This window comes from Schistocerca americana, chromosome 3 (assembly GCF_021461395.2).
Source record: "Schistocerca americana isolate TAMUIC-IGC-003095 chromosome 3, iqSchAmer2.1, whole genome shotgun sequence".
NCBI classification, from domain to species: domain Eukaryota; kingdom Metazoa; phylum Arthropoda; class Insecta; order Orthoptera; family Acrididae; genus Schistocerca; species Schistocerca americana.
Genome location: NC_060121.1, coordinates 31,600,823 through 31,745,001, shown reverse-complemented (window position 1 = coordinate 31,745,001; position 144,179 = coordinate 31,600,823).

The following is a 144,179-nucleotide window of genomic DNA, read 5'->3' as shown; positions in this document are numbered from 1 at the left end:
TACAAACGGCACAATGCCGACTTAAGTAAATGAAGGCTGACTCTTCTTACTGACTATGTTATGAACCAATCCTGTGACACTAGTTATAGAATCCGATGCTTCACATCAGGGTTACTGTATCCCTCTGACCTTCTTATTGACGATGAAACACAGAAATTGCATCAGAATTAAATACAAAAGGCACAATGCCGACTTAAGTGCAAGAAGACTGACGCTTCTTACTGTCTATGTTTTGAACCATTCCTGTGACACTAGTTATAGATTCCGATGCTTCACTTCAGGTTTACTGTATCCCTTGGACCTTCTTATTGACGATGAAACACACAAATTGCCTCGGAATTAAATACAAAAGGCAAAATCCCGACATTAGTACAAGAAGACTGACTCTTCCTACTGTCTATGTTTGAACCACTCCATTGACACTAGTTATAGATTCCATGCTTGACTTCAGGTTTACTGTATCCCTTGGACCTTCTTATTGACGATGAAACGCAGGAGTTGCATCGGAATTTAATATAAAAGGCACAATGCCGACTCAAGTACAAGAAGACTGACTCTACTTACTGTCTATGTTTTGAACCATTCCTGTGACACTAGTTATAGATTCCGATGCTTCACTTCAGGTTTACTGTATCCCTCTGTCCTTATTGACGATGAAACACAGAAATTGCATCGGAATTAAATACAAAATACGCAATGCCGACTTAAGTACAAGAAGACTGACTCTTCTTACTATCTATGTTTTGAACCATTTGTGTTACACTAGTTATAGATTCCGATGCTTCACTTCAGGGTTATTGTATCCCTCTGACATTCTTACTGACGATGAAACACAGAAATTGCATCGCAATTAAATACAAAAGGCACAATGCCGACTTAAGTGCAAAAAGACTGACTCTTCTTACTGGCTATGTTTTGAACCATTCCTGTGACACTAGCTATAGATTCCGATACTTCACTTCATGTTAACTGTATCCCTTGGACCTTCTTATTGACGATGAAACACAGAAATTGCCTCGGAATTAAATACTAAAGGCACAATGCCGTCTTAAGTACAAGAAGACTGACTCTTATTACTGTCTATGTTTTGAACCATTCCTGTGACACTAGTTATAGATTCCGATGCTTCACTCTAGGTCTACTGTATCCCTTGGACCTTCTTATTGACGAAGAAACACTGACATTGCATCGGAAATTAATAGAAAAGGCACAATGCCGACTTAAGTACAAGAAGACTGACTGTTCTTACTGACTATGTTTTGAACCATTCCTGTGACACTAGTTATAGATTCCGATGCTTCACTTCAGGTTTTCTGTATCCCTTGGACCTTCTTATTGACGATGAAACACAGAAATTGCATCGAAATTAATACAAAAGGCACAATGCCGACTTATGTACATGAAGACTGACTCTTCATACTGTCTATGTTTTGAACCATTGCTGTGACACTAGTTATAGATTCCGATGCTACACTCCAGGTTTGCTGTATCCCTTGGACCTCCGAATTGACGATGAAACACAGAAATTGCATCGGAAATAAATACAAAAGGCACAATGCCGACTTAAGGACAAAAAGACTGACTCTTCTTACTGACTATGATATGAACCATTCCTCCGACACTAGTTATAGATTCCGATGCTACACTTCAGGTTTACTGTATCCTTCTGACCTTCTTATTGACGATGAAACACTGAAATTGCATCGGAATTAAATAGAAAATGCACAATGCCGACTTAAGTACAAGAAGACTGACTCTTCTTACTGTCTATGTTATGAACCATTCCTGTGACACTAGTTATAGATTCCGATGCTTCAATTCAGGGTTACTGTATCCCTCTGACATTCTTATTGACGATGAAACACAGAAATTGCATCGGAATTAAATACAAAAGGCACAATGCCGGCTTAAGTACAAGAATACTGACTCTTCTTACTGTCTATGTTTGAACCATTCCTGTGACACTAGTTATAGATACCGATACTTCACTTCAGGTTTACTGTATCCCTAGTACCTTCTTATTGACGATGAAACAATGAAATTGCATTGGAATCAAATACAAAAGGCACAATGCCGACTTAAGTACAAAAAGACTGACTCTTGTTACTGACTATGTTTTGAACCATTCCTGTGACACTAGTTATAGATTCCGATGCTTCACTTCAGGTTTACTGTATCACTTGGCCCTTCTTATTGTCGATGAAACACAGAAAGTGCTCGGAATTAATACAAAAGGCACAATGCCGACAAAGGTACATGCAGACTGACTCTTCTTACTGTCTATGTTTTGAACCATTCCTGTGACACTAGTTATAGATTCCGATGCTACACTCCAGGTTTACTGTATCCCTTGGACGTTCGTATAGATGATGAAACACAGAAATTGCATCGGAATTAAATACAAAAGGCACAATGCCGACTCAAGGACAAGAAGACTGACTCTTCTTACTGACTATGATTTGAACCATTCCTCTGACACTAGTTTTAGATTCCGATCCTTTACTTCCGGTTTACTGTATCCTTCTGACCATCTTATTGACAATGAAACACAGAAATTGCATCGGAATTAAATAGAAAATGCACAATGCCGACTTAAGTACAAGAAGACTGACTCTTCTTACTGTCTATGTTTTGAACCTTTCCTGTGACACTAGTTATGGATTCCGATGCTTCACTTCAGGGTTACTGTATGCCTCTGACATTCTTATTGACGATGAAACACAGAAATTGCATCGGAATTACATACAAAATGCACAATGCCGACTTAAGTACAAGAAGACTGAATCTTCTTACTGCCTATGTTTTGAACCATTTCTGTGACACTAGTTACAGACTCCGATGCTTCACTTCAGGGTTACTGTATCCCTCTGACCTTCTTATTGACGATGAAACACAGAATTTGCATCGGAATAAAATACAAAAGGCACAATGCCGACTTAAGAGCAAGAAGACTGACGCTTCTTACTGTCTATGTTTTGAACCATTCCTGTGACACTAGTTATAGATTCCGATGCTTGACTTCAGGTTTACTGTATCCCTTGGACCTTCTTATTGACGATGAAACGCTGGAGTTGCATCGGAATTTAATATAAAAGGCACAATGCCGACTCAAGTACAAGAAGACTGACTCTACTTACTGTCTATGTTTTGAACCATTCCTGTGACACTAGTTATAGATTCCGATGCTTCACTTCAGGTTTACTGTATCCCTCTGACCTTATTGACGATGAAACACAGAAATTGCATCGGAATTAAATACAAAATACGCAATGCCGACTTAAGTACAAGAAGACTGACTCTTCTTACTATCTATGTTTTGAACCATTTGTGTTACACTAGTTATAGATTCCGATGCTTCACTTCAGGGTAATTGTATCCCTCTGACATTCTTATTGACGATGAAACACAGAAATTGCATCGCAATTAAATACAAAAGGCACAATGCCGACTTAAGTACAAAAAGACTGACTCTTCTTACTGTCTATGTTTTGAACCATTCCTGTGACACTAGCTATAGTTTCCGATACTTCACTTCAGGTTAACTGTATCCCTTGGACCTTCTTATTGACGATGAAACACAGAAATTGCCTCGGAATTAAATACTAAAGGCACAATGCCGTCTTAAGTACAAGAAGACTGACACTTATTACTGTCTATGTTTTGAACCATTCCTGTGACACTAGTTATAGATTCCGATGCTTCACTCTAGGTCTACTGTATCCCTTGGACCTTCTTATTGACGAAGAAACACTGACATTGCATCGGAAATTAATAGAAAAGGCACAATGCCGACTTAAGTACAAGAAGACTGACTGTTCTTACTGACTATGTTTTGAACCATTCCTGTGACACTAGTTATAGATTCCGATGCTTCACTTCAGGTTTTCTGTATCCCTTGGACCTTCTTATTGACGATGAAACACAGAAATTGCATCGGAATTAATACAAAAGGCACAATGCCGACTTATGTACATGAAGACTGACTCTTCATACTGTCTATGTTTTGAACCATTCCTGTGACACTAGTTATAGATTCCGATGCTACACTCCAGGTTTGCTGTATCCCTTGGACCTCCGTATTGACGATGAAACACAGAAATTGCATCGGAAATAAATACAAAAGGCACAATGCCGACTTAAGGACAATAAGACTGACTCTTCTTACTGACTATGATATGAACCATTCCTCCGACACTAGTTATTGATTCTGATGCTACACTTCAGGTTTACTGTATCCTTCTGACCTTCTTATTGACGATGAAACACTGAAATTGCATCGGAATTAAATAGAAAATGCACAATGCCGACTTAAGTACAAGAAGACTGACTCTTCTTACTGTCTATGTTATGAACCATTCCTGTGACACTAGTTATAGATTCCGATGCTTCACTTCAGGGTTACTGTATCCCTGTGACATTCTTATTGACGATGAAACACAGAAATTGCATCGGAATTAAATAAAAAAGGCACAATGCCGGCTTAAGTACAAGAATACTGACTCTTCTTACTGTCTATGTTTGTACCATTCCTGTGACACTAGTTGTAGATTCCGATACTTCACTTCAGGTTTACTGTATCCCTTGTACCTTCTTATTGACGATGAAACAATGAAATTGCGTTGGAATTAAATACAAAAGGCACAATGCCGACTTAAGTACAAAAAGACTGACTCTTGTTACTGACTATGTTTTGAACCATTCCTGTGACACTAGTTATAGATTCCGATGCTTCACTTCAGGTTTACTGTATCACTTGGCCCTTCTTATTGTCGATGAAACACAGAAAGTGCTCGGAATTAATACAAAAGGCACAATGCCGACAAAGGTACATGCAGACTGACTCTTCTTACTGTCTATGTTTTGAACCATTCCTGTGACACTAGTTATAGATTCCGATGCTACACTCCAGGTTTACTGTATCCCTTGGACGTTCGTATAGACGATGAAACACAGAAATTGCATCGGAATTAAATACAAAAGGCACAATGCCGACTCAAGGACAAGAAGACTGACTCTTCTTACTGACTATGATTTGAACCATTCCTCTGACACTAGTTATAGATTCCGATCCTTCACTTCCGGTTTACTGTATCCTTCTGAACATCTTATTGACAATGAAACACAGAAATTGCATCGGAATTAAATACAAAAGGCACAATGCCGGCTTAAGTACAAGAAGACTGACTCTTCTTACTGTCTATGATATGAACCATTCCGGTGATACAGGTTATAGATTCCGATACTTCACTTCAGGTTTACTGTATCCCTCTGCCTTCTTATTGACGATGAAACACAGAAATTGCATCGGAATTACATACAAAATGCACAATGCCGCCTTAAGTACAAGAACACTGAATCTTCTTACTGCCTATGTTTTGAACCATTTCTGTGACACTAGTTACAGATTCCGATGCTTCACTTCAGGGTTACTGTATCCCTCTGACCTTCTTATTGACGATGAAACACGGAATTTGCATCGGAATAAAATACAAAAGGCACAATGCCGACTTAAGTGCAAGAAGACTGACGCTTCTTACTGTCTATGTTTTGAACCATTCCTGTGACACTAGTTATAGATTCCGATGCTTCACTTCAGGTTTACTGTATCCCTTGGACCTTCTTATTGACGATGAAACACACAAATTGCCTCGGAATTAAATACAAAAGGCAAAATCCCGACATTAGTACAAGAAGACTGACTCTTCCTACTGTCTATGTTTGAACCATTCCATTGACACTAGTTATAGATTCCGATGCTTCACTTCAGGTTTACTGTTTCCCTTGTAACTTCTTATTGACGATGAAACAATGAAATTGCATTGGAATTAAATACAAACGGCACAATGCCGACTTAAGTAAATGAAGGCTGACTCTTCTTACTGACTATGTTATGAACCAATCCTGTGACACTAGTTATAGAATCCGATCCTTCACATCAGGGTTACTGTATCCCTCTGACCTTCTTATTGACGATGAAACACAGAAATTGCATCGGAATTAAATACAAAAGGCACAATGCCGACTTAAGTGCAAGAAGACTGACGCTTCTTACTGTCTATGTTTTGAACCATTCCTGTGACACTAGTTATAGATTCCTATGCTTCACTTCAGGTTTACTGTATCACTTGGCCCTTCTTATTGTCGATGAAACACAGAAAGTGCTCGGAATTAATACAAAAGGCACAATGCCGACAAAGGTACATGCAGACTGACTCTTCTTACTGTCTATGTTTTGAACCATTCCTGTGACACTAGTTATAGATTCCGATGCTACACTCCAGGTTTACTGTATCCCTTGGACGTTCGTATAGACGATGAAACACAGAAATTGCATCGGAATTAAATACAAAAGGCACAATGCCGACTCAAGGACAAGAAGACTGACTCTTCTTACGGACAATGATTTGAACCATTCCTCTGTCACTAGTTATAGATTCCGATCCTTCACTTCCGGTTTACTGTATCCTTCTGACCATCTTATTGACAATGAAACACAGAAATTGCATCGGAATTAAATAGAAAATGCACAATGCCGACTTAAGTACAAGAAGACTGACTCTTCTTACTGTCTATGTTTTGAACCATTCCTGTGACACTAGTTATGGATTCCGATGCTTCACTTCAGGGTTACTGTATGCCTCTGACATTCTTATTGACGATGAAACACAGAAATTGCATCGGTGTTAAATACAAAAGGCACAATGCCGGCTTAAGTACAAGAAGACTGACTCTTCTTACTGTCTATGATTTGAACCATTCCGGTGACACAGGTTATAGATTCCGATACTTCACTTCAGGTTTACTGTATCCCTTGGACCTTCTTACTGACGATGAAACAATGAAATTGCATTGGAATTAAATACAAAAGGCACAATGCCGACTTAAGTACAAGAAGACTGACTCTTCTTACTGACTATGTTTTGAACCATTCCTGTGACACTAGTTATAGATTCCGATGCATCACTTCAGTTATACTGTATCCCTTACACCTTCTTATTGACGATGAAAAACAGAAATTACATCGGAATTGAATACAAAAGGCACAATGACGACTTAAGTACAAGAAGACTGACTCTTCTTACTGTCTATGTTTTGAACCATTCCTGTGACACTAGTTATAGATTATGATGCTTCTTTCCAGGTTTACTGTATCCCTTGGACCTTCTTATTGACTATGAAACACAGAAATTGCATCGGAATTAAATACAAAAGGCACAATGCCGACTTAAGTACAAGAAGACTGACTCTTCTTACTGTCTATGATTTGAACCATTCCTGTGACACTAGTTATAGATTGCGATGCTTCACTTCAGGTTTACTGTATCCTTTGGACCTTCTTATTGACGATGAAATACAGAAATTGCATCGGAATTAAATACAAAAGGCACAATGCCGACTTAAGGACAAAAAGACTGACTCATCTTACTGCCTATGCTTTGAACCATTCCTGTGACACTAGTTATCGATTCCGTAACTTGACTTCAGGATTACTGTATTCCTTGGACCTTATTTTTGACGATGAAACACAGAAATTGTATCGGAATTAAATACAAAAGGCACAATGCCGACTTAAGTACATGAAGACTAGCTCTTCTTACTGACTATGCTTTGAACCATTCCTGTGACACTAGTTATAGTTTCCGATGCTTCACTTCAGGTATACTGTACCACTTGGACCTTCTTACTGACGATACAACACAGAAATTGCATCGGAATTACATGTAAAAGGCACAATGCCGACTTATGGACAAGAAGGCTGATTCTTCTTACTGTCTGTGTTTTGAACCATTCCTGTGACACTAGTTATAGATTATGATGCTTCACTCCAGGTTTACTGTATCCCTTGGACCTTCTTATTGACGATGTAACACAGAAATTGCATCGGAATTAAATACAAAAGGCACAATGCCGACTTAAGGACAAGAAGACTGACTCTTCTTACTGACTATGTTTTGAATCATTCCTGTGACACTAGTTATAGATGCCGATGCTTCTCTTCAGGTTTAATGTATCCCTTGGACCTTCTTATTGACGATGAAACACCGAAATTGCAACGGAATTAAATACAACAGGCACAATGTCGACTTAAGTACAAGAAGACTGACTCATCCTACTGTCTATGATTTGGACCATTCCTGTGACACTAATTTTGGATTTTGATGCTTCACTTCAGGTTTACTGTATCCCTCTGACCTTCTTATTGACGATGAAACACAGAAATTGCATCGGAATTAAATTCAAAAGGCGCAATGCCGACTCAAGTACAAGAAGACTGACTCTTCTTACTGACTATGTTTTTGAACCATTCTTGTGACATTAGTTATAGATTCCGATGCTTCACTTCAGGTTTACTGTATCCCTTGGACCTTCTTATTGACGATGAAAAACAGAAATTTCATCGGAATTGAATACAAAAGGCACAATGACGACTTAAGTACAAGAGGACTGACTCTTCTTACTGTCTATGCTTTGAACCATTCCTCTGACACTAGTTATAGATTATGATACTTCACTCCAGGTTTACTGTATCCCTTGGACCTTCTTATTGACGATGAAACACAGAAATTGCATCGGAATTAAATACAAAAGGCACAATGCCGACTTAAGTACAAGAAGACTGACTCTTCTTACTGTCTATGATTTGAACCATTCCTGTGACACTAGTTATAGATTGCGATGCTTCACTTCAGGTTTACTGTATCCTTTGGACCTTCTTATTGACGATGAAATACAAAAATTGCATCGGAATTAAATACAAAAGGCACAATGCCGACTTAAGGACAAAAAGACTGACTCTTCTTACTGCGTATGCTTTGAACCATTCCTGTGACACTAGTTATCGATTCCGTAACTTGACTTCAGGATTACAGTATTCCTTGGACCTTATTATTGACGATGAAACACAGAAATTGCATCGGCATTTAATATAAAAGGCACAATGCCGACTCAAGTACAGGAAGACTGATTCTTCTTTTTGTCTATGTTTTGAACCATTCCTGTGACACTAGTTATAGATTCCGACGCTTCACTTCAGGTTTACTGTATCCCCCTGTCCTTCTTATTAACGATGGAAAACAGAAATTGCATCGGAATTAAATACAAAATGCACAATGCCGACTTAAGTACAAGAAGACCTACTCTTCCTACTGTCTATGTTTGAACCATTCCATTGACACTAGTTATAGATTCCGATGTTTCACATCAGGTTTACTGTTTCCTTTGGAGCTTCTTATTGACGATGAAATAATGAAATTGCATCGGAATTAAATACAAAAGGCACAATGCCGACTTAAGTACATGAAGACTAGCTCTTCTTATGACTATGTTTTGAACCATTCCTGTGACACTAGTTATAGATTCCGATGCTTCACTTCAGGTTCACTGTATCACTTGGACCTTCTTACTGACGATGAAACACAGAAATTGCATCGGAATTAAATACAAAAGGCACAATGCCGACTTAAGGACAAGAAGACTGACTCTTCTTACTGACTATGTTTTGAATCATTCCTGTGACACTAGTTATAGATTCCGATGCTTCTCTTCAGGTTTAATCTATCCCTTGGACCTTCTTATTGACGATGAAATGCAGGAGTTGCATCGGAAATTAATATAAAAGGCACAATTCCGACTCAAGTACAAGAAGACTGACTCTTCCTACTGTCTATGTTTGAACCACTCCATTGACACTAGTTATAGATTATGATGCTTCACTCCAGGTTTACTGTATCCTTTGGACCATCTTATTGACGATGAAATACAGAAATTGAATCGGAATTAAATACAAAAGGCACAATGCCGACTTAAGGACAAAAAGACTGACTCTTCTTACTGCCTATGCTTTGAACCATTCCTGTGACACTAGTTATCGATTCCGTAACTTGACTTCAGGATTACTGTATTCCTTGGACCTTATTATTGACGATGAAACACAGAAATTGCATCAGAATTTAATATAAAAGGCACAATGCCGACTCAAGTACAGAAAGATTGATTCTTCTTACTGTCTATGTTTTGAACCATTCCTGTGACACTAGTTATAGATTCCGATGCTTCACTTCAGGTTTACTGTATCCTTCTGACCTTCTTATTAACGATGAAAAACAGAAATTGCATCGGAATTAAATACAAAATGCACAATGCCGACTTAAGTACAAGAAGACCCACTCTTCCTACTGTCTATGTTTGAACCATTCCATTGACACTAGTTATAGATACCGAAGTTACACATCAGGTTTACTGTTTATTTTGGAGCTTCTTATTGACGATGAAATAAGGAAATTGCATCGGAATTAATTACAAAAGGCACAATGCCGACTTAAGTACATGAAGACTAGCTCTTCTTACTGACTATGCTTTGAACCATTCCTGTGACACTAGTTATAGATTCCGATGCTTCACTTCAGGTTTACTGTACCACTTGGACCTTCTAACTGACGATGAAACACAGAAATTGCATCGGAATTACATGTAAAAGGCACAATGCCGACTTATGGACAAGAAGGCTGATTCTTCTGACTGTCTGTGTTTTGAACCATTTCTGTGACACTAGTTATAGATTACGATGCTTCACTCCAGGTTTACTGTATCCCTTGGACCTTCTTATTGACGATGAAACACAGAAATTGCATCGGAATTAAATACAAAAGGCACAATGCCGACTTAAGGACAATAAGACTGACTCTTCTTACTGACTATGTTTTGAATCATTCCTGTGACACTAGTTATAGATTCCGATGCTTCTCAACAGGTTTAATGTATCCCTTGGACCTTCTTATTGACGATGAAACACCGAAATTGCAACGGAATTAAATACAACAGGCACAATGTCGACTTAAGTACAAGAAGACTGACTCATCCTACTGTCTATGATTTGGACCATTCCTGTGACACTAATTTTGGATTTTAACGCTTCACTTCAGGTTTACTGTATCCCTCTGACCTTCTTATTGACGATGAAACACAGAAATTGCATCGGAATTAAATTCAAAAGGCGCAATGCCGACTCAAGTACAAGAAGACTGACTCTTCTTACTGACTATGTTTTTGAACCATTCTTGTGACATTAGTTATAGATTCCGATGCTTCACTTCAGGTTTACTGTATCCCTTGGACCTTCTTATTGACGATGAACACAGAAATTGCATCGGAATATAATACAAAAGGCACAATGCCGACTCAAGTACAAGAAGACTGACTCTTCTTACTGACTATGTTTTGAAGCATTCCTGTGACACTAGTTATAGATCCCGATGCATCACTTCAGGTTTACTGTATCCCTTACACCTTCTTATTCACGATGAAAAACAGAAATTGCATCGGAATTGAATACAAAAGGCACAATGACGACTTAAGTACAAGAAGACTGACTCTTCTGACTGTCTATGTTTGGAACCATTCCTGTGACACTAGTTATAGATTACGATGCTTCACTCCAGGTTTACTGTATCCCTTGGACCTTCTTATTGGCGATGAAACACCGAAATTGCAACGGAATTAAATACAACAGGCACAATGTCGACCTAAGTACAAGAAGACTGACTCATCCTACTGTCTATGTTTTGGGCCATTCCTGTGACACTAATTTTGGATTTTGATGCTTCACTTCAGGTTTACTGTCTCCCTCTGACCTTCTTATTGACGATGAAACACAGAAATTGCATCTGAATTAAATAGAAAATGCACAATGACGACTTAAGTACAAGAAGACTGACTCTTCTTACTGACTATGTTTTTGAACCATTCTAGTGACATTAGTTATAGATTCCGATGCTTCACTTCAGGTTTACTGTATCCCTTGGACCTTCTTATTGACGATGAAACACAGAAATTGCATCGGAATATAATACAAAAGGCACAATGCCGACTCAAGTACAAAAAGACTACCTCTTCTTACTGACTATGTTTTGAACCATTCCTGTGACACTAGTTATTGATTCCGATGCTTCACTTAAGGTTTACTGTATCCCTAGTACCTTCGTATTGACGATGAAACACAGAAATTGCATCGGAATTATATACATAAGGCACAATGCCGACTTAAGGACAAGAAGACTGACTCTTCTTACTGCCTATGTTTTGAACCATTCCTGTGACACTAGTTATAGATTCCGATGCTTGACTTCAGGTTTACTGTATCCCTTTGACCTTCTTATTGACGATGAAACACGGAAATTGCATCAGAATTTAATATAAAAGTCGCAATGCCGACTCAAGTACAAGAAGACTGACTCCTCTTACTGTCTATGTTTTAACCATTCCTGTGATACTAGTTATAGATTCCGATGCTTCACTTCAGGTTTACTGTATCCCTCTGCCTTCTTAATGACGATGAAACACAGAAATTGCATCGGAATTACATACAAAATGCACAATGCCGACTTAAGTACAAGAAGACTGAATCTTCTTACTGCCTATGTTTTGAACCATTTCTGTGACACTAGTTACAGATTCCGATGCTTCACTTCAGGGTTACTGTATCCCTCTGACCTTCCTATTGACGATGAAACACAGAATTTGCGTCGGAATAAAATACAAAAGGCACAATGCCGACTTAAGTGCAAGAAGACTGACGCTTCTTACTGTCTATGTTTTGAACCATTCCTGTGACACTAGTTATAGATTCCGATGCTTCACTTCAGGTTTACTGTATCCCTTGGACCTTCTTATTGACGATGAAACACACAAATTGCCTCGGAATTAAATACAAAAGGCAAAATCCCGACATTAGTACAAGAAGACTGACTCTTCCTACTGCCTATGTTTGAACCATTCCATTGACACTAGTTATAGATTCCGATGCTTCACTTCAGGTTTACTGTTTCCCTTGTAACTTCTTATTGACGATGAAACAATGAAATTGCATTGGAATTAAATACAAACGGCACAATGCCGACTTAAGTAAATGAAGGCTGACTCTTCTTACTGACTATGTTATGAACCAATCCTGTGACACTAGTTATAGAATCCGATGCTTCACATCAGGGTTACTGTATCCCTCTGACCTTCTTATTGACGATGAAACACAGAAATTGCATCGGAATTAAATACAAAAGGCACAATGCCGACTTAAGTGCAAGAAGACTGACGCTTCTTACTGTCTGTGTTTTGAACCATTCCTGTGACACTAGTTATAGTTTCCGATGCTTCACTTCAGGTTCACTGTATCCCTTGGACCTTCTTATTGACGATGAAACACACAAATTGCCTCGGAATTAAAGTCATAAGGCAAAATCCCGACATTAGTACAAGAAGACTGACTCTTCCTACTGTCTATGTTTGAACCACTCCATTGACACTAGTTATAGATTCCGATGCTTGACTTCAGGTTTACTGTATCCCTTGGACCTTTTTATTGACGATGAAACGCAGGAGTTGCATCGGAATTTAATATAAAAGGCACAATGCCGACTCAAGTACAAGAAGACTGACTCTTCTTACTGTCTATGTTTTGAACCATTCCTGTGACACTAGTTATAGATTCCGATGCTTCACTTCAGGTTTACTGTATCCCTCTGACCTTATTGACGATGAAACACAGAAATTGCATCGGAATTAAATACAAAATACGCAATGCCGACTCAAGTACAAGAAGACTGACTCTTCTTACTATCTATGTTTTGAACCATTTCTGTTACAATAGTTATACATTCCGATGCTTCACTTCAGGGTTATTGTATCCCTCTGACATTCTTATTGACGATGAAACACAGAAATTGCATCGCAATTAAATACAAAAGGCACAATGCCGACTTAAGTACAAAAAGACTGACTTTTCTTACTGTCTATGGTTTGAACCATTCCTGTGACACTAGCTATAGATTGCGATACTTCACTTCAGGTTAACTGTATCCCTTGGACCTTCTTATTGACGATGAAACACAGAAATTGCCTCGGAATTAAATACTAAAGGCACAATGCCGTCTTAAGTACAAGAAGACTGACTCTTATTACTGTCTATGTTTTGAACCATTCCTGTGACACTAGTTATAGATTCCGATGCTTCACTTCAGGTTTTCTGTATCCCTTGGACCTTCTTATTGACGATGAAACACAGAAATTGCATTGGAATTAAATACAAAAGGCACAATGCCGACTTAAGTACAAGAAGACTGACTCTTCTTACTGACTATGTTTTGAACCATTCCTGTGACACTAGTTAAAGAATCCGATGCATCACTTCAGGTATACTGTATCCCTTACACCTTCTTATTGACGATGAAAAACAGAAATTACATCGGAATTGAATACAAAAGGCACAATGACGACTTAAGTACATGAAGACTAGCTCTTCTTACTGACTATGCTATGAACCATTCCTGTGACACTAGTTATAGATTCCGATGCTTCACTTCAGGTTTACTGTACCACTTGGACCTTCTTACTGACGATGAAACACAGAAATTGCATCGGAATTACATGTAAAAGGCACATAGCCGACTTATGGACAAGAAGGCTGATTCTTCTGATTGTCTATGTTTTGAACCATTCCTGTGACACTAGTTATAGATTATGATGCTTCACTCCAGGTTTACTGTATCCCTTGGACCTTCTTATTGACGATGAAACACAGAAATTGCATCGGAATTAATTACAAAAGGCACAATGCCGACTTAAGGACAAGAAGACTTACTCTTCTTACTGACTATGTTTTGAATCATTCCTGTGACACTAGTTATACATTCCGATGCTTCTCTTCAGGTTTAATGTATCCCTTGGACCTTCTTATTGACGATGAAACACCGAAATTGCAACGGAATTAAATACAACAGGCACAATGTCGACTGAAGTACAAGAAGACTGACTCATCCTACTGTCTATGATTTCGACCATTCCTGTGACACTAATTTTGGATTTTGATGCTTCACTTCAGGTTTACTGTAACCCTCTGACCTTCTTATTGACGATGAAACACAGAAATTGCATAGGAATTAAATACAAAAGGCGCAAAGCCGACTCAAGAACAAGAAGACTGACTCTTCTTACTGACTATGTTTTTGAACCATTCTTGTGACATTAGCTATAGATTCCGATGCTTCACTTCAGGTTTACTGTATCCCTTGGACCTTCTTATTGACGATGAAACACAGAAATTGCATCGGAATATAATACAAAAGGCACAATGCCGACTCAAGTATAAGAAGACTGACTCTTCTTACTGACTATGTTTTGAAGCATTCCTGAGACACTAGTTATAGATTCCGATGCTTCACTTCAGGTTTACTGTATCCCTTGGACCTTCTTATTGACGATGAAACACAGGTATAGCATCGGATTTAAATACAAAAGGCACAATGCAGACTTAAGTAAAGAAAGACTGACCCTTCTTACTGTCTATGTTTTAAACCATTCCTGTGACACTAGTTATAGATTATGTTGCTTCACTCCAGGTTTACTGTATCCCTTGGACCTTCGTATTGACGATGAAACACAGAAATCGCATCGGAATTTAATACAAAAGCCACAATGCCGACTTAAGGACAAGAAGACTGACTCTTCTTACTGCCTATGTTTTGAACCATTCCTGTGACACTAGTTATAGATTCCGATGCTTGACTTCAGGTTTACTGTATCCCTTGGACCTTCTTATTGACGATGAAACACAGAAATTACATCAGAATTTAATATAAAAGTCACAATGCCGACTGAAGTACAAGAAGACTGACTCTTCTTACTGTCTATGTTTTTAACCATTCCTGTGACACTAGTTATAGATTCCGATGCTTCACTTCAGGTTTACTGTATCCCTCTGCCTTCTTATTGACGATGAAACACAGAAATTGCATCGGAATTACATACAAAATGCACAATGGCGACTTAAGTACAAGAAGACTGAATCTTCGTACTGCCTATGTTTTGAACCATTTCTGTGACACTAGTTACAGATACCGATGCTTCACTTCAGGTTTACTGTATCCCTCTGACCTTCTTATTGACGATGAAACACAGATTTTGCATCGGAATAAAATACAAAAGGCACAATGACGACTTAAGTGCAAGAAGACTGACTTTTCTTACTGTCAATGATTTGAACCATTCCTGTGACACTAGTTATAGATTCTGATGCTTCACTTCTGGTTTACTGTATCCCTTGGACCTTCTTAGTGACGATGAATCACAGAAATTGCCTCGGAATTAAATACAAAAGACACAATGCCGACTTAAGTACAAGAAGACTGGCTCCTCCTACTGTCTATGTTTGACCCATTCCACTGACACTAGTTATAGATTCCGATGCTTCACTTCAGGTTTACTGTTTCCCTTGGAACTTCTTATTGACGATAAAATAATGAAATTGCATCGGAATTATATACAAATGGCACAAAGCCGACATAAGTACATGAAGACCGACTCTTCTTACTGACAATGTTTTGAACCATTCCTGTGACACTAGTTATAGATTCCGATGCTTCACTTCAGGGTTACTGTATCCCTCTGACCTTCTTATTGACGATGTAACACAGAAATTGCTCCGGAATTAAATACAAAATGCACAATGCCGACTTAAGTACAAGAAGACTGACTGTTCTTACTGTCTATGTTTTGAACCATTTCTGTGACACTAGTTACAGATTCCGATGCTTCACTTCAGGGTTACTGTATCTCTCTGACCTTCTTATTGACGATGAAACACAGAGTTTGCATCGGAATTAAATACAAAAGGCACAATGCCGACATAAGTGCAAGAAGACTGACTCTTCTCACTGTCTATGTTTTGAACCATTCCATTGACACTAGTTATAAATTCCGATGCTTCACTTCAGGTTAACTGTATCCCTTGGAACCTCTTATTGACGATGAAACAATGAAATTGCATTGGAATTTAATACAAAAGGCACAATGCCGACTTAAGTAAATGAAGGCTGACTCTTCTTACTGACTATGTTTTGAACCATTCCTGTGACACTAGTTATAGATTCCGATGCTTGACTTCCGGTGTACTGTATCTTTTGGACCTTCTTATTGACGATGAAACACAGAAATTGCATCGGAATCAAATATAAAAGGCACAATGCCGACTCAAGTACAAGAAGACTGACTCTTCTTACTGTCTATGCTTAGAACCATTCCTGTGACACTAGTTATAGATTACGATGCTTCACTTCAGGTTTACTGTATCCCTCTGACCTTCTTATTGACGATGAAACACAGAAATTGCATCGGAATTAAATACAAAATGCACAATGCCGAGTTAAGTACAAGAAGACTGACTCTTCTTACTGTCTATGTTTTGAACCATTTCTGTGACACTAGTTACAGATTCCGATGCTTCACTTCAGGGTTACTGTATCCCTCTGACCCTCTTATTGACGATGAAACACAGAATTTGCATCGGAATTAAATACAAAAGGCACAATGCCGACTTAAGTGCAAGAAGACTGACTCTTCTCACTGTCTATGTTTTGAACCATTCCATTGACACTAGTTATAGATTCCGATGCTTCACTTCAGGTTTACTGTATCCCTTGGAACTTCTTATTGACGATGAAACAATGAAATTGCATTGGAATTTAATACAAAAGGCACAATGCCGACTTAAGTAAATGAAGGCTGACTCTTCTTACTGACTATGTTTTGAACCATTCCTGTGACACTAGTTATAGATTCCGATGATTCACATAAGGGTTACTGTATCCCTCTGACCTTCTTATTGAAGATGAAACACAGAATTTGCATCGGAATTAAATACAAAAGGCACAATGCCGACATAAGTACATGAAGACTGACTCTTCTTACTGACTATGTTTTGAACCATTCCTGTGACACAAGTTATAGATTCCGTTGCTTCACTTCCGGTTTACTGTATCCCTTGGACCTTCTTATTGACGATGAAACACAGAAATTGCCTCGGAATTAAATAAAAAAAGCACAATGCCGACTTAAGGACAAGAAGACCGACTCTTCTTACTGCCTATGCTTTGACCCATTCCTGTGACACTAGTTATAGACTCCGATGCTTCACTTCATGTTTACTGTATCCCTCTGACCTTCTTATTGACGATGAAACAGAGAAATCGCATCGGAATTAAATAGAAAAGGCACAATGCCGATTTAAGTGCAAGAAGACTGACTCTTCTTACTGTCTATGTCTTTAACCATTCCTGTGACACTAGTTTTAGATTCCGATGATTCACTTCAGGTTTACTGTATCCCTCTGACCTTCTTATTGAAGATGAAACACAGAAATTGCATCGGAATTAAATACAAAAGGCACATTGCCGACTTAAGTACAAGAAGTCTGACTCTTCCTACTGTCTATGTTTTGACCCATTCCTGTGACACTAGTTATAGATTCCGATGCTTGACTTCAGGTTTACAGAATCCCTTGGACTTTCTTATTGACGATGAGACATAGAAATTGCATCAGAATTAAATACAAAAGGCACAATGCCGACTTAAGCACAAGAAGACTGACTCTTCTTACTGTGTATGCTGTGAACCATTCCTGTGACACTAGTTATAGATCCCGATGCTTCACACCAGGTTTACTGTATCACTTGGACATTCTTATTGACGATGAAACACCAAATTTGCATCGGAATTAAATAGAAAAGGCACAATGCCGACATACGTACATGAAGACTGACTCTTCTTACTGACTATGTTTTGAACCATTCCTGTGACACTAGTTATAGAATCCGATGCTTCACTTCCTGTTTACTGTATAACTTCGACCTTCTTATTGACGATGAATCACAGAAATTGCCTCGGAATTAAATACAAAAGACACAATGCCGACTTAAGTACAAGAAGACTGACTCCTCCTACTTTCTATGTTTGACCCATTCCACTGACACTAGTTATAGATTCCGATGCTTCACTTCAGGTTTACTGTTTTTCTTGGAACTTCTTATTGACGATAAAATAATGAAATTGCATCGGAATTATATACAAATGGCACAATGCCGACTTAAGTACATGAAGACCGACTCTTCTTACTGACAATGTTTTGAACCATTCCTGTGACACTAGTTATAGATTCCGATGCTTCACTTCAGGGTTACTGTATCCCTCTGACCTTCTTATTGACGATGTAACACAGAAATTGCTTCGGAATTAAATACAAAATGCACAATGAAGACTTAAGTACAAGAAGACTGACTCTTCTTACTGTCTATGTTTTGAACCATTTCTGTGACACTAGTTACAGATTCCGATGCTTCACTTCAGGGTTACTGTATCCCTCTGACCTTCTTATTGACGATGAAACACAGAGTTTGCATCGGAATTAAATACAAAAGGCACAATGCCGACATAAGTGCAAGAAGACTGACTCTTCTCACTGTCTATGTTTTGAACCATTCCATTGACACTAGTTATAGATTCCGATGCTTCACTTCAGGTTTACTGTATCCCTTGGAACCTCTTATTGACGATGAAACAATGAAATTGCATTGGAATTTAATACAAAAGGCACAATGCCGACTTAAGTAAATGAAGGCTGACTCTTCTTACTGACTATGTTTTGAACCATTCCTGTGACACTAGTTCTAGATTCCGATGCTTGACTTCCGGTGTACTGTATCTTTTGGACCTTCTTATTGACGATGAAACACAGAAATTGCATCGGAATAAAATATAAAAGGCACAATGCCGACTCAAGTACAAGAAGACTGACTCTTCTTACTGTCTATGCTTAGAACCATTCCTGTGACACTAGTTATAGATTACGATGCTTCACTTCAGGTTTACTGTATCCCTCTGACCTTCTTATTGACGATGAAACACAGAAATTGCATCGGAATTAAATACAAAATGCACAATGCCGACTTAAGTACAAGAAGACTGACTCTTCTTACTGTCTATGTTTTGAACCATTTCTGTGACACTAGTTACAGATTCCGATGCTTCACTTCAGGGTTACTGTAGCCCTCTGACCTTCTTATTGACGATGAAACACAGAATTTGCATCGGAATTAAATACAAAAGGCACAATGCCGACATAAGTGCAAGAATACTGACTCTTCTCACTGTCTATGTTTTGAACCATTCCATTGACACTAGTTATAGATTCCGATGCTTCACTTCAGGTTTACTGTATCCCTTGGAACTTCTTATTGACGATGAAACAATGAAATTGCATTGGAATTAAATACAAAAGGCACAATGCCGACTTAAGTAAATGAAGGCTGACTCTTCTTACTGACTATGTTTTGAACCATTCCTGTGACACTAGTTATAGATTCCGTTGCTTCATATAAGGATTACTGTATCCCTCTGACCTTCTTATTGACGATGAAACACAGAAATTACATCGGAATTAAATACAAAAGGCACAATGCCGACTTAAGTGCAAGAAGACTGACTTTTCTTACCGTCTATGTTTGAACCAATCCAGTGACACTAGTTCTAGACTTCGATGCTTCACTTCTGGTTTACTGTATCCCTTGGACTTTCTTATTTACCATAAAACACAGAAATTGCAGCGGAATTAAATACAAAAGGCACAATGCCGACATAAGTACATGAAGACTGACTCTTCTTACTGACTATGTTTTGAATCATTCCTGTGACACAAGTTATAGATTCCGATGGTTCACTTCCGGTTTACTGTATCCCTTGGACCTTCTTATTGACGATGAAACACAGAAATTGCCTCGGAATTAAATAAAAAAAGCACAATGCCGACTTAAGTACAAGAAGACTGACTCTTCCTACTGTCTGTGTTTGAACCATTCCGTTGACACTAGTTGTAGATTATGATGCTTCACTCCAGGTTTACTGTATATCTTGGACCTTCTTGTTGACGATGAAAGACAGAAATTGCATCGGAATTAAATACAAAAGGCACAATGCCGACTTGAGGACAAGAAGACTGACTCTTCTTACTGCCTATGCTTTGAACCATTCCTGTGACACTAGTTATAGACTCCGATGCTTCACTTCATGTTTACTGTACCCCTCCGACCTTCTTATTGACGATGAAACACAGAAATAGCATCGGAATTAAATAGAAAAGGCACAATGCCGACTTAAGTGCAAGAAGACTGACTCTTCTTACTGTCTATGTTTTGAACCATTCCTGTGACACTAGTTTTTGATTCCGATGATTCACTTCAGGTTTACTGTATCAGTTGGACCTTCTTATTGACGATGAAACACAGAAATTGCATCGGAATTAAATACAAAAGGCACATTGCCGAATTAAGTACAAGAAGACTTACTCTTCCTACTGTCTATGTTTTGACCCATTCCTGTGACACTAGTTACAGATTCCGATGCTTGACTTCAGGTTTACTGAATCCCTTGGACTTTCTTATTGACGATGAGACTCAGAAATTGCATCAGAATTAAATACAAAAGGCACAATGCCGACTTAAGCACAAGAAGACTGACTCTTCTTACTGTGTATGCTGTGAACCATTCCTGTGACACTAGTTATAGATTCCGATGCTTCACACCAGGTTTACTGTATCCCTTGGACATTCTTATTGACGATGAAACACCGAAATTGCATCGGAAATAAATAGAAAAGGCACAATGCCGACATACGTACAAGAAGACTGACTCTTCTTACTGACTATGTTTTGAACCATTCCTGTGACACTAGTTATAGATTCCGATGCTTCACTTCCTGTTTACTGTTTCCCTTGGACCTTCTTATTGACGATGAAACACATAAATTGCCTCGGAACTAAATAAAAAAAGCACAATGTCGACTTAAGTACATGAAGACTGACTCTTCCTACTGTCTATGTTTTAACCATTCCATTGACACTAGTTATAGATTATGATGCTTCACTCCAGGTTTACTGTATCCCTTGGACCTTCTTATTGACGATGAAACAGAGAAATTGCATCGGAATTAAATACAAAAGGCACAATGCGCTTTTAAGGACAAGAAGACTGACTCTTCTTACTGGCTATGTTTTGAACCACTCCTGTGACACTAGTTATAGATTCCGATGCTTCACTTCAGGTATTCTGAATCCTATGGACCTTCTTATTGACCATAAAACACAGAAATTGCAGCGGAATTAAATACAAAAGGCACAATGCCGACTTAAGGACAAGAAGACTGACTCTTCTTACTGCCTATGCTTTGAACCATTCCTGTGACACTAGTTATCGACTCCGATGCTTCACTCCATGTTTACTGTATCCCTCTGACCTTCTTATTGACGATGAAACACAGAAATTGCATCGGAATTAAATAGAAAAGGCACAATGCCGACTTAAGTGCAAGAAGACTGACTCTTCTTACTGTCTATGTTTTGAACCATTCCTGTGACACTAGTCTTAGATTCCGATGATTCACTTCAGGTTTACTGTATCCCTCTGACCTTCTTATTGACGATGAAAGACAGAAATTGCATCGGAATTAAATACAAAAGGCACATTGCCGACTTAAGTACAAGAAGACTGACTCTTCCTACTGTCTATGTTTTGACCCATTCCTGTGACACTAGTTATAGATTCCGATGCTTGACTTCAGGTTTACTGAATCCCTTGGACTTTCTTATTGACGATGAGACACAGAAATTGCATCAGAATTAAATACAAAAGGCACAATGCCGACTTAAGCACAAGAAGACTGACTCTTCTTACTGGGTATGCTGTGAACCATTCCTGTGACACTAGTTATAGATTCCGACGCTTCACACCAGGTTTACTGTATCCCTTGGACATTCTTATTGACGGTGAAACACCGAAATTGCATCGGAATTAAATAGAAAAGCACAATGCCGACATACGTACATTAAGACTGACTCTTCTTACTGACTATGTTTTGAACCACTCCTGTGACACTAGTCATAGATTCCGATGCTTCACTTCCTGTTTACTGCATCCCTTGGACCTTCTTATTGACGATGAAACACAGAAATTGCATCGGAATTAAATACAAAAGGCACAATGCCGACTTAAGGACAAGAAGACTGACTCTTCTTACTGCCTATGCTTTGAACCATTCCTGTGACACTAGTTATAGACTCCGATGCTTCACTTCATGTTTACTGTATCCCTCTGACCTTCTTATTGACGATGAAACACAGAAATTTTATCGGAATTAAATAGAAAAGGCACAATGCGGACTAAGTGCAAGAAGACTGACTCTTCTTACTGTCTATGTTTTGAACCATTCCTGTGACACTAGTTTTAGATTCCGATGATTCACTTCAGGTTTACTGTATCCCTCTGACCTTCTTATTGACGTTGAAACACAGAAATTGCATCGGAATTAAATACAAAAGGCACATTGCCGACTTAAGTACAAGAAGACTGACTCTTCCTACTGTCTATGTTTTGACCCATTCCTGTGACACTAGTTATAGATTCCGATGCTTGACTTCAGGTTTACTGAATCCCTTGGACTTTCTTATTGACGATGAGACACAGAAATTGCATCAGAATTAAATACAAAAGGCACAATGCCGACTTCAGCACAAGAAGACTGACTCTTCTTACTGTGTATGCTGTGAACCATTCCTGTGACACTAGTTATAGATTCCGATGCTTCACACCAGGTTTAATGTATCCCTTGGACATTCTTATTGACGATGAAACACCGAAATTGCATCGGAATTAAATAGAAAAGGCACAATGCCGACATACGTACATGAAGACTGACTCTTCTTACTGACTATGTTTTGAACCATTCCTGTGACACTAGTTGTAGATTCCGATGCTTCACACCAGGTTTAATGTATCCCTTGGACCTTCTTACTGACGATGAAACAGAGAAATTGCATCGGAATTAAATACAAAAGGCACAATGCGCTTTTAAGGACAAGAAGACAGACTCTTCTTACTGTCTATGTTTTGAACCATTCCTGTGACACTAGTTATAGATTCTGATGCTTCACTTCTGGTTTACTGTATCCCTTGGACCTTCTTAGTGACGATGAATCACAGAAATTGCCTCGGAATTAAATACAAAAGACACAATGCCGACTTAAGTACAAGAAGACTGGCTCCTCCTACTGTCTATGTTTGACCCATTCCACTGACACTAGTTATAGATTCCGATGCTTCACTTCAGGTTTACTGTTTCCCTTGGAACTTCTTATTGACGATAAAATAATGAAATTGCATCGGAATTATATACAAATGGCACAAAGCCGACATAAGTACATGAAGACCGACTCTTCTTACTGACAATGTTTTGAACCATTCCTGTGACACTAGTTATAGATTCCGATGCTTCACTTCAGGGTTACTGTATCCCTCTGACCTTCTTATTGACGATGTAACACAGAAATTGCTCCGGAATTAAATACAAAATGCACAATGCCGACATAAGTACAAGAAGACTGACTCTTCTTACTGTCTATGTTTTGAACCATTTCTGTGACACTAGTTACAGATTCCGATGCTTCACTTCAGGGTTACTGTATCTCTCTGACCTTCTTATTGACGATGAAACACAGAGTTTGCATCGGAATAAAATACAAAAGGCACAATGCCGACATAAGTGCAAGAAGACTGACTCTTCTCACTGTCTATGTTTTGAACCATTCCATTGACACTAGTTATAGATTCCGATGCTTCACTTCAGGTTAACTGTATCCCTTGGAACCTCTTATTGACGATGAAACAATGAAATTGCATTGGAATTTAATACAAAAGGCACAATGCCGACTTAAGTAAATGAAGGCTGACTCTTCTTACTGACTATGTTTTGAACCATTCCTGTGACACTAGTTATAGATTCCGATGCTTGACTTCCGGTGTACTGTATCTTTTGGACCTTCTTATTGACGATGAAACACAGAAATTGCATCGGAATCAAATATAAAAGGCACAATGCCGACTCAAGTACAAGAAGACTGACTCTTCTTACTGTCTATGCTTAGAACCATTCCTGTGACACTAGTTATAGATTACGATGCTTCACTTCAGGTTTACTGTATCCCTCTGACCTTCTTATTGACGATGAAACACAGAAATTGCATCGGAATTAAATACAAAATGCACAATGCCGACTTAAGTACAAGAAGACTGACTCTTCTTACTGTCTATGTTTTGAACCATTTCTGTGACACTAGTTACAGATTCCGATGCTTCACTTCAGGGTTACTGTATCCCTCTGACCCTCTTATTGACGATGAAACACAGAATTTGCATCGGAATTAAATACAAAAGGCACAATGCCGACTTAAGTGCAAGAAGACTGACTCTTCTCACTGTCTATGTTTTGAACCATTCCATTGACACTAGTTATAGATTCCGATGCTTCACTTCAGGTTTACTGTATCCCTTGGAACTTCTTATTGACGATGAAACAATGAAATTGCATTGGAATTTAATACAAAAGGCACAATGCCGACTTAAGTAAATGAAGGCTGACTCTTCTTACTGACTATGTTTTGAACCATTCCTGTGACACTAGTTATAGATTCCGATGATTCACATAAGGGTTACTGTATCCCTCTGACCTTCTTATTGAAGATGAAACACAGAATTTGCATCGGAATTAAATACAAAAGGCACAATGCCGACATAAGTACATGAAGACTGACTCTTCTTACTGACTATGTTTTGAACCATTCCTGTGACACAAGTTATAGATTCCGTTGCTTCACTTCCGGTTTACTGTATCCCTTGGACCTTCTTATTGACGATGAAACACAGAAATTGCCTCGGAATTAAATAAAAAAAGCACAATGCCGACTTAAGGACAAGAAGACCGACTCTTCTTACTGCCTATGCTTTGACCCATTCCTGTGACACTAGTTATAGACTCCGATGCTTCACTTCATGTTTACTGTATCCCTCTGACCTTCTTATTGACGATGAAACAGAGAAATCGCATCGGAATTAAATAGAAAAGGCACAATGCCGATTTAAGTGCAAGAAGACTGACTCTTCTTACTGTCTATGTCTTTAACCATTCCTGTGACACTAGTTTTAGATTCCGATGATTCACTTCAGGTTTACTGTATCCCTCTGACCTTCTTATTGAAGATGAAACACAGAAATTGCATCGGAATTAAATACAAAAGGCACATTGCCGACTTAAGTACAAGAAGTCTGACTCTTCCTACTGTCTATGTTTTGACCCATTCCTGTGACACTAGTTATAGATTCCGATGCTTGACTTCAGGTTTACAGAATCCCTTGGACTTTCTTATTGACGATGAGACATAGAAATTGCATCAGAATTAAATACAAAAGGCACAATGCCGACTTAAGCACAAGAAGACTGACTCTTCTTACTGTGTATGCTGTGAACCATTCCTGTGACACTAGTTATAGATCCCGATGCTTCACACCAGGTTTACTGTATCCCTTGGACATTCTTATTGACGATGAAACACCAAAATTGCATCGGAATTAAATAGAAAAGGCACAATGCCGACATACGTACATGAAGACTGACTCTTCTTACTGACTATGTTTTGAACCATTCCTGTGACACTAGTTATAGAATCCGATGCTTCACTTCCTGTTTACTGTATAACTTGGACCTTCTTATTGACGATGAATCACAGAAATTGCCTCGGAATTAAATACAAAAGACACAATGCCGACTTAAGTACAAGAAGACTGACTCCTCCTACTTTCTATGTTTGACCCATTCCACTGACACTAGTTATAGATTCCGATGCTTCACTTCAGGTTTACTGTTTTTCTTGGAACTTCTTATTGACGATAAAATAATGAAATTGCATCGGAATTATATACAAATGGCACAATGCCGACTTAAGTACATGAAGACCGACTCTTCTTACTGACAATGTTTTGAACCATTCCTGTGACACTAGTTATAGATTCCGATGCTTCACTTCAGGGTTACTGTATCCCTCTGACCTTCTTATTGACGATGTAACACAGAAATTGCTTCGGAATTAAATACAAAATGCACAATGAAGACTTAAGTACAAGAAGACTGACTCTTCTTACTGTCTATGTTTTGAACCATTTCTGTGACACTAGTTACAGATTCCGATGCTTCACTTCAGGGTTACTGTATCCCTCTGACCTTCTTATTGACGATGAAACACAGAGTTTGCATCGGAATTAAATACAAAAGGCACAATGCCGACATAAGTGCAAGAAGACTGACTCTTCTCACTGTCTATGTTTTGAACCATTCCATTGACACTAGTTATAGATTCCGATGCTTCACTTCAGGTTTACTGTATCCCTTGGAACCTCTTATTGACGATGAAACAATGAAATTGCATTGGAATTTAATACAAAAGGCACAATGCCGACTTAAGTAAATGAAGGCTGACTCTTCTTACTGACAATGTTTTGAACCATTCCTGTGACACTAGTTCTAGATTCCGATGCTTGACTTCCGGTGTACTGTATCTTTTGGACCTTCTTATTGACGATGAAACACAGAAATTGCATCGGAATTAAATATAAAAGGCACAATGCCGACTCAAGTACAAGAAGACTGACTCTTCTTACTGTCTATGCTTAGAACCATTCCTGTGACACTAGTTATAGATTACGATGCTTCACTTCAGGTTTACTGTATCCCTCTGACCTTCTTATTGACGATGAAACACAGAAATTGCATCGGAATTAAATACAAAATGCACAATGCCGACTTAAGTACAAGAAGACTGACTCTTCTTACTGTCTATGTTTTGAACCATTTCTGTGACACTAGTTACAGATTCCGATGCTTCACTTCAGGGTTACTGTAGCCCTCTGACCTTCTTATTGACGATGAAACACAGAATTTGCATCGGAATTAAATACAAAAGGCACAATGCCGACATAAGTGCAAGAATACTGACTCTTCTCACTGTCTATGTTTTGAACCATTCCATTGACACTAGTTATAGATTCCGATGCTTCACTTCAGGTTTACTGTATCCCTTGGAACTTCTTATTGACGATGAAACAATGAAATTGCATTGGAATTAAATACAAAAGGCACAATGCCGACTTAAGTAAATGAAGGCTGACTCTTCTTACTGACTATGTTTTGAACCGTTCCTGTGACACTAGTTATAGATTCCGTTGCTTCATATAAGGATTACTGTATCCCTCTGACCTTCTTATTGACGATGAAACACAGAAATTACATCGGAATTAAATACAAAAGGCACAATGCCGACTTAAGTGCAAGAAGACTGACTTTTCTTACCGTCTATGTTTGAACCAATCCAGTGACACTAGTTCTAGACTTCGATGCTTCACTTCTGGTTTACTGTATCCCTTGGACTTTCTTATTTACCATAAAACACAGAAATTGCAGCGGAATTAAATACAAAAGGCACAATGCCGACATAAGTACATGAAGACTGACTCTTCTTACTGACTATGTTTTGAATCATTCCTGTGACACAAGTTATAGATTCCGATGGTTCACTTCCGGTTTACTGTATCCCTTGGACCTTCTTATTGACGATGAAACACAGAAATTGCCTCGGAATTAAATAAAAAAAGCACAATGCCGACTTAAGTACAAGAAGACTGACTCTTCCTACTGTCTGTGTTTGAACCATTCCATTGACACTAGTTGTAGATTATGATGCTTCACTCCAGGTTTACTGTATCCCTTGGACCTTCTTGTTGACGATGAAAGACAGAAATTGCATCGGAATTAAATACAAAAGGCACAATGCCGACTTGAGGACAAGAAGACTGACTGTTCTTACTGCCTATGCTTTGAACCATTCCTGTGACACTAGTTATAGACTCCGATGCTTCACTTCATGTTTACTGTACCCCTCCGACCTTCTTATTGACGATGAAACACAGAAATAGCATCGGAATTAAATAGAAAAGGCACAATGCCGACTTAAGTGCAAGAAGACTGACTCTTCTTACTGTCTATGTTTTGAACCATTCCTGTGACACTAGTTTTAGATTCCGATGATTCACTTCAGGTTTACTGTATCAGTTGGACCTTCTTATTGACGATGAAACACAGAAATTGCATCGGAATTAAATACAAAAGGCACATTGCCGAATTAAGTACAAGAAGACTTACTCTTCCTACTGTCTATGTTTTGACCCATTCCTGTGACACTAGTTACAGATTCCGATGCTTGACTTCAGGTTTACTGAATCCCTTGGACTTTCTTATTGACGATGAGACTCAGAAATTGCATCAGAATTAAATACAAAAGGCACAATGCCGACTTAAGCACAAGAAGATTGACTCTTCTTACTGTGTATGCTGTGAACCATTCCTGTGACACTAGTTATAGATTCCGATGCTTCACACCAGGTTTACTGTATCCCTTGGACATTCTTATTGACGATGAAACACCGAAATTGCATCGGAAATAAATAGAAAAGGCACAATGCCGACATACGTACAAGAAGACTGACTCTTCTTACTGACTATGTTTTGAACCATTCCTGTGACACTAGTTATAGATTCCGATGCTTCACTTCCTGTTTACTGTTTCCCTTGGACCTTCTTATTGACGATGAAACACATAAATTGCCTCGGAACTAAATAAAAAAAGCACAATGTCGACTTAAGTACATGAAGACTGACTCTTCCTACTGTCTATGTTTTAACCATTCCATTGACACTAGTTATAGATTATGATGCTTCACTCCAGGTTTACTGTATCCCTTGGACCTTCTTATTGACGATGAAACAGAGAAATTGCATCGGAATTAAATACAAAAGGCACAATGCGCTTTTAAGGACAAGAAGACTGACTCTTCTTACTGGCTATGTTTTGAACCATTCCTGTGACACTAGTTATAGATTCCGATGCTTCACTTCAGGTATTCTGAATCCTATGGACCTTCTTATTGACCATAAAACACAGAAATTGCAGCGGAATTAAATACAAAAGGCACAATGCCGACTTAAGGACAAGAGGACTGACTCTTCTTACTGCCTATGCTTTGAACCATTCCTGTGACACTAGTTATCGACTCCGATGCTTCACTCCATGTTTACTGTATCCCTCTGACCTTCTTATTGACGATGAAACACAGAAATTGCATCGGAATTAAATAGAAAAGGCACAATGCCGACTTAAGTGCAAGAAGACTGACACTTCTTACTGTCTATGTTTTGAACCATTCCTGTGACACTAGTTTTAGATTCCGATGATTCACTTCAGGTTTACTGTATCCCTCTGACCTTCTTATTGACGATGAAAGACAGAAATTGCATCGGAATTAAATACAAAAGGCACATTGCCGACTTAAGTACAAGAAGACTGACTCTTCCTACTGTCTATGTTTTGACCCATTCCTGTGACACTAGTTATAGATTCCGATGCTTGACTTCAGGTTTACTGAATCCCTTGGACTTTCTTATTGACGATGAGACACAGAAATTGCATCAGAATTAAATACAAAAGGCACAATGCCGACTTAAGCACAAGAAGACTGACTCTTCTTACTGGGTATGCTGTGAACCATTCCTGTGACACTAGTTATAGATTCCGACGCTTCACACCAGGTTTACTGTATCCCTTGGACATTCTTATTGACGGTGAAACACCGAAATTGCATCGGAATTAAATAGAAAAGCACAATGCCGACATACGAACATTAAGACTGACTCTTCTTACTGACTATGTTTTGAACCACTCCTGTGACACTAGTCATAGATTCCGATGCTTCACTTCCTGTTTACTGCATCCCTTGGACCTTCTTATTGACGATGAAACACAGAAATTGCATCGGAATTAAATACAAAAGGCACAATGCCGACTTAAGGACAAGAAGACTGACTCTTCTTACTGCCTATGCTTTGAACCATTCCTGTGACACTAGTTATAGACTCCGATGCTTCACTTCATGTTTACTGTATCCCTCTGACCTTCTTATTGACGATGAAACACAGAAATTTTATCGGAATTAAATAGAAAAGGCACAATGCCGACTAAGTGCAAGAAGACTGACTCTTCTTACTGTCTATGTTTTGAACCATTCCTGTGACACTAGTTTTAGATTCCGATGATTCACTTCAGGTTTACTGTATCCCTCTGACCTTCTTATTGACGTTGAAACACAGAAATTGCATCGGAATTAAATACAAAAGGCACATTGCCGACTTAAGTACAAGAAGACTGACTCTTCCTACTGTCTATGTTTTGACCCATTCCTGTGACACTAGTTATAGATTCCGATGCTTGACTTCAGGTTTACTGAATCCCTTGGACTTTCTTATTGACGATGAGACACAGAAATTGCATCAGAATTAAATACAAAAATCACAATGCCGACTTCAGCACAAGAAGACTGACTCTTCTTACTGTGTATGCTGTGAACCATTCCTGTGACACTAGTTATAGATTCCGATGCTTCACACCAGGTTTAATGTATCCCTTGGACATTCTTATTGACGATGAAACACCGAAATTGCATCGGAATTAAATAGAAAAGGCACAATGCCGACATACGTACATGAAGACTGACTCTTCTTACTGACTATGTTTTGAACCATTCCTGTGACACTAGTTGTAGATTCCGATGCTTCACACCAGGTTTAATGTATCCCTTGGACCTTCTTACTGACGATGAAACAGAGAAATTGCATCGGAATTAAATACAAAAGGCACAATGCGCTTTTAAGGACAAGAAGACTGACTCTTCTTACTGGGTATGTTTTGCACCATTCCTGTGACACTAGTTATGGATTCCGATGCTTCACTTCAGGTATTCTGAATCATATGGACCATCTTATTGACGATAAAACACAGAAATTGTATCGGAATTAAATAGAAAAGGCACAATGCCGACTTAAGTACAAGAACACTGACTCTTCTTACTGACTATGTTTTGAACCATTCCTGTGACACTAGTTATAGATTCCGATGCTTCACATAAGGGTTACTGTATGCCTCTGACCTTCTTATTGACGATGAAACAAAGAAATTGGATCGGAATTAAATACAAAAGACACAATGCCGACTTAAGTGCAAGAAGACTGACTTTTCTTACTGTCTATGATTTGAACCATTCCAGTGACACTAGTTCTAGACTCCGATGTCTCACTTCTGGTTTACGGTATCCCTTGGACCTTCTTATTGACCATAAAACACAGAAATTGCAGCGGAATTAAATACAAAAGGCACAATGCCGACATAAGTACATGAAGACTGACTCTTCTTACTGACTATGTTTTGAACCATTCCTGTGACACAAGTTATAGATTCCGATGCTTCACTTCCGGTTTACTGTATCCCTTGGACCTTCTTATTGACGATGAAACACAGAAATTGCATCGGAATTAAATACAAAAGGCACAATGCCGACTTAAGGACAAGAAGTCTGACTCTTCTTACTCCCTATGCTTTGAACCTTTCCTGTGACACTAGTTATAGACTCCGATGCTTCACTTCATGTTTACTGTATCCCTCTGACCTTCTTATTGACGATGAAACACAGAAATTGCATCGGAATTAAATAGAAAAGGCACAATGCCGACTTAAGTGCAAGAAGACTGACTCTTCTTACTGTCTATGTTTTGAACCATTCCTGTGACACTAGTTTTAGATTCCGATGATTCACTTCAGGTTTACTGTATCCCTCTGACCTTCTTATTGACGATGAATAACAGAAATTGCATCGGAATTAAATACAAAAGGCACATTGCCGACTTAAGTACAAGAAGACTGACTCTTCCTACTGTCTATGTTTTGACCCATTCCTGTGACACTAGTTATAGATTCCGATGCTTGACTTCAGGTTTACTGAATCCCTTGGACTTTCTTATTGACGATGAGGCAGAGAAATTGCATCGGAATTAAATAGAAAAGGCACAATGCCGACATACGTACATGAAGACTGACTCTTCTCACTGACTATGTTTTGAACCATTCCTGTGACACTAGTTATAGATTCCGATGCTTCACTTCCTGTTTACTGCATCCCTTGGACCATCTTATTGACGATGAAACACATAAATTGTTTCGGAATTAAATAAAAAAGCACAATGTCGACTTAAGCACAAGAAGACTGACTCTTCTTACTGGGTATGCTGTGAACCATTCCTGTGACACTAGTTATACATTCAGATGCTTCACACAAGGTTTACTGTATCCCTTGGACATTCTTATTGACGGTGAAACACCGAAATTGCATCGGAATTAAATAGAAAAGGCACAATGCCGACATACGTACATGAAGACTGACTCTTCTCACTGACTATGTTTTGAACCATTCCTGTGACACTAGTTATAGATTCCGATGCTTCACTTCCTGTTTACTGCATCCCTTGGACCTTCTTATTGACGATGAAACACATAAATTGTTTCGGAATTAAATAAAAAAGCACAATGTCGACTTAAGTACATGAAGACTGACTCTTCTTACTGGGTATGCTGTGAACCATTCCTGTGACACTAGTTATACATTCCGATGCTTCACTTCCGGTTTACTGTATCCCTTGGACGTTCTTATTGACGATGAAACACAGAAATTGCCTCGGAATTAAATACAAAAGGCACAATGCCGACTTAAGGACAAGAAGACTGACTCTTCTTACTGCCTATGCATTGAACCATTCCTGTGACACTAGTTATAGACTCCGATGCTTCACTTCATGTTTACTGTATCCCTCTGACCTTCTTATTGACGATGAAACACAGAAATTGCATCGGAATTAAATAGAAAAGGCACAATGCCGACTAAGTGCAAGAAGACTGACTCTTCTTACTGTCTATGTTTTGAACCATTCCTGTGACACTAGGTTTAGATTCCGATGATTCACTTCAGGTTTACTGTATCCCTCTGACCTTCTTATTGACGATGAAACACAGAAATTGCATCGGAATTAAATACAAAAGGCACATTGCCGACTTAAGTACAAGAAGACTGACTCTTCCTACTGTCTATGTTTTGACCCATTCCTGTGACACTAGTTATAGATTCCGATGCTTGACTTCAGGTTTACTGAATCCCTTGGACTTTCTTATTGACGATGAGACACAGAAATTGCATCAGAATTAAATACAAAAGGCACAATGCCGACTTAAGCACAAGAAGACTGACTCTTCTTACTGGGTATGCTGTGAACCATTCCTGTGACACTAGTTATAGATTCCGACGCTTCACACCAGGTTTACTGTATCCCTTGGACATTCTTATTGACGGTGAAACACCGAAATTGCATCGGAATTAAATAGAAAAGCACAATGCCGACATACGTACATTAAGACTGACTCTTCTTACTGACTATGTTTTGAACCACTCCTGTGACACTAGTCATAGATTCCGATGCTTCACTTCCTGTTTACTGCATCCCTTGGACCTTCTTATTGACGATGAAACACAGAAATTGCATCGGAATTAAATACAAAAGGCACAATGCCGACTTAAGGACAAGAAGACTGACTCTTCTTACTGCCTATGCTTTGAACCATTCCTGTGACACTAGTTATAGACTCCGATGCTTCACTTCATGTTTACTGTATCCCTCTGACCTTCTTATTGACGATGAAACACAGAAATTTTATCGGAATTAAATAGAAAAGGCACAATGCCGACTAAGTGCAAGAAGACTGACTCTTCTTACTGTCTATGTTTTGAACCATTCCTGTGACACTAGTTTTAGATTCCGATGATTCACTTCAGGTTTACTGTATCCCTCTGACCTTCTTATTGACGTTGAAACACAGAAATTGCATCGGAATTAAATACAAAAGGCACATTGCCGACTTAAGTACAAGAAGACTGACTCTTCCTACTGTCTATGTTTTGACCCATTCCTGTGACACTAGTTATAGACTCCGATGCTTCACTTCATGTTTACTGTATCCCTCTGACCTTCTTATTGACGATGAAACACAGAAATTGCATCGGAATTAAATAGAAAAGGCACAATGCCGACTTAAGTGCAAGAAGACTGACTCTTCTTACTGTCTATGTTTTGAACCATTCCTGTGACACTAGTTTTAGATTCCGATGATTCACTTCAGGTTTACTGTATCCCTCTGACCTTCTTATTGACGATGAATAACAGAAATTGCATCGGAATTAAATACAAAAGGCACATTGCCGACTTAAGTACAAGAAGACTGACTCTTCCTACTGTCTATGTTTTGACCCATTCCTGTGACACTAGTTATAGATTCCGATGCTTGACTTCAGGTTTACTGAATCCCTTGGACTTTCTTATTGACGATGAGGCAGAGAAATTGCATCGGAATTAAATAGAAAAGGCACAATGCCGACATACGTACATGAAGACTGACTCTTCTCACTGACTATGTTTTGAACCATTCCTGTGACACTAGTTATAGATTCCGATGCTTCACTTCCTGTTTACTGCATCCCTTGGACCATCTTATTGACGATGAAACACATAAATTGTTTCGGAATTAAATAAAAAAGCACAATGTCGACTTAAGCACAAGAAGACTGACTCTTCTTACTGGGTATGCTGTGAACCATTCCTGTGACACTAGTTATACATTCAGATGCTTCACACAAGGTTTACTGTATCCCTTGGACATTCTTATTGACGGTGAAACACCGAAATTGCATCGGAATTAAATAGAAAAGGCACAATGCCGACATACGTACATGAAGACTGACTCTTCTCACTGACTATGTTTTGAACCATTCCTGTGACACTAGTTATAGATTCCGATGCTTCACTTCCTGTTTACTGCATCCCTTGGACCTTCTTATTGACGATGAAACACATAAATTGTTTCGGAATTAAATAAAAAAGCACAATGTCGACTTAAGTACATGAAGACTGACTCTTCTTACTGGGTATGCTGTGAACCATTCCTGTGACACTAGTTATACATTCCGATGCTTCACTTCCGGTTTACTGTATCCCTTGGACGTTCTTATTGACGATGAAACACAGAAATTGCCTCGGAATTAAATACAAAAGGCACAATGCCGACTTAAGGACAAGAAGACTGACTCTTCTTACTGCCTATGCATTGAACCATTCCTGTGACACTAGTTATAGACTCCGATGCTTCACTTCATGTTTACTGTATCCCTCTGACCTTCTTATTGACGATGAAACACAGAAATTGCATCGGAATTAAATAGAAAAGGCACAATGCCGACTAAGTGCAAGAAGACTGACTCTTCTTACTGTCTATGTTTTGAACCATTCCTGTGACACTAGGTTTAGATTCCGATGATTCACTTCAGGTTTACTGTATCCCTCTGACCTTCTTATTGACGATGAAACACAGAAATTGCATCGGAATTAAATACAAAAGGCACATTGCCGACTTAAGTACAAGAAGACTGACTCTTCCTACTGTCTATGTTTTGACCCATTCCTGTGACACTAGTTATAGATTCCGATGCTTGACTTCAGGTTTACTGAATCCCTTGGACTTTCTTATTGACGATGAGACACAGAAATTGCATCAGAATTAAATACAAAAGGCACAATGCCGACTTCAGCACAAGAAGACTGACTCTTCTTACTGTGTATGCTGTGAACCATTCCTGTGACACTAGTTATAGATTCCGATGCTTCACACCAGGTTTAATGTATCCCTTGGACATTCTTATTGACGATGAAACACCGAAATTGCATCGGAATTAAATAGAAAAGGCACAATGCCGACATACGTACATGAAGACTGACTCTTCTTACTGACTATGTTTTGAACCATTCCTGTGACACTAGTTGTAGATTCCGATGCTTCACACCAGGTTTAATGTATCCCTTGGACCTTCTTACTGACGATGAAACAGAGAAATTGCATCGGAATTAAATACAAAAGGCACAATGCGCTTTTAAGGACAAGAAGACTGACTCTTCTTACTGGGTATGTTTTGCACCATTCCTGTGACACTAGTTATGGATTCCGATGCTTCACTTCAGGTATTCTGAATCATATGGACCATCTTATTGACGATAAAACACAGAAATTGTATCGGAATTAAATAGAAAAGGCACAATGCCGACTTAAGTACAAGAACACTGACTCTTCTTACTGACTGTGTTTTGAACCATTCCTGTGACACTAGTTATAGATTCCGATGCTTCACATAAGGGTTACTGTATGCCTCTGACCTTCTTATTGACGATGAAACAAAGAAATTGGATCGGAATTAAATACAAAAGACACAATGCCGACTTAAGTGCAAGAAGACTGACTTTTCTTACTGTCTATGATTTGAACCATTCCAGTGACACTAGTTCTAGACTCCGATGTCTCACTTCTGGTTTACGGTATCCCTTGGACCTTCTTATTGACCATAAAACACAGAAATTGCAGCGGAATTAAATACAAAAGGCACAATGCCGACATAAGTACATGAAGACTGACTCTTCTTACTGACTATGTTTTGAACCATTCCTGTGACACAAGTTATAGATTCCGATGCTTCACTTCCGGTTTACTGTATCCCTTGGACCTTCTTATTGACGATGAAACACAGAAATTGCATCGGAATTAAATACAAAAGGCACAATGCCGACTTAAGGACAAGAAGACTGACTCTTCTTACTCCCTATGCTTTGAACCTTTCCTGTGACACTAGTTATAGACTCCGATGCTTCACTTCATGTTTACTGTATCCCTCTGACCTTCTTATTGACGATGAAACACAGAAATTGCATCGGAATTAAATAGAAAAGGCACAATGCCGACTTAAGTGCAAGAAGACTGACTCTTCTTACTGTCTATGTTTTGAACCATTCCTGTGACACTAGTTTTAGATTCCGATGATTCACTTCAGGTTTACTGTATCCCTCTGACCTTCTTATTGACGATGAATAACAGAAATTGCATCGGAATTAAATACAAAAGGCACATTGCCGACTTAAGTACAAGAAGACTGACTCTTCCTACTGTCTATGTTTTGACCCATTCCTGTGACACTAGTTATAGATTCCGATGCTTGACTTCAGGTTTACTGAATCCCTTGGACTTTCTTATTGACGATGAGACAGAGAAATTGCATCGGAATTAAATAGAAAAGGCACAATGCCGACATACGTACATGAAGACTGACTCTTCTCACTGACTATGTTTTGAACCATTCCTGTGACACTAGTTATAGATTCCGATGCTTCACTTCCTGTTTACTGCATCCCTTGGACCTTCTTATTGACGATGAAACACATAAATTGTTTCGGAATTAAATAAAAAAGCACAATGTCGACTTAAGCACAAGAAGACTGACTCTTCTTACTGGGTATGCTGTGAACCATTCCTGTGACACTAGTTATACATTCCGATGCTTCACACCAGGTTTACTGTATCCCTTGGACATTCTTATTGACGGTGAAACACCGAAATTGCATCGGAATTAAATAGAAAAGGCACAATGCCGACATACGTACATGAAGACTGACTCTTCTCACTGACTATGTTTTGAACCATTCCTGTGACACTAGTTATAGATTCCGATGCTTCACTTCCTGTTTACTGCATCCCTTGGACCTTCTTATTGACGATGAAACACATAAATTGTTTCGGAATTAAATAAAAAAGCACAATGTCGACTTAAGTACATGAAGACTGACTCTTCTTACTGGGTATGCTGTGAACCATTCCTGTGACACTAGTTATACATTCCGATGCTTCACTTCCGGTTTACTGTATCCCTTGGACGTTCTTATTGACGATGAAACACAGAAATTGCCTCGGAATTAAATAAAAAAAGCACAATGCCGACTTAAGTACAAGAAGACTGACTCTTCCTACTGTCTGTGTTTGAACCATTCCATTGACAATAGTTATAGATTATGATGCCTCACTCCAGGTTTACTGTATCCCTTGGACCTTCTTATTGACGATGAAACACAGAAATTGCATCGGAATTAAATACAAAAGGCACAATGCCGACTTAAGGACAAGAAGACTGACTCTTCTTACTGCCTATGCATTGAACCATTCCTGTGACACTAGTTATAGACTCCGATGCTTCACTTCATGTTTACTGTATCCCTCTGACCTTCTTATTGACGATGAAACACAGAAATTGCATCGGAATTAAATAGAAAAGGCACAATGCCGACTAAGTGCAAGAAGACTGACTCTTCTTACTGTCTATGTTTTGAACCATTCCTGTGACACTAGGTTTAGATTCCGATGATTCACTTCAGGTTTACTGTATCCCTCTGACCTTCTTATTGACGATGAAACACAGAAATTGCATCGGAATTAAATACAAAAGGCACATTGCCGACTTAAGTACAAGAAGACTGACTCTTCCTACTGTCTATGTTTTGACCCATTCCTGTGACACTAGTTATAGATTCCGATGCTTGACTTCAGGTTTACTGAATCCCTTGGACTTTCTTATTGACGATGAGACACAGAAATTGCATCAGAATTAAATACAAAAGGCACAATGCCGACTTCAGCACAAGAAGACTGACTCTTCTTACTGTGTATGCTGTGAACCATTCCTGTGACACTAGTTATAGATTCCGATGCTTCACACCAGGTTTAATGTATCCCTTGGACATTCTTATTGACGATGAAACACCGAAATTGCATCGGAAATAAATAGAAAAGGCACAATGCCGACATACGTACATGAAGACTGACTCTTCTTACTGACTATGTTTTGAACCATTCCTGTGACGATAGTTATAGATTCCGATGCTTCACACTAGGTTTAATGTATCCCTTGGACCTTCTTATTGACGATGAAACAGAGAAATTGCATCGGAATTAAATACAAAAGGCACAATGCGCTTTTATAGACAAGAAGACTGACTCTTCTTACTGGCTATGTTTTGAACCATTCCTGTGACACTAGTTATAGATTCCGATGCTTCACTTCAGGTATTCTGAATCATATGGACCATCTTATTGACGATAAAACACAGAAATTGTATCGGAATTAAATAGAAATGGCACAATGCCGACTTAAGTACAAGAAGACTGACTCTTCTTACTGACTATGTTTTGAACCATTCCTGTGACACTAGTTATAGATTCCGATGCTTCGTACCTGGTTTACTGTATCCCTTGGACATTCTTATTGATGATGAAACACCGAAATTGCATCGGAATTAAATAGAAAAGGCACAATGCCGACTTAGGTACAAGAAGACTGACTCTTGTTACTGACTATGCTTTGAAACATTCCTGTGACACTAGTTATAGATTCCGTCGCTTCACTTCAGGTTTACTGTATCCCTTGGACCTTCTTATTGACGATGAAACACAGAAATTGCATCGGAATTAAATACAAAAGGCACAATGCCGACATAAGTACATGAAGACTGACTCTTCTTACTGACTATGTTTTAAACCATTCCTGTGACACTAGTTATAGATTCCGATGCTTCACTTCCGGTTTACTGTATCCCTTGGATCTTCTTAATGACGATGAAAAACAGAAATTGCATCGGAATTAAATACAAAAGGCACAATGCGCACTTAAGGACAAGAAGACTGACTCTTCTTACTGGCTAGGTTTTGAACCATTCCTGTGAAACTAGTTATAGATTCCGATGCTTCAATTCAGGTTTTCTGAATCCCTTGGACCTTCTTATTGACGATGAAACACAGAAATTGCATCGGAATTAAATACAAAAGGCACAATGCTGACTTGAGTACAAGAACACTGACTCTTTCTACTGTCTATGTTTTGAACCATTCTTGTGACGCTAGTTATAGATTCCGATGCTTCACTTCAGGTTTACTGTATGACTTGGACCTTCTCATTGACGACGAAACACAGAAATAGCGTCGGAATTAAATAGAAAAGGCACAATGCCGACTTAAGAACAAGAAGACTGCCTCTTCCTACTGTCTATGTTTTGTACCATTCCTGTGACACCAATTATAGATTCCGATGCTCAACTTCAGGTTTACTGTATCCGTTGGACCTTCTTATTGACGATGAAGCACAGAAATTGCACCGGAATTAAATACAAACGGCACAATGCCGACTTAAGTACAAGAAGACTGGCTCTTCATACTGACTATATCTTGATCCATTCCTGTGACACTAGTTATAGATTCCGATGCTTCACTTCAGGTTTACTGTATCCCTTGGACCTTCTTATGCCGATGAAACAGAGAAATTGCATCGGAATTAAATACAAAAGGCACAATGCGCTTTTAAGGACAAGAAGACTGACTCTTCTTACTGGCTATGTTTTGAATCATTCCTGTGACACTAGATATAGATTCCGAGGCTTCACTTCAGGTATTCTGAATCCTATGCACCATCTTATTGACGATGAAACAGAGAAATTGCATCGGAATTAAATAGAAAAGGCACAATGCCGACTTAAGTACAAGGAGACTGACTCTGCTTACTGTCTATGTTTTGAACCATTTCTGTGACTCTAGTTACAGTTTCCGATGCTTCACTTCAGAGCTACTGTGTCCCTCTGACCTACTTATTGACGATGAAACACAGAATTTGCATCGGAATTAAATACAAAACGCACAATGCCGACTTAAGTACAAGAAGACTGACTCTTCCTACTGTCTATGTTTGAACCATTCCATTGACACTAGTTATAGATTCCGATGCTTCACTTCAGGTTTACTGTTTCCCTTGGAACTTCTTATTGACGATGAGACAATGAAATTGTATTGGAATTAACACAAAAGGCACAATGCCGACTTAAGGACATGAAGACTGACTCTTCTTACTGCCTATGCTTTGAACCATTCCTGTGAGACTAGTTATAGATTTCGATGATTCACTTCAGGATTACTGTATCCCTCTGACCTTCTTATTGACGATGAAACACCGAAATTGCATCGGAATTAAATTGAAAAGGCACAATGCCGACTTAAGTGCAAGAAGACTGACACTTCTTACTGTCTATGTTTTGAACCATTCCTGTGACTCTAGTTTTAGATTCCGATGCTTCACTTCAGGTTTACTGAATCCCTTGGACATTCTTATTGACGATGAAACACAGAAATTGCATCGGAATTAAATACAAAAGGCACAATGCCGACTTAAGTACAAGAAGACTGACTCTCCTTACCGTCTATGCTGTGAACCATTCCTGTGACACTAGTTATAGATTCCGATGCTTCACACCAGGTTTACTGTATCCCTTGGACATTCTTATTGAGGATGAAACACCGAAGTTGCATCGGAATTAAATAGAAAAGGCACAATGCCGACTTAGGTACAAGAAGACTGACTCTTGTTACTGACTATGCTTTGAACCATTCCTGTGACACTAGTTATAGATTCCATCGCTTCACTTCAGGTTTTGCTGTATCCCTTGGACCTTCTTATTGACGATGAAACAAAGAAATTGCATTGGAATTAAATACAAAAGGCACAATGCGCACTTAAGGACAAGAAGACTGACTCTTCTTACTGGCTATGTTTTGAACCATTCCTGTGACACTAGTTATAGACTCCGATGCTTCACTTCAGGTTTTCGGAATCCCTTGGACCTTCTTATTTACGATGAAACACTGAAATTGCATCGGAATTAAATACAAAAGGCACAATGCCGACTTAAGTACAAGAAGACTGACTCTTCTTACTGTCTATGTTTTGAACCATTCTTGTGACGCTAGTTATAGTTTCCGATGCTTCACTTCAGGTTTACTGTATCACTTGGACCTTCTCATTGACGCCAAAACACAGAAATAGCGTCGGAATTAAATAGAAAAGGCACAATGCCGACCTAAGTACAAGAAGACTACCTCTTCCTACTGTCTATGTTTTGTACCATTCCTGTGACACCAATTATAGATTCTGATGCTCAACTTCAGGTTTACTGTATCCGTTGGACCTTCTTATTGACGATGAAGCACAGAAATTGCATCGGAATTAAATACAAAAGGCATAGTGCCGACTTAAGTACAAGAAGACTGACTCTTCTTACTGACTATGCTTTGAACCGTTCCTGTGACACTAGTTGCAGATTCCGATGCTTCACTTCAGGGTTACTGTATCCCTTGGACTTTCTAATTGACGATGAAACACAGAAATTGCATCGGAATTAAATTCAAAAGGCACAATTCCGACATAAGTACAAGAAGACTGACTCTTCTTACTGACTATGTTTTGAACCGTTCCTGTGACACTAGTTATAGATTCCGATGCTTCACTTCAGGTTTACTGTATCTTTCGGACCTTCTTATAGACGATGAAAAACTGAAATTGCATCGGAATTAAATACAAAAGGCACAATGCCGACTTAAGTACAAGAAGACTGACTCTTCTTACTGTCTATGTTTTGAACCATTCTTGTGACGCTAGTTATAGTTTCCGATGCTTCACTTCAGGTTTACTGTATCACTTGGACCTTCTCATTGACGACGAAACACAGAAATAGCGCCGGAATTAAATAGAAAAGGCACAATGCCGACCTAAGTACTAGAAGACTACCTCTTCCTACTGTCTATGTTTTGTACCATTCCTGTGACACCAATTATAGATTCTGATGCTCAACTTCAGGTTTACTGTATCCGTTGGACCTTCTTATTGACGATGAAGCACAGAAATTGCATCGGAATTAAATACAAAAGGCATAGTGCCGACGTAAGTACAAGAAGACTGACTCTTCTTACTCACTATGTTTGAACCATTCCTGTGACACTAGTTATAGATTCCTTTGCTTTACTTCAGGGTTACTGTATCCCATGGACCTTCTTTTTGACGATGAAGCACAGAAATTGCATCGGAATTAAATAAAAAATGCACAATGAAGACTTAAGTACTCGAAGACAGACCCTTCTTACTGTCTATGTTTTGAACCATTCCTGTGACAAAAGTTCTAGATTCCGATGCTTTACTTCAGGTTTACTGTATCCCTCTGTCCATCTTATTGACTATGAAACACAGAAATTGAATCGGAATTAAATACGAAAGTCACAATGCCGACTTAAATACAAGAAGACTGACTCTTCTTACTGACTATGTTTTGAACCATTCCTGTGACACTAGTAATAGATTTCGATGCTTCACTTGAGGTTTACGGTATCCCTTGGACCGTCTTATTGACGATGAAACACAGAAATTGCATCGGAAATATATACAAAATGCACAATGCCGACTTAAGTACAAGAAGAGTGACTCTTCTTACTGACTATGCTTTGAACCGTTCCTGTGACACTAGTTGCAGATTCCGATGCTTCACTTCAGGTTTACTGTATCCCTCTACCTTCTTATTAACGATGAAACACAGAAATTGCATAAGAATTAAATACAAAACGCACAATGCCGGCTTAAGTACAGGAAGACGGACACTTCTTACTGACTATGTTTTAAACCATTCCAGTGACACTAGTTATAGATTCAGATGCTTCACTTCTGGTATACTGTATCCCTCGGATCTTCGTATTGACGATGAAACACAGAAATTGCATCGGAATTAAATACAAAAGGCACAATGCCGACTTAAGTACAAGAAGACTGACTCTTCTTACTGTCTATGCTTTGAACCATTTCTGTGACACTAGTTACAGTTTCCGATTCTCCATTTCAGAGTTACTGTATCCCTCTGACCTTCTTATTGACGATGAAACACAGATATTGCCTCGGAATTAAAAACAAAAGGCACAATACCGACTTAAGTGCAAGAAGCCTGACTCTTGTTACTGTCTATGTTTTGAACCATTCCGGTGACACTAGTTATAGATTCCGATGCTTCACTTCAGGTTTACTGTTTCCCTTGGAACTTCTTATTGACGATGAAACACAGATATTGCCTCGGAATTAAAAACAAAAGGCACAATACCGACTTAAGTGCAAGAAGCCTGACTCTTGTTACTGACTATGTTTTGAACCATTCCTGTGACACTAGTTATAGATTCCGATGCTTCACTTCAGGTTTTCTAAATCCCATGGACCTTCTTATTGACGATGAAACACTGAAATTGCATCGGAATTAAATACAAAAGGCACAATGCCGACTTAAGTGCAAGAAGACTGACTCTTCTTACTGTCTATGTTTTGATCCATTCTTGTGACGCCAGTTATAGATTCTGATGCTTCACTTCAGGTTTACTGTATCACTTGGACCTTCTCATTGACGACTAAACACAGAAATAGCGTCGGAATTAAATAGAAAAGGCACAATGCCGACTTAAGTACAAGAAGACTACCTCTTCGTACTGTCTATGTTTTGTACCATTCCTGTGACACCAATTATAGATTCCGATGCTCAACTTCAGGTTTACTGTATCCGTTGGACCGTCTTATTGACGATGAAGCACAGAAATTGCATCGGAATCAAATACAAAAGGCATAGTGCCGACTTAAGTACAAGAAGACTGACTCTTCTTACTGTCTATGCTTTGATCCATTCTTGTGACGCTAGTTATAGATTCTGATGCTTCACTTCAGGTTTACTGTATCCCTTGGACTTTCTAATTGACGATGAAACACAGAAATTGCATCGGAATTAAATACAAAGGGCACAATTCCGACATTAGTACAAGAAGACAGACACTTCTTACTGACTATGTTTTGAACCGTTCCTGTGACACTAATTATAGATTCCGATGTTTCACTTCAGGTTTACTGTATCCCTCGGACCTTCTTATACACGATGAAACACAGAAAATGCATCGGAATTAAATACAAAAGGCACAATGCCGACTTAAGTACAGGAAGACTGACTCTTCTTACTCACTATGTTTGAACCATTCCTGTGACACTAGTTATAGTTTCCTTTGCTTTACTTCAGGGTTACTGTATCCCGTGGACCTTCTTTTTGACGATGAAACACAGAAATTGCATCGGAATTAAATAAAAAAATTCACAATGAAGACTTAAGTACTCGAAGACGGACCCTTCTTACTGTCTATGTTTTGAACCATACCTGTGACAAAAGTTCTAGATTCCGATGCTTCACTTCAGGTTTACTGTATCCCTCTGTCCATCTTATTGACTATGAAACACAGAAATTGAATCGGAATTAAATACAAAAGTCACAATGCCGACTTAAATACAAAAAGGCTGACTCTTCTTACTGACTATGATTTGAACCATTCCTGTGTGACTAGTTGTAGATTCCGATGCTACACTTCAGGTTTACTGTATCCCTCTACCTTCTTATTAACGATGAAACACAGATATTGCATAAGAATTAAATACAAAAGGCACAATGCCGGCTTAAGTACAGGAAGACTGACACTTCTTACTGACTATGTTTTGAACCATTCCAGTGACACCAATTATAGATTCTGATGCTCAACTTCAGGTTTACTGTATCCGTTGGACCTTCTTATTGACGATGAAGCACAGAAATTGCATCGGAATTAAATACAAAAGGCATAGTGCCGACTTAAGTACAAGAAGACTGACTCTTCTTACTGACTATGCTTTGAACCGTTCCTGTGACACTAGTTGCAGATTCCGATGCTTCACTTCAGGGTTACTGTATCCCTTGGACTTTCTAATTGACGATGAAACACAGAAATTGCATCGGAATTAAATTCAAAAGGCACAATTCCGACATAAGTACAAGAAGACTGACTCTTCTTACTGACTATGTTTTGAACCGTTCCTGTGACACTAATTATAGATTCCGATGCTTCACTTCAGGTTTACTGTATCCCTCGGACCTTCTTATAGACGATGAAAAACTGAAATTGCATCGGAATTAAATACAAAAGGCACAATGCCGACTTAAGTACAAGAAGACTGACTCTTCTTACTGTCTATGTTTTGAACCATTCTTGTGACGCTAGTTATAGTTTCCGATGCTTCACTTCAGGTTTACTGTATCACTTGGACCTTCTCATTGACGACGAAACACAGAAATAGCGCCGGAATTAAATAAAAAAGGCACAATGCCGACCTAAGTACTAGAAGACTACCTCTTCCTACTGTCTATGTTTTGTACCATTCCTGTGACACCAATTATAGATTCTGATGCTCAACTTCAGGTTTACTGTATCCGTTGGACCTTCTTATTGACGATGAAGCACAGAAATTGCATCGGAATTAAATACAAAAGGCATAGTGCCGACGTAAGTACAAGAAGACTGACTCTTCTTACTCACTATGTTTGAACCATTCCTGTGACACTAGTTATAGATTCCTTTGCTTTACTTCAGGGTTACTGTATCCCATGGACCTTCTTTTTGACGATGAAGCACAGAAATTGCATCGGAATTAAATAAAAAATGCACAATGAAGACTTAAGTACTCGAAGACAGACCCTTCTTACTGTCTATGTTTTGAACCATTCCTGTGACAAAAGTTCTAGATTCCGATGCTTTACTTCAGGTTTACTGTATCCCTCTGTCCATCTTATTGACTATGAAACACAGAAATTGAATCGGAATTAAATACGAAAGTCACAATGCCGACTTAAATACAAGAAGACTGACTCTTCTTACTGACTATGTTTTGAACCATTCCTGTGACACTAGTAATAGATTTCGATGCTTCACTTGAGGTTTACGGTATCCCTTGGACCGTCTTATTGACGATGAAACACAGAAATTGCATCGGAAATATATACAAAATGCACAATGCCGACTTAAGTACAAGAAGAGTGACTCTTCTTACTGACTATGCTTTGAACCGTTCCTGTGACACTAGTTGCAGATTCCGATGCTTCACTTCAGGTTTACTGTATCCCTCTACCTTCTTATTAACGATGAAACACAGAAATTGCATAAGAATTAAATACAAAACGCACAATGCCGGCTTAAGTACAGGAAGACGGACACTTCTTACTGACTATGTTTTAAACCATTCCAGTGACACTAGTTATAGATTCAGATGCTTCACTTCTGGTATACTGTATCCCTCGGATCTTCGTATTGACGATGAAACACAGAAATTGCATCGGAATTAAATACAAAAGGCACAATGCCGACTTAAGTACAAGAAGACTGACTCTTCTTACTGTCTATGCTTTGAACCATTTCTGTGACACTAGTTACAGTTTCCGATTCTCCATTTCAGAGTTACTGTATCCCTCTGACCTTCTTATTGACGATGAAACACAGAATTTGCATCGGAGATAAATACAAAAGGCACAATGCCGACTTAAGTGCAAGAAGCCTGACTCTTGTTACTGTCTATGTTTCGAACCATTCCTGTGACACTAGTTATAGATTCCGATGCTTCACTTCAGGTTTACTGTATCCCTTGGACCATCTTATTGACGATGAAACACAGATATTGCCTCGGAATTAAAAACAAAAGGCACAATACCGACTTAAGTGCAAGAAGCCTGACTCTTGTTACTGTCTATGTTTTGAACCATTCCTGTGACACTAGTTATAGATTCCGATGCTTCACTTCAGGTTTACTGTTTCCCTTGGAACTTCTTATTGACGATGAAACACAGATATTGCCTCGGAATTAAAAACAAAAGGCACAATACCGACTTAAGTGCAAGAAGCCTGACTCTTGTTACTGACTATGTTTTGAACCATTCCTGTGACACTAGTTATAGATTCCGATGCTTCACTTCAGGTTTTCTGAATCCCATGGACCTTCTTATTGACGATGAAACACTGAAATTGCATCGGAATTAAATACAAAAGGCACAATGCCGACTTAAGTACAAGAAGACTGACTCTTCTTACTGTCTATGTTTTGATCCATTCTTGTGACGCTAGTTATAGATTCTGATGCTTCACTTCAGGTTTACTGTATCACTTGGACCTTCTCATTGACGACTAAACACAGAAATAGCGTCGGAATTAAATAGAAAAGGCACAATGCCGACTTAAGTACAAGAAGACTACCTCTTCGTACTGTCTATGTTTTGTACCATTCCTGTGACACCAATTATAGATTCCGATGCTCAACTTCAGGTTTACTGTATCCGTTGGACCTACTTATTGACGATGAAGCACAGAAATTGCATCGGAATCAAATACAAAAGGCATAGTGCCGACTTAAGTACAAGAAGACTGACTCTTCTTACTGTCTATGTTTTGATCCATTCTTGTGACGCTAGTTATAGATTCTGATGCTTCACTTCAGGTTTACTGTATCCCTTGGACTTTCTAATTGACGATGAAACACAGAAATTGCATCGGAATTAAATACAAAGTGCACAATTCCGACATTAGTACAAGAAGACAGACACTTCTTACTGACTATGTTTTGAACCGTTCCTGTGACACTAATTATAGATTCCGATGCTTCACTTCAGGTTTACTGTATCCCTCGGACCTTCTTATACACGATGAAACACAGAAAATGCATCGGAATTAAATACAAAAGGCACAATGCCGACTTAAGTACAGGAAGACTGACTCTTCTTACTCACTATGTTTGAACCATTCCTGTGACACTAGTTATAGTTTCCTTTGCTTTACTTCAGGGTTACTGTATCCCATGGACCTTCTTTTTGACGATGAAACACAGAAATTGCATCGGAATTAAATAAAAAAGGCACAATGAAGACTTAAGTACTCGAAGACGGACCCTTCTTACTGTCTACGGTTTGAACCATACCTGTGACAAAAGTTCTAGATTCCGATGCTTCACTTCAGGTTTACTGTATCCCTCTGTCCATCTTATTGACTATGAAACACAGAAATTGAATCGGAATTAAATACAAAAGTCACAATGCCGACTTAAATACAAAAAAACTGACTCTTCTTACTGACTATGATTTGAACCATTCCTGTGTGACTAGTTGTAGATTCCGATGCTTCACTTCAGGTTTACTGTATCCCTCTACCTTCTTATTAACGATGAAACACAGATATTGCATAAGAATTAAATACAAAAGGCACAATGCCGGCTTAAGTACAGGAAGACTGACACTTCTTACTGACTATGTTTTGAACCATTCCAGTGACACTAGTTATAGATTCAGATGCTTCACTTCTGGTATACTGTATCCCTCGGACCTTCGTATTGACGATGAAACACAGAAATTGCATCGGAATTAAATACAAAAGGCACAATGCCGACTTAAGTACAAGAAGACTGACTCTTCTTACTGACTATGTTTTGAACCGTTCCTGTGACACTAATTATAGATTCCGATGCTTCACTTCAGGTGTACTCTATCCCTCGGACCTTCTTATAGACGATGAAACACAGAAATTGCATCGGATATAAATACAAAACGCACAATGCCGACTTAAGTAAGGAAGAATGACTCTTCTTACTCACTATGTTTGAACCATTCCTGTGACACTAGTATTAGATTCCTTTGCTTTACTTCAGGGTTACTGTATCCCATGGACCTTCATTTTGACGATGAAACACCGAAATTGCATCGGAATTAAATAAAAAAGGCACAATGAAGACTTAAGTAGACGAAGACGGACCCCTCTTACTGTCTATGTTTTGAACCATTCCTGTGACAAAAGTTCTAGATTCCGATGCTTTACTTCAGGTTTACTGTATCCCTCTGACCATCTTATTGACTATGAATCACAGAAATTGAATCGGAATTAAATACAAAAGTCACAATGCCGACTTAAATTCAAGAAGACTGACTCTTCCTACTGACTATGTTTTAAACCATTCCTGTGACACTAGTTATAGATTCCGATGCTTCACTTCAGGTTTACGGTATCCCTTCTACCGTCTTATTGACGATGAAACACAGAAATTGCATCGGAAATATATACAAAATGCACAATGCCGACTTAAGTACAAGAAGACTGACTCTTCTTATTGACTATATCTTGATCCATTCCTGTGACACTAGTTATAGATTCCGATGCTTCATTTCGGGTATACTGTATCCGTTGGATCTTCTTATTGACGATGAAACACAGATAGTGCATCGGAATTAAATACAAAGGGCACAATGCCGACTTAAGTACAAGAAGACAGACTCTTCCTACTGTCTATGATTTGAACCATTCCTGTGACACTAGTTATAGATTCCGATTATTCACTTCAGGTTTACTCTATCTCTCTGACCTTCCTGTTGACGATGAAACACGTAAGTTGGATCTGACATAATATAAAAGGCACAAAACCGACTAAAGTACAAGAAGACTGACTCTTCTTACTGTCTATGTTTTGAACCATTCCTGTTACACTAGTTATAGATTCCGATGCTTCACTTAAAGTTTACTGTCTCCCGTTGACCTTCTTGTTGACGATGAATTACAGAAATTGAATCGGAATTAAACACAAAAGGCGCAATGCCGACTTAAGTTCAAGAAGACTGACTCTCCTTAATGTCTATGTTTTGAACCATTCCTGTGACACTAGTTATAGATTCCGATCCATCACTTCAGGTTTACTGTATCCCTCTGACCTTCTTATTGACGGTGAAACACAGAAATTGCATCGGAATTAAATAGAAAAGGCACAATGCCGACTTAAGTACAAGAAGACTGACTTTTCCTACTGTCTATGTTTTTTACCATTCCTGTGAGACTACTTTTAGATTCCGATGCTACACTTCAGGTTTTCTGTATCCCTTGGACCTTTATATTGACGACGAAACACAGAAACTGCATCGGAAGTAAATAGTAAAGGCACAATGCCGACTTAAGTACAAGAAGACGGACTCTTCCTACTGTCTATGTTTTGAACCATTCCGGTGACACTAGTTATAGATTCCGATGCTTCACTTCAGGTTTACTGTATCCCTCTGACTTTCTTTTTGACGATGAAACACACAAATTGCATCGGAATTAAAAACAAAATGCACAACGCCGACTTAAGTACAAGAAGACTGACTCTTCTTACTGACTGATTGGAACCATTCCTGTGACACTAGTTATAGATTCCGATGCTTCACTTCAGGTTTACTGTATCCCTCTGTCCATCTTATTGACTATGAAACACAGAAATTGAATCGGAATTAAATACAAAAGTCACAATACCGACATAAATACAAGAAGACTGACTCTTCTTACTGACTATGTTTTGAACCATTCCTGTGACACTAGTTATAGATTTCGATGCTTCACTTGAGGTTTACGGTATCCCTTGGACCGTCTTATTGACGATGAAACACAGAAATTGCATCAGAAATATATACAAAATGCACAATGCCGACTTAAGTACAAGAAGAGTGACTCTTCTTACTGACTATGCTTTGAACCGTTCCTGTGACACTAGTTGCAGATTCCGATGCTTCACTTCAGGTTTACTGTATCCCTCGGACCTTCTTATAGACGATGAAACACAGAAATTGCATCGGAATTAAATACAAAACGCACAATGCCGACTTAAGTAAAGAAGAATGACTCTTCTTACTCACTATGTTTGAACCATTCCTGTGACACTAGTTATAGATTCCTTTGCTTTACTTCAGGGTTACTGTATCCCATGGACCTTCATTTTGACGATGAAACACCGAAATTGAATCGGAATTAAATACAAAAGTCACAATACCGACATAAATACAAGAAGACTGACTCTTCTTACTGACTATGTTTTGAACCATTCCTGTGACACTAGTTATAGATTTCGATGCTTCACTTGAGGTTTACGGCATCCCTTGGACCGTCTTATTGACGATGAAACACAGAAATTGCATCAGAAATATATACAAAATGCACAATGCCGACTTAAGTACAAGAAGAGTGACTCTTCTTACTGACTACGCTTTGAACCGTTCCTGTGACACTAGTTGCAGATTCCGATGCTTCACTTCAGGTTTACTGTATCCCTCGGACCTTCTTATAGACGATGAAACACAGAAATTGCATCGGAATTAAATACAAAACGCACAATGCCGACTTAAGTAAAGATGAATGACTCTCCTTACTCACTATGTTTGAACCATTCCTGTGACACTAGTTATAGATTCCTTTGCTTTACTTCAGGGTTACTGTTTCCCATGGACCTTCATTTTGACGATGAAACACCGAAATTGCATCGGAATTAAATAAAAAAGGCACAATGAAGACTTAAGTACACGAAGACAGACCCCTCTTTCTGTCTATGTTTTGAACCATTCCTGTGACAAAAGTTCTAGATTGCGATGCTTTACTTCAGGTTTACTGTATCCCTCTGACCATCTTATTGACTGTGAATCACAGAAATTGAATCGGAATTAAATACAAAAGTCACAATGCCGACTTAAATTCAAGAAGACTGACTCTTCCTACTGACTATGTTTTAAACCATTCCTGTGACACTAGTTATAGATTCCGATGCTTCACTTCAGGTTTACGGTATCCCTTCTACCGTCTTATTGACGATGAAACACAGGAATTGCATCGGTAATATATACAAAATGCACAATGCCGACTTAAGTACAAGAAGACTGACTCTTCTTATTGACTATATCTTGATCCATTCCTGTGACACTAGTTATAGATTCCGATGCTTCACTTCAGGTTTAATGTATCCCTTGGACCTTCTTATTGACGATGAAACACAGAAATTACATCGGGATTAAATATAAAAGGCACAATGCCGACTTCAGTACAAGAAGACTGGCTCTTCTTACTGACTATATCTTTATTGATTCCTGTGACACTAGTTATAGATTCCGATGCTTGACTTCAGGTATACTGTATCCCTCTGACCTTCGTATGGACGATGAAACACAGAAATTGCATCGGAATTAAATACAAAAGGCACAATGCCGACTTAAGTACATGTAGACTGAATCATCCTACTGTCTATGTTTTGAACCATTCCTGTGACACTAGTTATAGATTCCGATGCTTCATTTCGGGTATACTGTATCCGTTGGATCTTCTTACTGACGATGAAACACAGATAGTGCATCGGAATTAAATACAAAGGGCACAATGCCGACTTAAGTTCAAGAAGACTGACTCTCCTTACTGTCTATGTTTTGAACCATTCCTGTGACACTAGTTATAGATTCCGATGCTCCTCTTCAGGTTTACTGTATCCCTTGGACCTTCTTATTGACGATGAAACACAGAAATTGCATCGGCATTAAATACAAAAGACACAATGCCGACTTAAGTGCAAGAAGACTGACTCTTCATACTGTCTATGTTTGAACCATTCCTGTGGCACTAGTTATAGATTCCGATGCTTCACTTCAGGTTTACTGTATCCCTCTGACCTTCTTATTGACGATGAAACACAGAAATTGCTTCGAAATTACATACAAAAGGCACAATGCCGACATAAGTACAAGAAGACTGACTCTTCTTACTGTCTATGTTTTGAACCATTCCTGTGACACTAGTTATAGATTCCGATGCTTGACTTCAGGTTTACTGCATCCCTTGGACCTTCTTATTGACGATGAAACACAGAAATTTCATTAGAATTAAATACAAAAGGCACAATGCCGACTTAAGTACAAGAAGACTGACTCTTCTTACTGTCTATTCTGTGAACCATTCCTGTGACACTAGTTATAGATTCCGATGCTTCACACCAGGTTTACTGTATCCCTTGGACATTCTTATTGATGATGAAACACCGAAGTTGCATCGGAATTAAATAGAAAAGGCACAATGCCGACTTAGGTACAAGAAGACTGACTCTTGTTACTGACTATGCTTTGAACCATTCCTGTGACACTAGTTATAGATTCCGTCGCTTCACTTCAGGTTTTGCTGTATCCCTTGGACCTTCTTATTGACGATGAAACACAGAATTTGCATCGGAATTAAATAGAAAAGGCACAATGCCGACTTTAGTACAAGAAGACTGACTCTTCTTACTGTCTATGCTTTGAACCATTTCTGTGACACTAGTTACAGTTTCCGATGCTCCACTTCAGAGTTACTGTATCCCTCTGACCTTCTTATTGACGATGAAACACAGAATTTGCATCGGAATTAAATACAAAAGGCACAATGCCGACTTAAGTGCATGAAGCCTGACTCTTGTTACTGTCTATGTTTTGAACCATTCCTGTGACACTAGTTATAGATTCCGATGCTTCACTTCAGGTTTACTGTATCCCTTGGACCATCTTATTGACGATGAAACACAGATATTGCCTCGGAATTAAAAACAAAAGGCACAATGCCGACTTAAGTGCAAGAAGCCTGACTCTTGTTACTGTCTATGTTTTGAACCATTCCTGTGACACTAGTTATAGATTCCGATGCTTCACTTCAGGTTTACTGTTTCCCTTGGAACTTCTTATTGACGATGAAACAATGAAATTGTATTGGAATTAAATAGAAAAGGCACAATGCCGACTTAGGTACAAGAAGACTGACTCTTGTTACTGACTATGTGACACTAGTTATAGATTCCGTGGCTTCACTTCAGGTTTTGCTGTATCCCTTGGACCTTCTAATTGACGATGAAACACAGAAATTGCATCGGAATTAAATTGAAAAGGCACAATGCCGACTTAAGTGCAAGAAGACGGACACTTCTTACTGTCTATGTTTTGAACCATTCCTGTGACACTAGTTTTAGATTCCGATGCTTCACTTCAGGTTTACTGAATCCCTTGGACATTCTTATTGACGATGAAACACAGAAATTGCATCGGAATTAAATAGAAAAGGCACAATGCCGACTTAAGTACAAGAAGACTGACTCTTGTTACTGACTATGTGACACTAGTTATAGATTCCGTCGCTTCACTTCAGGTTTTGCTGTATCCCTTGGACCTTCTTATTGACGATGAAACACAGAAATTGCATCGGAATTAAATACAAAAGACACAATGCCGACATAAGGACATGAAGACTGACTCTTCTTACGGACTATGTTTTGAACCATTCCTGTGACACTAGTTATAGATTCCGATGCTTCACTTCCGGTTTACTGTATCCCTTGGATCTTCTTATTGACGATGAAAAACAGAAATTGCATCGGAATTAAATACAAAAGGCACAATGCGCACTTAAGGACAAGAAGACTGACCCTTCTAACTGGCTATGTTTTGAACCATTCCTGTGACACTAGTTATAGATTCCGATGCTTCACTTCAGGTTTACTGTATCCCATGGACTTACATATTGACGATGAAACACAGAAATTGCATCGGAATTAAATACAAAAGGCACAATTCCGACATAAGTACAAGAAGACTGACTCTTCTTACTGACTATGTTTTGAACCGTTCCTGTGACACTAATTATAGATTCCGATGCTTCACTTCAGGTTTACTGTATCCCTCGGACCTTCTTATACACGATGAAACACAGAAAATGCATCGGAATTAAATACAAAAGGCACAATGCCGACTTAAGTACAAGAAGACTGACTCTTCTTACTCACTATGTTTGAACCATTCCTGTGACACTAGTTATAGATTCCTTTGCTTTACTTCAGGGTTACTGTATCCCATGGACCTTCTTTTTGACGATGAAACACAGTAATTGCATCGGAATTAAATAAAAAAGGCACAATGAAGACTTAAGTACTCGAAGACGGACCCTTCTTACTGTCTATGTTTTGAACCATACCTGTGACAAAAGTTCTAGATTCCGATGCTTCACTTCAGGTTTACTGTATCCCTCTGTCCATCGTATTGACTATGAAACACAGAAATTGAATCGGAATTAAATACAAAAGTCACAATGCCTACTTAAATACAAGAAGGCTGACTCTTCTTACTGACTATGATTTGAACCATTCCTGTGTGACTAGTTGTAGATTCCGATGCTTCACTTCAGGTTTACTGTATCCCCCTACCTTCTTATTAACGATGAAACACAGATATTGCATAAGAATTAAATACAAAAGGCACAATGCCGGCTTAAGTACAGGAAGACTGACACTTCTTACTGACTATGTTTTGAACCATTCCAGTGACACTAGTTATAGATTCAGATGCTTCACTTCTGGTATACTGTATCCCTCGGACCTTCGTATTGACGATGAAACACAGAAATTGCATCGGAATTAAATACAAAAGGCACAATGCCGACTTAAGCACAAGAAGACTGACTCTTCTTACTGACTATGTTTTGAACCATTCCTGTGACAAAAGTTCTAGATTCCGATGCTTTACTTCAGGTTTACTGTATCCCTCTGACCATCTTATTGACTATGAATCACAGAAATTGAATCGGAATTAAATACAAAAGTCACAATGCCGACTTAAATTCAAGAAGACTGACTCTTCCTACTGACTATGTTTTAAACCATTCCTGTGACACTAGTTATAGATTCCGATGCTTCACTTCAGGTTTACGGTATCCCTCCTACCGTCTTATTGACGATGAAACACAGAAATTGCATCGGAAATATATACAAAATGCACAATGCCGACTTAAGTACAAGAAGACTGACTCTTCTTATTGACTATATCTTGATCCATTCCTGTGACACTAGTTATAGATTCCGATGCTTCACTTCAGGTTTACTGTATCCCTTGGACCTTCTTATTGACGTTGAAACACAGAAATTACATCGGGATTAAATATAAAAGGCACAATGCCGACTTCAGTACAGGAAGACTGACTCTTCATACTGACTATATCTTGATCCATTCCTGTGACACTAGTTATAAATTCCGATGCTTGACTTCTGGTATACTGTATCCCTGTGACCTTCGTATGGACGATGAAACACAGAAATTGCATCGGAATTAAATACAAAAGGCACAATGCCGACTTAAGTACATGTAGACTGAATCATCCTACCGTCTATGTTTTGAACCACTCCTGTGACACTAGTTATAGATTCCGATTATTCACTTCAGGTTTACTCTATCTCTCTGACCTTCTTGTTGACGATTAAACACATAAGTTGGATCTGACATAATATAAAAGGCACAAAACCGACTAAAGTACAAGAAGACTGACTCTTCTTACTGTCTATGTTTTGAACCATTCCTGTGACACTAGTTATAGATTCCGATGCTTCACTTAAAGTTTACTGTATCCCGTTGACCTTCTTGTTGACGATGAATTACAGAAATTGAATCGGAATTAAATACAAAAGGCACAATGCCGACTTAAGTTCAAGAAGACTGACTCTCCTTACTGTCTATGTTTTGAACCATTCCTGTGACACTAGTTATAGATTCCGATGCATCACTTCAGGTTTACTGTATCCCTCTGACCTTCTTATTGACGGTGAAACACAGAAATTGCATCGGAATTAAATAGAAAAGGCATAATGCCGACTTAAGTACAAGAAGACTGACTCTTCCTACTGTCTATGTTTTTTACCATTCCTGTGAGACTAGTTTTAGATTCCGATGCTTCACTTCAGGTTTTCTGTATCCCTTGGACCTTTATATTGACGACGAAACACAGAAACTGCATCGGAATTAAATAGTAAAGGCACAATGCCGACTTAAGTACAAGGAGACTGACTCTTCTTACTGACTATGTTTTGAACCATTCCTGTGACACTAGTTATAGATTCCGATGCTTCGCTTCAGGTTTACTGTATCCCTTGGACCTTCGTATTGACGATGAAACACAGAAATTGCTTCGGAGTAGAATAACAAAGGCACAATGCCGACTTAAGTACAAGAAGACTGACTCTTCTTACTGACTATGATTTGAACCATTCCTGTGGCACTAGTTATAGATTCCGATGCTTCACTTCAGGTTTACTCTATCCCTCTGACCTTCTTATTGACGATGAAACACAGAAATTGCATCGGAATTAAATACAAAACGCACAACGCCGACTTAAGTACAGGAAGACTGACTCTTCTTACTGACTGATTTGAACCACTCCTGTGACACTAGTTATAGATTACGATGCTTCACTTCAGGTTTACTGTATCCCTCATACCTTCTTATTTACGATGAAACACAGAAATTGCATCGGAATTAAAAACAAAATGCACAACGACGACTTAAGTACAAGAAGAATGACTCTTCTTACTGACTAATTTGAACCATTCCTGTGACACTAGCTATAGATTTCGATGCTTCACTTCAGGTTTACTGTATCCCTCTGACGTTCTTATAGACGATGAAACGCAGAAATTGCATCGGAATTAAATAGAAAAGGCACAATGCCGACTTAGGTACAAGAAGACTGAATGTTCCTAATGTCTATGTTTTGAACCATTCCTGTGACACTAGTTATAGATTCCGGTGCTTCACTTCAGGTTTACTGTATCCCTCTGAACTTCTTATTGACGATGAAACACAGAAATTACATCGGAATTAATTCCAAAAGGCACAACGCCGACTTAAGTACAAGAAGACTGACTCTTCTTACTGTCTATGTTTTGAATCATTGCTGTGACACTAGTTATAGTTTCCGATGCTTCACTTCAGGTTTACTGTATCCCTAGGACCTTCTTATTGACGATGAAACACAGAAAGTGCATCGGAATTATAAACAAAATGCACAACGCCGACTTAAGTGCAAGGAGACTGACTCCTCTTACAGACTGATTTGAACCATTGATGTGACACTAGTTACAGATTCGGATGCTTCACTTCAGGTTTACTGTATCCCTCTCACCTTCTTATTGACGATGAAACACAGAAATTGCATCGGAACTAAATACAAAAGGCACAATGCCGACTTAAGTTCAAGAAGACTGACTCTTCCTACTGTCTATGTTATGATCCATTCCTGTGACATTAGTTATGGATTCCGATGCTTCACTTCGTGTATGCTGTATCCTTTGGACCTTCTTATTGGCGACGAAACACAGAGATTGCATCGGAATTAAATAGAATAGGCACAATGCCGACCTAAGTACAAGAAGACTGACTCTTCCTACTGTCTATGTTTTTAACCATTCCTGTGGCACTAGTTATAGATTCCGATGCTTCACCTCAGTATCACTGTATCCCTCTGACCTTCTTATTGACGATGAAACACAGAAATTGCATCGGAATTAAATAGAAAAGGCACAATGCCGTCTTAAGTACAAGCAGTCTGACTCTTCTTAGTGTCTATGTTTTGAAACATTCCTGTGACGCTAGTTACACATTCCGATGCTTCACTTCAGGTTTACTGTATCCCTTGGACCTTCTTATTGACGATGAAACACAGAAATAGCATCGGAATTAAATAGAAAAGGCGCCAATGCCGACTTAAGTACAAGAAGACTGAGTCTTCTTACTGACTATGTGTTGAACCATTCCTGTGACACTAGTTAGAGATTCAGATGCTTCTCTTCAGGTTAACTGTATCCCTCTGACCTTCTTATTGACGATGAAACACAGTAATCGCATCGGAATTAAATTGAAAACGGCACAATGCCGACTTAAGTACAAGAAGACTGATTCTTCTTACTGTCTATGTTTGAACCATTCCTGTGACACTAGTTATAGATTCCGATGCACCACTTGAGGTTTACTGTATCCCTTGAACCTTCTTAGTGACGATGAAACACAGAAGTTGCATCGGAATTAAATACAAAAGGCACAATGCCGACTTAAGTACAGGAAGACTGACTCTTCTTACTGACTATGTTTTGAACCATTCCTGTGACACTAGTTATAGATTCCGATGCTTCACTTCAGGTTTACTGTATCCCTCTGACCTTCTTATTGACGATGAAACACAGAAATTGCATCGGAAATAAATGCAAAAGGCACAATGCCGACTTAAGTACATGTAGACTGAATCTTCCTACTGTCTATGTTTTGAAACACTCCTGTGACACTAGTTATAGATTCCGATCATTCACTTCGGGTTTACTCTATCCCTCTGACCTTCTTTTTGACGATGAACTACAGACATTGCATCGGAATTAAATAGAAAAGGCACACTGCCGACTTAAGTACAAGAAGACTGACTCTTCTTACTGTCTATGTTTTGAACCATTATTGTGACACTAGTTATAGATTCCGATGCTTCACCTCACGTTCACTGTTCCCTTGGACCTTCTTATTGACGATGAAACACAGAAATTGCATCGGAAATAAATACAAAAGGCACAATGCCGACTTAAGTACAAGAAGACTGACTCTTCTTACTGACTGTTTTGAACCATTCCTGTGACACTAGTTATAGATTGCGATGCTTCACTCAGGTTTACTGTATCCCTTGGACCTTCTTATTGACGATGAAAAACAGAAATTGCATCGGAATTAAATACAAAATGCACAATGCCAACTTAAGTACAAGAAGACTGACTCTTCTTACTGACTGATATGAACCATTTCTGTGACACTAGTTATTGATTCCGATGCTTCACTTCAGGTTTACTATATCCCTCTGACCTTCTTATTGACGATGAAACACAGAAATTTCATCGGAATTAAATACAAAAGGCACACTGCCAACTTAAGTACAAGTAGACTGACTATTCTTACTGACTATCTTTTGAACCATTCCTGTGACACTAGTTATAGATTCCGATGCTTCGCTTCAGGTATACTGTATCCCTTGGACCTTCGTATTGACGATGAAACACAGAAATTGCTTCGGAGTTAAATACAAAAGGCACAATGCCGACTTAAGTACAAGAAGACTGACTCTTCTTACTGACTATGTTTTGAACTATTCCTGAGAACTAGTTATAGATTCCGATGCTTCACTTCAGGTTTACTCTATCCCTAGGACCTTCTTATTGACGATGAAACACAGAAATTGCATCGGAACTAAATACAAAAGGCACAATGCGGACATAAGTACAAGAAGACTGACTCTTCCTACTGCCGATGTTTTGAACGATTATTGTGACTTTAGTTATGGATTCCGATGCTTCACTTCAGGTTTACTGTATCCTTTGGACCTTCTTATTGGCGACGAAATACAGAAAACGCATCGGAATTAAATAGAAAAGGCACAATGCCGACTTAAATACAAAAAGACTGACTCTTCTTACTGACAGTTTTGAAACATTCCTGTGACACTAGTTACAGATTCCGATGCTTCACTTCAGGTTTACAGTATCCCTCTGACCTTCTTATTGAAGTTGAAACACATAAATTGGATCGGATTAAAATACAAAATGCACAATGCCGACTTAAGTACAAAAAGACTGACTCTTCTTACTGTCTATGTTTTGAACCATTCCTGTGACACTTGTTATAGATTCCGATGCTTCACTTCAGGTTTACTGTATCATGTGGACCTTCTTATTGACGACGGAACACAGAAATTGCATCGGAATTAAATAGAAAAGGCACAATGCCCACTTAAGTACAAGAAGACTGACTCTCCCTACTGTCTGTGTTTTGAACCATTCCTGTGACACTAGTTACAGTTTCCGATGCTTCACTTCATGTTTACTGTATCCCTCTGACCTTCTTTTTGACGATGAACCACAGAAATTGCATCGGAATTAAATAGAAAAGGCACAATGCCGAGTTAAGTACAAGAAGACTCTTCCTACTGTCGATGTTTTGAACGATTCCTGTGACTTTAGTTATAGATTCCGATGCTTCACTTCAGGTATACTGTTTCCTTTGGACCTTCTTATTGGCGACGAAATACAGAAATTGCATCGGAATTAAATAGAAAAGGCACAATGCCGACTTAAATACAACAAGACTGACCCTTCTTACTGTCTATGTTTTGAACCATTCCTGTGACACTAGTTATAGATTCCGATGCTTCACTTCAGGTTTACTGTATCCCTAGGAACTTCTTATTGACGATGAAACACAGAAATTGCATCGGAACTAAATACAAAAGGCACAATGCCGAGTTAAGTACAAGAAGACTGACTCTTCCTACTGTCTGTGTTTTGAACGATTCCTGTGACATTAGTTATGGATTCCGATGCTTCACTTCAGGTTTCTGTATCCTTTGGACCTTCTTATTGACGATGAAACACAGAAATAGCATTGAAATTAAATACAAAAGGCACAATGCCGACTTAAGTACAAGAAGACTTACTCTTCTAGCTGACTATGTTTTGAACCATTCCTGTGACACTAGTTATAGATTCCGATGCCTCACTTCAGGTTTACTGTATCCCTCTGACCTTCTTATAGACGATGAAACACAGAAATTGCATCGGAAATGAATCCAAAAGGCACAATGCCGACTTAAGTACATGTAGACTGAAACTTCCTACTGTCTATGTTGTGAAACACTCCTGTGACACTAGTTATAGATTCCAATGCTTCTTTTCAGGTTTACTGTATCCCTTGGATCCTCTTATTGACGATGAAACACAGATAGTGCATCGGAATTAAATACAAAAGGCACAATGCCGACTTAAGTACAAGAAGACTGACTCTTCTAACTGACTGTTTTGAACCATTCCAGTGACACTAGTTACAGATTCCGATGCTTCACTTCAGGTTTACTGTGTCCCTCTAACCTTCTTATTGACGATGAAACACATAAATTGGAAACGAATTAAATACAAAATGAACAATGCCGACTTAAGTACAAGAAGACTGACTCTTCTTACTGACTATGTTTTGAACCATTCCTGTGACACTAGTTATAGATTCCGATGCTTCGCTTCAGGTTTACTGTATCCCTTGGACCTTCGTATTGACGATGAATCACAGAAATTGTATCGGAATTAAATAGAAAAGGCACAATGCCGAGTTAAGTACAAGAAGACTGACTGTTCCTACTGTCTATGTTTTGAACCATTCCTGTGACACTAGTTATAGATTCCGATGCTTGACTTCAGGTTTACTGTATCCCCCTGACCTTCTTTTTGACGATGAAACACAGAAATCACATCGGAATTAAAGAGAAAAGGCACATTGCGACTTAAGTACAAGAAGACTGACTCTTCTTACTGACTATGTTTTGAACCATTCCTGTGACACTAGTTATAGATTCCGATGCTTCGCTTCAGGTTTACTGTATCCCTTGGAGCTTCGTACTGACGATGAATCACAGAAATTGTGTCGGAGTCAAATACAAAAGGCACAATGCCGACTTAAGTACAAGAAGACTGACTCTTCTTACTGACTATGTTTTGAACCATTCCTGTGACACTAATTATTGATTCCGATGCTTCACTTCAGGTTTACTCTATCCCTAGGACCTTCGTATTGACGATGAAACACAGAAATTGCATCGGAACTAAATACAAAAGGCACAATGCCGACTTCAGTACAAGAAGGCTGACTCTCTATAACTGTCTAAGTTTTGAACGATTCCTGTGACATTAGTTATAGATTCCGATGCTTCACTTCAGGTTTACTGTATCCTTTGGACCTTCTTATTGGCGACGAAATACAGAAATTGCATCGGAATTAAATAGAAATGGCACAATGCCGCTTTAAGTACAAGAAGACTGACTCTTCTTACGGTCTATGTTTTGAACCATTCCTGTGAGACTAGTTATAGATTCCGATGCTTTACTTCAGGTTTACTGTATCCCTCTGACCTTCTTTTTGACGATGAAACACTGAAATTGCATCGGAATTAAATAGAAAAGCAGAATACTGACTTAAGTACAAGAAGACTGACTCTTCCTACTGTCTATGTATTAACCATTCCTGTGAGACTACTTATAGATTCCGATGCTTTACTTCAGGTTTACTGTATACCTCTGACCTTCTTATTGACGATGAAACACAGATATTGCATCGGAGTTAATTAGAAAAGGCACAATGCCGTCTTAAGTACAAGCAGACTGACTCTTCTTAGAGTCTATTCTTTGAACCTTTCCTGTGACGCTAGTTACACATTCCGATGCTTCACTTCAGGATTACTGTATCCCTTGGACCTTCTTATTGACGATGAAACACAAAAATTGCATCGGAATTAAATACAAAAGGCACAAAGCCGACTTATGTACGAGAAGACCGACTCTTGTTACTGACTATGTGTTGAACCATTCCTGTGACACTAGTTAGAGATTCCGATGCTTCACTTCAGGTTTACTGTATCCCTCTGACCTTCTTATTGACGATGAAACACAGTAATTGCATCGGATTTAAATTGACAAGGGCATAATGCCGACTTAAGTACAAGAAGACTGACACTTCCTACTGTCTTTGATTTGAACAATTGCTGTGACACTGGTTATAGATTCCGATTATTCACTTCAGGTTTACTCTATCCCTCGGACCTTCTTTTTGACGATGATACACAGAAATTGCATCGGAATTAAATAGAAAAGGCACAATGCCGACTTAAGTACAAGAAGACTGACTCTTCTTACTGTCTATGTTTTAAACCATTTCTGTGACACTAGTTATAGATTCCGATGCTTCACTTCAGGTTTACTGTATCCCTCTGACCTTCTTATTGACGATGAAACACAGAAATCACATCGGAATTTAAATACAAAAGGCACTTGCCGACCTAAGTACAAGATGACTGACTCTTCTTACTGACTATGCTTTGAACCATTCCTGTGACATTAGTTATAGATTCCGATGCTTCGCTTCAGGTTTACTGTATCCCTTGGACCTTCGTATTGACGATGAATCACAGAAATTGCTTCGGGGTCAAATACAAAAGGCACAATGCCGACTTAAGTACAAGAAGACTGACTCTTCTTACTGACTATGCTTTGAACCATTCCTGTGACACTAGTTATAGATTCCGATGCTTCACTTCAGGTTTACTCTATCCCTAGGACCTTCGTATTGACGATGACACACAGAAATTGCATCGGAACTAAATACAAAAGGCACAATGCCGACTTAAGTACAAGAAGACTGACTCTTTATAACTGTCTAAGTTTTGAACGATTCCTGTGACATTAGTTATAGATTCCGATGCTTCACTTCAGGTTTACTGTATCCTTTTGACCTTCTTATTGGCGACGAAATACAGAAATTGCATCGGAATTAAATAGAAACGGCACAATGCCGCTTTAAGTACAAGAAGAGTGACTCTTCTTACTGTCTATGTTTTGAACCATTCCTGTGAGACTAGTTATAGATTCCGATGCTTTACTTCAGGTTTACTGTATCCCTCTGACCTTCTTTTTGACGATGAAACACAGAAATTGCATCGGAATCAAATAGAAAAGCAGAATACCGACTTAAGTACAAGAAGACTGACTCTTCCTACTGTCTATGTATTTACCATTCCTGTGATACTAGTTATAGATTCCGATGCTTCACTTCAGGTTTTCTGTATCTGTGTGACCTTCTTGTTGACGATGTAACACAGAAATTGCATCGGAATTAAATACAAAATGCACAATGCCGACTTAAGTACAAGAAGACTGACTCTTCTTACTGACTATTTTAAACCATTCCTGTGACTCTAGTTATACATTCCGATGCTTCACTTCAGGTTTACTGTATACCTCTGACCTTCTTATTGACGATGAAACACAGATATTGCATCGGAGTTAAATAGAAAAGACACAATGCCGTCTTAAGTACAAGCAGACTGACTCTTCTTAGTGTCTATTCTTAAACCTTTCCTGTGACGCTAGTTACACATTCCGATGCTTCACTTCAGGTTTACTGTATCCCTTGGACCTTCTTATTGACGATGAAACACAGAAATTGCATCGGAATTAAATACAAAAGGCACAAAGCCGACTTATGTACGAGAAGACCGACTCTTGTTACTGACTATGTGTTGAACCATTCCTGTGACATTAGTTAGAGATTCCGATGCTTCACTTCAGGTTTACTGTATCCCTCTGACCTTCTTATTGACGATGAAACACAGTAATTGCATCGGATTTAAATTGACAAGGGCATAGTGCCGACTTAAGTACAAGAAGACTGACTCTTCCTACTGTCTATGATTTGAACAATTGCTGTGACACTGGTTATAGATTCCGATTATTCACTTCAGGTTCACTCTATCCCTCTGACCATCTTTTTGACAATGAAACACAGAAATCACATCGGAATTTAAATACAAAAGGCACTTGCCGACCTAAGTACAAGAAGACTGACTCTTCTTACTGACTATGTTTTGATCCATTCCTGTGACACTAGTTATAGATTCCGATGCTTCACTTCAGGTTTACTCTATCCCTAGGACCTTCGTATTGACGATGAAACACAGAAATTGCATCGTAATTAAATAGAAAAGCAGAATACCGACTTAAGTACAAGAAGACTGACTCTTCCTACTGTCTATGTATTAACCATTCCTGTGACACTAGTTATAGATTCCGATGCTTCACTTCAGGTTTACCGTATCAGTCTGACCGTCTTTTTGACGATGTAACACAGAAATTGCATCGGAATTAAATACAAAAGGCACAATGCCGTCTTCAGTACAAGAAGACTGACTCTTATTAGTGTCTATGTTTTGAACCATTCCTGTGACACTAGTTATAGATTCAGATGCTTCACTTCAGGTTTACTGTATCCCGTGGACCTTCTTATTGACGGTGAAACACAGAAATTGCATCGGAATTAAATACAAAATGCACAATGCCGACTTAAGTACAAGAAGACTGACTCTTCTTACTGACTATTTTGAACCATTCCTGTGACTCTAGTTATAGATTCCGATGCTTCACTTCAGGTTTACTGTATCCCTCTGACCTTCTTATTGACGATGAAACACAGATATTGCATCGGAATTAAAAATAAATGGCACAATGCCAACTTAAGTACAAGAAGACTGACTCTTCTTACTGACTATGCTTTGAACCATTCCTGTGACACTAGTTATAGATCCCGATGCTTCACCTCAGGTTCACTGTATCCCCCTGACCTTCTTATTGACGATTAAACACAGAATTTGCATTGGAATTAAATAGAAGAGGCACAATGCCGTCTTAAGTACAAGCAGACTGACTCTTCTTAGTGTCTATTTTTTGAACCTTTCCTGCGACGCTAGTTACTCATTCCGATGCTTCACTTCAGGTTTACTGTATCCCTCTGACCTTCATATTGACGATTAAACACAGTAATTGCATCGGAATTAAATTGAAAACGGCACAATGCCGACTTAAGTACATAGAGACTGACTCTTCTTACTGTCTATGTTTTGAACCATTCCTGTGAGACTAGTTATAGATTCCGATGCTTTACTTCAGGTTTACTGTATCCCTCTGACCTTCTTTTTGACGATGAAACACAGAAATTGCATCGGAATTAAATAGAAAAGCAGAATACCGACTTAAGTACAAGAAGACTGACTCTTCTTACTGACTATGTTTTGAACCATTCCTGTGACACTAATTATAGATTCCGATGCTTGACTTCAGGTTTACTGTATCGCTCTGACCTTCTTTTTGACGATGAAACACAGAAATCCCACCGGAATTAAATAGAAAAGGCACATTGCCGACTTAAGTACAAGAAGACTGACTCTTCTTACGGTCTATGTTTTGAACCATTCCTGTGAGACTAGTTATAGATTCCGATGCTTTACTTCAGGTTTACTGTATCCCTCTGACCTTCTTTTTGACGATGAAACACAGAAATTGCATCGGAATTAAATAGAAAAGCAGAATACCGACTTAAGTACAAGAAGACTGACTCTTCCTACTGTCTATGTATTAACCATTCCTGTGAGACTAGTTATAGATTCCGATGCTTTACTTCAGGTTTACTGTATACCTCTGACCTTCTTATTGACGACAAAACACAGATATTGCATCGGAGTTAATTAGAAAAGGCACAATGCCGTCTTAAGTACAAGCAGACTGACTCTTCTTAGAGTCTATTCTTTGAACCTTTCCTGTGACGCTAGTTACACATTCCGATGCTTCACTTCAGGTTTACTGTATCCCTTGGATCTTCTTATTGACGATGAAACACAAAAATTGCATCGGAATTAAATACAAAAGGCACAAAGCCGACTTATGTACGAGAAGACCGACTCTTGTTACTGACTATGTGTTGAACCATTCCTGTGACACTAGTTAGAGATTCCGATGCTTCACTTCAGGTTTACTGTATCCCTCTGCCCTTCTTATTGACGATGAAACACAGTAATTACATCGGATTTAAATTGACAAGGGCATAATGCCGACTTAAGTACAAGAAGACTGACTCTTCCTACTGTCTATGATTTGAACAATTGCTGTGACACTGGTTATGGATTCCGATTATTCACTTCAGGTTTACTCTATCCCTCGGACCTTCTTTTTGACGATGATACACAGAAATTGCATCGGAATTAAATAGAAAAGTCACAATGTCTACTTAAGTACAAGAAGACTGACTCTTCTTACTGTCTATGTTTTAAACCATTTCTGTGACACTAGTTATAGATTCCGATGCTTCAATTCAGGTTTACTGTATCCCTCTGACCTTCTTTTTGACGATGAAACACAGAAATCACATCGGAATTTAAATACAAAAGGCACTTGCCGACCTAAGTACAAGAAGACTGACTCTTCTTACTGACTATGTTTTGAACCATTCCTGTGACACTAATTATAGATTCCGATGCTTCACTTCAGGTTTAGTCTATCCCTAGGACCTTCGTATTGACGATGAAACACAGAAATTGCATCGGAACTAAATACAAAAGGCACAATGCCGACTTAAGTACAAGAAGACTGACTCTCTATAACTGTCTAAGTTTTGAACCATTCCTGTGACTCTAGTTATAGATTCCGATGCTTCACTTCAGGTTTACTGTATCCCTCTGACCTTCTTATTGACGATGAAACACAGAAATTGCATCGGAATTAAAAACAAATGGCACAATGCCAACTTAAGTACAAGAAGACTGACTCTTCTTACTGACTATGTTTTGAACCATTCCTGTGACACTAGTTATAGATTCCGATGCTTCACCTCAAATTCACTGTATCCCTCCGACCTTCTTATTGACGATGAAACACAGAAATTGCATTGGAATGAAATAGAAGAGGCACAATGCCGTCTTAAGTACAAGCAGACTGACTCTTCTTAGTGTCTATTTTTTGAACCTTTCCTGCGACGCTAGTTACTCATTCCGATGCTTCACTTCAGGTTTACTGTATCCCTCTGACCTTCATATTGACGATTAAACACAGTAATTGCATCGGAATTAAATTGAAAACGACACAATGCCGACTTAAGTACATAGAGACTGACTCTTCTTACTGTCTATGTTTTGAACCATTCCTGTGACGCTAGTTATAGATTCAGATGCTTCACTTCCCGTTTACTATATCATGTGGACCTCTTATTGACGACGGAACACAGAAATTGCATCGGAAATAAATAGAAAAGGCACAATGCCGACTTAAGTACAAGAAGACTGACTCTCCCTACTGTCTGTGTTTTGAACCATTCCTGTGACACTAGTTATAGTTTCCGATGCTTCACTTCATGTTTACTGTATCCCTCTGACCTTCTTTTTGACGATGAACCACAGAAATTGCATCGGAATTAAATAGAAAAGGCACAATGCCGAGTTAAGTACAAGAAGACTCTTCCTACTGTCGATGTTTTGAACGATTCCTGTGACTTTAGTTATAGATTCCGATGCTTCACTTCAGGTTTACTGTTTCCTTTGGACCTTCTTATTGGCGACGAAATACAGAAATTGCATCGGAATTAAATAGAAAAGGCACAATGCCGACTTAAATACAAGAAGACTGACTCTTCTTACTGTCTATGTTTTGAACCATTCCTGTGACACTAGTTATAGATTCCGATGCTTCACTTTAGGTTTACTGTATCCCTCTAACCTTCTTATTGACGATGAAACACATAAATTGGAAACGAAATAAATACAAAATGAACAATGCCGACATAAGTACAAGAAGACTGACTCTTCTTACTGACTATGTTTTGAACCATTCCTGTGACACTAATTATAGATTCCGATGCTTGACTTCAGGTTTACTGTATCCCCCTGACCGTCTTTTTGACGATGAAACACAGAAATCCCATCGGAATTAAATAGAAAAGGCACATTGCCGACTTAAGTACAAGAGGACTGACTCTTCTTACTGACTATGTTTTGAACCATTCCTGTGACACTAGTTATAGATTCCGATGCTTCGCTTCAGGTTTACTGTATCCCTTGGACCTTCGTATTGACGATGAATCACAGAAATTGCTTCGGAGTCAAATACAAAAGGCACAATGCCGACTTAAGTACAAGAAGACTGACTCTTCTTACTGACTATGTTTTGAACCATTCCTGTGACACTAATTATAGATTCCGATGCTTCACTTCAGGTTTACTCTATCCCTAGGACCATCGTATTGACGATGAAACACAGAAATTGCATCGGAATTAAATAGAAAAGGCACAATGCCGCTTTAAGTACAAGAAGACTGACTCTTCTTACGGTCTATGTTTTGAACCATTCCTGTGAGACTAGTTATAGATTCCGATGCTTTACTTCAGGTTTACTGTATCCCTCTGACCTTCTTTTTGACGATGAAACACAGAAATTGCATCGGAATTAAATAGAAAAGCAGAATACCGACTTAAGTACAAGAAGACTGACTCTACCTACTGTCTATGTATTAACCATTCCTGTGAGACTAGTTATAGATTCCGATGCTTTACTTCAGGTTTACTGTATACCTCTGACCTTCTTATTGACGACAAAACACAGATATTGCATCGGAGTTAATTAGAAAAGGCACAATGCCGTCTTAAGTACAAGCAGACTGACTCTACTTAGAGTCTATTCTTTGAACCTTTCCTGTGACGCTAGTTACACATTCCGATGCTTCACTTCAGGTTTACTGTATCCCTTGGACCTTCTTATTGACGATGAAACACAAAAATTGCATCGGAATTAAATACAAAAGGCACAAAGCCGACTTATGTACGAGAAGACCGACTCTTGTTACTGACTATGTGTTGAACCATTCCTGTGACACTAGTTAGAGATTCCGATGCTTCACTTCAGGTTTACTGTATCCCTCTGCCCTTCTTATTGACGATGAAACACAGTAATTGCATCGGTTTTAAATTGACAAGGGCATAATGCCGACTTAAGTACAAGAAGACTGACTGTTCCTATTGTCTATGATTTGAACAATTGCTGTGACACTGGTTGTAGATTCCGATTATTCACTTCAGGCTTACTCTATCCCTCGGACCTTCTTTTTGACGATGATACACAGAAATTGCATCGGAATTAAATAGAAAAGGCACAATGCCGACTTAAGTACATGAAGACTGACTCTTCTTACTGTCTATGTTTTAACCCATTTCTGTGACACTAGTTATAGATTCCGATGCTTCAATTCAGGTTTACTGTAACCCTCTGACCTTCTTTTTGACGATGAAACACTGAAATCACATCGGAATTTAAATACAAAAGGCACTTGCCGACCTAAGTACAAGAAGACTGACTCTTATTAGTGTCTATGTTTTGAACCATTCCTGTGACACTAGTTATAGATTCCGATGCTTCACTTCAGGTTTACTCTATCCCTAGGACCTTCGTATTGACGATGAAACACAGAAATTGCATCGTAATTAAATAGAAAAGCAGAATACCGACTTAAGTACAAGAAGACTGACTCTTCCTACTGTCTATGTATTAACCATTCCTGTGACACTAGTTATATATTCCGATGCTTCACTTCAGATTTACCGTATCAGTCTGACCTTCTTTTTGACGATGTAACACAGAAATTGCATCGGAATTAAATACAAAAGGCACAATGCCGACATAAGTACAAGAAGACTGACTCTTATTAGTGTCTATGTTATGAACCATTCCTGTGACACCAGTTATAGATTCCGATGCTTCACTTCAGGTTTACTGTATCCCGTGGACCTTCTTATTGACGGTGAAACACAGAAATTGCATCGGAATTAAATACAAAATGCACAATGCCGACTTAAGTACAAGAAGACTGACTCTTCTTACTGACTATTTGGAACCGTTCCTGTTACACTAGTTATAGATTCCGATGCTTCACTTCAGGTTTACTGTATCCCTTGGACCTTCTTATTGACGATGAAACACAGAAATTGCATCGGAATTAAATAGAAAAGGCACAATGCCGACTTAAGTACAAGAAGACTGACTCTTCCTACCGTCTATGTTTTGAACCACTCCTGTGACACTAGTTATAGATTCCGACGCTTCACTTCAGGTTTACTGTATCCCTCTGACCTTCATTTTGACGATGAATTACAGAAATTGCATCGGAATTAAATGGAAAAGGCACAATGCCGACTTAAGTACAAGAAGACTGACTGTTCCTAATGTCTATGTTTTGAACCATTCCTGTGACACTAGTTATAGATTCCGATGCTTTACTTCAGGTTTACTGTATACCTCTGACCTTCTTATTGACGACAAAACACAGATATTGCATCGGAGTTAATTAGAAAAGGCACAATGCCGTCTTAAGTACAAGCAGACTGACTCTACTTAGAGTCTATTCTTTGAACCTTTCCTGTGACGCTAGTTACACATTCCGATGCTTTACTTCAGGTTTACTGTATCCCTTGGACCTTCTTATTGACGATGAAACACAATAATTGCATCGGAATTAAATACAAAAGGCACAAAGCCGACTTATGTACAAGAAGACCGACTCTTGTTACTGACTATGTGTTGAACCATTCCTGTGACACTAGTTAGAGATTCCGATGCTTCACTTCAGGTTTACTGTATCCCTCTGCCCTTCTTCTTGACGATGAAACACAGTAATTGCATCGGTTTTAAATTGACAAGGGCATAATGCCGACTTAAGTACAAGAAGACTGACTCTTCCTACTGTCTATGATTTGAACAATTGCTGTGACACTGGTTATAGATTCCGATTATTCACTTCAGGCTTACTCTATCCCTCGGACCTTCTTTTTGACGATGATACACAGAAATTGCATCGGAATTAAATAGAAAAGGCACAATGCCGACTTAAGTACATGAAGACTGAATCTTCTTACTGTCTAAGTTTTAAACCATTTCTGTGACACTAGTTATAGATTCCGATGCTTCAATTCAGGTTTACTGTATCCCTCTGACTTTCTTTTTGACGATGAAACACAGAAATCACATCGGAATTTAAATACAAAAGGCACTTGCCGACTTATGTACAAGAAGACTGACTCTTCTTACTGTCTAAGTTTGGAGCCATTCCTGTGACACTAGTTATGGATTCCGATGCTTCACTTCAGGTTTACTGTAAGCCTCTGACCTCCTTTTTGACGATGAAACACAGAAATTGCATCGGAATTAAATAGAAAAGGCACAATGCCGACTTAAGTACAAGAAGACTGACTCTTCCTACTGTCTATGTTTTGAACCGGTCCTGTGACACTAATTATAGATACCGATGCTTCACTTCAGGTTTTCTGTATCCCTAGGACCTTCGTATTGACGATGAAACACAGACATTGCTTAGGAGTTAAATACAATATGCACAATGCCGACTTAAGTACAAGAAGACTGACTCTTCTTACTGACTATGCTTTGAACCATTCCTGTGACACTAGCTATAGATTCCGATGATTCACTTCAGGTTTACTCTATCCCTAGGACCTTCTTAATGACGATGAAACACAGAAATTGCATCGGAATTAAATAGAAAATGCACAATGCCGACTTAAGTACAAGAAGATTGACTCTTCCTACTTTCTATGTTTTAACCATTCCTCTGACACTAGTTATAGATTCCGATGCTTCACTTCAGGTTTACTGTATCCCTCTGACGTCCTTTTTGACGATGAAACACAGAAATTGCATCGGAATTAAATAGAAAAGCGCAATGCCGGCATAAGTACAAGAAGACTGACTCTTCTTACTGTCTAAGTTTGGAACCATTCCTGTGACACTAGTTATGGATTCCGATGCTTCACTTCAGGTTTACTGTATGCCTCTGACCTTCTTATTGTCGATGAAACACAGAAATTGTATCGGAATTAAATAGATAAGGCACAATGCCGACTTAAGTACAAGAAGACTGACTCTTCTTACTGTCTATGATTTGAACCATTCCTGTGACACTAGTTATAGTTTCCGAACCTTCACTTAATGTTTACTGTATCCCTCTGACCTCCTTTTTGACGATGAAACACAGAAATTGCATCGGAATTAAATAGAAAAGGCACAATGCCGACTTAAGTACAAGAAGACTGACACTTCCTACTGTCTATGTTTTGAACCGGTCCTGTGACACTAATTATAGATTCCGATGCTTCACTTCAGGTTTTCTGTATCCCTTGGTCCTTCGTATTGACGATGAAACACAGAAATTGCTTAGGAGTTAAATACAATAGGCACAATGCCGACTTAAGTACAAGAAGACTGACCCTTCTTACTGACTATGCTTTGAACCATTCCTGTGACACTAGTTATAGATTCCGATGATTCACTTCAGGTTTACTCTATCCCTAGGACCTTCTTATTGACGATGAAACACAGAAATTGCATCGGAATTAAATAGAAAAGGCACAATGCCGACTTAAGCACGAGAAGATTGACTCTTCCTACTTTCTATGTTTTAACCATTCCTCTGACACTAGTTATAGATTCCGATGCTTCACTTCAGGTTTACTGTATCCCTCTGACGTCCTTTTTGACGATGAAACACAGAAATTGCATCGGAATTAAATAGAGAAGCACAATGCCGGCATAAGTACAAGGAGACTGACTCTTCCTACTGTCTATGTTTTGAACCATTCCTGTGACACTAGTTATAGATTCCGATGCTTCACTTCAGGTTTACTGTATCCCTTGGACCTTCTTATTGACGATGAAACACAGACATTGCATCGGAATTAAATACAAAATGCTCAATGCCGACTTAAGTACAAGAAGACTGACTGTTTTGAACCATTCCTGTGACACTAGTTATAGATTCCGATGCATCACTTTAGGTTTACTGCATTCCTCTGACCTTCTTATTGACGATGAAACACAGAAATTGAATTGGAATTAAATACAAAAAGCACAATGCCAACTTCAGTACAAGAAGACTGACCCTTCTTACTGACTATGTTTCGAGCCATTCCTGTGACACTAGTTATAGATTCCGATGCTTCACTTCAGGTTGTCCTTAACCCTAGGACCTTCTTATTGACGATGAAACACAGAAATTGCATCGGAACTAAATACAAAAGGCACAATGCCGACTTAAGTACAAGAAGACTGACTCTTCCTACTGTCTATGCTTTGAACGATTAATGTGACTTTAGTTATGGATTCAGATGCCTCACTTCAGGTTTACTGTATCCATTGGACCTCCTTATTGGCGACGAAACGCAGAAATTGCATCGGAATTAAATAGAAAATTCACAATGCCGATTTAAGTGCAAGAAGACTGACACTTCCTACTGTCTATGTTTTGAACCATTCCTGTGACACTAGTTATAGATTCCGATGCATCACCTCCGGTTCACTGTATCCCTCTGACCTTCTTATTGGTGACGAAATACAGAAATTTCATCGGAATTAAGTAGAGAAGGCACAATGCCGACTTAAGTACAAGAAGACTGACTCTTCTTACTGTCTATGTTTTGAACCATTCCTGTGACACTAGTTATAGATTCCGATGCTTCACTTCAGGTTTACTGTATCCCTCTGACCTTCTTTTTGACGATGACACACAGAAATTGCATCGGAATTAAATAGAAAAGGCACAATGGCGACTTAAGTACAAGGCGATTGACTCTTCCTACTGTCTATGTTTTAACCGTTCCTTTGACACTAGTTATAGGTTCCGATGCTTCACTTCTGGTTTACTGTATCTCTCTGACCATCTATTTGACGATGAAACACAGAAATTGCATCGGAATTAAATACAAAAGGCACAATGCCGACTTCAGTACAAGAAGACTGACTCTTCTTACTCTCTATGTTATGAACCATTCCTGTGACACCAGTTATAGATTCCGATACTTCACTTCAGATTTACTGTATCCCTGGGACCTTCTTATTGACGATGAAACACAGAAATTGCATCGGAATTAAATACAAAATGCACAATGCCGACTTAAGTACAAGAAGAATGACTCTTCTTACTGACTGTTTTGAACCATTCCTGTGACACTAGTTATAGATTCCGATGCTTCACTTCTGGTTTACTGTATCCCTCTGACCTTCTTATTGACGATGAAACACAGAAATTGCATAGGAATAAAATACAAAAGGCACAATGCCAACTTTAGTACAAGAAGACTGATTCTTCTTACTGACTGTGATTCGAACCATTCCTGTGACACTAGTTATAGATTCCGATGCTTCACCTGAGGTTCACTGTATCCCTCTGACCTACTTATTGAAGACGAAACACAGAAATTGCATCGGAATTAAATAGAAAAGGCACAATGAAGTCTTAAGTACAAGCAGACTGAGTCTTCCTAGTGTCTATGCTTTGAACCATTCCTGTGACGCTAGTTACAGATTCCGATGCTTCCTTCAGGTTTACTGTATCCCTTGGACCTTCGTATTGGCGATGAAACACAGAAATTGCATCGGAATTAAATTCAAAAGGCACAATGCCGACTTAAGTAAAAGAAGACTGACTGTTCCTAATGTGTATGTTTTGAACCATTCCTGTGACACTAGTTATAGATTCCGATGCTTCACTTCAGGTTTACTGTATCCCTCTGACCATCGTTTTGACGATGAAACACAGATATTGCATCGGAGTTAAATACAAAAGGCACAATGCCGACATAAGTACAAGAAGACTGGCTCTTCCTACTGTCTATGTTTTGAACCTTTCCGGTGGCACTAGTTATAGATTCCGATTCTTCACTTCAGGTATACTGTATCCCTCTGACCTCCTTTTTGACGATGAAACACAGAAATTGCATCGGAATTAAATACAAAAGGCACAATGCCGACTTAAGTACAAGAAGACTGACTCTTCTTACTGTCTAAGTTTGGAACCATTCCTGTGACACTAGATATGGAATCCGATGCTTCACTTCAGGTTTACTGTATGCCTCTGACCTTCTTATTGACGATGAAACACAGAAATTGTTTCGGAATTAAATAGATAAGGCACAATGCCGACTTAAGTACAAGAAGACTGACTCTTCTTACTGTCTATGATTTGAACCATTCCTGTGACACTAGTTATAGTTTCCGAACCTTCACTTCATGTTTACTGTATCCCTCTGACCTCCTTTTTGACGATGAAACACAGAAATTGCATCGGAACTAAATAGAAAAGGCACAATGCCGACTTAAGTACAAGAAGACTGACTCTTCCTACTGTCTGTGTTTTGAACCGGTCCCGTGACACTAATTATAGATTCCGATGCTTGACTTCAGGTTTTCTGTATCCCTTGGACCTTCGTATTGACGATGAAACACAGAAATTGCTTAGGAGTTAAATACAATAGGCACAATGCCGACTTAAGTACAAGAAGACTGACTCTTCTTACTGACTATGCTTTGAACCATTCCTGTGACACTAGTTATAGATTCTGATGATTCACTTCAGGTTTACTCTATCCCTAGGACCTTCTTATTGACGATGAAACACAGAAATTGCATCGGAATTAAATTGAAAAGGCACAATGCCGACTTAAGTACAAGAAGGTGGACTGTTCCTACTTCCTATGTTTTAACCATTCCTCTGACACTAGTTATAGATTCCGATGCTTCACTTCGGGTTTACTGTATCCCTCTGACGTCCTTTTTGACGATGAAACACAGAAATTGCATCGCAATTAAATAGAAAAGCACAATGCCGGCTTAAGTACAAGAAGACTGACTCTTCCTAATGTCTATGTTTTGAACCATTCCTGTGACACTAGTTATAGATTCCGATGCTTCACTTTAGGTTGACCTTAACAATAGGACCTTCTTATTGACGATGAAACACAGAAATTGCATCGGAACTAAATACAAAAGGCACAATGCCGACTTAGGTACAAGAAGACAGATTCTTCCTACTGTCTATGCTTTGAACGATTCCTGTGACTTTAGTTATGGATTCAGATGCCTCACTTCAGGTTTACTGTATCCTTTGGACCTCCTTATTGGCGACGAAACGCAGAAATTGCATCGGAATTAAATAGAAAATTCACAATGCCGATTTAAATGCAAGAAGACTGACACTTCCTACTGTCTATGTTTTGAACCATTCCTGTGACACTAGTTATAGATTCCGATGCTTCACCTCCGGTTCACTGTATCCCTCTGACCTTCCTATTGGCGACGAAATACAGAAATTGCATCGGAATTAAATAGAAAAGGCACAATGCCGACTTAAGTACAAGAAGACTGACTCTTCTTACTGTCTATGTTTTGAACCATTCCTGTGACACTAGTTATAGATTCCGATGCTTCACTTCAGGTTTACTGTATCTCTCTGACCTTCTTTTTGACGATGAAACACAGAAATTGCATCGGAATTAAATAGAAAAGGCACAATGGCGACTTAAGTACAAGGCGATTTACTCTTCCTACTGTCTATGTTTTAACCGTTCCTGTGACACTAGTTATAGGTTCCGATGCATCACTTCAGGTTTACTGTATCCCTCTGACCTTCTATTTGACGATGAAACACAGAAATTGCATCGGAATTAAATACAAAAGGCACAATGCCGACTTCAGTACAAGAAGACTGACTCTTCTTACTGTCTATGTTTTGAACCATTCCTGTGACACCAGTTATAGATTCCGATGCTTCACATCAGATTTACTGTATTCCCTGGACCTTCTTATTGACGATGAAACACAGAAATTGCATCGGAATTAAATACAAAATGCACAATGCCGACTTAAGTACAGGAAGACTGACTCTTCTTACTGACTGTTTTGAACCATTCCTGTGACACTAGTTATAGATTCCGATGCTTCACTTCTGGTTTACTGTATCCCTCTGACCTTCTTATTCACGATGAAACACAGAAATTGCATCGGAATAAAATACAAAAGGCACAATGCCAACTGTAGTACAAGAAGACTGACTCTTCTTACTGACTGTGATTCGAACCATTCCTGTGACACTAGTTATAGTTTCCGATGCTTCACCTCAGGTTCACTGTATCCCTCTGAGCTACTTATTGAAGATGAAACACAGAAATTGCATCGGAATTAAATAGGAATTGCACAATGAAGTCTTAAGTACAAGCAGACTGACTCTTCTTAGTGTCTATACATTGAACCATTCCTGTGACGCTAGTTACAGACTCCGATGCTTCCTTCAGGTTTACTGTATCCCTTGGACCTTCGTATTGACGATGTAACACAGAAATTGCATCGGAATTAAATACAAAAGGCACAATGCCGACTTAAGTACAATAAGACTGACCCTTCATACTGACTATGTTTTGAACCATTCCTGTGACACTAGTTAGAGATTCCGATGCTTCACTTCAGGTTTACTGTATCCCTCTGACCTTCGTATTGACGATGAAACACAGTAATTGCATCCGATTTAAATTGACAAGGGCTTAATGCCGACCTAAATACAAGAAGACTGAATCTTCTTACTCTTAATGTTTTGATCCATTCCTGTGACACTAGTTATAAATTCCGATGCTTCATTTCAGGTTTACTGTATCCCTTGTATCTTCTTATTGACGATGAAACACAGATAGTGCATCGGACTTAAATACAAAAGGCACAATGCCGACTTAAGTACAAGAAGACTGACACTTCCAACTGTCTATGATTTGAACCATTGCTGTGACACTAGTTATAGATTCCGATTATTCACTTCAGGTTTACTCTATCCCTCTGACCTTCTTTTTGGCGATGATACACAGAAATTGCATCGGAATTAAGTGGAAAAGGCACAATGCCGAATTAAGTACAAGAAGACCGACTCTTCTTACTGTCTACGTTTTGAATCTTTCTTGTGACACTAGTTATAGATTCCGATGCTTCACTTCAGGTTTACTGTATCCCTTGGACCTTCTTATTGAGGATGAAACACAGAAATTGCATCGGAACTAAATAGAAAATGCACAATGCCGACTTAAGTACAAGAAGACTGGCTGATCCTACTGTCTATGTCTTGAACCATTCCTGTGACACTAGTTATAGATTCCGATGCTTCACTTAAGGTTTACTGTATCCCTCTGACCATCTTTTTGACGATGAAACACAGATATTGCATCGGAATTAAATGCAAAAGGCACAATGCCGACATAAGTACAAGAAGACTGACTCTTCCTACTGTCTATGTTTTGAACCATTCCGGTGGCACTAGTTATAGATTCCGATGCTTCACTTCAGGTTTACTGTATCCCTCTGACCTCCTTTTTGACGATGAAACACAGAAATTGCATCGGAATAAAATACAAAAGTTAGAATGCCGACTTAAGTACAAGAAGACTGACTCTTCTTACTGTCTATGTTTGGAACCATTCCTGTGACACTAGTTATAGATTCCGATGCATCACTTCAGGTTTACTGTATGCCTCTGACCTTCGTATTGACGATGAAACACAGAAATTGTATCGGAATTAAATAGAAAAGGCACAATGCCGACATAAGTACAAGAAGACTGACTCTTCTTACTGTCTATGATTTGAACCATTCCTGTGACACTAGTTATTGTTTCCGATGCTTCACTTCATGTTTACTGTATCCCACTGACCTTTTTGACGGTGAAACACAGAAATTGCATCGGAATTAAATAGAAAAGGCACAATGCCTACTTAAGTACAAGAAGACTGACTCTTTCTACTGTCTATGTTTTGAACCGGTCCTGTGACACTAATTATAGATTCCGATGCTTCACTTCAGGTTTTCTGTATCCCTTGGACCTTCGTATTGACGATGAAACACAGAAATTGTTTAGGAGTTAAATACAATAGGCACAATGCCGACGGAAGTACAAGAAGAGTGACTCTTCTTACTGACTATGCTTTGAACCATTCCTGTGGCACTAGATTTAGATTCCGATGCTTCACTTCAGGTTTACTCTATCCCTAGGACATTCTTATTGACGATGAAACACAGAAATTGCATCGGAATAAAATAGGAAAGGCACAATGCCGACTTAAGTACAAGAAGACTGACTCTTCCTACTTTCTAAGTTTTAACCATTCCTCTGACACTAGTTACAGATTCCGATGCTTCACTTCAGGTTTACTGTATCCCTCTGACGTCCTTTTTGACGATGAAACACAGAAATTGCATCGGAATTAAATAGAAAAGCACAATGCCGACTTAAGTACAAGAAGACTGACTCTTCCTACTGTCTATGTTTTGAACCATTCCTGTGACACTAGTTATAGATTCCGATGCTTCACTTCAGGTTTACTGTATCCCTTGGACCTTCTTATTGACGATGAAACACAGACATCGCATCGGAATTAAATACAAAATGCACAATGCCGACTTAAGTACAAGAAGACTGACTCTTTTTACTGACTGTTTTGAACCATTCCTGTGACACTAGTTACAGATTCCGATGCATCACTTTAGGTTTACTGTATCCCTCTGACCTTCTTATTGACGATGAAACACAGAAATTGCATCGGAATTAAATCGAAAAGGCACAATGCCGACATAAGTACAAGAAGACTGACTCTTCTCACTGTGTATGTTTTGAACCATTCCTGTGACACCAGTTATAGATTCCGATGCTTCACTTCAGATTTACTGTATCCCATGGACCTTCTTATTGACGATGAAACACAGAAATTGCATCGGAATTAAATACAAAATGCACAATGCCGACTTAAGTACAAGAAGACTGACTCTTCCTACTGGCTGTTTTGAACCATTACTGTGACACTAGTTATAGATTCCAAAGCTTCACTTCTGGTTTACTGTATCCCTCTGACCTTCTTATTGACGATGAAACACAGATATTGCATCGGAATAAAATACAAAAGGCACAATGCCAACTTAAGTACAAGAAGACTGACTCTTCTTACTGACTGTGATTCGAGCCATTCCTGTGACACTAGTTATAGATTCCTATGCTTCACCTCAGGTTCACTGTATCCCTCTGACCTACTTATTGAAGATGAAACACAGAAATTGCATCGGAATTAAATAGAAAAGGCACAATGCCGTCTTAAGTACAAGCAGACTGACTCTTCTTAGTGTCTATGTTTTGAACCATTCCTGTGACGCTAGTTACAGATTCCGATGCTTCTCTTCAGGTTTACTGTATCCCTTGCACCTTAGTATTGACGATGAAACACAGAAATAGCATCGGAATTAAATACAAAAGGCACAATGCCGACTTAAGTACAAGAAGACGGACTCTTTTTACTGACTGTTTTGAACCATTCTTGTGACACTAGTTATAGATTCCGATGCATCACTTTAGGTTTACTGTATCCCTCTGACCTTCTTATTGACGATGAAACACAGAAATTGCATCGGAATTAAATACAAAAGGCACAATGCCAACTTAAGTACAAGAAGACTGACTCTTCTTACTGACTATGTTTCGAGCCATTCCTGTGACACTAGTTATAGATTCCGATGCTTCACTTCAGGTTTACCTTAACCCTAGGACCTTCTTATTGACAATGAAACACAGAAATTGCTTTGGAACTATATACAAAAGGCACAATGCCGACTTAAGTACAAGAAGGCTGACTCTTCCTACTGTCTATGCTTTGAACGATTCTTGTGACATTAGTTATGGATTCAGATGCCTCACTTCAGGTTTACTGTATCCTTTGGACCTCCTTATTGGCGACGAAACGCAGAAATTGCATCGGAATTAAATAGAAAATTCACAATGCCGATTTAAGTGCAAGAAGACTGACCCTTCCTACTGTCTATGTTTTGAACCATTCCTGTGACACTAGTTATAGATTCCGATGATTCACCTCCAGTTCACTGTATCCCTCTGACCTTCTTATTGGCGACGAAATACAGAAATTTTTATCGGAATTAAATAGAAATAGCACAATGCCGACTTAAGTACAAGAATACTGACTCTTTTTACTGTCTATGTTTTGAACCATTCCTGTGACACTAGTTATAGATTCCGATGCTTCACTTCAGGTTTACTGTATCCCTCTGACCTTCTTTTTGACGATGAAACACAGTAATTGCATCGGAATTAAAAGAAATGGCACAATGCCGACTTAAGTACAAGAAGACTGACTCTTCCTACTGTCTATGTTTTGAACCATTCCTGTGACACTAGTTATAGATTCCGATGCTTCACTTCAGGTTTACTGTATCCCTTGGACCTTCTTATTGACGGTGAAACACAGAAATTGCATCGGAATTAAATGCAAAATGCACAATGAAGACTTAAGTACAAGAAGACTGACTCTTCTTACTGACTATTTTGAACCATTCCTGTGACGCTAGTTATAGATTCCGATGCTTCACTTCAGGTTTACTGTATCCCTCTGACCTCCTTTTTGACGATGAAACACAGAAATTGCATCGGAATAAAATACAAAAGTCAGAATGCCGACTTAAGTACAAGAAGACTGACTCTTCTTACTGTCTATGTTTGGAACCATTCCTGTGACACTAGTTATAGATTCCGATGCTTCACTTCAGGTTTACTGTATGCCTCTGACCTTCGTATTGACGATGAAACACAGAAATTGTATCGGAATTAAATAGAAAAGGCACAATGCCGACATAAGTACAAGAAGACTGACTCTTCTTAGTGTCTATGATTTGAACCATTCCTGTGACACTAGTTATAGTTTCCGATGCTTCACTTCATGTTTACTGTATCCCACTGACCTCCTTTGTGACGGTGAAACACAGAAATTGCATCGGAATTAAATAGAAAAGGCACAATGCCTACTTAAGTAAAAGAAGACTGACTCTTTCTACTGTCTATGTTTTGAACCGGTCCTGTGACACTAATTATAGATTCCGATGCTTCACTTCAGGTTTTCTGTATCCCTTGGACCTTCGTATTGACGATGAAACACAGAAATTGTTTAGGAGTTAAATACAATAGGCACAATGCCGACGGAAGTACAAGAAGAGTGACTCTTCTTACTGACTATGCTTTGAACCATTCCTGTGGCACTAGATTTAGATTCCGATGCTTCACTTCAGGTTTACTCTATCCCTAGGACATTCTTATTGACGATGAAACACAGAAATTGCATCGGAATAAAATAGAAAAGGCACAATGCCGACTTAAGTACAAGAAGACTGACTCTTCCTACTTTCTAAGTTTTAACCATTCCTCTGACACTAGTTACAGATTCCGATGCTTCACTTCAGGTTTACTGTATCCCTCTGACGTCCTTTTTGACGATGAAACACAGAAATTGCATCGGAATTAAATAGAAAAGCACAATGCCGGCTTAAGTACAAGAAGACTGACTCTTCCTACTGTCTATGTTTTGAACCATTCCTGTGACACTAGTTATAGATTCCGATGCTTCACTTCAGGTTTACTGTATCCCTTGGACCTTCTTATTGACGATGAAACACAGACATCGCATCGGAATTAAATACAAAATGCACAATGCCGACTTAAGTACAAGAAGACTGACTCTTTTTACTGACTGTTTTGAACCATTCCTGTGACACTAGTTACAGATTCCGATGCATCACTTTAGGTTTACTGTATCCCTCTGACCTTCTTATTGACGATGAAACACAGAAATTGCAACGGAATTAAATACAAAAGGCACAATGCCAACTTAAGTACAAGAAGACTGACTCTACTTACTGACTATGTTTCGAGCCATTCCTGTGACACTAGTTACAGATTCCGATGCTTCACTTCAGGTTTACCTTAACCCTAGGACCTTCTTATTGACGATGAAACACAGAAATTGCATCGGAATTAAATCGAAAAGGCACAATGGCGACTTAAGTACAAGAAGAATGACTCTTCCTACTGTCTATGTTTTAACCGTTCCTGTGACACTAGTTATAGGTTCCGATGCTTCACTTCAGGTTTACTGTATCCCTCTGACCTTCTATTTGTCGATGAAACACAGAAATTGCATCGGAATTAAATACAAAAGGCACAATGCCGACATAAGTACAAGAAGACTGACTCTTCTCACTGTGTATGTTTTGAACCATTCCTGTGACACCAGTTATAGATTCCGATGCTTCACTTCAGATTTACTGTATCCCATGGACCTTCTTATTGACGATGAAACACAGAAATTGCATCGGAATTAAATACAAAATGCACAATGCCGACTTAAGTACAAGAAGACTGACTCTTCCTACTGGCTGTTTTGAACCATTACTGTGACACTAGTTATAGATTCCAAAGCTTCACTTCTGGTTTACTGTATCCCTCTGACCTTCTTATTGACGATGAAACACAGATATTGCATCGGAATAAAATACAAAAGGCACAATGCTAACTTAAGTACAAGAAGACTGACTCTTCTTACTGACTGTGATTCGAGCCATTCCTGTGACACTAGTTATAGATTCCTATGCTTCACCTCAGGTTCACTGTATCCCTCTGACCTACTTATTGAAGATGAAACACAGAAATTGCATCGGAATTAAATAGAAAAGGCACAATGCCGTCTTAAGTACAAGCAGACTGACTCTTCTTAGTGTCTATGTTTTGAACTATTCCTGTGACGCTAGTTACAGATTCCGATGCTTCTCTTCAGGTTTACTGTATAACTTGCACCTTCGTATTGACGATGAAACACAGAAATAGCATCGGAATTAAATACAAAAGGCACAATGCCGGCTTAAGTACAAGAAGACTGACTCTTCCTACTGTCTATGTTTTGAACCATTCCTGTGACACTAGTTATAGATTCCGATGCTTCACTTCAGGTTTACTGTATCCCTTGGACCTTCTTATTGACGATGAAACACAGACGTCGCATCGGAATTAAATACAAAATGCACAATGCCGACTTAAGTACAAGAAGACGGACTCTTTTTACTGACTGTTTTGAACCATTCTTGTGACACTAGTTATAGATTCCGATGCATCACTTTAGGTTTACTGTATCCCTCTGACCTTCTTATTGACGATGAAACACAGAAATTGCATCGGAATTAAATACAAAAGGCACAATGCCAACTTAAGTACAAGAAGACTGACTCTTCTTACTGACTATGTTTCGAGCCATTCCTGTGACACTAGTTATAGATTCCGATGCTTCACTTCAGGTTTACCTTAACCCTAGGACCTTCTTATTGACAATGAAACACAGAAATTGCTTTGGAACTAAATACAAAAGGCACAATGCCGACTTAAGTACAAGAATTCTGACTCTTCCTACTGTCTATGCTTTGAACGATTCTTGTGACATTAGTTATGGATTCAGATGCCTCACTTCAGGTTTACTGTATCCTTTGGACCTCCTTATTGGCGACGAAACGCAGAAATTGCATCGGAATTAAATAGAAAATTCACAATGCCGATTTAAGTGCAAGAAGACTGACCCTTCCTACTGTCTATGTTTTGAACCATTCCTGTGACACTAGTTATAGATTCCGATGATTCACCTCCAGTTCACTGTATCCCTCTGACCTTCTTATTGGCGACGAAATACAGAAATTTTTATCGGAATTAAATAGAAATAGCACAATGCCGACTTAAGTACAAGAAGACTGACTCTTTTTACTGTCTATGTTTTGAACCATTCCTGTGACACTAGTTATAGATTCCGATGCTTCACTTCAGGTTTACTGTATCCCTCTGACCTTCTTTTTGACGATGAAACACAGTAATTGCATCGGAATTAAAAGAAATGGCACAATGCCGACTTAAGTACAAGAAGACTGACTCTTCCTACTGTCTATGTTTTGAACCATTCCTGTGACACTAGTTATAGATTCCGATGCTTCACTTCAGGTTTACTGTATCCCTTGGACCTTCTTATTGACGGTGAAACACAGAAATTGCATCGGAATTAAATGCAAAATGCACAATGAAGACTTAAGTACAAGAAGACTGACTCTTCTTACTGACTATTTTGAACCATTCCTGTGACGCTAGTTATAGATTCCGATGCTTCACTTCAGGTTTACTGTATCCCTCTGACCTTCTTATTGACGATGAAACACAGAAATTGCATCGGAATTAAATACAAATGGCACAATGCCACCTTAAGTACAAGAAGACTGACTCTTCTTACTGACTATGTTTTGAACCATTCCTGTGACACTAGTTATAGATTCCGATGCTTCACCTCTGGTCCACTGTATCCCTCTGACCTTCGTATTGACGATGAAACACAGAAATTGCATCGGAATTAAATGGAAAAGGCACAATGCAGTCTTAAGTACAAGCAGACTGACTCTTCTTAGTGTCTATTTTTTGAACCTTTCCTGTGACGCTAGTTACACATTCCGATCCTTCACTTCAGGTTTACTGTATCTTTTGGACCTTCTTATTGACGGTGAAACACAGAAAATGCATCGGAACTAAATACAAAAGGCACAACGCCGACATAAGTACAAGAAGACTGACTCCTATTTGTGTCTATGTTTTGAACCATTCCTGTGACACTTGTTATAGATTCCGATGTTTCACTTCAGGTTTACTGTATCCCTTGGACCTTCTTATTGACGGTGAAACACAGAAATTGCATCGGAATTAAATACAAAATGCACAATGCCGACTTAAGTACAAGAAGACTGACTCTTCTTACTGACTACTTTTGAACCATTCTTGTGACACTAGTTATAGATACCGATGCTTCACTTCAGGTTTACTCTATCCCTCTGACCTTCTTACTGACGATGAAACACAGAAATTGCATCGGAATTAAATACAAATGGCACAATGCCAACTTAAGTACAAGAAGACTGACTCTTCTTACTGACTATGTTTTGAACCATTCCTGTGACACTAGTTATAGATTCCGATGCTTCACCTCAGGTTCACTGTATACCTCTGACCTTCTTATTGACGATGAAACACAGAATTTGCATCGGAATTAAATAGAAAAGGCACAATGCCGTCTTAAGTACAAGCAGACTGACTCTTCCTAGTGTCTATTATATGAACTTTTCCTGTGACGCTAGTTACACATTCCGATGCTTCACTTCAGGTTTACTGTATTCCTTGGACCTTCTTATTGACGATGAAACACAGAAATTGCATCGGAATTAAATAGAAAAGTCACAATGCCGACTTAAGTACAAGAAGACTGACTCTTCCTGCTGTCTATGTTTTGAACCACTCCTGTGACACTAGTTATAGATTCCGATGCTTCACTTCAGGTTTAATGTATCCCTCTGACCTCCTTTTTGAAGATGAAACACAGAAATTGCATGGGAATTAAATACAGAAGGCACAATGCCGACTTAAGTACAAGGAGATTGACTCTTCCTACTGTCTATGTTTTAACCATTCCTGTGACACTAGTTATAGATTCCGATGCTTCACTTCAGGTTTACTGTATCCCTCTGACCTTCTTTTTGACGATGAAACACAGAAATTGCATCGGAATTAAATACAAAAGGCACAATGCCGACTTAAGTACAAGAAGACTGACTCTTCTTACTGTCTATGTTTTGAACTATTCCTGTGACACCAGTTATAGATTCCGATGCTTCACTGCAGATATACTGTATCCCTCTGACCTTCTTATTGACGATGAAACACAGAAATTGCATCGGAATAAAATACAAAAGGCACAATGAAAACTTAAGTACAAGAAGACTGACTCTTCTTACTGACTGTGATTCGAACCATTCCTGAGACACTAGTTATAGATTCCGATGCCTCACCTCAGGTTCACTGTATCCCTCTGACCTACTTATTGAAGATGAAACACAGAAATTGCATCGGAATTAAATAGAAACGGCACAATGCCATCTTAAGTACAAGCAGACTGACTCTTCTTAGTGTCTATGATTTGAACCATTCCTGTGACGCTAGTTACAGATTCCGATGCTTCCCTTCAGGTTTACTGTATCCCTTGGACCTTCGTATTGACGTTGAAACACAGGAATTGAATCGGAATTAAATACAAAAGGCACAATGCCGACATAAGTACAAGAAGACTGACTCTTCTTTCTGACTATGTTTTGAACCATTCTTGTGACACTAGTTAGAGATTCCGATGGTCACTTCAGATTTACAGTATCCCTGTGACCTTATTGACGATGAAACACAGAAATTGCATCGGAATTAAATACAAAAGGCACAATGCCGACTTAAGTACAAGAAGACTTACTCTCCTTACTGTCTATGTTTTGAACCACTATTGTGACATTAGTTTTAGATTCCGATGCTTCACTTCAAGGTTTACTGTATCCCTTGGACATTCTTATCGACGATGAAACACAGAAATTGCATCGGAACAAAATAGAAAAGGCAATATGCCGACTTAAGTACAAGAAGACCGACTCTTCTTACTGTCTATGTTTTGAACCATTGCTGTGACACTAGTTATAGATTCCGATGCTTCACTTCAGGTTTACTGTATCCCTCTGACCTTCTTATTGACGATGAAACACAGAAATTGCATCGGAATTAAATAGAAACGGCACAGTGCCGACTTAAGTACAAGAAGACTGACTCTTCCTACTGTCTATGTTTTGAACCATTCCTGTGACACTAGTTATTGATTCCGATGCTTCACTTAAGGTTTACTGTATGCCTCTGACCTTCTTTCTGACGATGAAACACAGATATTGCATCGGAATTAAATAGAAAAGGCACAATGCCGACTTAAGTACAAGAAGACTGACTTTTCCTACTGTCTATGTTTTGAACCATTCCTGTGCCATTAGTTATAGATTCTGATGCTTCACTTCAGGTTTACTGTATCCCTCTGACCTCCTTTTGGACGATGAAACACAGAAATTGCATCGGAACTAAATAGAAATGGCACAATACCGACTTAAGTACAAGAAGACTGACTCATCTTACTGTCTATGATTTGAACCATTCCTGTGACACTAGTTATAGATTCCGATGCTTAACCTCAGGTTCACTGTATCCCTCTGATCTACTTATTGAAGATGAAACACAGAAATTGCATCGGAATTAAATAGAAAAGGCACAATGCCGTCTTAAGTACAAGCAGACTGACTCTTCTTAGTGCGTATGTTTTGAACCACTCCTGTGACGCTAGTTACGGATTCCGATGCTTCACTTCAGGTTTACTGTATCCCTTGGACCTTCGTACTGACGATGAAGCACAGAAATTGCATCGGAATTAAATACAAAAGGCACAATGCCGACTTAAGTACAAGAAGACTGACTCTTCTTACTGACTATGTTTTGAACCATTCTTGTGACACTAGTTAGAGATTCCGATGCTTCACTTCAGGATTACAGTATCCCTGTGACCTTCGAATTGACGATGTAACACACTAATAGCATCGGAATTAAATTGAAAAAGGCACAATGCCGACTTAAGTACAAAAAGACTGACTCTTCTTACTGTCTATGTTCTGAACCATTCCTGTGACACTAGTTATAGATTCCGATGCTTCACTTCGGGTTTACTGTATCTCTTGGACCTTCTTATTGACGATGAAACACAGAAATTGCATCGGAATTAATTACAAAAGGCACAATGCCGACATAAGTACAAGGAGACTGACTCTTCTTACTGACTATGTTTTGAACCATTCCTTTGACACTTGTTATAGATTCCGATGCTTAACTTCAGGTTTACTGTATCCCTCTGACCTCCTTTTGGACGATGAAACACAGAAATTTCATCGGAACTAAGTAGAAAAGGCACAATGCCGACTTAAGTACAAGACGACTGACTCATCTTACTGTCTATGATTTGAACCATTCCTGTGACACTAGTTATAGATTCCGATGCTTCACTTCGGGTTTACTGTATCCCTCTGACCTTCTTATTGACGATGATACAGAGAAATTTCACCGGTATTAAATAGAAAAGGCAAAATGCCGCCTTAAGTACAAGAAGACAGACTCTTCCTACTGTCTATGATTGAACCATTCCTGTGACACTAGTTATAGATTCCGATCCTTCACTTCAAGTTTACTGTATCCCTCTGACCTCCTATTTGACGATGAAACACAGAAATTGCATCGGAATTAAATACAAAAGGCACAATGCCGACTTAAGTACAAGAAGACTTACTCTCCTTACTGTCTATGTTTTGAACCACTATTGTGACATTAGTTTTAGATTCCGATGCTTCACTTCAAGGTTTACTGTATCCCTTGGACATTCTTATCGACGATGAAACACAGAAATTGCATCGGAACAAAATAGAAAAGGCAATATGCCGACTTAAGTACAAGAAGACCGACTCTTCTTACTGTCTATGTTTTGAACCATTGCTGTGCCACTAGTTATAGATTCCGATGCTTCACTTCAGGTTTACTGTATCCCTCTGACCTTCTTATTGACGATGAAACACAGAAATTGCATCGGAATTAAATAGAAACGGCACAGTGCCGACTTAAGTACAAGAAGACTGACTCTTCCTACTGTCTATGTTTTGAACCATTCCTGTGACACTAGTTATTGATTCCGATGCTTCACTTAAGGTTTACTGTATGCCTCTGACCTTCTTTCTGACGATGAAACACAGATATTGCATCGGAATTAAATAGAAAAGGCACAATGCCGACTTAAGTACAAGAAGACTGACTTTTCCTACTGTCTATGTTTTGAACCATTCCTGTGACACTAGTTATAGATTCTGATGCTTCACTTCAGGTTTACTGTATCCCTCTGACCTCCTTTTGGACGATGAAACACAGAAATTGCATCGGAACTAAATAGAAATGGCACAATACCGACTTAAGTACAAGAAGACTGACTCATCTTACTGTCTATGATTTGAACCATTCCTGTGACACTAGTTATAGATTCCGATGCTTAACCTCAGGTTCACTGTATCCCTCTGATCTACTTATTGAAGATGAAACACAGAAATTGCATCGGAATTAAATAGAAAAGGCACAATGCCGTCTTAAGTACAAGCAGACTGACTCTCCTTAGTGTGTATGTTTTGAACCACTCCTGTGACGCTAGTTACGGATTCCGATGCTTCACTTCAGGTTTACTGTATCCCTTGGACCTTCGTACTGACGATGAAGCACAGAAATTGCATCGGAATTAAATACAAAAGGCACAATGCCGACTTAAGTACAAGAAGACTGACTCTTCTTACTGACTATGTTTTGAACCATTCTTGTGACACTAGTTAGAGATTCCGATGCTTCACTTCAGGTTTACAGTATCCCTGTGACCTTCTAATTGACGATGTAACACACTAATAGCATCGGAATTAAATTGAAAAAGGCACAATGCCGACTTAAGTACAAAAAGACTGACTCTTCTTACTGTCTATGTTCTGAACCATTCCTGTGACACTAGTTATAGATTCCGATGCTTCACTTCGGGTTTACTGTATCTCTTGGACCTTCTTATTGACGATGAAACACAGAAATTGCATCGGAATTAATTACAAAAGGCACAATGCCGACTTAAGTACAAGGAGACTGACTCTTGTTACTGTCTGTGTTTTGAACCATTCCTGTGACACTAGTTATAGATTCCGATGCTTCACTTCAGGTTTACTGTATCCCTCTGATCTTCTTACTGACGATGAAACACAGCAATTGCATTAGAATAAAATACAAAAGGCACAATGGCAACTTAAATACAAGAAGACTGACTCTTCTTACTGACTGTGATTTTAACCATTCCTGTGACAATAGTTATAGATTCCGATGCTTCACCTCAGGTTCACTGTATCCCTCTGACCTACTTATTGAAGATGAAACTCAGAAATTGCATCGGAATTAAATAGAAAAGGCACAATGAGGTCTTAAGTACAAGCAGACTGACTCTTCTTAGTGTCTATGTTTTGAACCATTCCTGTGACGCTAGTTACAGATTCCGATGCTTCACTTCAGGTTTACAGTATCCCTGTGACCTTCTAATTGAGGATGTAACACACTAAAAGCATCGGAATTAAATTGAAAAAGGCACAATGCCGACTTAAGTACAAAAAGACTGACTCTTCTTACTGTCTATGTTCTGAACCATTCCTGTGACACTAGTTATAGATTCCGATGCTTCACTTCGGGTTTACTGTATCTCTTGGACCTTCTTATTGACGATGAAACACTGAAATTGCATCGGAATTAAATACAAAAGGCTCAATGCCGACTTAAGTACAAGGAGACTGACTCTTCTTACTGACTATGTTTTGAACCATTCCTGTGACACTAGATATAGATTCCGATGCTTCACTTCAGGTTTACTGTATCCCTCTGACCTCCTTTTGGACGATGGAACACAGAAATTGCATCGGAACTAAATAGAAAAGGCACAATGCCGACTTAAGTACAAGACGACTGACTCATCTTACTGTCTATGATTTGAACCATTCCTGTGACACTAGTTATACATTCCGATGCTTCACTTCGGGTTTACTGTATCCCTCTGACCGTCTTATTCACGATGAAACAGAGAAATTTCACCGGAATTAAATAGAAAAGGCAAAATGCCGACTTAAGTACAAGAAGACTGACTCTTCCTACTGTCTATGTTTGAACCATTCCTGTGACACTAGTTATAGATTCCGATGCTTCAGTTCAAGTTTACTGTATCCCTCTGACCTCCTATTTGACGATGAAACACAGAAATTACATCGGAATTAAATACAAAAGGCACAATGCCGACTTAAGTACAAGAAGACTTACTCTTCTTACTGTCTATGTTTTGAACCACTCTTGTGACATTAGTTTTAGATTCCGATGCTTCAGTTCAGGTTTACTGTATCCCTTGGACATTCTTATTGACGATGAAACACAGAATTTGCATCGGAACAAAATAGAAAAGGCACAATGGAGACTTAAGTACAAGAAGACCGACTCTTCTTACTGACTATGTTTTTAACCATTCCTGTGACACTAGTTATAGATTCCGATGCTTCACTTCAGGTTTACTGTATCCCTCTGACCTTCTTATTGACGATGAAACTTAGAAATTGCATCGGAATTAAATAGAAAAGCCACAATGCCGACTTAAGTACAAGAAGACTGACTCTTCCTACCGTCTATGCTTTGAACCATTCCTGTGACACTAGTTATAGATTCCGATGCTTCACTTCAAGATTACTGTATCCCTTGGACCTTGTTATTGACGACGAAACACAGAAATTGCATCGGAATTAAATAGAAAAGGCACAGTGCCGACTTAAGTACAAGAAGACTGACTCTTCCTACTGTCTATGTTTTGAACCATTCCTGTGACACTAGTTATAGATTCCGATGCTTCACTTCAGGTTTTCTGTATCCCTCTGACCTCCTTTTGGACGATGAAACACAGATATTGCATCGGAACTAAATAGAAAAGGCACAATGCCGACTTAAGTACAAGAAGACTGACTCATCTTAGTGTCTATGATTTGAACCATTCCTGTGACACTAGTTATTTATTCCGATGCTTCATTTCGGGTTTACTGTATCCCTCTGACCATCTTATTGACGATGAAACAGAGAAATTTCACCGGAATTAAACAGAAAAGGCAAAATGCCGACTTAAGTACAAGAGGACTGACTCTTCCTACTGTCTATGTTTGAACCTTTCCTGAGACACTAGTTATAGATTCCGATGCTTCACTTCAGGTTTAGCGTATCCCTCTGACCTTCATATTGACGATGACACACAGATATTGCATCGGAATTAAATACCAAAGACAAAATGCTGACTTAAGTACAAGAAGACTTACTCTCCTTACTGTCTATGTTTTGAACCACTATCGTGACATTTGTTTTAGATTCCGATGCTTCACTTCAGGTTTAGTGTATCCCTCTGACCTTCATATTGACGATGACACACAGAAATTGCATCGGAATTAAATAGAAAAAGGCACAGTGCCGACTTAAGTACAAGAAGACTGACTCTTCCTACTGTCTATGTTTTGAACCATTCCTGTGACACTAGTTATTGATTCCGATGCTTCACTTAAGGTTTACTGCATCCCTCTGACCTTCTTTCCGACGATAAAACACAGATATCGCATCGGAATTAAATAGAAAAGTCACAATGCCGATTTAAGTACAAGAAGACTGACTTTTCCTACTGTCTATGATTTGAACCATTCCTGTGACACTGGTTATAGATTCCGATGCTTCACTTCAGGTTTACTGTATCCCTCTGAATTCCTTTTGGACGATGAAACACAGAAATTGCATCGGAACTAAATAGAAATGGCACAATAGCGACTTAAGTACAAGAAGACTGACTCATCTTACTGTCTACGATTTGAACCATTCCTGTGACACTAGTTATAGATTCCGATGCTTCACTTCAGGTTTACTGTATCCCTCTGACCTCCTTTTTGACGATGAAACACAGAAATTGCATCGGAATTAAATACAAAAGGCACAATGTCGACCTAAGTACAAGAAGACTGACTCTTCTTACTGTCTATGTTTTGAACCATTCCTGTGACACCAGTTATAGGTTCCGATGCTTCACTTCAGATCTATTGTATCCCTCTGACCTTCTTACTGACGATGAAACACAGCAATTGCATTCGAATAAAATACAAAAGGCACAATGCCAACTTAAGTACAAGAAGACTGACTCTTCTTACTGACTGTGATTCGAACCATTCCTGTGACACTAGTTATAGATTCCGATGCTTAACCTCAGGTTCACTGTATCCCTCTGATCTACTTATTGAAGATGAAACACAGAAATTGCATCGGAATTAAATAGAAAAGGCACAATGCCGTCTTAAGTACAAGCAGACTGACTCTTCTTAGTGCCTATGTTTTGAACCATTCCTGTGACGCTAGTTACAGATTCCGATGCTTCACTTCAGGTTTACTGTATCCCTTGGACCTTCGTATTGACGATGAAGCACAGAAATTGCATCGGAATTAAATACAAAAGGCACAATGCCGACTTAAGTACAAGGAGACTGACTCTTCTTACTGACTATGTTTTGAACCATTCCTGTGACACTAGTAATAGATTCCGATGCTTAACTTCAGGTTTACTGTATCCCTCTGACCTCCTTTTGGACGATGAAACACAGAAATTTCACCGGAACTAAGTAGAAAAGGCACAATGCCGACTTAAGTACACGACGACTGACTCATCTTACTGTCTATGATTTGAACCATTCCTGTGACACTAGTTATAGATTCCGATGCTTCACTTCGGGTTTACTGTATCCCTCTGACCTTCTTATTGACGATGAAACAGAGAAATTTCACCGGAATTAAATAGAAAAGGCAAAATGCCGACTTAAGTACAAGAAGACTGACTCTTCCTACTGTCTATGTTTGAACCATTCCTGTGACACTAGTTATAGATTCCGATCCTTCACTTCAAGTTTACTGTATCCCTCTGACCTCCTATTTGACGATGAAACACAGAAATTGCATCGGAATTAAATACAAAAGGCACAATGCCGACTTAAGTACAAGAAGACTTACTCTTCTTACTGTCTATGTTTTGAACCACCCTTGTGACATTAATTTCAGATTCCGATGCTTCACTTCAGGTTTACTGTATCCCTTGGACATTCTTATTGACGATGAAACACAGAAATTGCATCGAAACAAAATAGGAAAGGCAATATGCCGACTTAAGTACAAGAAGACCGACTCTTCTTACTGTCTATGTTTTGAACCATTCCTGTGACACTAGTTATAGATTCCAATGCTTTACTTCAAGATTCCTGTATCCCTTGGACCTTCTTAGTGACGACGAAACACAGAAATTGCATCGGAATTGAATACAAAAGGCACAATGCCGACTTAAGTACAAGGAGACTGACTCTTCTTACTGACTATGTTTTGAACCATTCCTGTGACACTAGTTATAGATTCCGATGCTTAACTTCAGGTTTACTGTATCCCTCTGACCTCCTTTTGGACGATGAAACACAGAAATTTCACCGGAACTAAGTAGAAAAGGCACAATGCCGACTTAAGTACAAGACGACTGACTCATCTTACTGTCTATGATTTGAACCATTCCTGTGACACTAGTTATAGATTCCGATGCTTCACTTCGGGTTTACTGTATCCCTCTGACCTTCTTATTGACGATGAAACAGAGAAATTTCACCGGAATTAAATAGAAAAGGCAAAATGCCGACTTAAGTACAAGAAGACTCACTCTTCCTACTGTCTATGTTTGAACCATTCCTGTGACACTAGTTCTTGATTCCGATGCTTCACTTAAGGTTTACTGTATCCCTCTGACCTTCTTTTTGACGATGAAACACAGATATTGCATCGGAATTAAATAGAAAAGGCACAATGCCGACTTAAGTACAAGAAGACTGACTTTTCCTACTGTCTATGTTTTGAACCATTCCTGTGACACTAGTTACAGATTCCGATGCTTCACTTCAGGTTTACTGTATCCCTCTGACCTCCTTTTGGTCGAAGAAACACAGAAATTGCATCGGAACTAAATAGAAATGGCAAAATACCGACTTAAGTACAAGAAGACTGACTCATCTTACTGTCTATGATTTGAACCATTCCTGTGACCCTAGTTATAGATTCCGATGCTTCACTTCAGGTTTACTGTATCCCTCTGACCTCCTTTTTGACGATGCAGCACAGAAATTGCATCGGAATTAAATACAAAAGGCACAATGCCGACCTAAGTACAAGAAGACTGACTCTTCTTACTGTCTATGTTTTGAACAATTCCTGTGACACCAGTTATGGATTCCGATGCTTCACTTCAGATCTATTGTATCCCTCTGACCTTCTTACTGACGATGAAACACAGCAATTGCATTAGAATAAAATACAAAAGGCACAATGCCAACTTAAATACAAGAAGACTGACTCTTCTTACTGACTGTGATTCGAACCATTCCTGTGACACTAGTTATAGATTCCGATGCTTCACCTCAGGTTCACTGTATCCCTCTGACCTACTTATTGTAGATGAAACACAGAAATTGCATCGGAATTAAATAGAAAAGGCATAGTGAGGTCTTAAGTACAAGCAGACTGACTCTTCTTAGTGTCTATGTTTTGAACCATTCCTGTGACGCTAGTTACAGATTCCGATGCTTCACTTCAGGTTTACAGTATCCCTGTGACCTTCTAATTGAGGATGTAACACACTAATAGCATCGGAATTAAATTGAAAAAGTCACAATGCCGACTTAAGTACAAAAAGACTGACTCTTCTTACTGTCTATGTTCTGAACCATTCCTGTGACACTAGTTATAGATTCCGATGCTTCACTTCGGGTTTACTGTATCTCTTGGACCTTCTTATTGACGATGAATCACTGAAATTGCATCGGAATTAAATACAAAAGGCTCAATGCCGACTTAAGTACAAGGAGACTGACTCTTCTTACTGACTATGTTTTGAACCATTCCTGTGACACTAGTTATAGATTCCGATGCTTCACTTCAGGTTTACTGTATCCCTCTGACCTCCTTTTGGACGATGAGACACAGAAATTGCATCGGAACTAAATAGAAAAGGCACAATGCCGACTTAAGTACAAGACGACTGACTTATCTTACTGTCTATGATTTGAACCATTCCTGTGACACTAGTTATACATTCCGATGCTTCACTTCGGGTTTACTGTATATCTCTGACCGTCTTATTGACGATGAAACAGAGAAATTTCACCGGAATTAAATAGAAAAGGCAAAATGCCGACTTAAGTACAAGAGGACTGACTCTTCCTACTGTCTTTGTTTGAACCATTCCTGTGACACTAGTTATAGATTCCGATGCTTCACTTCAAGTTTACTGTATCCCTCTGACCTCCTATTTGACGATGAAACACAGAAATTGCATCGGAATTAAATACAAAAGGCACAATGGAGACTTAAGTACAAGAAGACCGACTCTTCTTACTGACTATGTTTTTCACAATTCCTGTGACACTAGTTATAGATTCCGATGCTTCACTTCAGGTTTACTGTATCCCTCTGACCATCTTATTGACGATGAAACTTAGAAATTGCATCGGAATTAAATAGAAAAGCCACAATGCCGACTAAAGTACAAGAAGACTGACTCTTCCTACCGTCTATGCTTTGAACCATTCCTGTGACACTAGTTATAGATTCCGATGCTTCACTTCAAGATTACTGTATCCCTTGGACCTTCTTATTGACGACGAAACACAGAAATTGCATCGGAATTAAATAGAAAAGGCACAGTGCCGACTTAAGTACAAGAAGACTGACTTTTCCTACTGTCTATGTTTTGAACCATTCCTGTGACACTAATTATAGATTCCGATGCTTCACTTCAGGTTTACTGTATCCCTCTGACCTCCTTTTGGACGATGAAACACAGATATTGCATCGGAACTAAATAGAAAATGCACAATGCCGACTTAAGTACAAGAAGACTGACTCATCTTACTGTCTATGATTTGAACCATTCCTATGACACTAGTTATTTATTCCGATGCTTCATTTCAGGTTTACTGTATCCCTCTGACCTTCTTATTGACGATGAAACAGAGAAATTTCACCGGAATTAAATAGAAAAGGCAAAATGCCGACTTAAGTACAAGAGGACTGACTCTTCCTACTGTCTATCTTTGAACCATTCCTGAGACACTAGTTATAGATTCCGATGCTTCACTTCAGGTTTAGTGTACTCCTCTGACCTTCATATTGACGATGATACACAGATATTGCATCGGAATTAAATACCAAAGACACAATGCCGACATAAGTACAAGAAGACCGACTCTTCCTACTGTCTATGCTTTGAACCATTCATGTGACAATAGTTAGAGATTCCGATGCTTCACTTCAAGTTAACAGTATCCCTGTGACCTTCTTATTGACGATGTAACACACTAATAGCATTGGAATTAAATTGAAAAAGGCACAATGCCGACTTAAGTACAAAAAGACTGACTCTTCTTACTGTCTATGTTTTGAACCATTCCTGTGACACTAATTATAGATTCCGATGCTTCACTTCGATTTTACTGTATCACTAGGACCTTCTTAATGACGATGAAACACAGAAATTGCATCGGAATTAATTACAAAAGGCACAATGAAGACTTAAGTACAAGGAGACTGACTCTTCTTGCTGACTATGCTTTGAACCATTCCTGTGACACTAGTAATAGATTCCGATGCTTCACTTGAGGTTTACTGTATCCCTCTGACCTTCTTATTGACGATGAAACACAGAAATTGCATCGGAATTAAATAGAAACGGCACAATGCCGACTTAAGTACAAGAAGACTGACTCTTCCTACCGTCTATGCTTTGAACCATTCCTGTGACACTAGTTATAGATTCCGATGCTTAACCTCAGGTTCACTGTATCCCTCTGATCTACTTATTGAAGATGAAACACAGAAATTGCATCGGAATTAAATAGAAAAGACACAATGCCGTCTTAAGTACAAGCAGACTGACTCTTCTTAGTGCCTATGTTTTGAACCATTCCTGTGACGCTAGTTACAGATTCCGATGCTTCACTTCAGGTTTACTGTATCCCTTGGACCTTCGTATTGACGATGAAGCACAGAAATTGCATCGGAATTAAATAGAAAAGGCACAATGCCGACTTAAGTACAAGGAGACTGACTCTTCTTACTGACTATGTTTTGAACCATTCCTGTGACACTAGTTATAGATTCCGATGCTTAACTTCAGGTTTACTGTATCCCTCTGACCTCCTTTTGGACGATGAAACACAGAAATTTTTCCGGAACTAAGTAGAAAAGGCACAATGCCGACTTAAGTACAAGACGACTGACTCATCTTACTGTCTATGATTTGAACCATTCCTGTGACACTAGTTATAGATTCCGATGCTTCACTTCGGGTTTACTGTATCCCTCTGACCTTCTTATTGACGATGAAACAGAGAAATTTCACCGGAATTAAATAGAAAAGGCAAAATGCCGACTTAAGTACAAGAAGACTGACTCTTCCTACTGTCTGTGTTTGAACCATTCCTGTGACACTAGTTATAGATTCCGATCCTTCACTTCAAGTTTACTGTATCCCTCTGACCTCCTATTTGACGATGAAACACAGAAATTGCATCGGAATTAAATACAAAAGGCACAATGCCGACTTAAGTACAAGAAGACTTACTCTTCTTACTGTCTATGTTTTGAACCACCCTTGTGACATTAATTTCAGATTCCGATGCTTCACTTCAGGTTTACTGTATCCCTTGGACATTCTTATCGACGATGAAACACAGAAATTGCATCGAAACAAAATAGAAAAGGCAATATGCCGACTTAAGTACAAGAAGACTGACTCTTCTTACTGACTATGTTTTGAACCATTCCTGTGACACTAGTTATAGATTCCGATGCTTAACTTCAGGTTTACTGTATCCCTCTGACCTCATTTTGGACGATGAAACACAGAAATTTCACCGGAACTAAGTAGAAAAGGCACAATGCCGACTTAAGTACAAGACGACTGACTCATCTTACTGTCTATGATTTGAACCATTCCTGTGACACTAGTTATAGATTCCGATGCTTCACTTCGGGTTTACTGTATCCCTCTGACCTTCTTATTGACGATGAAACAGAGAAATTTCACCGGAATTAAATAGAAAAGGCAAAATGCCGACTTAAGTACAAGAAGACTTACTCTTCTTACTGTCTATGTTTTGAACCACCCTTGTGACATTAGTTTCAGATTCCGATGCTTCACTTCAGGTTTACTGTATCCCTCTGACCTTCTTATTGACGATGAAACACAGAAATTGCACCGGAATTAAATAGATACGGCACAATGCCGACTTAAGCACAAGAAGACTGACTCTTCCTACCGTCTATGCTTTGAACCATTCCTGTGACACTAGTTATAGATTCCAATGCTTTACTTCAAGATTACTGTATCCCTTGGACCTTCTTAGTGACGACGAAACACAGAAATTGCATCGGAATTAAATAGAAAAGGCACAGTGCCGACTTAAGTACAAGAAGACTGACTCTTCCTACTGTCTATGTTTTGAACCATTCCTGTGACACTAGTTATTGATTCCGATGCTTCACTTAAGGTTTACTGTATCCCTCTGACCTTCTTTTTGACGATGAAACACAGATATTGCATCGGAATTAAATAGAAAAGGCACAATGCCGACTTAAGTACAAGAAGACTGACTTTTCCTACTGTCTATGTTTTGAACCATTCCTGTGACACTAGTTACAGATTCCGATGCTTCACTTCAGGTTTACTGTATCCCTCTGACCTTCTTTTGGTCGAAGAAACACAGAAATTGCATCGGAACTAAATAGAAATGGCAAAATACCGACTTAAGTACAAGAAGACTGACACATCTTACTGTCTATGATTTGAACCATTCCTGTGACACTAGTTATAGATTCCGATGCTTCACTTCAGGTTTACTGTATCCCTCTGACCTCCTTTTTGACGATGAAGCACAGAAATTGCATCGGAATTAAATACAAAAGGCACAATGCCGACCTAAGTACAAGAAGACTGACTCTTCTTACTGTCTATGTTTTGAACAATTCCTGTGACACCAGTTATGGATTCCGATGCTTCACTTCAGATCTATTGTATCCCTCTGACCTTCTTACTGACGATGAAACACAGCAATTGCATTAGAATAAAATACAAAAGGCACAATGCCAACTTAAATACAAGAAGACTGACTCTTCTTACTGACTGTGATTCGAACCATTCCTGTGACACTAGTTATAGATTCCGATGCTTCACCTCAGGTTCACTGTATCCCTCTGACCTACTTATTGTAGATGAAACACAGAAATTGCATCGGAATTAAATAGAAAAGGCACAGTGAGGTCTTAAGTACAAGCAGACTGACTCTTCTTAGTGTCTATGTTTTGAACCATTCCTGTGACGCTAGTTACAGATTCCGATGCTTCACTTCAGGTTTACAGTATCCCTGTGACCTTCTAATTGAGGATGTAACACACTAATAGCATCGGAATTAAATTGAAAAAGGCACAATGCCGACTTAAGTACAAAAAGACTGACTCTTCTTACTGTCTATGTTCTGAACCATTCCTGTGACACTAGTTATAGATTCCGATGCTTCACTTCGGGTTTACTGTATCTCTTGGACCTTCTTATTGACGATGAATCACTGAAATTGCATCGGAATTAAATACAAAAGGCTCAATGCCGACTTAAGTACAAGGAGACTGACTCTTCTTACTGACTATGTTTTGAACCATTCCTGTGACACTAGTTATAGATTCCGATGCTTCACTTCTGGTTTACTGTATCCCTCTGACCTCCTTTTGGACGATGAAACACAGAAATTGCATCGGAACTAAATAGAAAAGGCACAATGCCGACTTAAGTACAAGATGACTGACTCATCTTACTGTCTATGATTTGAACCATTCCTGTGACACTAGTTATACATTCCGATGCTTCACTTCGGGTTTACTGTATATCTCTGACCGCCTTATTGACGATGAAACAGAGAAATTTCACCGGAATTAAATAGAAAAGGCAAAATGCCGACTTAAGTACAAGAGGACTGACTCTTCCTACTGTCTTTGGTTGAACCATTCCTGTGACACTAGTTATAGATTCCGATGCTTCACTTCAAGTTTACTGTATCCCTCTGACCTCCTATTTGACGATGAAACACAGAAATTGCATCGGAATTAAATACAAAAGGCACAATGGAGACTTAAGTACAAGAAGACCGACTCTTCTTACTGACTATGTTTTTAACCATTCCTGTGACACTAGTTATAGATTCCGATGCTTCACTTCAGGTTTACTGTATCCCTCTGACCATCTTATTGACGATGAAACTTAGAAATTGCATCGGAATTAAATAGAAAAGCCACAATGCCGACTAAAGTACAAGAAGACTGACTCTTCCTACCGTCTATGCTTTGAACCATTCCTGTGACACTAGTTATAGATTCCGATGCTTCACTTCAAGATTACTGTATCCCTTGGACCTTCTTATTGACGACGAAACACAGAAATTGCATCGGAATTAAATAGAAAAGGCACAGTGCCGACTTAAGTACAAGAAGACTGACTCTTCCTACTGTCTATGTTTTGAACCATTCCTGTGACACTAGTTATAGATTCCGATGCTTCACTTAAGGTTTACTGTATCCCTCTGACCTTCCTTTTGACGATGAAACACAGATATTGCATCGGAATTAAATAGAAAAGGCACAATGCCGACTTAAGTACAAGAAGACTGACTTTTCCTACTGTCTATGTTTTGAACCATTCCTGTGACACTAATTATAGATTCCGATGCTTCACTTCAGGTTTACTGTATCCCTCTGACCTCCTTTTGGACGATGAAACACAGATATTGCATCGGAACTAAATAGAAAAGGCACAATGCCGACTTAAGTACAAGAAGACTGACTCATCTTACTGTCTATGATTTGAACCATTCCTGTGACACTAGTTATTTATTCCGATGCTTCATTTCGGGTTTACTGTATCCCTCTGACCTTCTTATTGACGATGAAACAGAGAAATTTCACCGGAATTAAATAGAAAAGGCAAAATGCCGACTTAAGTACAAGAGGACTGACTCTTCCTACTGTCTATCTTTGAACCATTCCTGAGACACTAGTTATAGATTCCGATGCTTCACTTCAGGTTTAGTGTACGCCTCTGACCTTCATATTGACGATTACACACAGATATTGCATCGGAATTAAATACCAAAGACACAATGCCGACTTAAGTACAAGAAGACCGACTCTTCCTACTGTCTATGTTTTGAACCATTCATGTGACAATAGTTAGAGATTCCGATGCTTCACTTCAAGTTAACAGTATCCCTGTGACCTTCTTATTGACGATGTAACACACTAATAGCATTGGAATTAAATTGAAAAAGGCACAATGCCGACTTAAGTACAAAAAGACTGACTCTTCTTACTGTCTATGTTTTGAACCATTCCTGTGACACTAATTATAGATTCCGATGCTTCACTTCGATTTTACTGTATCACTAGGACCTTCTTATTGACGATGAAACACAGAAATTGCATCGGAATTAAATAGAAACGGAACAATGCCGACTTAAGTACAAGAAGACTGACTCTTCCTACCGTCTATGCTTTGAACCATTCCTGTGACACTAGTTATAGATTCCGATGCTTCACGTCGGGTTTAATGTATCCCTCTGACCTCCTATTTGACGATGAAACACAGAAAATTCATCGGAATTAAATACAAAAGGCACAATGCCGACTTAAGTACAAGAAGACTTACTCTTCTTACTGTCTATGTTTTGAACCACTCTTGTGACATTAGTTTTAGATTCCAATGCTTCACTTCAGGTTTACTGTATCCCCTGGACATTCTTATTGACGATGAAACACAGAAATTGCATCGGAACAAAATAGAAAAGGCACAATGCCGACTTAAGTACAAGAAGACCGACTCTTCTTACTGTCTATGTTTTGAACCATTCCTGTGACACTAGTTATAGATTCCGATGCTTCACTTAAGGTTTACTGTATCCCTCTGACCTTCTTATTGACGATGAAACACAGCAATTGCATCGGAATTAAATAGAAACGGCACAATGCCGACTTAAGTACAAGAAGACTGACTCTTCCTACCGTCTATGCTTTGAACCATTCCTGTGACTCTAGTTATAGATTCCGATGCTTCACTTCAGGTTTACTGTATCCCTCTGACCTCCTTTTGGACGATGAAACACAGAAATTGCATCGGAACTAAGTAGAAAAGGCACAATGCCGACTTAAGTACAAGAAGACTGGCTCTTCTTACAGTCTATGATTTGAACCATTCCTGTGACACTAGTTATAGATTCCGATGCTTCACGTCGGGTTTACTGTATCCCTCTGACCTTCTTATTGACGATGAAACAGAGAAATTTCACCGGAATTAAATAGAAAAGGCAAAATGCCGACTTAAGTACAAGAAGACTGATTCTTCCTACTGTCTACGTTTGAACCATTCCTGTGACACTAGTTATAGATTCCGATGCTTCACTTCAAGTTTACTGTATCCCTCTGACCTCCTATTTGACGATGAAACACAGAAATTGCATCGGAATTAAATACAAAAGGCACAATGCCGACTTAAGTACAAGAAGACTTACTCTTCTTACTGTCTATGTTTTGAACCACTCTTGTGACATTAGTTTTAGATTCCGATGCTTCACTTCAGGTTTACTGTATCACTTGGACATTCTTATTGACGATGAAACACAGAAATTGCATCGGAACAAAACAGAAAATGCACAATGGAGACTTAAGTACAAGAAGACCGACTCTTCTTACTGACTATGTTTTTAACCATTCCTGTGACACTAGTTATAGATTCCGATGCTTCACTTCAGGTTTACTGTATCCCACTGACCTTCTTATTGACGATGAAACTTAGTAATTGCATCGGAATTAAATAGAAAAGGCAAAATGCCGACTTAAGTACAAGAAGACTGACTCTTCCTACCGTCTATGCTTTGAACCATTCCTGTGACACTAGTTATTGATTCCGATGCTTCACTTCAAGATTACTGTATCCCTTGGACCTTCTTATTGACGACGAAACACAGAAATTGCATCGGAATTAAATAGAAAAGGCACAGTGCCGACTTAAGTACAAGAAGACTGACTCTTCCTACTGTCTATGTTTTGAACCATTCTTGTGACACTAGTTATAGATTCCGATGCTTCACTTAAGGTTTACTGTATCCCTCTGACCTTCCTTTTGACGATGAAGCACAGATATTGCATCGGAATTAAATAGAAAAGGCACAATGCCGACTTAAGTACAAGAAGACTGACTTTTCCTACTGTCTATGTTTTGAACCATTCCTGTGACACTAGTTATAGATTCCGATGCTTCACTTCAGGTTTACTGTATCCCTCTGACCTCCTTTTGGACGATGAAACACAGAAATTCCATCGGAACTAAATAGAAAAGGCACAATGCCGACTTAAGTACAAGAAGACTGACTCATCTTACTGTCTATGATTTGAACCATTCCTGTGACGCTAGTTATAGATTCCGATGCTTCACTTCGGGTTTACTGTATCCCTCTGACCTTCTTATTGACGATGAAACAGAGAAATTTCACCGGAATTAAATAGAAAAGGCAAAATGCCGACTTAAGTACAAGAAGACTAACTCTTCCTACTGTCTATGTTTGAACCATTCCTGTGACACTAGTTATAGATTCCGATGCTTCACTTCAGGTTTAGTGTATCCCTCTGACCTTCATATTGACGATGACACACAGATATTGCATCGGAATTAAATACCAAAGACACAATGCCGACTTAAGTACAAGAAGACTTACTCTTCTTACTGTCTATGTTTTGAACCACTCTTGTGACATTAGTTTTAGATTCCGATGCTTCACTTCAGGTTTACTGTATCCCTTGGACATTCTTATTGACGATGAAACACAGAAATTGCATCGGAACAAAACAGATAAGGCACAATGGAGACTTAAGTACAAGAAGACCGACTCTTCTTACTGACTATGTTTTTAACCATTCCTGTGACACTAGTTATAGATTCCGATGCTTCACTTCAGGTTTACTGTATCCCACTGACCTTCATATTGACGATGAAACTTAGAAATTGCATCGGAATTAAATAGAAACGGCAAAATGCCGACTTAAGTACAAGAAGACCGACTCTTCTTACTGTCTATGTTTTGAACCATTCCTGTGACACTAGTTATAGATTCCGATGCTTCACTTAAGGTTTACTGTATCCCTCTGACCTTCTTATTGACGTAGAAACACAGAAATTGCATCGGAATTAAATAGAAACGGCACAATGCCGACTTAAGTACAAGAAGACTGACTCTTCCTACCGTCTATGCTTTGAACCATTCCTGTGACTCTAGTTATAGATTCCGATGCATCACTTCAGGTTTACTGTATCCCTCTGACCTCCTTTTGGACGATGAAACACAGAAATTGCATCGGAACTAAGTAGAAAAGGCACAATGCCGACTTAAGTACAAGAAGACTGACTCTTCTTACAGTCTATGATTTGAACCATTCCTGTGACACTAGTTATAGATTCCGATGCTTCACTTCGGGTTTACTGTATCCCTCTGACCTTCTTATTGACGATGAAACAGAGAAATTTCACCGGAATTAAATAGAAAAGGCAAAATGCCGACTTAAGTACAAGAAGACTGACTCTTCCTACTGTCTACGTTTGAACCATTACTGTGACACTAGTTATAGATTCCGATGCTTCACTTCACGTTTACTGTATCCCTCTGACCTCCTATTTGACGATGAAACACAGAAATTGCATCGGAATTAAATACAAAAGGCACAATGCCGACTTAAGTACAAGAAGACTTACTCTTCTTACTGTCTATGTTTTGAACCACTCTTGTGACATTAGTTTTAGATTCCGATGCTTCACTTCAGGTTTACTGTATCCCTTGGACATTTTTATTGACGATGAAACACAGAAATTGCATCGGAACAAAACAGAAAAGGCACAATGGAGACTTAAGTACAAGAAGACCGACTCTTCTTACTGACTATGTTTTTAACCATTCCTGTGACACTAGTTATAGATTCCGATGCTTCACTTCAGGTTTACTGTATCCCACTGACCTTCTTATTGACGATGAAACTTAGAAACTGCATCGGAATTAAATAGAAAAGGCAAAATGCCGACTTAAGTACAAGAAGACTGACTCTTCCTACCGTCTATGCTTTGAACCATTCCTGTGACACTAGTTATAGATTCCGACGCTTCACTTCGCGATTACTGTATCCCTTGGACTTTCTTATTGACGACGAAACACAGAAATTGCATCGGAATTAAATAGAAAAGGCACAGTGCCGACTTAAGTCCAAGAAGACTGCCTCTTCCTACTGTCTATGTTTTGAACCATTCCTGTGACACTAGTTATAGATTCCGATGCTTCACTTAAGGGTTACTGTATCCCTCTGACCTTCCTTTTGACGATGAAGCACAGATATTGCATCGGAATTAAATAGAAAAGGCACAATGCCGACTTAAGTACAAGAAGACTGACTTTACCTACTGTCTACGTTTTGAACCATTCCTGTGACACTAGTTATAGATTCCGATGCTTCACTTCAGGTTTACTGTATCCCTCTGACCTCCTTTTTGACGATGAAACACAGAAATTGCATCGGAACTAAATAGAAAAGGCACAATGCCGACTTAAGTACAAGAAGACTGACTCATCTTACTGTCTATGATTTGAACCATTCCTGTGACGCTAGTTATAGAATCCGATGCTTCACTTCGGGTTTACTGTATCCCTCTGACTTTCTTATTGACGATGAAACAGAGAAATTTCTCCGGAATTAAATAGAAAAGGCAAAAAGCCGACTTAAGTACAAGAAGACTAACTCTTCCTACTGACTATGTTTGAACCATTCCTGTGACACTAGTTATAGATTCCGATGCTTCACTTCAGGTTTAGTGTATCCCTCTGACCTTCATATTGACGATGACACACAGATATTGCATCGGAATTAAATACCAAAGACACAATGCCGACTTAAGTACAAGAAGACTTACTCTTCTTACTGTCTATGTTTTGAACCACTCTTGTGACATTAGTTTTAGATTCCGATGCTTCACTTCAGGTTTACTGTATCCCTTGGTCATTCTTATTGACGATGAAGCACAGAAATTGCATCGGAACAAAACAGAAAAGGCACAATGGAGACTTAAGTACAAGAAGACCGACTCTTCTTACTGACTATGTTTTTAACCATTCCTGTGACACTAGTTATAGATTCCGATGCTTCACTTCAGGTTTACTGTATCCCACTGACCTTCTTATTGACGATGAAACTTAGAAATTGCATCGGAATTAAATAGAAAAGGCAAAATGCCGACTTAAGTACAAGAAGACTGACTCTTCCTACCGTCTATGCTTTGAACCATTCCTGTGACACTAGTTATAGATTCCGATGCTTCACTTCAAGATTACTGTATCCCTAGGACCTTCTTATTGACGACGAAACACAGAAATTGCATCGGAATTAAATAGAAAAGGCACAGTGCCGACTTAAGTACAAGAAGACTGACTCTTCCTATTGTCTATGTTTTGAACCATTCCTGTGACACTAGTTATAGATTCCGATGCTTCACTTAAGGTTTACTGTATCCCTCTGACCTTCCTTTTGACGATGAAACACAGATATTGCATCGGAATTAAATAGAAAAGGCACAATGCCGACTTAAGTACAAGAAGACAGACTTTTCCCACTGTCTATGTTTTGAACCATTCCTGTGACACTAGTTATAGATTCCGATGCTTCACTTCAGGTTTACTGTATCCCTCTGACCTCCTTTTGGACGATGAAACACAGAAATTGCATCGGAACTAAATGGAAAAGGCACAATGCCGACTTAAGTACAAGAAGACTGACTCATCTTACTGTCTATGATTTGAACCATTCCTGTCACGCTAGTTATAGATTCCGATGCTTCACTTCGGGTTTACTGTATCCCTCTGATCTTCTTATTGACGATGAAACAGAGAAATTTCACCGGAATTAAATAGAAAAGGCAAAATGCCGACTTAAGTACAAGAAGAATAACTCTTCCTACTGTCTATGTTTGAACCATTCCTGTGACACTAGTTATAGATTCCGATGCTTCACTTCAGGTTTAGTGTATCCCTCTGACCTTCATATTGACGATGACACACAGATATTGCATCGGAATTAAATACCAAAGACACAATGCCGACTTAAGTACAAGAAGACTGACTCTTCCTACTGTCTATGTTTTGAACCATTCCGGTGGCACTAGTTATAGATTTCGATGCTTCACTTCAGGTTTACTGTATCCCTCTGACCTCCTTTTTGACGATGAAACACAGAAATTGCATCGGAATTAAATAGAAAAGGCACAATGCCGTCTTAAGTACAAGCAGACTGACTCTTCCTACCGTCTAGGCTTTGAACCATTCCTGTGACGCTAGTTACAGATTCCGATGCTTCACATCAGGTTTACTGTATCCCTTGGACCTTCGTATTGACGATGAAACACAGAAATTGCATCGGAAGTAAATACAAAAGGCACAATGCCGAATTAAGTACAAGAAGACTGACTCTTCTTACTGACTATGTTTTGAACCATTCCTGTGACGCTAGTTACAGATTCCGATGCTTCACATCAGGTTTACTGTATCCCTTGGACCTTCGTATTGACGATGAAACACAGAAATTGCATCGGAAGTAAATACAAAAGGCACAATGCCGAATTAAGTACAAGGAGACTGACTCTTCTTACTGACTATGTTTTGAACCATTCCTGTGACACTAATTATAGATTCCGATGCTTCACATCAGGTTTACTGTATCCCTTGGACCTTCGTATTGACGATGAAACACAGAAATTGCATCGGAAGTAAATACAAAAGGCACAATGCCGAATTAAGTACAAGAAGACTGACTCTTCTTACTGACTATGTTTTGAACCATTCCTGTGACACTAATTATAGATTCCGATGCTTCACTTCAGGTTTACTGTATCCCTTGGTCATTCTTATTGACGATGAAGCACAGAAATTGCATCGGAACAAAACAGAAAAGGCACAATGGAGACTTAAGCACAAGAAGACCGACTCTTCTTACTGACTATGTTTTTAACCATTCCTGTGACACTAGTTATAGATTCCGATGCTTCACTTCAGGTTTACTGTATCCCACTGACCTTCTTATTGACGATGAAACTTAGAAATTGCATCGGAATTAAATAGAAAAGGCAAAATGCCGACTTAAGTACAAGAAGACTGACTCTTCCTACCGTCTATGCTTTGAACCATTCTTGTGACACTAGTTATAGATTCCGATGCTTCACTTCAAGATTACTGTATCCCTAGGACCTTCTTATTGACGACGAAACACAGAAATTGCATCGGAATTAAATAGAAAAGGCACAGTGCCGACTTAAGTACAACAAGACTGACTCTTCCTATTGTCTATGTTTTGAACCATTCCTGTGACACTAGTTATAGATTCCGATGCTTCACTTAAGGTTTACTGTATCCCTCTGACCTTCCTTTTGACGATGAAACACAGATATTGCATCGGAATTTAATAGAAAAGGCACAATGCCGACTTAAGTCCATGAAGACTGACTTTTCCTACTGTCTATGTTTTGAACCATTCCTGTGACGCTAGTTTTAGATTCCGATGCTTCACTTCAGGTTTACTGTATCCCTTGGACATTCTTATTGACGATGAAACACAGAAATTGCATCGGAACAAAACAGAAAAGGCACAATGGAGACTTAAGTACAAGAAGACCGACTCTTCTTACTGACTATGTTTTTAACCATTCCTGTGACACTAGTTATAGATTCCGATGCTTCGCTTCAGGTTTACTGTATCCCACTGACCTTCTTATTGACGATGAAACTTAGAAATTGCATCGGAATTAAATAGAAAATGCAAAATGCCGACTTAAGTACAAGAAGACTGACTCTTCCTACCGTCTATGCTTTGAACCATTCCTGTGACACTAGTTATAGATTCCGATGCTTCACTTCAAGATTACTGTATCCCTTGGACCTTCTTATTGACGACGAAACACAGAAATTGCATCGGAATTAAATAGAAAAGGCACAGTGCCGACTTAAGTACAAGAAGACTGACTCTTCCTACTGTCTATGTTTTGAACCATTCCTGTGACACTAGTTATAGATTCCGATGCTTCACTTAAGGTTTACTGCATCCCTCTGACCTTCCTTTTGACGATGAAACACAGATATTGCATCGGAATTAAATAGAAAAGGCACAATGCCGACTTAAGTACAAGAAGACTGACTTTTCCCACTGTCTATGTTTTGAACCATTCCTGTGACACTAGTTATAGATTCCGATGCTTCACTTCAGGTTTACTGTATCCCTCTGACCTCCTTTTGGACGATGAAACACAGAAATTGCATCGGAACTAAATGGAAAAGGCACAATGCCGACTTAAGTACAAGAAGACTGACTCATCTTACTGTCTATGATTTGAACCATTCCTGTCACGCTAGTTATAGATTCCGATGCTTCACTTCGGGTTTACTGTATCCCTCTGATCTTCTTATTGACGATGAAACAGAGAAATTTCACCGGAATTAAATAGAAAAGGCAAAATGCCGACTTAAGTACAAGAAGAATAACTCTTCCTACTGTCTATGATTGAACCATTCCTGTGACACTAGTTATAGATTCCGATGCTTCACTTCAGGTTTAGTGTATCCCTCTGACCTTCATATTGACGATGACACACAGATATTGCATCGGAATTAAATACCAAAGACACAATGCCGACTTAAGTACAAGAAGACTGACTCTTCCTACTGTCTATGTTTTGAACCATTCCGGTGGCACTAGTTATAGATTTCGATGCTTCACTTCACGTTTACTGTATCCCTCTGACCTCCTTTTTGACGATGAAACACAGAAATTGCATCGGAATTAAATAGAAAAGGCACAATGCCGTCTTAAGTACAAGCAGACTGACTCTTCCTACCGTGTAGGCTTTTAACCATTCCTGTGACGCTAGTTACAGATTCCGATGCTTCACATCAGGTTTACTGTATCCCTTGGACCTTCGTATTGACGATGAAACACAGAAATTGCATCGGAAGTAAATACAAAAGGCACAATGCCGAATTAAGTACAAGAAGACTGACTCTTCTTACTGACTATGTTTTGAACCATTCCTGTGACACTAATTATAGATTCCGATGCTTCACATCGGGTTTACTGTATCTCTTGGACCTTCTTATTGACGGTGAAACACAGAAATTGCATCGGAATTAAATACAAAAGGCACAATGCCGACTTAAGTACAAGGAGACTGACTCTTCTTACTGACTATGTTTAGAACCATTCCTGTGATCCTAGTAATAGATTCCGATGCTTTACTTCAGGTTCACTGTATCCCTTGGACGTTCGTATTGACGATGAAACACAGAAATTGCATCGGAATTAAATAGAAAAGTCACAATGCCGACTTAAGCACAAGAAGACTGACTCTTCTCACTGACTATGCTTTGAACCATTCCTGTGACGCTAGTTACAGATTCCGATGCTTCACTTCAGTTTTACTGTATCCCTTGGACCTTCTTATTGACGATGAAACACAGATATTGCATCGGAATTAAATACAAAAGGCACAATGCCGACTTAAGTACTAGAAGACTGACTCTTCTTACTGACTACGTTTTGAACCATTTCTGTGACACTAGTTATAGATTCCGATGCTTCACTTCAGGTTTACTGTATCCCACTGACCTTCTTATTGACGATGAAACACAGATATTGCATCGGAATTAAATAGGAAAGGCACAATGCCGAATTAAGTACAAGAGGACTGACACATCTTACTGACTATGTTTTGAACTATTCCTGTGAAACTAGTTATAGATTCCGATGCTTCACTTCAGGCTTACTGTATCCCTCTGACCTTCGTATTGACGATGAAACACAGAAATTGCATCGGAATTAAATAGAAAAGGCACAATGCCGACTTAAGTACAAGAAGACTGACTCTTCCTACCGTCTAGGCTTTGAACCACTCCTGTGACACTAGTTATAGATTCCGATGCTTCACTTCAAGATTACTGTATCCCTTGGACCTTCTTGTTGACGACGAAACACAGTAATTGCATCGGAATTAAATAGAAAAGGCACAGTGCCGACTTAAGTACAAGGAGACTGACTCTTCCTACTGTCTATGTTTTGTACCATTCCTGTGACACTAGTTATAGATTCCGATGCTTCACTTAAGGTTTACTGTATCCCTCTGACCTTCTTTTTGACGATGAAACACAGATATTGCATCGGAATTGAATAGAAAAGGCACAATGCCGTCTTAAGTACAAGAAGACTGACTTTTCCTACTGTCTATGTTTTGAACCATTCCTGTGACACTAGTTATAGACTCCGATGCTTCACTTCAGGTTTGCGGTATCCCTCTGACCTCCTTTTGGACGATGAAACACAGAAATTGCATCGGAACTAAATAGAAAAGGCACAATGCCGACTTAAGTACAAGAAGACTGACTCTTCCTACTGTCTATGTTTGAACCATTCCTGTGACACTAGTTAGAGATTCCGATGCTTCACTTCAGGTTTACTGTATCACTCTGACCTTCATATTGACGATGACACACAGATATTGCATCGGAATTAAATACCAAAGACACAAAGCCGACTTAAGTACAAGAAGACTGACTCTTCCTACTGTCTATGTTTTGAACCATTCCGGTGGCACTAGTTACAGATTCCGATGCTTCACTTCAGGTTTACTGTATCCCTCTGACCTTCTTTTTGACGATGAAACACAGAAATTGCATCGGAATTAAATACAAAAGGCACAATGCCGACTTAAGTACAAGATGACTGACTCTTCTTACTGTCTATGTTTGGAACCATTCCTGTGACACTAGTTATAGATTCAGATGCATCACTTCAGGTTTACTGTATCCCTCTGACCTTCTTATTGACGATGAAACACAGAAATTGCATCGGAATTAAATAGGAAAGGCACAATGCCGAATTAAGTACAAGAGGACTGACACATCTTACTGACTATGTTTTGAACTATTCCTGTGAAACTAGTTATAGATTCCGATGCTTCACTTCAGGCTTACTGCATCCCTCTGACCTTCGTATTGACGATGAAACACAGAAATTGCATCGGAATTAAATAGAAAAGACACAATGCCGTCTTAAGTACAAGCAGACTGACTCTACTTAGTGTCTATGCTTTGAACCATTCCTGTGACGCTAGTTACAAATTCGGATGCTTCACTTCAGGTTTACTGTATCCCTTGGACCTTCGTATTGATGATGAAATACAGAAATTGCATCGGATTTAAATACAAAAGGCACAATGCTGACTTAAGTACAAGAAGACTGACACTTCTTACTGTCTATGTTTTTAACCATTCCTGTGACGCTAGTTACAGATTCCGATGCTTCACTTCACGGTTACTGTATCCCTCTGACCTTCTTATTGACGATGAAACACAGAAATTGCATCGGAATTAAATAGAAAAGGCACAATGCCGACTTAAGTACAAGAAGACTGACTCTTCCCACTGTCTATGTTTTGAACCATTCTTTTGACACTAGTTATAGATTCCGATGCTTCACTTCAGGTTTACTGTATCCCTTGGACGTTCTTATTGACGGGGAAACACAGAAATTGCATCGGAATTAAATAGAAAAGGCACAATGCCGACTTAAGTACAAGAAGACTGACTCTTCTTACTGACTATGTTTTGAACCACTCCTCTGACGCTAGATACAGATTCCGATGCTTCACTTCAGGTTTACTGTATCCCTGGGACCTTCTTATTGACGATGAAACACAGAAATTGCATCGGAACTAAATAGAAAAGGCACAATGCCGACTTAAGTACAAGAAGACTGACTCCTCTTACTGTCTATGTTTTGAACCATTCCTGTGACGCTAGTTATAGATTCCGATACTTCACTTCAGGTTGACTGTATCCCTTGGACCTTCTTATTAACGATGAAACACAGAAATTGCATCGGATTTAAATACAAAAGGCACAATGCCGACTTAAGTACAAGAAGACTAACACTTATTACTGTCTATGTTTTTAACCATTCCTGTGACGCTAGTTACAGATTCCGATGCTTCGCTTCATGGTTACTGTATCCCTCTGACCTTCTTATTGACGATGAAACACAGGAATTGCATCGGAATTAAATAGAAAAGGCACAGTGACGACTTAAGTACAAGAAGACTGACTCTTCCCACTGTCTATGTTTTGAACCATTCTTTTGACACTAGTTATAGATTCCGATGCTTCACTTCAGGTTTACTGTATCCCTTGGACGTTCTTATTGACGGTGAAACACAGAAATTGCATCGGAATTAAATAGAAAAGGCATAATGCCGACTTAAGTACAAGAAGACTGACTCTTCTTACTGACTATGTTTTGAACCACTCCTCTGACGCTAGATACAGATTCCGGTGCTTCACTTCAGGTTTACTGTATCCCTTGGACCATCTTATTGACGATGAAACACAGAAATTGCATCGGAATTAAATACAAAAGGCACAATGCCGACATAAGAACAAGAAGACAGATTCTTCTTTTTGTCTATGTTTTTAACCATTCCTGTGACACTAGTTATAGATTCCGATGCCTAACTTCAGGTTTACTGTATCCCTCTGACCTTCTTATTGACGATGAAACACAGAAATTGCATCGGAATTAAATAAAAAAGGCACAATGCCGACTTAAGAACAAGAAGACTGACTCTTCTTACTGACTATGATTTGAACCATTCCTGTGACACAAGTTATAGATTCCGATGCTTCACTTCAGGTTTACTGTATCCCTCTGACCTTCCTATTGACGATGAAACACAGAAATTGCATCGGAATTCAATAGAAAAGGCACAATGCCGACTTAAGCACAAGAAGACTGACTCTTCTTACTGTCTATGTTTGAACCATTCCTGTGACACTAGTTATAGATTCCGATGCTTCACTTCAGGTTTACTGTATCACTTGGACCATCGTATTGACGATGAAACACAGAAATTGCATCGGAATTAAATAGAAAAGACACAATGCCGACTTAAGTACAAGAAGACTGACTCTTCTTACAGTCTATGTTTTGAACCATTCCTGTGACGCTAGTTACAGCTTCCGATGATTCACTTCAGGTTTACTGTATCTTCTGTCCTTCATATTGACGATGAAACACAGAAATTGCTTCGGAATTAAATAGAAAAGGCACAATGGCGACTTAAGTATATGAAGACTGACTCTTCCTACTGTCTATGTTTTGAACCATTCCTGTGACACTAGTTATAGATTCCGATGCTTTACTTCAGGTTCACTGTATCCCTTGGACGTTCGTATTGACGATGAAACACAGAAATTGCATCGGAATTAAATAGAAAAGGCACAATGCCGACTTAAGCACAAGAAGACTGACTCTTCTTACTGACTATGCTTTGAACCATTCCTGTGACGCTAGTTACAGATTCCGATGCTTCACTTCAGTTTTACTGTATCCCTTGGACCTTCTTATTGACGATGAAACACAGATATTGCATCGGAATTAAATACAAAAGGCATAATGCCGACTTAAGTTCTAGAAGACTGACTCTTCTTACTGACTACGTTTTGAACCATTTCTGTGACACTAGTTATAGATTCCGATGCTTCACTTCAGGTTTACTGTATCCCACTGACCTTCTTATTGACGATGAAACACAGATATTGCATCGGAATTAAATAGGAAAGGCACAATGCCGAATTAAGTACAAGAGGACTGACACATCTTACTGACTATGTTTTGAACTATTCCTGTGAAACTAGTTATAGATTCCGATGCTTCACTTCAGGCTTACTGTATCCCTCTGACCTTCGTATTGACGATGAAACACAGAAATTGCATCGGAATTAAATAGAAAAGGCACAATGCCGACTTAAGTACAAGAAGACTGACTCTTCTTACTGTCTATGTTTTGAACCATTCCTGTGACACTAGGTATAGATTCCGATGCTTCACTTCAGGCTTACTGTATCCCTCTGACCTTCTTATTGACGATGAAACACAGAAATTGCATCGGAATTAAATTGAAAAGGGCATAGTGCCGACGTAAGTACAAGAAGACTGACTCTTCTTACTCTCTATGTTTTGAACCATTCCTGTGACACTAGTTATAGTTTCCGATGCATCACTTCAGGTTTAAAGTATCCCTCTGACCTTCTTTTTGACGATGAAACACAGAAACTGCATCGGAATTAAATACAAAAGGCACAACGCCGACTTAAGTACAAGAAGACTGACTCCTCTTACTGTCTATGTTTTGAACCATTCCTGTGACGCTAGTTATAGATTCCTATACTTCACTTCAGGTTGACTGTATCCCTTGGACCTTCTTATTGACGATGAAACACAGAAATTGCATCGGATTCAAATACAAAAGGCACAATGCCGACTTAAGTACAAGAAGACTGACACATCTTACTGTCTATGTTTTTAACCATTCCTGTGACGCTAGTTACAGATTCCGATGCTTCACTTCACGGTTACTGTATCCCTCTGACCTTCTTATTGACGATGAAACACAGGAATTGCATCGGAATTAAATAGAAAAGGCACAGTGACGACTTAAGTACAAGAAGACTGACTCTTCCCACTGTCTATGTTTTGAACCATTCTTTTGACACTAGTTATAGATTCCGATGCTTCACTTCAGGTTTACTGTATCCCTTGGACGTTCTTATTGACGGTGAAACACAGAAATTGCATCGGAATTAAATAGAAAAGGCATAATGCCGACTTAAGTACAAGAAGACTGACTCTTCTTACTGACTATGTTTTGAACCACTCCTCTGACGCTAGATAGAGATTCCGATGCTTCACTTCAGGTTTACTGTATCCCTTGGACCATCTTATTGACGATGAAACACAGAAATTGCATCGGAATTAAATACAAAAGGCACAATGCCGACATAAGAACATGAAGACAGATTCTTCTTTTTGTCTATGTTTTGAACCATTCCTGTGACACTAGTTATAGATTCCGATGCCTAACTTCAGGTTTACTGTATCCCTCTGACCTTCTTATTGACGATGAAACACAGAAATTGCATCGGAATTAAATAAAAAAGGCACAATGCCGACTTAAGAACAAGAAGACTGACTCTTCTTACTGACTATGATTTGAACCATTCCTGTGACACAAGTTATAGATTCCGATGCTTCACTTCAGGTTTACTGTATCCCTCTGACCTTCCTATTGACGATGAAACACAGAAATTGCATCGGAATTCAATAGAAAAGGCACAATGCCGACTTAAGCACAAGAAGACTGACTCTTCTTACTGTCTATGTTTGAACCATTCCTGTGACACTAGTTATAGATTCCGATGCTTCACTTCAGGTTTACTGTATCACTTGGACCATCGTATTGACGATGAAACACAGAAATTGCATCGGAATTAAATAGAAAAGACACAATGCCGACTTAAGTACAAGAAGACTGACTCTTCTTACAGTCTATGTTTTGAACCATTCCTGTGACGCTAGTTACAGCTTCCGATGATTCACTTCAGGTTTACTGTATCTTCTGTCCTTCATATTGACGATGAAACACAGAAATTGCTTCGGAATTAAATAGAAAAGGCACAATGGCGACTTAAGTATATGAAGACTGACTCTTCCTACTGTCTATGTTTTGAACCATTCCTGTGACACTAGTTATAGATTCCGATGCTTTACTTCAGGTTCACTGTATCCCTTGGACGTTCGTATTGACGATGAAACACAGAAATTGCATCGGAATTAAATAGAAAAGGCACAATGCCGACTTAAGCACAAGAAGACTGACTCTTCTTACTGACTATGCTTTGAACCATTCCTGTGACGCTAGTTACAGATTCCGATGCTTCACTTCAGTTTTACTGTATCCCTTGGACCTTCTTATTGACGATGAAACACAGATATTGCATCGGAATTAAATACAAAAGCAATAATGCCGACTTAAGTACTAGAAGACTGACTCTTCTTACTGACTACGTTTTGAACCATTTCTGTGACACTAGTTATAGATTCCGATGCTTCACTTCAGGTTTACTGTATCCCACTGACCTTCTTATTGACGATGAAACACAGATATTGCATCGGAATTAAATAGGAAAGGCACAATGCCGAATTAAGTACAAGAGGACTGACACATCTTACTGACTATGTTTTGAACTATTCCTGTGAAACTAGTTATAGATTCCGATGCTTCACTTCAGGCTTACTGTATCCCTCTGACCTTCGTATTGACGATGAAACACAGAAATTGCATCGGAATTAAATAGAAAAGGCACAATGCCGACTTAAGTACAAGAAGACTGACTCTTCTTACTGTCTATGTTTTGAACCATTCCTGTGACACTAGGTATAGATTCCGATGCTTCACTTCAGGCTTACTGTATCCCTCTGACCTTCTTATTGACGATGAAACACAGAAATTGCATCGGAATTAAATTGAAAAGGGCATAGTGCCGACGTAAGTACAAGAAGACTGACTCTTCTTACTCTCTATGTTTTGAACCATTCCTGTGACACTAGTTATAGTTTCCGATGCATCACTTCAGGTTTAAAGTATCCCTCTGACCTTCTTTTTGACGATGAAACACAGAAACTGCATCGGAATTAAATACAAAAGGCACAACGCCGACTTAAGTACAAGAAGACTGACTCCTCTTACTGTCTATGTTTTGAACCATTCCTGTGACGCTAGTTATAGATTCCTATACTTCACTTCAGGTTGACTGTATCCCTTGGACCTTCTTATTGACGATGAAACACAGAAATTGCATCGGATTCAAATACAAAAGGCACAATGCCGACTTAAGTACAAGAAGACTGACACATCTTACTGTCTATGTTTTTAACCATTCCTGTGACGCTAGTTACAGATTCCGATGCTTCACTTCACGGTTACTGTATCCCTCTGACCTTCTTATTGACGATGAAACACAGGAATTGCATCGGAATTAAATAGAAAAGGCACAGTGACGACTTAAGTACAAGAAGACTGACTCTTCCCACTGTCTATGTTTTGAACCATTCTTTTGACACTAGTTATAGATTCCGATGCTTCACTTCAGGTTTACTGTATCCCTTGGACGTTCTTATTGACGGTGAAACACAGAAATTGCATCGGAATTAAATAGAAAAGGCATAATGCCGACTTAAGTACAAGAAGACTGACTCTTCTTACTGACTATGTTTTGAACCACTCCTCTGACGCTAGATAGAGATTCCGATGCTTCACTTCAGGTTTACTGTATCCCTTGGACCATCTTATTGACGATGAAACACAGAAATTGCATCGGAATTAAATACAAAAGGCACAATGCCGACATAAGAACATGAAGACAGATTCTTCTTTTTGTCTATGTTTTGAACCATTCCTGTGACACTAGTTATAGATTCCGATGCCTAACTTCAGGTTTACTGTATCCCTCTGACCTTCTTATTGACGATGAAACACAGAAATTGCATCGGAATTAAATAAAAAAGGCACAATGCCGACTTAAGAACAAGAAGACTGACTCTTCTTACTGACTATGATTTGAACCATTCCTGTGACACAAGCTATAGATTCCGATGCTTCACTTCAGGTTTACTGTATCCCTCTGAACTTCCTATTGACGATGAAACACAGAAATTGCATCGGAATTCAATAGAAAAGGCACAATGCCGTCTTAAGCACAAGAAGACTGACTCTTCTTACTGTCTATGTTTGAACCATTCCTGTGACACTAGTTATACATTCCGATGCTTCACTTCAGGTTTACTGTATCACTTGGACCATCTTATTGACGATGAAACACAGAAATTGCATCGGAATTAAATAGAAAAGACACAATGCCGACTCAAGTACAAGAAGACTGACCCTTCTTACAGTCTATGTTTTGAACCATTCCTGTGACGCTAGTTACAGCTTCCGATGATTCACTTCGGGTTCACTGTATCCCTCTGTCCTTCATATTGACGATGAAACACAGAAATTGCATCAGAATTAAGTAGAAAAGGCACAATGCCGACTTAAGTATATGAAGACTGACTCTTCCTACTGTCTATGTTTTGAACCATTCCTGTGACACTAGTTATAGATTCCGATGCTTTACTTCAGGTTCACTGTATCCCTTGGACGTTCTTATTGACGATGAAACACAGAAATTGCATCGGAATTAAATAGAAAAGGCACAATGCCGACTTAAGCACAAGATGACTGACTCTTCTTACTGACTATGTTTTGAACCATTCCTGTGACGCTAGTTACAGATTCCGATGCTTCACTTCAGTTTTACTGTATCCCTTGGACCTTCTTATTGACGATGAAACACAGATATTGCATCGGAATTAAATACAAAAGGCACAATGCCGACTTAAGTACTAGAAGACTGACTCTTCTTACTGACTACGTTTTGAACCATTTCTGTGACACTAGTTATAGATTCCGATGCTTCACTTCAGGTTTACTGTATCCCACTGACCTTCTTATTGACGATGAAACACAGATATTGCATCGGAATTACATAGGAAAGGCACAATGCCGAATTAAGTACAAGAGGACTAACACATCTTACTGACTATGCTTTGAACTATTCCTGTGACACTAGTTATAGATTCCGATGCTTCACTTCAGGCTTACTGTATCCCTCTGACCTTCGTATTGACGATGAAACACAGAAATTGCATCGGAATTAAATAGAAAAGGCACAATGCCGACTTAAGTACAAGAAGACTGACTCTTCTTACTGTCTATGTTTTGAGCCATTCCTGTGACACTAGGTATAGATTCCGATGCTTCACTTCAGGCTTACTGTATGCCTCTGCCTTCTTATTGACGATGAAACACAGAAATTGCATCGGAATTAAATTGAAAAGGGCATAGTGCCGACGTAAGTACAAGAAGACTGACTCTTCTTACTCTCTATGTTTTGAACCATTCCTGTGACACTAGTTATAGTTTCCGATGCTTCACTTCAGGTTTAAAGTATCCCTCTCACCTTCTTTTTGACGATGAAACACAGAAACTGCATCGGAATTAAATACCAAAGGCACAATGCCGACTTAAGTACAAGAAGACTGACTCCTCTTACTGTCTATGTTTTGAACCATTCCTGTGACGCTAGTTATAGATTCCGATACTTCACTTCAGGTTGACTGTATCCCTTGGACCTTCTTATTGACGATGAAACACAGAAATTGCATCGGATTTAAATACAAAAGGCACAATGCCGACTTAAGTACAAGAAGACTGACACTTCTTACTGTCTATGTTTTTAACCATTCCTGTGACGCTAGTTACAGATTCCGATGCTTCACTTCACGGTTACTGTATCCCTCTGACCTTCTTATTGACGATGAAACACAGGAATTGCATCGGAATTAAATAGAAAAGGCACAATGCCGACTTAAGTACAAGAAGACTAACTCTTCTTACTGACTATGTTTTGAACCACTCCTCTGACGCTAGATACAGATTCCGATGCTTCACTTCAGTTTTACTGTATCGTTTGGACCATCTTATTGACGATGAAACACAGAAATTGCATCGGAATTAAATACAAAAGGCACAATGCAGACTTAAGTACAAGAAGACAGACTCATCGTACTGACTATGTTTTGAACCATTCCTGTGACACTAGTTATAGATTCCGATACTTCACTTCAGGTTGACTGTATCCCTTGGACCTTCTTATTGACGATGAAACACAGAAATTGCATCGGAACTAAATAGAAAAGGCACAATGCCGACTTAAGTACAAGAAGACTGACTCCTCTTACTGTCTATGTTTTGAACCATTCCTGTGACGCTAGTTATAGATTCCGATACTTCACTTCAGGTTGACTGTATCCCTTGGACCTTCTTATTGACGATGAAACACAGAAATTGCATCGGATTTAAATACAAAAGGCACAATGCCGACTTAAGTACAAGAAGACTGACACTTCTTACTGTCTATGTTTTTAACCATTCCTGTGACGCTAGTTACAGATTCCGATGCTTCACTTCACGGTTACTGTACCCTCTGACCTTCTTATTGACGATGAAACACAGAAATTGCATCGGAATTAAATAGAAAAGGCACAATGCCGACTTAAGTACAAGAAGACTGACTCTTCCCACTGTCTATGTTTTGAACCATTCTTTTGACACTAGTTATAGATTCCGATGCTTCACTTCAGGTTTACTGTATCCCTTGGACGTTCTTATTGACGGGGAAACACAGAAATTGCATCGGAATTAAATAGAAAAGGCACTTTGCCGACTTAAGTACAAGAAGACTGACTCTTCTTACTGACTTTGATTTGAACCACTCCTCTGACGCTAGATACAGATTCCGATGCTTCACTTCAGGTTTACTGTATCCCTGGGACCTTCTTATTGACGATGAAACACAGAAATTGCATCGGAATTAAATACAAAAGGCACAATGCCGACATAAGAACAAGAAGACAGATTCTTCTTTTTGTCTATGTTTTGAACCATTCCTGTGACACTAGTTATAGATTCCGATGCCTAACTTCAGATTTACTGTATCCCTCTGACCTTCCTATTGACGATGAAACACAGAAATTGCATCGGAATTCAATAGAAAAGGCACAATGCCGACTTAAGCACAAGAAGACTGACTCTTCTTACTGTCTATGTTTGAACCATTCCTGTGACACTAGTTATAGATTCCGATGCTTCACTTCAGGTTTACTGTATCACTTGGACCATCTTATTGACGATGAAACACAGGAATTGCATCGGAATTAAATAGAAAAGACACAATGCCGACTTAAGTACAAGAAGACTGACTCTTCTTACAGTCTATATTTTGAACCATTCCTGTGACGCTAGTTACAGCTTCCGATGATTCACTTCAGGTTTACTGTATCCCTCTGTCCTTCATATTGACGATGAAACACAGAAATTGCATCGGAATTAAATAGAAAAGGCACAATGCCGACTTAAGTATATGAAGACTGACTCTTCCTACTGTCTATGTTTTGAACCATTCCTGTGACACTAGTTATAGATTCCGATGCTTTACTTCAGGTTCACTGTATCCCTTGGACGTTCTTATTGACGATGAAACACAGAAATTGCATCGGAATTAAATAGAAAAGTCACAATGCCGACTTAAGTACAATAAGACTGACTCTTCTTACTGTCTATGTTTTAACCATTCCTGTGACGCTAGTTACAGATTCCGATGCTTCACTTCACGGTTACTGTATCCCTCTGACCTTCTTATTGACGATGAAACACAGGAATTGCATCGGAATTAAATAGAAAAGGCACAGTGACGACTTAAGTACAAGAAGACTGACTCTTCCCACTGTCTATGTTTTGAACCATTCTTTTGACACTAGTTATAGATTCCGATGCTTCACTTCAGGTTTACTGTATCCCTTGGACGTTCTTATTGACGGTGAAACACAGAAATTGCATCGGAATTAAATAGAAAACGCATAATGCCGACTTAAGTACTAGAAGACTGACTCTTCTTACTGACTTCGCTTTGAACCATTTCTGTGACACTAGTTATAGATTCCGATGCTTCACTTCAGGTTTACTGTATCCCTCTGACCTTCTTATTGACGACGAAACACAGATATTGCATCGGAATTAAATAGGAAAGGCACAATGCCGAATTAAGTACAAGAGGACTGACACTTCTTACTGACTATGTTTTGAACTATTCCTGTGACACTAGTTATAGATTCCGATGCTTCACTTCAGGCTTACTGTATCCCTCTGACCTTCTTATTAACGATGAAACACAGAAATTGCATCGGAATTAAATTGAAAAGGGCATAGTGCCGACGTAAGTACAAGAAGACTGACTCTTCTTACTCTCTATGTTTTGAACCATTCCTGTGACACTAGTTATAGTTTCCGATGCTTCACTTCAGTTTTAAAGTATCCCTCTCACCTTCTTTTTGACGATGAAACACAGAAACTGCATCGGAATTAAATACAAAAGGCACAATGCCGACTTAAGTACAAGAAGACTGACTCCTCTTACTGTCTATGTTTTGAACCATTCCTGTGACGCTAGTTATAGATTCTGATACTTCACTTCAGGTTGACTGTATCCCTTGGACCTTCTTATTGACGATGAAACACAGAAATTGCATCGGATTTAAATACAAAAGGCACAATGCCGACTTAAGTACAAGAAGACTGACACTTCTTACTGTCTATGTTTTTAACCATTCCTGTGACGCTAGTTACAGATTCCGATGCTTCACTTCACGGCTACTGTATCCCTCTGACCTTCTTATTGACGATGGAACACAGAAATTGCATCGGAATTAAATAGAAAAGGCACAATGCCGACTTTAGTACAAGAAGACTGACTCTTCCCACTGTCTATGTTTTGAACCACTCTTTTGACACTAGTTATAGATTCCGATGCTTCACTTCAGGTTTACTGTATCCCTTGGACGTTCTTATTGACGGTGAAACACAGAAATTGCATCGGAATTAAATAGAAAAGGCACAATGCCGACTTAAGTACAAGAAGACTGACTCTTCTTACTGACTATGTTTTGAACCACTCCTCTGACGCTAGATACAGATTCCGATGCTTCACTTCAGGTTTACTGTATCGATTGGTCCATCTTATTGACGATGAAACACAGAAATTGCATCGGAATTAAATACAAAAGGCACAATGCAGACTTAAGTGCAAGAAGACAGACTCATCGTACTGACTATGTTTTGAACCATTCCTGTGACACTAGTTATAGATTCCGATACTTCACTTGAGGTTGACTGTATCCCTTGGACCTTCTTATTGACGATGAAACACAGAAATTGCATCGGAACTAAATAGAAAAGACACAATGCCGACTTAAGTACAAGAAGACTGACTCCTCTTACTGTCTATGTTTTGAACCATTCCTGTGACGCTAGTTATAGATTCCGATACTTCACTTCCGGTTGACTGTATCCCTTGGACCTTCTTATTGACGATGAAACACAGAAATTGCATCGGATTTAAATACAAAAGGCACAATGCCGACTTAAGTACAAGAAGGCTGACACTTCTTACTGTCTATGTTTTTAACCATTCCTGTGACGCTAGTTACAGATTCCGATGCTTCACTTCACGGTTACTGTATCCCTCTGACCTTCTTATTGACGATGAAACACAGGAATTGCATCTAAATTAAATAGAAAAGGCACAATGCCGACTTAAGTACAAGAAGACTGACTCTTCCCACTGTCTATGTTTTGAACCATTCTTTTGACACTAGTTATAGATTCCGATGCTTCACTTCTGGTTTACAGTATCCCTTGGACGTTCTTATTGACGGGGAAACACAGAAATTGCATCGTAATCAAATAGAAAAGGCACAATGCCGACTTAAGTACAAGAAGACTGACTCTTCTTACTGACTATGTTTTGAACCACTCCTCTGACGCTAGATACAGATTCCGATGCTTCACTTCAGGTTTACTGTTTCCCTTGGACCTTCTTATTGACGATGAAACACAGAAATTGCATCGGAACTAAATAGAAAAGGCACAATGCCGACTTAAGTACAAGAAGACTGACTCCTCTTACTGTCTATGTTTTGAACCATTCCTGTGACGCTAGTTATAGATTCCGATATTTCACTTCAGGTTGACTGCATCCCTTGGACCTTCTTATTGACGATGAAACACAGAAATTGCATCGGATTTAAATACAAAAGGCACAATGCCGACTTAAGTAGAAGAAGACTGACACTTATTACTGTCTATGTTTTTAACCATTCCTGTGACGCTAGTTACAGATTCCGATGCTTCGCATCATGGTTACTGTATCCCTCTGAACTTCTTATTGACGATGAAACACAGGAATTGCATCGGAATTAAATAGAAAAGGCACAGTGACGACTTAAGTACAAGAAGACTGACTCTTCCCACTGTCTATGTTTTGAACCATTCTTTTGACACTAGTTATGGATTCCGATGCTTCACTTCAGGTTTACTGTATCCTTTGGACGTTCGTATTGACGGTGAAACACAGAAATTGCATCGGAATTAAATAGAAAAGGCATAATGCCGACTTAAGTACAAGAAGACTGACTCTTCTTACTGACTGTGTTTTGAACCACTCCTCTGACGCTAGATACCGATTCCGATGCTTCACTTCAGGTTTACTGTATCCCTTGGACCATCTTATTGACGATGAAACACAGAAATTGCATCGGAATTAAATACAAAAGGCACAATGCCGACATAAGAACAAGAAGACAGATTCTTCTTTTTGTCTATGTTTTGAACCATTCCTGTGACACTAGTTATAGATTCCGATGCCTAACTTCAAGTTTACTGTATCCCTCTGACCTTCTAATTGACGATGAAACACAGAAATTGCATCGGAATTAAATAAAAAAGGCACAATGCCGACTTAAGAACAAGAAGACTGACTCTTCTTACTGACTATGATTTGAACCATTCCTGTGACACAAGTTATAGATTCCGATGCTTCACTTCAGGTTTACTGTGTCCCTCTGACCTTCCTATTGACGATGAAACACAGAAATTGCATCGGAATTCAATAGAAAAGGCACAATGCCGACTTAAGCACAAGAAGACTGACTCTTCTTACTGTCTATGTTTGAACCATTCCTGTGACACTAGTTATAGATTCCGATGCTTCACTTCAGGTTTACTGTATCACTTGGACCATCTTATTGACGATGAAACACAGAAATTGCGTCGGAATTAAATAGAAAAGACACAATGCCGACTTAAGTACAAGAAGACTGACTCTTCTTACAGTCTATGTTTTGAACCATTCCTGTGACGCTAGTTACAGCTTCCGATGATTCACTTCAGGTTTACTGTATCCCTCTGTCCTTCATATTGACGATGAAACACAGAAATTGCATCGGAATTAAATAGAAAAGGCACATTGCCGACTTAAGTATATGAAGACTTACTCTTCCTACTGTCTATGTTTTGAACCATTCCTGTGACACTAGCTATAGATTCCGATGCTTTACTTCAGGTTCACTGTATCCCTTGGACGTTCTTATTGACGATGAAACACAGAAATTGCATCGGAATTAAATAGAAAAGGCACAATGCCGACTTAAGTACAATAAGACTGACTCTTCTTACTGACTATGTTTTGAACCATTCCTGTGACGCTAGTTACAGATTCCGAAGCTTCACTTCAGTTTTACTGTATCCCTTGGACCTTCTTATTGACGATGAAACACAGATATTGCATCGGAACTAAATACAAAAGGCACAATGCCGACTTAAGTACTAGAAGACTCACTCTTCTTACTGACTACGTTTTGAACCATTTCTGTGACACTAGTTATAGATTCCGATGCTTCACTTCAGGTTTACTGTATCCCACTGACCTTCTTATTGACGATGAAACACAGATATTGCATCAAAATGAAATAGGAAAGGCACAATGCCGAATTAAGTACAAGAGGACTGACACATCTTACTGACTACGTTTTGAACTATTCCTGTGAGACTAGTTATAGATTCCGATGCTTCACTTCAGGCTTACTGTATCCCTCTGACCTTCGTATTGACGATGAAACACAGAAATTGCATCGGAATTAAATAGAAAAGGCACAATGCCGACTTAAGTACAAGAAGACTGACTCTTCTTACTGTCTATGTTTTGAACCATTCCTGTGACACTAGGTATAGATTCCGATGCTTCACTTCAGGCTTACTGTATCCCTCTGACCTTCTTATTGACGATGAAACACAGAAATTGCATCGGAATTAAATTGAAAAGGGCATAGTGCCGACGTAAGTACAAGAAGACTGACTCTTCTTACTCTCTATGTTTTGAACCATTCCTGTGACACTAGTTATAGTTTCCGATGCTTCACTTCAGGTTGAAAGTATCCCTCTGACCTTCTTTTTGACGATGAAACACAGAAACTGCATCTGAATTAAATACAAAAGGCAAAATGCCGACTTAAGTGCAAGAAGACTGACTCCTCTTACTGTCTATGTTTTGAACCATTCCTGTGACGCTAGTTATAGATTCCGATACTTCACTTCATGTTGACTGTATCCCTTGGACCTTCTTATTGACGATGAAACCCAGAAATTGCATCGGATTTAAATACAAAAGGCACAATGCCGACTTAAGTACAAGAAGACTGACACTTCTTACTGTCTATGTTTTTAACCATTCCTGTGACGCTAGTTACAGATTCCGATGCTTTACTTCACGGTTACTGTATCCCTCTGACCTTCTTATTGACCATGAAACACAGAAATTGCATCGGAATTGAATATAAAAGCCACAATGCCGACTTTAGTACAAGACGACTGACTCTTCCCACTGTCTATGTTTTGAACCATTCTTTTGACACTAGTTATAGATTCCGATGCTTTACTTCAGGTTTACTGTATCCCTTGGACGTTCTTATTGACGGTGAAACACAGAAATTGCATCGGAATTAAATAGAAAAGGCACAATGCCGGCTTAAGTACAAGAAGACTAACTCTTCTTACTGACTATGTTTTGAACCACTCCTCTGACGCTAGATACAGATTCCGATGCTTCACTTCAGGTTTACTGTATCGTTTGGACCATCTTATTGACGATGAAACACAGAAATTGCATCGGAATTCGATACAAAAGGCACAATGCCGACTTAAGTACAAGAAGACTGACACTTCTTACTGTCTATGTTTTATAACTATTCCTGTGACGCTAGTTACAGATTCCGATGCTTCACTTCACGGTTACTGTATCCCTCTGACCTTCTTATTGACGATGAAACACAGAAATTGCATCGGAATTAAATAGAAAAGGCACAATGCCGACTTAAGTACAAGAAGACTGACTCTTCCCACTGTCTATGTTTTGAACCATTCATGTGACACTAGTTATAGATTCCGATGGTTCACTTCAGGTTTACTGTATCCCTTGGACGTTCTTATTGACGGTGTAACACAGAAATTGCATCGGAATTAAATAGAAAAGGCACAATGCCGCCATAAGTACAAGAAGACTGACTCTTTATACTGACTATGTTTTGAACCACTCCTCTGACGCTAGATACAGATTCCGATGCTTCACTTCAGGTTTACTGTATCCATTGGACCATCTTATTGACGATGAAACACGGATATTGCATAGCAATTAAATACAAAAGCACAATGACGACTTATGTACAAGAAGACTGACTCTTCCTACTGTCTATATTTTGAACCATTCCTCTAACACTAGTTATAGATTCCGATGCTTCACTTCAGGTTTACTGTATCCCTTGGACGTTCTTATTGACAGTGAAACACAGAAATTGCATCGGAATTAAATAGAAAAGGCACAATGCTGACTTAAGTACATGAAGACCGACTCTTCCTACTGTCTACGTTTTGAATCATTCCTGTGACACTAGTTATAGATTACGATGCTTCACTTCAGGTTCACTGTATCCCTTGGACGTACTTATTGACGATGAAACACAGAAATTGCATCGGAATTAAATAGAAAAGGCACAATGCCGACTTAAGTACAATAAGACTGACTCTTCTTACTGACTATGTTTAGAACCATTCCTGTGACGCTAGTTACAGATTCCGATGCTTCACTTCAGGTTTACTGTATCCCTAGGAACTTCATATTGACGATGAAACACAGAAATTGCATCGGAATTCAATAGAAATGGCACAATGGCGACTTAAGTACAAGGAGACTGACTCTTCCCACTGTCTATGTTTTGAACCATTCTTTTGACACTAGTTATAGATTCCGATGCTTCACTTCAGGTTTACTGTATCCCTTGGACGTTCTTATTGACAGTGAAACACAGAAATTGCATCGGAATTAAATAGAAAAGGCACAATGCCGACTTAAGTACAAGAAGACTAACTCTTCTTACTGACTATGTTTTGAACCACTCCTCTGACGCTAGATACAGATTCCGATGCTTCACTTCAGGTTTACTGTATCGTTTGGACCATCTTATTGACGATGAAACACAGAAATTGCATCGGAATTAAATACAAAAGGCACAATGCCGACTTAAGTACAAGAAGACTGACACTTCTTACTGTCTATGTTTTATAACCATTCCTGTGACGCTAGTTACAGATTCCGATGCTTCACTTCACGGTTACTGTATCCCTCTGACCTTCTTATTGACGATAAAACACAGAAATTGCATCGGAATTAAATAGAAAAGGCACAATGCCGACTTAAGTACAAGAAGACTGACTCTTCCCAATGTCTATGTTTTGAACCATTCTTTTGACACTAGTTATAGATTCCGATGGTTCACTTCAGGTTTACTCGGTCCCTTGGACGTTCTTATTGACGGTGAAACACAGAAATTGCATCGGAATTAAATAGAAAAGGCACAATGCCGACATAAGTACAAGAAGACTTACTCTTTATACTGACTATGTTTTGAACCACTCCTCTGACGCTAGATACAGATTCCGATGCTTCACTTCAGGTTTACTGTATCCCTGGGACCATCTTATTGACGATGAAACACGGATATTGCATAGCAATTAAATACAAAAGCACAATGCCGACTTATGTACAAGAAGACTGACTCTTCCTACTGTCTATATTTTGAACCATTCCTGTAACACTAGTTATAGATTCCGATGCTTCACTTCAGGTTTACTGTATCCCTCTGACATTCTTATTGACGATGAAAGACAGAAATTGCATCGGAATTCAATAGAAAAGGCACAATGCCGACTTAAGTACAAGAAGACTGACTCTTATTACTGTCTATGTATGAACCATTCCTGTGACACTAGTTATAGATTCCGATGCTTCACTTCCGGTTGACTGTATCCCTTGGACCTTCTTATTGACGATGAAACACAGAAATTGCATCGGATTTAAATACAAAAGGCACAATGCCGACTTAAGTACAAGAAGGCTGACACTTCTTACTGTCTATGTTTTTAACCATTCCTGTGACGCTAGTTACAGATTCCGATGCTTCACTTCACGGTTACTGTATCCCTCTGACCTTCTTATTGACGATGAAACACAGGAATTGCATCTAAATTAAATAGAAAAGGCACAATGCCGACTTAAGTACAAGAAGACTGACTCTTCCCACTGTCTATGTTTTGAACCATTCTTTTGACACTAGTTATAGATTCCGATGCTTCACTTCTGGTTTACAGTATCCCTTGGACGTTCTTATTGACGGGGAAACACAGAAATTGCATCGTAATCAAATAGAAAAGGCACAATGCCGACTTAAGTACAAGAAGACTGACTCTTCTTACTGACTATGTTTTGAACCACTCCTCTGACGCTAGATACAGATTCCGATGCTTCACTTCAGGTTTACTGTTTCCCTTGGACCTTCTTATTGACGATGAAACACAGAAATTGCATCGGAACTAAATAGAAAAGGCACAATGCCGACTTAAGTACAAGAAGACTGACTCCTCTTACTGTCTATGTTTTGAACCATTCCTGTGACGCTAGTTATAGATTCCGATATTTCACTTCAGGTTGACTGCATCCCTTGGACCTTCTTATTGACGATGAAACACAGAAATTGCATCGGATTTAAATACAAAAGGCACAATGCCGACTTAAGTAGAAGAAGACTGACACTTATTACTGTCTATGTTTTTAACCATTCCTGTGACGCTAGTTACAGATTCCGATGCTTCGCATCATGGTTACTGTATCCCTCTGAACTTCTTATTGACGATGAAACACAGGAATTGCATCGGAATTAAATAGAAAAGGCACAGTGACGACTTAAGTACAAGAAGACTGACTCTTCCCACTGTCTATGTTTTGAACCATTCTTTTGACACTAGTTATAGATTCCGATGCTTCACTTCAGGTTTACTGTATCCTTTGGACGTTCGTATTGACGGTGAAACACAGAAATTGCATCGGAATTAAATAGAAAAGGCATAATGCCGACTTAAGTACAAGAAGACTGACTCTTCTTACTGACTGTGTTTTGAACCACTCCTCTGACGCTAGATACCGATTCCGATGCTTCACTTCAGGTTTACTGTATCCCTTGGACCATCTTATTGACGATGAAACACAGAAATTGCATCGGAATTAAATACAAAAGGCACAATGCCGACATAAGAACAAGAAGACAGATTCTTCTTTTTGTCTATGTTTTGAACCATTCCTGTGACACTAGTTATAGATTCCGATGCCTAACTTCAAGTTTACTGTATCCCTCTGACCTTCTAATTGACGATGAAACACAGAAATTGCATCGGAATTAAATAAAAAAGGCACAATGCCGACTTAAGAACAAGAAGACTGACTCTTCTTACTGACTATGATTTGAACCATTCCTGTGACACAAGTTATAGATTCCGATGCTTCACTTCAGGTTTACTGTGTCCCTCTGACCTTCCTATTGACGATGAAACACAGAAATTGCATCGGAATTCAATAGAAAAGGCACAATGCCGACTTAAGCACAAGAAGACTGACTCTTCTTACTGTCTATGTTTGAACCATTCCTGTGACACTAGTTATAGATTCCGATGCTTCACTTCAGGTTTACTGTATCACTTGGACCATCTTATTGACGATGAAACACAGAAATTGCGTCGGAATTAAATAGAAAAGACACAATGCCGACTTAAGTACAAGAAGACTGACTCTTCTTACAGTCTATGTTTTGAACCATTCCTGTGACGCTAGTTACAGCTTCCGATGATTCACTTCAGGTTTACTGTATCCCTCTGTCCTTCATATTGACGATGAAACACAGAAATTGCATCGGAATTAAATAGAAAAGGCACATTGCCGACTTAAGTATATGAAGACTTACTCTTCCTACTGTCTATGTTTTGAACCATTCCTGTGACACTAGCTATAGATTCCGATGCTTTACTTCAGGTTCACTGTATCCCTTGGACGTTCTTATTGACGATGAAACACAGAAATTGCATCGGAATTAAATAGAAAAGGCACAATGCCGACTTAAGTACAATAAGACTGACTCTTCTTACTGACTATGTTTTGAACCATTCCTGTGACGCTAGTTACAGATTCCGAAGCTTCACTTCAGTTTTACTGTATCCCTTGGACCTTCTTATTGACGATGAAACACAGATATTGCATCGGAACTAAATACAAAAGGCACAATGCCGACTTAAGTACTAGAAGACTCACTCTTCTTACTGACTACGTTTTGAACCATTTCTGTGACACTAGTTATAGATTCCGATGCTTCACTTCAGGTTTACTGTATCCCACTGACCTTCTTATTGACGATGAAACACAGATATTGCATCAAAATGAAATAGGAAAGGCACAATGCCGAATTAAGTACAAGAGGACTGACACATCTTACTGACTACGTTTTGAACTATTCCTGTGAGACTAGTTATAGATTCCGATGCTTCACTTCAGGCTTACTGTATCCCTCTGACCTTCGTATTGACGATGAAACACAGAAATTGCATCGGAATTAAATAGAAAAGGCACAATGCCGACTTAAGTACAAGAAGACTGACTCTTCTTACTGTCTATGTTTTGAACCATTCCTGTGACACTAGGTATAGATTCCGATGCTTCACTTCAGGCTTACTGTATCCCTCTGACCTTCTTATTGACGATGAAACACAGAAATTGCATCGGAATTAAATTGAAAAGGGCATAGTGCCGACGTAAGTACAAGAAGACTGACTCTTCTTACTCTCTATGTTTTGAACCATTCCTGTGACACTAGTTATAGTTTCCGATGCTTCACTTCAGGTTGAAAGTATCCCTCTGACCTTCTTTTTGACGATGAAACACAGAAACTGCATCTGAATTAAATACAAAAGGCAAAATGCCGACTTAAGTGCAAGAAGACTGACTCCTCTTACTGTCTATGTTTTGAACCATTCCTGTGACGCTAGTTATAGATTCCGATACTTCACTTCATGTTGACTGTATCCCTTGGACCTTCTTATTGACGATGAAACCCAGAAATTGCATCGGATTTAAATACAAAAGGCACAATGCCGACTTAAGTACAAGAAGACTGACACTTCTTACTGTCTATGTTTTTAACCATTCCTGTGACGCTAGTTACAGATTCCGATGCTTTACTTCACGGTTACTGTATCCCTCTGACCTTCTTATTGACCATGAAACACAGAAATTGCATCGGAATTGAATATAAAAGCCACAATGCCGACTTTAGTACAAGACGACTGACTCTTCCCACTGTCTATGTTTTGAACCATTCTTTTGACACTAGTTATAGATTCCGATGCTTTACTTCAGGTTTACTGTATCCCTTGGACGTTCTTATTGACGGTGAAACACAGAAATTGCATCGGAATTAAATAGAAAAGGCACAATGCCGGCTTAAGTACAAGAAGACTAACTCTTCTTACTGACTATGTTTTGAACCACTCCTCTGACGCTAGATACAGATTCCGATGCTTCACTTCAGGTTTACTGTATCGTTTGGACCATCTTATTGACGATGAAACACAGAAATTGCATCGGAATTCGATACAAAAGGCACAATGCCGACTTAAGTACAAGAAGACTGACACTTCTTACTGTCTATGTTTTATAACTATTCCTGTGACGCTAGTTACAGATTCCGATGCTTCACTTCACGGTTACTGTATCCCTCTGACCTTCTTATTGACGATGAAACACAGAAATTGCATCGGAATTAAATAGAAAAGGCACAATGCCGACTTAAGTACAAGAAGACTGACTCTTCCCACTGTCTATGTTTTGAACCATTCATGTGACACTAGTTATAGATTCCGATGGTTCACTTCAGGTTTACTGTATCCCTTGGACGTTCTTATTGACGGTGTAACACAGAAATTGCATCGGAATTAAATAGAAAAGGCACAATGCCGCCATAAGTACAAGAAGACTGACTCTTTATACTGACTATGTTTTGAACCACTCCTCTGACGCTAGATACAGATTCCGATGCTTCACTTCAGGTTTACTGTATCCATTGGACCATCTTATTGACGATGAAACACGGATATTGCATAGCAATTAAATACAAAAGCACAATGACGACTTATGTACAAGAAGACTGACTCTTCCTACTGTCTATATTTTGAACCATTCCTCTAACACTAGTTATAGATTCCGATGCTTCACTTCAGGTTTACTGTATCCCTTGGACGTTCTTATTGACAGTGAAACACAGAAATTGCATCGGAATTAAATAGAAAAGGCACAATGCTGACTTAAGTACATGAAGACCGACTCTTCCTACTGTCTACGTTTTGAATCATTCCTGTGACACTAGTTATAGATTACGATGCTTCACTTCAGGTTCACTGTATCCCTTGGACGTACTTATTGACGATGGAACACAGAAATTGCATCGGAATTAAATAGAAAAGGCACAATGCCGACTTAAGTACAATAAGACTGACTCTTCTTACTGACTATGTTTAGAACCATTCCTGTGACGCTAGTTACAGATTCCGATGCTTCACTTCAGGTTTACTGTATCCCTAGGAACTTCATATTGACGATGAAACACAGAAATTGCATCGGAATTCAATAGAAATGGCACAATGGCGACTTAAGTACAAGGAGACTGACTCTTCCCACTGTCTATGTTTTGAACCATTCTTTTGACACTAGTTATAGATTCCGATGCTTCACTTCAGGTTTACTGTATCCCTTGGACGTTCTTATTGACAGTGAAACACAGAAATTGCATCGGAATTAAATAGAAAAGGCACAATGCCGACTTAAGTACAAGAAGACTTACTCTTCTTACTGACTATGTTTTGAACCACTCCTCTGACGCTAGATACAGATTCCGATGCTTCACTTCAGGTTTACTGTATCGTTTGGACCATCTTATTGACGATGAAACACAGAAATTGCATCGGAATTAAATACAAAAGGCACAATGCCGACTTAAGTACAAGAAGACTGACACTTCTTACTGTCTATGTTTTATAACCATTCCTGTGACGCTAGTTACAGATTCCGATGCTTCACTTCACGGTTACTGTATCCCTCTGACCTTCTTATTGACGATAAAACACAGAAATTGCATCGGAATTAAATAGAAAAGGCACAATGCCGACTTAAGTACAAGAAGACTGACTCTTCCCAATGTCTATGTTTTGAACCATTCTTTTGACACTAGTTATAGATTCCGATGGTTCACTTCAGGTTTACTCGGTCCCTTGGACGTTCTTATTGACGGTGAAACACAGAAATTGCATCGGAATTAAATAGAAAAGGCACAATGCCGACATAAGTACAAGAAGACTTACTCTTTATACTGACTATGTTTTGAACCACTCCTCTGACGCTAGATACAGATTCCGATGCTTCACTTCAGGTTTACTGTATCCCTGGGACCATCTTATTGACGATGAAACACGGATATTGCATAGCAATTAAATACAAAAGCACAATGCCGACTTATGTACAAGAAGACTGACTCTTCCTACTGTCTATATTTTGAACCATTCCTGTAACACTAGTTATAGATTCCGATGCTTCACTTCAGGTTTACTGTATCCCTCTGACATTCTTATTGACGATGAAAGACAGAAATTGCATCGGAATTCAATAGAAAAGGCACAATGCCGACTTAAGTACAAGAAGACTGACTCTTATTACTGTCTATGTTTGAACCATTCCTGTGACACTAGTTATAGATTCCGATGCTTCACATCAGGTTTACTGTATCCCTTGGACCTTCTTATTGACGATGAAACACAGAAATTGCATTGGAATTAAATAGAAAAGGCACAATGCCGACTTAAGTACAATAAGACTGACTCTTCTTACTGACTATGTTTAGAACCATTCCTGTGACGCTAGTTACAGATTCCGATGCTTCACTTCAGGTTTACTGTATCCCTAGGAACTTCATATTGACGATGAAACACAGAAATTGCATCGGAATTCAATAGAAATGGCACAATGGCGACTTAAGTACAAGGAGACTGACTCTTCCCACTGTCTATGTTTTGAACCATTCTTTTGACACTAGTTATAGATTCCGATGCTTCACTTCAGGTTTACTGTATCCCTTGGACGTTCTTATTGACAGTGAAACACAGAAATTGCATCGGAATTAAATAGAAAAGGCACAATGCCGACTTAAGTACAAGAAGACTAACTCTTCTTACTGACTATGTTTTGAACCACTCCTCTGACGCTAGATACAGATTCCGATGCTTCACTTCAGGTTTACTGTATCGTTTGGACAATCTTATTGACGATGAAACACAGAAATTGCATCGGAATTAAATACAAAAGGCACAATGCCGACTTAAGTACAAGAAGACTGACACTTCTTACTGTCTATGTTTTATAACCATTCCTGTGACGCTAGTTACAGATTCCGATGCTTCACTTCACGGTTACTGTATCCCTCTGACCTTCTTATTGACGATAAAACACAGAAATTGCATCGGAATTAAATAGAAAAGGCACAATGCCGACTTAAGTACAAGAAGACTGACTCTTCCCAATGTCTATGTTTTGAACCATTCTTTTGACACTAGTTATAGATTCCGATGGTTCACTTCAGTTTTACTCGGTCCCTTGGACGTTCTTATTGACGGTGAAACACAGAAATTGCATCGGAATTAAATAGAAAAGGCACAATGCCGACATAAGTACAAGAAGACTTACTCTTTATACTGACTATGTTTTGAACCACTCCTCTGACGCTAGATACAGATTCCGATGCTTCACTTCAGGTTTACTGTATCCCTGGGACCATCTTATTGACGATGAAACACGGATATTGCATAGCAATTAAATACAAAAGCACAATGCCGACTTATGTACAAGAAGACTGACTCTTCCTACTGTCTATATTTTGAACCATTCCTGTAACACTAGTTATAGATTCCGATGCTTCACTTCAGGTTTACTGTATCCCTCTGACATTCTTATTGACGATGAAAGGCAGAAATTGCATCGGAATTCAATAGAAAAGGCACAATGCCGACTTAAGTACAAGAAGACTGACTCTTATTACTGTCTATGTTTGAACCATTCCTGTGACACTAGTTATAGATTCCGATGCTTCACATCAGGTTTACTGTATCCCTTGGACCTTCTTATTGACGATGAAACACAGAAATTGCATTGGAATTAAATAGAAAAGGCACAATGCCGACTTAAGTACAAGAAAACTGACTCTTCTTACTGACTATGTTTTGAACCGTTCCTGTGACGCTAGTTACTGATTCCGATGCTTCACTTCTGATTTACTGTATCCCTCTGTCCTTCGTATTGACGATGAAACACAGAAATTGCATCGGAATTAAATAGAAAAGGCACAATGCCGACTTAAGTACAAGAAGACTTACTCTTCTTACTGTCTGTGTTTTGAACCTTTCCTGTGACACTAGTTATAGATTCCGATGCTTCACTTCAGCTTTACTGTATCCCTCTGACCTTCTTATTGACGCTGAAACGCAGAAATTGCATCGGAGTTAATTAAAAAAGGCACAATGCCGACTTAAGAACAAGAAGACTGACTCTTCTTACTGACTATGATTTGAACCATTCCTGTGACACTAGTTATAGATTCCGATGCTTCACTTCATTTTTACTGTATCCCTCTGACCTTCTTATTGACGATGAAACACAGAAATTGCATCGGAATTCAATAGAAAAGGCACAATGCCGACTTAAGCACAAGAAGACTGACTCTTCTTACTGTCTATGTTTGAACCATTCCTGTGACACTAGTTATAGATTCCGATGCTTCACTTCAGGTTTACTGTGTCCCTTGGACCTTCTTATTGACGATGAAACACAGAAATTGCATCGGAATTAAATAGAAAAGGCACAATGCCGACTTAAGTACAAGAAGACTGACTCTTCTTACTGTCTATGTTCTGAACCATTCCTGTGACGCTAGTTACAGCTTCCGATGCTTCACTTCAGGTTTACTGTATCCCTCTGTCCTTCTTGTTGACGATGAAACACAGAAATTGCATCGCAATTAAATAGAAAAGGCACAATGCCGACTTAAGTACATGAAGACTGACTCTTCCTACTGTCTATGTTTTGAACCATTTATGTGACACTTGTTATAGATTCCGATGCTTCACTTCAGGTTCACTGTATCCCTTGGACGTTCTTATTGACGATGAAACACAGAAATTGCATCGGAATAAAATAGAATGGTCACAATGCCGACTTAAGTACAATAAGACTGACTCTTCTTACTGACTACGTTTTGAACCATTCCTGTGACGCTAGGTACGGATTCCGATGCTTCACTTCAGGCTTACTGTATCCCATGGACCATCTTATTGACGATGAAACACAGAAATTGCATCGGAATTAAATACAAAAGGCACAATGCCGACTTAAGTACAAGAAGACTGACTCTTCTTACTGACTGTGTTTTGAACCATTCCTGTGACACTAGTTATAGATTCCGATGCTTCACTTCCGGTTTAATGTATCACTCTGACCTTCTTATTGACGATGAAACGCAGAAATTGCATCGGAATTAAATAGAAAAGCACAATGCCGACTTAAGTACATGAAGACTGACTCTTCCTACTGTCTACGTTTTGAATCATTCCTGTGACACTAGTTATAGATTACGATGCTTCACTTCAGGTTCACTGTATCCCTTGGACGTACTTATTGACGATGAAACACAGAAATTGCATCGGAATTAAATAGAATAGGCACAATGCCGACTTAAGTATATGAAGACTGACTCTTCCTACTGTCTATGTTTTGAACCATTCCTGTGACACTAGTTATAGATTCTGATGCATCACTTCAGGTTTACTGTATCACTTGGACCTTCTTATTGACGATGAAACACAGAAATTGCATCGGAATTAAATAGAAAAGGCACAATGCCGACTTAAGGGCAATAAGACTGACTCTTCTTACTGACTATGTTTTGAACCATTCCTGTGACGCTAGTTACAGATTCCGATGCTCACTTCAGGTTTACTGTATCCCTTGGACCTTCTTATTGACGATGAAACACAGAAATTAAATCGGAATTAAATAGAAAAGGCACAATGCCGACTGATGTACAAGAAGACTGACTCTTCTTACTGTCTATGTTCTGAACCATTCCTGTGACGCTAGTTATAGATTCCGATGCTTCACTTCAGGTTTACTGTATCACTTGGACCTTCTTATTGACGATGAAACACAGAAATTGCATCGGAATTAAATAGAAAAGGCACAATGCCGACTTAAGTACGATAAGACTGACTCTTCTTACCGACTATGTTTTGAACCATTCCTGTGACGCTAGTTACTGATTCCGATGCTTCACTTCAGTTTTACCGTATCCCTTGGACCTTCTTACTGACGATGAAACACAGATATTGCATCGGAATTAAATACAAAAGGCACAATGCCGACTTAAGTACATGAAGACTGACTCTTCCTACTGTCTACGTTTTGAATCATTCCTGTGACACTAGTTATAGATTACGATGCTTCACTTCAGGTTCACTGTATCCCTTGGACGTACTTATTGACGATGAAACACAGAAATTGCATCGGAATTAAATAGAAAAGGCACAATGCCGACTTAAGTACAATAAGACTGACTCTTCTTACTGACTATGTTTAGAAGCATTCCTGTGACGCTAGTTACAGATTCCGATGCTTCACTTCAGGTTTACTGTATCGCTCTGACATTCTTATTGACGATGAAAGACTGAAATTGCATCGGAATTCAATAGAAATGGCACAATGCCGACTTAAGTACAAGGAGACTGACTCTTCCTACTATCTATGTTTGAACCATTCCTGTGACACTAGTTATAGATTCCGATGCTTCACTTCAGGTTTACTGTATCCCTTGGACCTTCTTATTGACGATGAAAGACAGAAATTGCATCGGAATTAAATAGAAAAGGCACAATGCCGACTTAAGTACAAGAAGACTGACACTTCTTACTGTCTATGTTTTTTAAAAATTCCTGTGACACTAGTTATAGATTCCGATGCTTCACTTCAGATTTACTGTATCCCTTGGACCTTCGTATTGACGATATAACACAGAAATTGCATCGGAATTAAATACAAAAGGCACAATGCCGACTTAAGTACAAGAAGACGAACTCTTTTTCCTGACTGTTTTGAACCATTCCTGTGACATTTGTTACAGATTCCGATGCTTCACTTCAGGTTTACTGTATCCCTCTGACCTTCTTATTGACGATGAATCATAGAAATTGCATCGGAATTAAATACAAAAGGCACAATGCCGACATAAGAACAAGAAGACAGATTCTTCTTTTTGTCTATGTTTTGAACCACTCCTGTGACACTAGTTATAGATTCCGATGCTTAACTTCAGGTTTACTGTATCCCTCTGACCTTCTTATTGACGATGAAACACAGAAATTGCATCGGAATTAAATAAAAAAGGCACAATGCCGACTTAAGAACAAGAAGACGGACTCTTCTTACTGACTATGATTTGAACCATTCCTGTGACACTAGTTATAGATTCCGATGCTTCACTTCAGGTTTACTGTATCCCTCTGACCTTCTTGTTGACGATGAAACACAGAAATTGCATCGGAATTCTATAGAATAGGCACAATGCCGACTTAAGCACAAGAAGACTGACTGTTCTTACTGTCTATGTTTGAACCATTCCTATGACACTAGTTATAGATTC